Source organism: Cyprinodon tularosa, unplaced genomic scaffold, assembly GCF_016077235.1.
Source record: "Cyprinodon tularosa strain WSP-4 unplaced genomic scaffold, ASM1607723v1 ctg530, whole genome shotgun sequence".
NCBI lineage: Eukaryota > Metazoa > Chordata > Actinopteri > Cyprinodontiformes > Cyprinodontidae > Cyprinodon > Cyprinodon tularosa.
The window spans coordinates 23637-167815 of NW_024039264.1; the positions used below are offsets into that span (position 1 = coordinate 23637).

The 144179-nt window shown below is 39.6% G+C and overlaps 1 protein-coding gene across 1 annotated transcript; it reads right to left on the reverse strand.

Annotated features, from left to right (window-relative positions):
• Positions 1-14735: 14735 nt before the first annotated feature.
• Positions 14736-72014, reverse strand: ptchd4 (patched domain containing 4). The gene is made up of 3 exons (XM_038304313.1): positions 71058-72014; positions 56935-57430; positions 14736-17338 (listed from the first exon to the last, which is right to left on the reverse strand). The coding sequence occupies exons 1-3, from the start codon at positions 71655-71657 to the stop codon at positions 15669-15671; spliced, it is 2766 nt and encodes a 921-aa protein (XP_038160241.1). The 5' UTR covers positions 71658-72014; the 3' UTR covers positions 14736-15668.
• Positions 72015-144179: the final 72165 nt, after the last annotated feature.

Consider the following 144179-nt stretch of genomic DNA (forward strand, 5'->3'; position numbering starts at 1 on the left):
CTGAATGTTTCAATAAGGCTAAAGGTTCCTGCCATATTGGGTCACTTCCTAATCAGTCACGTTAGTCATGTCACTTTTGGAGACATATTCTACATTACTGCCAAAGACTTGCAGGGATCTATTAAAAGTTAGCTCTACAGTACAACCTATGGACTAAAGTAAAGTAATTGGTAGAGTTTCCTTTAATCCGTTTTTAAACCCAGTTTCCATTTGAAAGCTTGAAAGCTTTTGACAGGGAATATTACCAAACAAGCCAAATGTGGAAATATTGGAGTATATATATAACCACCTTAACGTGGCGGAAGGGATTTTATGTAAACTGAAACTGTTTTCTACGATTCTCAATAGATCAATGAATTTCTTTATTGTCAACTACAATTTACATTGTAATCGAGATTTCAGTTTCAGTACAGTTCTTCTCTGCACTTCCGCACATCCAGGGGAGATATTGATAAGGGGGAGGCTGAAGTTTTTTGATTGCAGGCTGCACAGGAATTTTCCGTCAACCTTGAGTCTTTTCTTGCTAGCTCTACGTGGCAGATCCAATATTCCAAATTTGTTGGACTTTTCCCCCTTGAAGTGAGCGTGCACATCAAAGATATTATCCCAAATTCTGCCACATCTACTTAATTTGATGCCTTTAAACTTGTAACATTTTCTTGCATTTTATGTTGTAAAAAATTCATTATGTAAACTCATGCAAATTAGGAAGTCGCTACCTCAAAACCATAGGGTACTTAAAAGAACAGCTGGTAACTGCTTGGTACAAGATAGTCCCGTACACCATCTGGGTCTGGTTGATTTAAAGGAAAAGTCCAATCATATTAAGAATTTAGACTTCTTAAAGTTCTTTAAATATGTTTATAAGTTATAACATATTGTTCAATAAATGAAAAGTAGTTTTAAATAAAAGTAATTTTCATTGGAATGTTCTTTACTGGAGGTGGCAGTAGTGTTTGTGAAAGAACACTACTGCCACCTACCGGTTTGTGATGTCATGTTGTGGTATCGGCTGTTGATCAAGTCCCAGAAAAACCTTCTGGGACTTGATCCCAGAAGGTTTTGAACCTTCTGGGACTTGAACCTTGAAAACCTTCTTCCAAATGTTGGCTACATATTACGTGTTTTTTTTCTCTGGCCAGAATTTCGATGGCAAACCGTCCCTCTTCAAGTTGACAATCCAACAACGAACCTGTCCGTGGAGGATCAGGAATCAGAAAGGTGAAATAACAATTTTCTTTCCACTTTCACCTCATGTATTACAACATTCCAACTGCCATGAACGTGGGCATTGTCAGTTTAACTATAGTTCTACTGCAGATGTGTCTAGTAGCACCCATCGATTTTGCTTGTAAAACAGGGAGAATGGCGCTAGGCTTACTGCACCGTGACGTCACTGCTACAAGATGTCAGGATTGAGGTACTATATTTGGGCAAAAATGGCCGCTCCCAGTGATCACGACAAAAAATATTATTACTTCATTTTTTTTACTGATTAAGGCTAAATTCATTAAATCACACGAAAATATTAGTTCTAGTTATAGATAATAATCCATTGATTATTCTTTGCTGACTGGAACTTCCCATTAATGTTTCAACAGGTTAGGGATGCAATACCATGTCAGTGCATGTAAAAAAAAAAAGGCCTGAATAACATACAGTACTATCATGACAGAAAAAAGAGTTTTTAGCATTCAAAGAAAATAGCCTCCTGTCTAAGAGGTAGTTCTTGATATCTAACATCTTTAAAACAGTATCAAAAAACATTGGCTGGGTCTTTAAAACCTGGTTTAAACTTAAGCAAGTGTCCTGTCTTCTTAAATTATATAGATAAAGAAATATAAGATGAAGGAATAAATAAGGACACCCTTATATTAGTTCACATTAGTTGAAGAATAAAATCACTCATAGGAAAATCAGATCTCACATCCATGATATAAGCCTTGTGTTTGATTCTTTTTGTCCCCCTCCCAATCATTATGTCTTGTGTTCTCCAGGCTGTTGGTCTAAAAGTTAACACCATGGAAAGATCAGAGAGGTGTGTGAGGTCTTCAAAAATAAGATTGCAACATCCTGTGAGTCCAAATGTAGATTTAAAGAGTGCTCAAAAGGACTTAAAGTTGACTGTACAAGTGTGAGTGAAAGATATACAGAAAGCTATGTTAAAAAAAAAGCCTGTTTCCAGAGATTAAATACAAAATTATGAAGAATGTGTAAAAATACTGTTCACAACAAAGAGATGGAGAAATGGACTTACATACACATAGATGCAGGAATGAATGGGCACAGAGCGAATGAAAAACAGATACACAAAAGGAAAGATTGATAGAAAGATAAAGGAATGAACATAGAAGCAGTCAGACAAAAAGAAAGAGAAATGTACAAAAGGACAGAGACAGACTGATGCAGGAATGAATGGACAGAGAAACAGGCAAACACTGCCACAGACCCAAAGACAGAAACTGCACTACAAGCGATTAAATACATTTTTGATGAATGCAGGCAGCTACAGCCTATTTTTGTGGCTCAACGTCTTGACATACAAGATAGATGAGTTACAATAAAACAGCAATTTGTCCTCCCAGGCTGTAGTAGAAACGAATTTGCCGTGTAGATCATTCCAAGAGCAAATTGTGATTGCATAATGTTATTGCCTGTACTGTACACATATTCTGCAGCTTCGCTGTCCCCTGGTTGCACAAATAGAACATGTTTGTTTATTATATATAGAGATATTTAAATATATCTATATATATATATATATATATATATATATATATATACACTATATTGCCAAAAGTATTTGCTCACCTGCCTTGACTCACATATGAGCTTAAGTGACATCCCGTTCCTAATCCATAGGGTTCAATATGACGTCGGTCCACCCTTTGCAGCTAGAACAGCTTCAACTCTTCTGGGAAGGCTGTCCACAAGGTTTAGGAGTGTGTTTATGGGAATTTTTGACCATTCTTCCAGAAGCGCATTTGTGAGGTTGCACACTGATGTTGGACGAGAAGGCCTGGCTCTCAGTCTCCGCTCTAATTCATCCCAAAGGTGTTCTATCGGGTTGAGGTCAGGACTCTGTGCAGGCCAGTCAAGTTCATCCACACCAGACTCTGTCATCCATGTCTTTATGGACCTTGCTTTGTGCACTGGTGCACAGTCATGTTGGAAGAGGAAGGGGCCAGCTCCAAACTGTTCCCACAAAGTTGGGAGCATGGAATTGTCCAAAATGTCTTGGGATGCTGAAGCATTCAGAGTTCCTTTCACTGGAACTAAGGGGCCAAGCCCAGCTCCTGAAAAACAACCCCACACCATAATCCCCCCTCCACCAAACTTTACACTTGGCACAATGCAGTCAGACAAGTACCGTTCTCCTGGCAACCGCCAAACCCAGACCCGTCCATCAGATTGCCAGATGGAGAAGCGCGATTCGTCACTCCAGAGAACGCGTCTCCACTGCTCTAGAGTCCAGTGGCGGCGTGCTTTACACCACCGCATCCGACGCTTTGCATTGCACTTGGTGATGTATGGCTTGGATGCAGCTGCTCGACCATGGAAACCCATTCCATGAAGCTCTCTGCGCACTGTTCTTGAGCTAATCTGAAGGCCACATGAAGTTTGGAGGTCTGTAGTGATTGACTCTGCAGAAAGTTGGCGACCTCTTCGCACTATGCGCGTCAGCATCCGCTGACCCCGCTCCGTCAGTTTACGTGGCCTACCACTTCGTGGCTGAGTTGCTGTCGTTCCCAAACACTTCCATTTTCTTATAATACAGCTGACAGTTGACTGTGGAATATTTAGGAGCGAGGAAATTTCACGACTGGATTTGTTGCACAGGTGGCATCCTATCACAGTTCCACGCTGGAATTCACTGAGCTCCTGAGAGCGACCCATTCTTTCACAAATGTTTGTAAAAACAGTCTGCATGCCTAGGTGCTTGAATTTATACACCTGTGGCCATGGAAGTGATTGGAACACCTGATTCCAATAATTTGGATGGGTGAGCAAATACTTTTGGCAATATAGTGTATATATATATATATATATATAGATAGATAGATAGATACAGATATTTCTATACCCACACACTTAAATGAAAGTTCTAAATCACTCTCACCACATTATATTTTGAAGTAGCACACAAGAGTCTCACCTCCAATATAATAGTGTTATATAACAAAAAGAGGCATCAGAGCCATAGAAGCTCACAACTTCAGAGGGAATATGATACACTACATTAGATGCTGTTTTAGGAAGTCTGATGGTTAAATGATCATTTTCAGACATGGATAAATCAAAAATATAACTGAACTGTACTCCCAGGATCACATACTTTATTACGTATTTGCATAAGTTTATAGAGTATAACAAAGCTCAAGCCTCAGGAGCATCTCTGTTGTTATTTCTAATAACCAACTAATATCTATTACTTTAATATTGAAAGAGGAGATTAAAGACCCTGAGACCAGCTTAGCAGACATTGACCAGAATTTCTTAATTTTATCTGCTTTATTTGACCTTAACCAGGATTCTCGGCAGGAGTTCTTTGTAATATGTGCATTATAAGCAACTCTTACCATGTACTTGTAATAGTAATCCTCATCTGCTTATCCGGAACAAGGTCGCAAAGGCAGCAGTCTCAGCAAAGACTCTCAGTCTTCCCAGACACCTACGCCAGCTCTGTTGAGGGAAATCCCAGGCATTCCAGGGCCAGCCAAGAGACATAGTCCCTCCGTCCCCTTCTTAACATGGTGGAGGGTTTTAAGTGCTTGGATGATCCCAGAAGCTAGGTTATCAGGAGCTAAAAAGGACCTGGAAGGCTCTCTCAGGCTAAACAGGCTGTGGGCAAAGAGCAATTTCAAAATCCCTTATGATGATCATAAAATCAAGGCATTAGATGTCGCCATGTGCAGCGGAGCAGGGACCTGTTCCTGGAGCTGGACGGGGGTTAGCCGACGAGAAACTGGTGGCATGGTTCCTCCTCCTAGGTCCCAGCCAAGCCTTGATAGAGTGATGCAAGGCAATTTCCCCAGTGGGCCCATCAACTCCAGGGGTAACCATAAGGGATTGTTGCAAAGAGGATTGGGCAGCAGTGGCGGATGTGACCTAATCCACAGAGGCTAAGCATTTCTTTCCAGTGTTTTATTAACTCTTTTAACACCTACAGTAGTAGCCACTCAAAATTTCCCCACTTTTCTTGATGGGCCCTGGCTGGTCCCCTACAATTCCTTTTTAAAAATCAATCTTTGTACTAAAATATTCTTTCTGTCATGATTTGTGGACATTAAGATGTAAAAAGAAGTGTCATCTCCTGGTCAGACCCTATAATTCAGTGAAAGGGTAGAGTCAGAGTAAAAAAAATATGCAACAGGGAGTCCCTCTATTGGCTGGAAGTGGGAGAGGATTTATTTATTTGTTTGTACAATGTCCTGTCTGGCAATGTGGCAGTACGAATAATTGTCTTGATGCCAAAAGGGGCCCAACAGATTTTACTTTCACAAGTGGAGCAGTACGGCTATCGTCATAGTGTTCTACTTGATGTATACATGTCAATAGCTTTATTATAATTATGCAGTGAGTATTACAGATTATATGGACATTGCAATGTCAGTAGAACAGGAAACAAAAAACAGAAAAAAGGACAAAAGATGACAGAAAGAGGAGATAAAAGGGAGACAACGCTAAAACGTCTTCTTTGGAGAGGATTTTGCTGGGAGTTAGAGGGAAATCAGTGGCCATTTGGCTGGTGTTTGACTGGGAAGGGCCATTTTGAATGGCTGCTACTGTAATCTACTTCATAACAAAGTAGGTTTCCAGAAATCAGTTAGCATGGGTATGGACACAGTTAGGTACAACAGCAACCTTATATTGAAAAACAATACCAAACCAAGCCAGTGATCTTTCTTTATTTCATAGTTCCCTGATGCTTCTAACTAGCACAGACTCTGATGCTGCAGGCACTTCAGTCATTGCAGTCCTATAGTGTCCACAAAACAATGACATGGTAAGAAACCCTGCTGGACTAAATCTACCCTTATAAATGTGTACTAGAGAAATCCTAAATGCAAATAATTTTGAAAAAGGGCAAAACTATCTTTTTGCTACTTAACAAACATTGGATGGATTGTCAGTGTAAATTCCCTGGATCATCTGAACCATTGGTAAAACCAGATGGATATTAGATTTGGGAGAAATCCACTAAATAAAGAGTATACTTAAATTGATAGTGAGCTACATATGTCTATATTTTTAGTTATTTAATAACTAAAATATAAAATATTAAATGAGTGAAAGAGAGAAGTTTCTATTTTAAATGTCTATATTATTTTTAGTGTAAATATGTGTTCTAAAAGTTTCAAGAAGAATTGTTAATGTCAGAGAAAAAAGTTTTATGGATGTTTCAAAAAAATCTTCAGCCTAGCACGACTTTAGTCAGACTAAAAATTCTCTTCCTTTAGATTTTGATGTTGTTCATATTATCGCTGCAGTACACACACACAGAAAGTATGTTTAAGCATTTTAAAATAGTCCAGGGTAGGGATGGTAAAGATTAGTCAACAATATGAGGTCATACTCACATTTTGTTAAAAAAAATGAAAAATAAATTTTTTTTTTAATCAACTCATTAATAATGGCCCCAATATATTTTAATTATTCTTGCTGATGACTAAATGAGGATTGATTAGCAGTTATATTCAGATCGGGCTCATTATTTATATGCTAATATGCAAATTTGACAAACTTCACTATAAAGTGTGATGACTTGAATATAATAATAGCTTACTATGAAGTATTGACATGTTTGTTGAAGAACAAAGAGTTTTGATAATTAAGCGTAAGAAGCATTGAGCGACATGTTTACAATCTTTGCTAAGATTTTCCTCATATATTGTAAAATATGGAAAAAGTTTATACAATTTTGTGTTTTTTGTAATAATGATTTTGTGACATAAATCAATGGTTCAGATTTTTGAATAGGATGCTAAGGGGCCTGATTCACTTAAATGTGTTAAGTATTATTGATACATTATTTGGCTAATATAGAAAAGACATTAATGGGTCTAATAGTCAATAAAAAATACATCACAAAAAAGCAAAAAAACATTGATGCAGATGTGTAACAAACTGAATTTGTTAGCAATAGCACTATGGTATTCCCTTTATACTGGTAATACCCCCCCCCCCCCCCCCCCCCCCCCAAACACACACACACACACAAACACACACACACACACACCCCCTGTAAAAAAAATTCAGTCCTTAAATATCTTTCTGTATTATATTTTTTATAGAAAATCTTTTTAAAAAAGAGCAATTTACAGTTATCTTACAGTTCGAATGTCCTCTGGCTTTTTTTTTTTTTTTTGGAACATGACTCATTTTGTTCTTTTGCAGCAATAGGTGTCACAGAATATGCATTGCAACAACAAATAGAAGTCACTACAGCTCATGAAAAGGAGTTCCTAAAAAATACGGAGACTTCATACAAAAAAAAAAGAAAGAAAAAACAGAAAAGAAATACATGCATACATACAACACAATGCCATGCGAGCACAGTTCATTTTTGGGAAGTAAATTATTAAAGATTTGCATTTCAGTACCATTAATCAAACATTTCATGCCATCCCGCTATACATACATGACATGGGTTTTACAGTAAGTGACATTCACTGTATTTGCTGTGGCAAACGGCTACAGAAAGGCCTAATTCCTTTGCAGGACTATAACTGGTTGATGATAGTTACACCTTCAGCGAGAGGTTCACACCAACAGTTACTTTCTAACCCCACTAACACAGTGTTTATTCCTAGCAGACTATAATTCTTTTTTTTTTCAGTTTTTGTCAGGGATTTTTTAAAATCAAGTCAAAGTACACATAACAGTGGGCTCAGTGACATTCGGATAATTAGTAACTAATTACACAAATTTTGCTATTCTTTGTGAAACTACCTATTTATTTTTACCATGAAATTGGCTTCAGCATGAAGATAGTGACCACAGGTCAGACTGTGGTATTAGTTGAGGTCTTTGAGAAACAAGACCATTTTTTTTTTACATCATAGCCAACCATGTGCAACCCCAGCAGTTCTCAAATGAGATATTGACTGCTCTGTAATCAGCTATACCTGCACACATATGGGATCCTTTGATTACATACTACCAGCTAAGACTTTCCCGCCAGAGGTCATTGTGAGATGGGTATCTGTCTGGGCTGGTAACCTTGACTGTGTGTGTTCTTAAAGTTCAACAGAGATACTTATTGAGCTATGGTAGATAAATGTAAAGCTATTTACCCGCTTAGGTGATAGTGTCCATTTTAGACAGCTTTGAATATGAGGTTAACCTCATCAGAATTTATGGTGTACTATTTAATCAATGGTGACTCAGTTGCTGCTAGCGATTTCACTATTAAGAATACCATTGTTTTGAAGAAGTCACTTTTAGATAAATACTTAAACACTAACATGTTTTCAAGATACTACATGATCAAATACATTGAGGGCAAAAACCAGCTCCTCCCATTGGAATTTTCATAAAATTGGTTCTTTATGGAGCTAAACCAGTAACACTTTGCATTTTCGTAGGAGAAACAGAGACTTGCTATGTAAAATAAAGTTGTGATGCAGCTTGTTTTTCAAACAGAAATGGTTTCAGGGTCACGGCAGTCTCTTCAGTTACGATGTTAATATAAGCTGACACTATTTTGGCATTGGGGAAGGGTTAAACCAAAGGCTCCTTCAGGGGCCTCCTGTTTTTTCAGCACTCCTTTTCATTTACAAGATACCTGCAGTGAAATTTTGAAAGCCTGTGGATCACCTCAACCAAGGGGAATATTGAAATAGTATCTTTGTTGGCTGTATAGCTCAGTTCAACTGCCAGCTAAAGTAGTGTTAAAAGTTCTCAAGACTACCGTTTTGTGTAATTAAGCACAAAAGGAACCTGGAGTTTGTTTGCTCCTGTCTCCCTAAGAGTTAGAAGCAAGTGTCCTTGTTGAAGAGCATGGGCTTATGAATGCAATAATAAGAAATGCTGTAACTCAGCCACATCTTGCTGGGAAATTACTGGAACGCTTGTCGGTTCATACAGCTATTGATGATAGAAATAATACCCTTACTTGTGGTTAGGCAACAGTGCTTTGACAGAAGCCTACTTAAGTTCAATGCAGGTAGATGACAAAAAATTTGGGAAAAACTGAAGGCCCCTTAGAGAGCCTTCAGTTTAGAGCCACTGCCAACACCAAAACAGTGCCAGGTTGTACTGACATAACTAAAAGAACTCTGCAGTGACAATAAAAGAAATCTCTCATTGGAAAAAAATACATCAAAACATTGTAAGTTTGTTTCCTTTCTCTGTAGCAATCTTTGCTTTTTTCATGTCAATGTTTACAATATATGACTTTTCAGTGTTTAGTTTTCAATGCCAATTCTTATTTTCATAGCAGGGCAAGCTGTCATTGGTTTTAAAAACAGCTTGGACACATTTCCAATTGTAAACCAAGGGGGAAATCAATCAATCAATCAAAATTAAAATTAAACAAAGATTATCAAATGGTACAAGAGCTATCATCTTTGTAACTCCTCTACTGATACTCACATTTGTAAATGAGCTAATTCGGTAAGAATACACCAAACATGTGTAGTATCATTGAACTCTTATACACTGCTCAAAAAATAAAGTCAACACTCAATCTTCATTTCACTTTAATCTGAATGAATTAAATATTTTCATTGAATACTTTGTTCTGTGCTGAAAATAAAATCACCCAAAATTCACGAATGGAAATCAAATGTTTTAACTAGTGGAAGCCTGGATTTGGAGTCATACAAAAAATTTGAAAAACAAAATTTTAATTGTGATGTAATGTCCTTAAAACAATTCAAAATTAGGCTCACTATTGTAGGTGGCCTGGGCATGCTCCTCAGGAGGTGGCCGATGGTCTCCTGAGGGAGCTCCTCCCAGACCTGAACTAAAGCATCCGCTAACTCCTGGACACTGTAGTGGATGGATCAAGACATGATGTTTCAGATGTGCTCATTTGAATTAATGTCTGAGAAACGGGTGGGACAGTCCATAGCTTCAATGCCTTCATCAAGTAGGAACTACTGACACACTCCAGCCACATGAGGTCTAGAATGGTCCTGCATTAAGAGGAACCCAGGGTTAAACTCACCAGAATGTAATCTTGCAAGGGTATGGGGATCTCACTTGATATCTAATGGCAGTCATGCTACCTCTGGCGAGCACATGGGAGCACTGTGTGGCACTCCAAAGAAATGCCATCCCAAAACACATTTAATTGCTCACTGCCAAACTGGTCATACTCAAGGATGTTGTAGACAGTGGATCACTCTCCATGGTGTCTCCAGATTCTGTCAAGTTTGTCAAATAGTGTATCAAATAGCTTAGTTTGAACTTGCTTTCATCTGCAAAGAGCACAGGGCACCAGTGGCAAATTTTCCAATTCTGGTGTTCTCTGGCAATTGCCAAGCATCCTGGATGGTGTTAAGCTGTGAGCACAAACCCATCTGTGGACGTCGGGCCCTAATACCATCCCCATGGAATCGGTTTCTAACTGTTATGCAGACACATGTACATTTGTGGCCTGTTGGAAGTCATTTGCAGGGCTCTAGCAGTGCTCCGCCTGTTTCTCCTTGCATAAAGAGACAGCAAACCTTCTTGCCACAGCTCGCATTGATGTGCTATCCTGGATGAGCTGCACTAATTGAACCTCTTTGATTTCACATTAGGAAAAAAAAAAACTCTGCATCTAATCCCTCGGGGAGTAGGGAACTGCCATCAAGTGGCACCCAGGGTCTTGCTCAAAAACCAGATGCAGTTTGTGGGAGTGGGGCTCGAACTCAGAACCTCAGGATTCCAAGCTCTATGCCCTGACCGCTAGGCCAACACTCCCCTCTCCTGTCCCACTACCTGAGCTGAACTTGTATGGGTTGTAGAGTCCGTCTTATGCTACCACGAGTTTGACAACAAAACCAATATTCTAAAGTGACCAAAATATAAGCCAGTAATCATAGGTACTGAGAAGTGGTCTGTGATCCCCACCTCCAGAACCTCTCCTTCATTGAGTGTGTTTTGCTTATTGCCAATAATTTCCACCTGTTGTCTATTCAATTTACACAACATGTGAAATTGATTGTCAATCAGTGCTGCTTCCTAAGTGGACAGCTTGGGGTCCCAGAAGTTTGATTTGATTGAGTTTATATTGCATTGTTTACAAGTTCCCTCTATTTTTTTGAGCAGTGTATTTTGCTTTGTGAAAATCTGAACAGTTAACGTTATGTTAGCTCAAGCTGCTGCGGTACTTTTCTAGTGAGTTCTGGGTATGCATTTTGTTAGGGGGAAAAAAAGTAAATTTGGTTGACTAAAACATTTTTAACAATGAAAAGCACACAGAAACACCACCAATTGCTCACTTCCTGGACAATAAGCTTAACAGCTACAGAAATTTAGCAGACGCTTTTTCTTACTCTTTTGATTATGCTTTAAACGCAACCTAGTAATTGTTAAAGGATTAATATAAGTGTAATATTTACTACTGTGTGTTACTCTAACAGCAGCGGTGGGAATAAGTTTAGAATTTGTTTCAATAAAAGCAGGTCATATTAAACATTGCTTTATAATAATATAATTGAAAATATTAGCTAAACTATTAACTTTTGACATGATAGATTTGCTATTATAATGTCAGCTTTAAGCCATTTTTTTCAATTTACTAAGCGTCCATAAACGAAAACCTGATAAAAAATGTCTAAAACCAGCCCAACATCTGAAAATAAAATTCTGAACAAAAGAATATATTGTGTATTAATAAAAATCGACAACTTTCAAAAAACTACTCGTCTCACTAAGACATTCAGAGGGAACAACTCACTAAAAAAAATAAGATTTTGTCATTTAAAAATAATTTTTTTACGCTTTAATTATGGGATGTAGATTCTGAGATTTCACATAAACACTGTTTTTTCGTTCAGACTACATCGTGATAAATATTTATTGGTCTCCTTTCCTGTTGTGAAACCTGAATCATCTTCATTTTCAATATACACTGAGTTCAACCATGAAGGAGCTCTGATTTATGGTTGCTCTATATGAATATTAAAACTAGTGGTGGGCCATTATCGGCGTTAGCGCAGCGCGTTAACTCCACTCTTATCGGACAATCAAAAAAATATTGCCGTTAATCTATTCTCACAGTTGTGTTGGGAGCTGGGTCTATACTAATGATGACTTTCAACATGATAGTTAAGCGCGGATATATATCTAGGGGCGAAAACAGATCAGTGTAGCCATACTGTGAAATTACCACATCGAACGTAACGTGCTGACATGGATCCAGCTATACAAACGCCTGTGTTACCTCCCTTCTCGCACACTCATGAGAAAACAGATTGAATTATGAAGGAATCTTATGCATGTATGCCCTAAAATTGAGAGTTTTGGTGAACAGATGAATTTGAATAAATTCACTTGTATGGAGACACGTTTTAGTCGATGTGCTACAGTCAGTGTCTGATGAATATATATACTCTGCTCATTGGATGGTTAGTCTCCGTTTTGCTATTAACAACATTCTTTATGATTTCTGATAAAAACATTAAGAATATCTTTAAAAGTTCTCTTTTGCATTCATATTTCAAACCATTTTCTCATCAATCTGTGAGAGTTCAGGGCGATGTGCGCTCCCCAGACAGGGGAGGTATTTCTGGGCATATATCTATCCACCAGAACTAAATTTTAGGGCATGCATCCATCAGAATTTTGAAAAAAATTAAGAATATGTTTAAGAGTTCCCTTTTTGTTTATATGTCAATCCATTTTCTCATCAATGTGCAAGACTCTGAGGAGATGCACACTCCTGCGACAGGGGAAGTATTTCTGGGCATTTATCTATCCACCAAAATTCAATTTTAGGGCATCCATGTCTAAGAAATATGAAGAAAATTTCAAAATGGTCATGATACATTTTTAAAAACCTTGGGATCTTCACATCTTCCAAAGTCGGATTTTTGGAGACACTATATTTTTAAAGAGGGACATCTATAATTGGAAGTGGGACACCCTGGAAGTGGTACAAAAAAGTATTTATAACTTTGCCAAAATCTTAAGTAAGAAGACAATATTACATGTGATTTTACAAACAAAAAAAGTAAACTTGTTATTTAAAATTCTGGAGGTAGCACACACGTATTATGAATGCCTTTGGCGGAATTCCAATGAGTGATTTTAATCAGGATTAATTCCAAGATTAGAGTAAGATTAATCTAGATTTAGAAAAATTAATCTCTGCCCACCGTTAATTATAAAACCCAGAGTTACTTTGTTTTAATAGAAAACTAGAGAACAAAAACATCTGTACACTATTTGGCACTATTAATAGGAACTGAACCTGACAATGACCTTGTAAGGGCACCAAAAGACAATCATGTACTAAGTGAGAATTTCTTTAATGATTGATCAGTTATAGACTTCAGCATAATAAGTTGACATTTTGGTTTAACTTCTACAATTCAGAACAGTATAGATATGCTGCTAGAATGAGGCTTACTGCCTGTGAAATGTTGCAGCACAACGTTCATTCCCCACGAGATCTTACTCTCTGAAGCTCAATGTAGCATTATCGGTCCCTGCTTAAGCATTTTCACGAACTGGAACTAATAGAAATGCTGTCTTCTGTTTTTGCTATACCTTGACAATTAATTCTACCATCACAATTCATTGTGCAAGACAGTTCTTGGTAATGGGCACAGTGTAAGCCATCTGCTAGGTTCAGCTGTTGAGCTATTTTGGATGCTACAGAAAGCATGAAGTAGGCTTTCAGGCCTACTGTATTTTTTTTCTCTCATCATTTGGTTTCATCTCCTTTAGCTGATACTGCGGTGGCAAAAGTAAGGTGCATGTAGACTCATCATTGCCTGTTTACTTCTGCTCACTTAATCCCTCTTTCTGCCCGTTAAAGGGATCCACGACTAGGAGAACATGTTGGCATAAATATGTTGTAACTTTCCAATTAACTTAAAAATATCCACTTGCAATATGTATAATTTCATATTTACTTCCAAAATTATATATCCTCAGTTATATTTTTTACCCATGGAGGTCGCTATTTTTTCACCTTTGCAATGCATGCAATTGATGACACAGTCAGGCCTAAATGGACTGGAACCTACAGAGTAAATACAGGATAGCTAACTTTACCACAGTTGTTGTTTATTGTAAAGCATTTCACTTGTGTAAACTTAGACAATACAACACTGCCTCAAGGTATTCATGAACCATTATACATGAGATATCTGTTGAAACAGACCATTGATAAAAGACTGTAATCTACTGTTTACTATATAAGCTATAGCTAACACCATTAGCGGGAGCTAGCGTGAATCATAATCAAATTGAAAGATAATGAACGGCAATTTAGAATGACAGTGAAGCATCTTTTAGTCCTTGAATCACATCATATATCCGAGAAAATGTTTTGATAACTGGTGCTTCTTTTAGCATAGCTCTCTATCTGGATTAGCAATAGTGTTGCATCAATGCCATTTTTTTTGGCCCTGATACCAATACCTGGTTGTGCAGATTGGCCCATACCGATACCATGTTTGAAGTTGATGTGTGTGTTTATAAAAAGAAATGCATACTCCTTGGATGTAAAATAATTGCCATCATGGCTTTATCAAGCTGCTGCCTACATTTGTTAAGCAGGAAAAAGACTAATACAAAGTGAATCCAGAAGAACTTTTTATTGCCTACCTGGAATTTATGACAATAGTTTAATAAACTTTTGGCTCTCAAAATGGTATCAGTGCCAATACCGATACCACAATTTTAGTGCTGGATTGGAGCCCTGCCCTATACTGCTATCAGTATTGGTGCAACACTAGTTAGCATCTCTGAGCAGGAACCTCACAAATACCATCTTCTTTGGCCAATTCTCCCATCTTCCTCTGTTTCGTCCTCACCATCTTCATTACCTCTTGTGATTTTTATATCGACATAAATTTTCATGCGCTCGATTTCAACCTGAAGAAGTTCTTCATTCATAGTTTTGTGCTGGACAGAGTTGGCGTTGCCAGACTTAGCATTCATCATTAATGCAAAATGCATTGCAGGGTAAACAACATGGCGACATCTGTGTGACAATATTCTATTTACATTCATTGAAATTAATAGCTTTCAGTAATTTTTCTGTTTTGGATTTACATTGAAAATAAATGTTTCTCAAATAAAGTCTGTTGTCACAGCTAATCGTGAAACCCTTTAAGATAACTCGATAACACCTTGTTATCTACTTTTAATAAAGGAGATGAACATACAACCCTTGGCATCAAAATAGACAGGTAAATGTATGTGTTTAGTTTTTATTTTATTTTAAGATTTTGCAGGCAAGTTTTGGCAACTAAATTCCTTTATACTTCTAACATTTGGGAAAAGCTTACAGTAAGTAACCAGTTTGTGCTAATGACTGTCTGGACTTAGGGACTGAATGACCAGTGGAGCTGCACCCTCCCCTGGTCAGCTTAGCTGCTACTATCTGGTGGCCACCACTTCATGACGGACACTATATGCTCCCTGCATCTTAACAGATGCTTCTGCATCTGAGAGTCTACCAATAACCCACAGTTACTGATCATGATGTCAAAACCTACTCAAACATTTGTCACATGATCAGGATTTTCCCTGACTTCAATGCACTCTATCTCCTCTCTTTCCCTCTCCCTCTCTCGTTCCCTCTCCCGCTCTTTCCGCTTTGCCCTCTTTTTTTTCTTGTGCCTCTTTTTGGATGGTGGAAAGAAAGTCAGGAATACGGGCAAGATGACGAAACAGTGCAGCAGGGTGCATCCCGCCGTGAGTAGGGAGCACTTGAACAGCGTGTAGGTCAGATTGGAAGGCACAAACACCAGAGGCATGATCCCGATCAAAAAGCAGGATGTGTTCTGCAGGATCGCCGCCCCGTGCTCCTCCAGTGCCAGCTTGATGCACTGCGTCCTGGTGTGCTCAGTGGCCAACACAAAAGTGTACAGGTGTGGTGCACAGTGATCCATAGCGAAGTTGAGTGTATAAATAAGGCACAGGATTGAGATGCTGTCCATGCCAACATTCCAGAGGGTCATCAATCCCAAAACACCCAGCTCCACGGACGTAACCGTGAGAATGAGCCAGAAGTTTCCCAAAGGGTTAATGACTAGGAAGAATGTAAGAATAAGGATGGTAAGTACGCTGAAGCCTGAGGTCAAGATTGGTGAGATGACAGAGGAACTGTAGCGGTCCATGAAAACAAATGTGGGATTGAAGGCAATGAATTTGATGCTGTTGATTAGCATCAAGGGACGAAGTTTTTCCAAGAGCTCCACCACCTCTTCCCTCTTCTTCTCTGTGGTCCGTGCCACCAAGTACATCCGTGAGGCAATGATGTCGTACTCGTCAGTTTCGCGGTTTTTAGAGAAGATTATGTCCTCTGTAAAGTGCTGGTACTCTGGACTGCGCAAGAAAGAACCCTTCAGGATGTTGATAAAGTCACTCTTAGTTGATGCACTGACATTCACTACCCGGAGGTAATGGAAAAAGTTGTCCATCCAGGACATCTTGTTGAAGCCATGGCTTAGAGTCTTTAGGTGCTCCTGCACAGTGGAGTTCCAATACTCAATAGGCTCGTAGATATAAAACCCAATTACAGGGCTGTAATTACTAAAGTACTTCTGCTGGGTAGCAGCAAACGAAACGCTTGGTGAATTACTGGCCAGCAGGTTCACTATATTCGACCCATCACTGATCTGTAAACATCCCATGAAGGAAAAAGAAGCATAGATGAGATATAGAATGACCACAAAAGGTTTCACATATGTGTTGGTAATCCACTCAGTGTAATGTTCACGTAGGAAGTGCTGGATGAAGTGATTTTGGTATGGCACACTGTCATGGTGCGTGGACAGGTCATGGCCGTCACTCATCATGGTTTTAAACCAAGTCGGCTGGCGGTCCAAATATTCTACTGACGGGATCTTACAACAGAAAACACTGTGGTATCGGTTCTGCTCGAGCTGTCCAGCAAACACCAAGCAAGAGCCATAAAAAGAAAAAACATAAAAGTAGTTGACCAAGATGGCAACACACATGCTCTGGCAGAAGATTTTCACAGACTCAATGTTGGTGAAAGGGCTAGCTCCCATGCCAAAGGTGATGATGTAGAGTGAGCTCGTCATGGTGTAGCACACCATCACATCTGCAAAGGCGTCAGCCACACGCTCCTTGAATGGCAGGTTTTCCCTTGTTCTCCTCCACCCTGCCAGAAGTTCAAACACCCCTTTGGTTCCATGACCTATAGCAGAAAACAGAAACAAATGTTATGATGTGAAAAGAGATTAAGGATAATTACAAGTGTTTAGATGATTCCAAGCCACTAAGAAACACATAACAAACCAAACCAGACATATTTCTAGACTTCTGTATTGATCTTGGAATAGTAGAAACATATATATGGCGTCACAATTATTTCAAAATGCCTGTGAGAAAAATAAACATACTCCCGTGTATGCCAAACTACTTGTGCTCATTGTTTATCTACCATTGCGCCACAAAATCACAGTTGCACGAGAAACTGCCACTTTGAGAGGAGAAAATCTCTCTCTGTGCATGACAGTTCCTCCCAAATGTGCTCGGGATCGTGCAAGGGATCTAACTGTGCGCATGGTTTTCTATCCAGAGGCCATGCTTAAGGATGCCTGCGCTCTCGAAAGCGTCTGTCCTCGGACAGATTTTCTCTTCGCGCAAAGGAAATGTGTTTTGACAGGTTGGGTGGAGATAAACCACTTTTGTAAGCCTCCTGATTGGGCCTTGCAGACATGATCACACTAGAAGTGGTGTCAGGAAGCCTTTGACTGACAGCTTGTAGACGATGACTCGAGAAGACCCTGGGGTAAGTGGTAAGTGTCTGTCAAAGGCTTCTGACACTACTTCCTGTGTGATTGTATCTGCAAGGCCCAATCAGGAGGAGGCTTGCAGAAGAGGTTTGTCTCCACCCAACCTGTCAAAACATAAAACCGAGGACAGAGACGTAGTCAAAACCGAGGACATGGACGCTTTCGAGAGCACACGCATCCTCCAGGCTGGCTGCTGGATAGAAAATCGTACACACGGTGAGATCCACAGCACGATCCCGATCGTGCAGAGAGCGACTTTCTCTTCTTGAAGGGGCAGTTTTTCGCACATGTGTGATTTGGTTGTGCGGTGGCATTTTAACAACGTGCAGAAGTAGTTTAACATACAGGCAAGTATGTTTATTTTACTCAAGGGCATTTTGAAATAAATGTGACACTGTAGATATATTTTGACACTAAAATCAAAAGCAACATTTAGTACAGTACTGTGTACGCTAACCAGGACATATTTTTCTAAATCTCAGATTTTATACTTAATTTACAACTCCTGGGGACACAAAAAAACAGTTTTTTTTTTTATCTGTAGCTACACTGCGTTCAGCCTGAGCCTGAGGTTAAGAAGTACATGTACGTCATATGGGTAGGAGGCTCACATCTATACACTGAAACATGAAACCATTGTTATAGGATTTATCTACTTAGGAACTACGTTTCAAAAAATGATTTAATCCATTTGGATGTACAGGTGAAATGAAAAAAATACTTTTGCTTTTACACCTAACCTCATCTCCATGTGTATTGGGCCTAAAGCCCTGGTCACACTGGTTTGCATATGACTTTTTTGATTTTTGATCTGATTTTTTTCCATGACACACTGACGGCATATAGAGATGCTCCGAATATGCTGGGTGAGCAGATCTGTTCCAACATTGACTTGGACAGATTATGAAAAGATATTAAAAGTTAATTGAATAAAAACCACATAATAAAGAGGAAATATTGGATAAGTGAGTGGATGACTTGTACAGTTTTCTTTAATCTTGTGTTTAATTACCTCACTTACAATCTATACATACTTTTTTCTTTATCTTTAACTAAAATTAAATAACGATCTCATAAGATCTTTTGTAACCATCTTCGCTACATTCGTCAACATTGCCTTTTCTCTTTCTACATGAGGTGTGATTGTACTTATTATTATGCAACACAGCCCAAATCCGTCTTCGTGAGGCCCATTCACTGGAATCAAATCTGTGGGTTTTTCAACCATCAAAAATACAGACAGAAAAACATGGCATACAAAGGCACAGTGCAAAACCACCCACACTGGAACACCCGCTCACCCACACACTGTGCCACTGTTTGAAAAATGCAAAAGCCACATGGCTGGGAGTAAATGTGCTTCAGCAGGAAATTGTGAATGCACCAACAACTCCATGTTCCTGGACTGCATAAATATTTCAATACCGTGAATAACACATTTGGCTCATCCATATCATAAGACTAAAATGTGCCTGTATAAAGCTAGCAGACAGGGAGGTGGGATTACTACCCTTGACAGCGTTCTAAATTTCCCTTGTTTGACACAGAGGGAAAAAAAGTTAATTAACTATAAAGGATTAGGCCTATGTAATGAGTCAGCTAGATTACTCTTCCTGCTTTTAGTTTTATTAAGCTTTCCTGCAAGTCAATTAGTTAGTGTCACTTGTTTTAGAGGGAATAGAGAGAAGGAAAAAACCTCACCACTGTTTTTTACAGCCACTCACAAGGGGTCTCTGCAAACACCAGCAGTCTTTTTTCTCTACTATGATTACCTGACAGGATGTAAGGAAGCGTTTCATTTTTGTTGACAAGACTGAAAAGCTTTTGAATTAATTACGCTGCTTGATTGCAGGCAGGTGGAGGAGAATCTCAAACAGCAGACCATCTAGTAAAGAATCCCTGGTTAATGTCACCACTAATACAAATTGCTATTACTGTTGATTGTTTTGTTATAATTATGCAAATTAGGTAGTGTCTCTAATATATTTAGAGATTATATGTGTGTATTAAAGGTAGAGGGGAGGATTACACAGAAGTTTTGAAAAGAACCACCCTCTCCACTTACAAAAAACAAACAAAAAAAAACGCACATGCACAACCCTGTATATGCTCCTGAAATGGAACACCTATTAAACGTATGCAAGAGCATGCACGGGCCCATTTCTCCTTGTGCACACCTTTTTAAAAAGTTGCTGTTCAATTGTACAAGCTTACTTTCCAAAAGAAGATCTGCAGTCTTTCCACTGGGTCAGACTCACCACCGGTAAGAAAAAATGTATTCACGACAAGCAAACCTGTTAAAGGCGAGCTTCAATGACTGGCTGAAATAGTAGCTCACCACTCATTCACACCTGAAAATGCACCAAAAAACATAGCTTCTTTGGGACGAGCATGTATGATGGCCTTATGTAAACATATCACTAGAATGATTGACAATTAGGAGGACCACTTATTTTGATTTTATACATTCTAAAGCAAGACATCCCAAATAAAAAAAATAAAATAAAAGTAAGATTTTGACTAAATCTGAACGTCATTCAAGCAGGAAATGTGGGTGAATTTTTTGAAAGCCATAGGACTTATGACTAGGCTTGAAAACTAAAAAAAAATTAAATAAACTATTGATAATAAATGGGGTTCAGGTTACCATGAAGTTTTTGTAGTTACACTGCTATAAGGTTAGGCTGCTGGAGGACATCAGGACCAGTTTTCTTTATTATTCTGCTCACATCTGGGCGACACTAGGGTCAGATACAGTGGATTGCCACCAACCGAAGGATCGTCGGTTCAAGCCCCACCTCTGGCTTTCAGTGTCTTGTGCTGTTAGGCAAGACAGTTCACCCCACCTTGCCTACTGATGGTGGTGAGACAGGCTAGTGGAGCCTATATTAGGCAGCCTCGCTTCTGTTAGGGAACCCCATTGCAGCTGTTGCCACCATCAGTATGTGGGTGAATGAATGGGTGAAAGCCCTTTAAAGTGGTTTGGTCAAGCTATACAAATACAGGCCATTTACTATTTTACTTCTATTCTCACATTTTCCATTATTTGTTACATCCAACTCTAACTTTACGTTCTCTCTAAATTTTCTGATCAAAATAGCTTCATTTGGTCTGGTTCTTTTTAGATGTGACACCATTCTGGATTTATTATCATACATTAATAAATAGGAGTTTGCTTTTATTTGTTTAATTTCTCTTTCTGTAGTCAACATTGGCATGTTATTTTTTGTTTCTTCTCCTTTTCAAAATGTTTTACATAATATAATAAAGTGAAAAGAAAAAGAAAAAAGGGATTCCATTTAAAAAAGGGGAACATAAAAACATTTTGGGATCTTAAAGAGATCATATAAAAAATACAAAAATACAGGCAGAGGCAAAAACAGGGAGAGAGGAAATAAAATAAATACAGACTGAACCTATAAAAAGTAATATTAATTTTTCAACTCTTGCCATAAGACGCATCAGAGCGCGGCGGGGGGGTATGGGGGGCGTTGTTACAGAGAGACATGGGAGGGACATTTGGCAAAGGTCAAGGGGTCAGCACTTGAACCCATGACAACACTGGATGTCTCTTTTTATTATGCATGTGGCTGTGTTTGCTTGACGCTCATTCTTGCCTGGAAGAAGATCATTTTACTTAACAATTTATCAAATTGAGTTTAAATTATAATGGCTTACGCAAACCTGGACCTTAAATAATTTAGCTGATACTAAAGAAAATCAATTTAAAAACTTGTGTGTAGTGTATGATAAACAAAAGCAAAGGGTAAAAGTTGGCAGGAATCCTCTTAATACTGAACAAGTATATTTGTGTTATTTTCTGCACTTCACAATGTTATACTACAAAACTAGACCAGCATTTCTATCATTTTTGGTGAATAACTTTAATTTCTACAATCTCATGACCTAAAAGACATAAGAATCCACAGTGATCGAAAAGAAAGGAGTCTGATTGTAGTCAGTCAGAGAAACAAATGTATTAATCTAACTAAAAAGCACTCTTTTCTAAATGTTGCATGCAGACAACAGTATTTTTAAAAGGAATTACCAAATAACAAACCAATATGTGGATTTCTTTTAACCTATATGCTTATTTCTCATGATGATAGATATCTCACAAAAGTTTATTTTTTTATTTAGTTGTATCTTCAAGGTTACAAGCTCAAAAAATCCTGATCTTTTGTACTTAAGGGATGTAATGTGCTGGGGATGAATCTGAGTTACTATGGCAATGGGGATGCTAATATGCTGTGAATGAAAATGCTTTATTTGTTCACAGCTACTTATTTCATTCACCACAAATCTTGGATCTTACATCAAAATGGTTAAACTCATTTTCTGTCTGTATCGAGAAAAGCACCCTGAGCATTAGCATTGATTAGCTAACTTTCTTTAATCATAATGTAATTTTATGACATTAAAAGTATTGGATCTAGGGTTGCAAATAATATTTAGCTTATAATTATACTAAATAACTAGATACTAAACTAAATTAATATTTAAAGAGATGACCAGAGAGTAAAAAAAACATGTATAGACATTATTGTCAATCATTTATATTTTCAGCGCCAGAGCATAGATGCCTGGTTGAGGGAACAGGGTAAAGAAAAACTAGAGAGGTACACTATATTGCCAAAAGTATTTGCTCACCCATCCAAATTATTGGAATCAGGTGTTCCAATCACTTCCATGGCCACAGGTGTATAAATTCAAGCACCTAGGCATGCAGACTGTTTTTACAAACATTTGTGAAAGAATGGGTCGCTCTCAGGAGCTCAGTGAATTCCAGCGTGGAACTGTGATAGGATGCCACCTGTGCAACAAATCCAGTCGTGAAATTTCCTCGCTCCTAAATATTCCACAGTCAACTGTCAGCTGTATTATAAGAAAATGGAAGTGTTTGGGAACGACAGCAACTCAGCCACGAAGTGGTAGGCCACGTAAACTGACGGAGCGGGGTCAGCGGATGCTGACGCGCATAGTGCGAAGAGGTCGCCAACTTTCTGCAGAGTCAATCACTACAGACCTCCAAACTTCATGTGGCCTTCAGATTAGCTCAAGAACAGTGCGCAGAGAGCTTCATGGAATGGGTTTCCATGGTCGAGCAGCTGCATCCAAGCCATACATCACCAAGTGCAATGCAAAGCGTCGGATGCGGTGGTGTAAAGCACGCCGCCACTGGACTCTAGAGCAGTGGAGACGCGTTCTCTGGAGTGACGAATCGCGCTTCTCCATCTGGCAATCTGATGGACGGGTCTGGGTTTGGCGGTTGCCAGGAGAACGGTACTTGTCTGACTGCATTGTGCCAAGTGTAAAGTTTGGTGGAGGGGGGATTATGGTGTGAGGTTGTTTTTCAGGAGCAAGGCTTGGCCCCTTAGTTCCAGTGAAAGGAACTCTGAATGCTTCAGCATACCAAGACATTTTGGACAATTCCATGCTCCCAACTTTGTGGGAACAGTTTGGAGCTGGCCCCTTCCTCTTCCAACATGACTGTGCACCAGTGCACAAAGCAAGGTCCATAAAGACATGGATGACAGAGTCTGGTGTGGATGAACTTGACTGGCCTGCACAGAGTCCTGACCTCAACCCGATAGAACACCTTTGGGATGAATTAGAGCGGAGACTGAGAGCCAGGCCTTCTCGTCCAACATCAGTGTGCGACCTCACAAATGCGCTTCTGGAAGAATGGTCAAAAATTCCCATAAACACACTCCTAAACCTTGTGGACAGCCTTCCCAGAAGAGTTGAAGCTGTTCTAGCTGCAAAGGGTGGACCGACGTCATATTGAACCCTATGGATTAGGAACGGGATGTCACTTAAGCTCATATGTGAGTCAAGGCAGGTGAGCAAATACTTTTGGCAATATAGTGTATTTTGGATGGAAAGGAGAAAAAAACAGAATGCTGAACACACTTAGTGTTCTAAGACTGTATGCTAATGTTAAGGCACTAAAACTGACTTTAAAATATCAGGTAATCTAATAGTAAAGTAGTAAACCTTAGCTTATGCTTTCTGTTTCAACATTAGCTTCACAGACATCCCCATTGCAGTGTTCTTTAATGCTGAACTCCCCGATTGGTATACACTTTCCAGGTGTGACATTTTAAACGATGTTATGGTAATCAGCGTACAGCTCAGTGGGATATTGAATATTAAGGGGAAAAAACAAACCAGGTTGCTCCCCGCCATAACTCTGTTTATTTGTAAAGGTGCCGAAGGCTAATGAGGCTGTAAAATAACAGATTAAGGTGGAGCCAGACTGGAGCTCACAATTAAAGAAGAAAACTAGTAGGAACCCATTGCAACCAACCCTGCTGTAATTATCTTATTCTTAATTAAAAGAGCCATGTGTCTTAAAAAATGGTTACCACTTTATCCCAAAAAAGGGATAAAATAAAAGTAATTTTCCTTTTTCTTCTTGGTATTAATTGTAAAATCTTATGGGGTTTCCAAATCTGTCACATTTTGTCTCCCCAGCGGTCTGGACCACTTGTGCAGGTGTGAATAAAGACGGGCGTACTTTGTTACCCAGATCCACTCTTTGAGGTGAACTTGGCCCGCTTTCAACCGGGTGCTGTTTACTTTAGGTATGAGTAAAAATCCTCCTTGATCTGACCTAAATGCAGAAAGCATATTCTCTTTAGATTGTCTGCTCTGTGGTAGTAAACATAGTACAAAAACCATACCTGTGAGGCTGCCTGTTGCTTAGCAACACTGCTTGCCTGCATTCAATGGATCCCCTGCACCTTGTAGGACACATCCTCTGACAAAGTCACAAACTTAAAACTAAATCTTCTTCAAAATCTTCATTGAATTAGTTGCTGAGGTAATAACAGCACAAATATGCACAAATATGCTAAATAGAGGTACTGCATGCCGGACCCCCATAGCAGTTTCCCTCCATTATCTGGACTGTACTTTTTCCTCTTGTAGTCACTTTTGACCAATGGGAGCAATGATAGTGGCATGCCTTTATTGTCCACTTGAAAACAATTACTATTTTTAAGTATTTGAATACAAAATGGGTCAAATGAAAAAAAAAGCAGTTTGGACCAAACAAACCCTATTTAATGCAATATTCATGCTCAGTGACCACAGCCTATGAGAGAGCAAAGGTTGGCATGTGTCACATGACAAAAATCTGTTGTGTGATCAGGCAAATTTTTTCTCTTCATGTTTATGCATTTGTTTTTGTTTAAAGCAGGGGTAAGCAACGTTGGTCCTCGAGTGCCACTGTCCTGCATCTTTCATCCCTTCTATGACACATGAAATAAATAAAGGGTTAATGGCAAGGCCTCTGCTAAACTCACAGAGAAGAGGTAATTTGACCTTTTGTTTCAGGTTTGTTGGAGTGGGGATGCATGCAAAAGTTGCAGGACATTGGCATTGAAGGACCGCCGTTGATAGAACTTTAACTAAGTTTATGCTCTCAAGAGTGAGGCGTGCAAAATTAATCGGCCCCTTTACTTTCAGTGCAGCAAACGCTCTCCAAACGTTCAGTGAGGATCTGTGAATGATCCAATGCTGACCTAAATGACTGATGCTGATTTTAATAGAATCTGACAGTGTACAATCAAAGTCTATGTATAAATGCACCTGCCCTGTGATAGTCACTGTTTAAAGCCCAGAGAGCATTATGAAGAACAGGAACACATCATGCAGGTTAGCGTGACAGCTGTGGAGCAGTTCATGGCTGGATTTAGATACAAAAGGATTTCCCAAGCTTTAAGCATCAAAAGGAGCACTGAGCTACCAATAATATTGAATGGAAGGAGTATCAGACCACTGCAAATCTATAAAGGCCCAGCCGTCCCTCTAAACTTTCAGCTTAACCAAGGAAAAGACTGATCAGTGATGCAGCAAAGAGGCCCATCATCACTCTGGAAGAAGTGCAGACATGTACAGTGAAGGTGGGAGACACAGCAAACATGTGGAAGGATGTGCTCTGGTCAGATAAAACTAAAATTAAACTTTCAACAATGCAAAATGTTATGTTTGGCATAAAAGCAACACAGCTCATCACCCTGAAGACACCATACCCACTGTCAAACATGGTGGTGCAGCATCGTGGTTTGGGCCTGCTTTTCTTCAGCATTTTGGAAGAAAACCTGTTGGAGTCTGCAAAAGACCTGAGACTGGGAAGGAGATTTATCTTCCAACAAGACAATGATCCAAAACATTAAGCAGAATCTACAAGGGATTGGTTCACAAACAAACATATCCTGGTATTAGAATGGCCAAGTCAAAGTCCAGTCTAATTAAAAAACTGTGGAAAGAACTAAAAACTGCTGCTCTTCATCCAACCTCATTGAGCTGCAGCTGTTTTGCAAGAAGAATGGGCAGACATTTCAGTCTCTCGATGTACAAAACTGATAGACTTACCAAGGCACACCCCAAACGACTTTCAACTGTAATTGCAGCAAAAGGCAGTGTTAAAAAGTATTAACTTGAGGGGGCTGAATAATTTTGCACACCCGATGTCATTTTAAAATCCAATATTTTTTTTTCCACTTCATGATTTTGTCCCACTTGTTGTTGATGCTTCACAAAAAAATAAAATTTTATATCTTTATGTTTGAAGCCTTAAATGTGGCAAAAGTTCAACAAGTTCGAGGGGGCTAAATACTTTCACAAGGCACTGTATGTGCAGTTATTTGTTAGACCATGATTTAGCTTGATTCACACTATCATATGTTGTTCTAACACACTGGCAGTAGAGCGTGTGTTCATAAAAGATATATGACAGTCCGAATAATATCTGATAAAATAACATATATACAGCCCCTACTGGAGTTGGTAATAAATGTATAAAAGTTGCAAACATTCCTTCCTTTGTAACCTTCTTTTAACTAACCTCTTCACCCCTTATCTAATCATGTGAAACCTTGATTATGGACAAATGAAGGTTAAGGATTAGAGTTAGTGACCCTACTATACAAAGGGATGAGTGCAGTCAGAGAGAACAAATGAAAACCATAGCTGACAATTAAAGAATAAAGGGGCAGGAGGTCAATATGATCCCAACATTCTCATTGGTGCAGGTACAATGCTGGATGGATTGTAAAGAGGGCAGTTTGTCTCTGTCTATCCTGTAGTTATTTTCTCCCGCTTAGGGAAGCAGGGAATAAAAGAATTCAGCCTTCAGTTTCTCCTAATAACTACAAGACTTCTCTAATGAAGGTCCTTGCCCTCTATGCCCTCATCTCCCTCCCTTGCCTACAAAAAACTTTTAGTAGGTCATTAAGCAGAATTATTGCTCTGAAACTTTTCGCGGCTAGCAGATACCCTAAACACATCCATCAAATGCGAGAGAGCATGCTAAAGGGTCCCATCCACTGTGGATTCCCCTGATCCAGACCACCGTTAACCATGCTGGCCTGTCACACGGGGCGTGATGACAGAGGAGGCAATATTGCACGGAAGAGCTACCCAAACTCAATAAAAACAGATGAGGAAAGAGATATTGAGGGTGAACACTAGGGATCCCAAATGCACGCTTCACATAACAATCACTATGTTCGCTATTTTGTTCTATTAGAAGCCAAGCATTCTTTTTTTGCAACTGAAAAGAAACATTATTCTGACTAAAATCTTTATCACAGCAGTTTTACCTACATTTCCCTCCCCGACTAATAGCAGCTGTTAACACACTGTTAACACACTCATTACTTTGAGCTGGGGGTGATCTTAACAGAGCAATGAGGGATAACTTAGAACTAGCGTATAGACAGGTTGTTTTTAATTTAAGGGAAAGCAGTAACAAGATTTACAAGCTCCTCTGGGCAAAGGATCAAGGTGTTATTGCAGGTTCCCCCAAGTTCAAGTAGCCACTGTATTGATACTCTGAATGAATGGTGTGCTGACACAGAAGGCGGTGATTTTCATAAGTAGGTAGTTCACTGCTCTGCATTTCAGGTGCACTGTTTTTACACCCTGGACCGCATCTTCAAATACACTAACATGAAAAAAACTCAGCTAATAGACAGAATGGTTATTCTTTAGTGCAGGTTTGTGCATTTTAAATGGTCATTTGTAAAATTGTAATAAATAAATACAAAAGATCAAATTTGCTCCTGTTGTTTCAAAGATATTACATTTTTTTTTTTTAGGTCATCCAGAGGTCAACTATACCCCCATGAAGCTCTCAATTAAATCAAAAATTTCTAGCCTACTTTTTCGGTGCTACTTCAATTGTACAGGTAAAACTAGAATTTCTGCTGATTTGGTTTTATAATAATTTTTTATTTCGGCCAATGAGGTCACCGTCCTCTCGCCCGTAGACTGCCAGAGATAGGCACCGGCCCCACTGCAACCCTGACAAGGATTAAGCGGGGAGGAAATAGATGAATGGATGGAGGTAACCGTCCTACAATTTCAAAAGGTAGAATGAGAGGTAGATCTTATAGTTATCAGGCTCCTCTTCCTAGGAACCAACTACCAGTTTAAGTCTATGAGGCAGACACCTTGTCTACTCTTAAGGGTACACTAAAAGCTTTCCTTTTTGATAAAGCTTATAGTTAGAGGGCCTCAGGTTATCCTGAGCTGTCTCTATATTATGCTGCTATAGGCTTAGAATACTGGAGGACATAGGGTCCCCTATATCATCATTCTGCTTCATTCAATCTCTATTCCTTTACTGCAGAATCTGTTAGTTCAATCTCTAACATTCTGCTCTCTTTGTTTTTTCTCATAGTAGCTTCGCCTCGTCAGTTCCTGTTTGGTTGTGACACCATCCTGGAGAGAAATATCAGCTGTGCTGCATCCATTAGCACCTTTGTTTATAGATGTTTTTCCAGGATATGCACTGAAAAATCCTGGCCCGGAGCTTGTCTGCTTGGCTGTGTTTCCTCGTAGGGGGCCGCCTTTTACAGTTGCCTTTTGAATCTCTGCTTCTGTCTTGAACCCCACTCGGCGTCAGCAGATGGCCACTCACACTGTGTTCAGTTCTGCTGGAGGTTTCTTCCTGTTAAAAGGGAGTTTTTCCTCACCACTTTCGCTTCAAACATGCTTAGTGTGAGGGATTGCATTCGAGTAAGTAAGTCTGGAGGGGTCAATTCCAGCTACTGGAGTGGCTGGAAGTGACCCCTCCTTCTCCTGGGCATGCATATTGTTTGATTCCACCCTTTCATTGAATTGCAGGGTCTGACCAGGAGATGATGCTTCTCTTTAGATCTTAATGTCCATAAATCATAACAGGAAGAATGTTTTAGTACAAAGATTAATTTTTAAAAAGGAATTGTAGGGGAACAGCCAAGGACCCATCAAAGAAAGTGGGGAAAATTGAATGGTAACTACTGTAAGTTGTTCCTTATAAAAAAAACTTTTTATCACCTTCAAGAGACCCTAGATTTTTGGAAAAGCCTGAAAAAAGCTCTTAAAAAAAGATCCACTTTAGTTCATACAGACGCAGCTTTCCCTTGTTGGCACCTCCTGGGCGCCTCTGCTCTTGGGCCCCCGGCGCTTGCGTCAGTGATCTGGAGGGGGTGTGTCTTCAGCTCTTCACGACCACTATTGAACATTTTTTCTTTGGATAAACTTTACATGCAAAAGTAGACTCTCACAAACAACTACAGGTGCTTATTTCTAGGTAGTTAGATGTTCACTTCCATATAGAAAGCCCATATGCTTATCTTTAGCTACCACAGTATACATGTCAGATTAAATAGTACTGCTTATACTTCAGCGATGGTACCAATGTGTTACTTTATTGTAACACGTTGGTACCGTTAATCATTACCCCTTACTCTCTGCTTTGCATAGTGTGCTAGTCATCGCCATCATGGATAATAGAGCGTTGTGACAAACACCAGATACAGCACTGGGTGTGATATGAACAAGGCAAGGATCTGTTGTTACTGTCGGCATCTGGAGATCTATCTAACCCATGCCCTTGGGGAACAGTGGGCTACCATTCTGCAGCGCCCGGGGAGCAGTGTGGGGTTAAGGGTCTTGCTCAGGGACCCAGAGTGGCAGTTTGTAGGAGCCTTTAGATCACATGTGTTGTGAACTGGCGCTATAGAAATAAATTGAATTGAATTGAGTCTGGTTCTGTTGGAGGTTTCTTCCTGATAAAAGGGAGTTTATCCTTACCACTGTCGCTACAAGCATGCTTAGTGTGACAATGAGTCAATGCAAACAACTGGTTTTCCTTAGATTGAAAACTTTGAATCAATCTGACTGGATGATCTGGTGAACTGGAAAGTGCCTTGAGATGACATGTGTTGTGAACTGGTGCTATAGAAATAAACTGAATTGAATTGGGTCTGGTTCTGTTGGAGGTTTCTTCCTGTTAAAAGGGAGTTTATCCTCTCCACTGTCGCTACAAGCATGCTTAGTGTGACAATGAGTCGATGCAATCAACTGGTTTTCCTTAGATAGAAAACTTTGAATCAATCTGACTGGATGATCTGGTGAACTGGAAAGTGCCTTGAGATGACATGTGTTGTGAATTGGAGCTATAGAAATAAAGTCTCAGCATTAATAACAGGGTTTCCGCGGGTCATTAAAAATCATTAAAAGTCATTAGATTATAATTTTTTGTTTATTAAGGCCTTAATTGGCATTAGAATTCATTAATTCATTGTTTATTGTGGCATTTAAAATGTTTTTTTTTATGTTTATCAAAACAATTTCATCAGACATTATATCACGATATATTTGCGTGGAACTGCTTCCAGTTGATTGCAAAGCTGTATGATCAGAAAAGAAGCTTGAGTCGGAGAAAAAAGCTAGAGAATGGGGCGAAAAAAGCTAATTTCAACAAAAGTGGTCGGAAAACAAGGAATTTGGGACATGGCTGCAGCCTGTCGACGGGTACCTGTTGGTGGCATTAAAATTTTTTCTAAGAGCATTAAATTTGAGTTATTCATTCTTGTATAAACCCTGAATAGAACAAACTGCTCCAGTCCTTCTTGGAATTAGATATTCATTTTCCTTTTTTTACACAGGAACTTTTCTTCATTATTTCCACAATTTGTTGGGAGATGCTAACTAGCTTAGCCACCATGTACTACTTCCTGTTTTATTGAACTTTCTATTGATCTCATACTGGAGAAATGTACCTCTGCATTCAGCCCATCTCCTTGGGGAGCAGTGGGCTGCCATAGTGTGGCGCTCAGGGACCCAGAGGGCAGGCTGTGGGGATCGAACCAGGTACTTGCAACCTTCTCAGATCACTGCTCTTGGGCCCCCTGGTGCTTGCGTCAGTGATCTGGAGGGGGTGTGTCTTCAGCTCTTCACGACCACTATTGAACATTTTTTCTTTGAATAAACTTTACATGCAAAAGTAGACTCTCACAAACAACTACAGGTGCTTATTTCTAGGTAGTTAGATGTGCACTTCCATATAGAAAGCCCATATGCTTATATTTAGCTACCACAGTATACATGTCAGATTAAATAGTACTGCTTATACTTCAGCGATGGTACCAATGTGTTACTTTATTGTAACACGTTGGTACCGTTAATCATTACCCCTTACTCTCTGCTTTGCATAGTGTGCTAGTCATCGCCATCATGGATAATAGAGCGTTGTGACAAACACCAGATACAGCACTGGGTGTGATATGAACAAGGCGAGGATCTGTTGTTACTGTCGGCATCTGGAGATCTATCTCCAGCATGGTTCCTTCAGTCTGGTGGCAGCTGCAGGTGTTTTTCATCACGCTCATCACAGAGAAGCGCAAGAAGCCTTCCGGCCAGCACCTAATGGCCAAAGGTTTAAACACTTGCTCCTCTGCCTCTTATTGTCTCATAGTGTTCCTTTGACCCTGTTCTCTTGTCTCCAGGTTATCAGTTTTCTTGAAGTATTGTTTCTATCCAGTTCAGTTCCTGTCTCAGCGTTAACCTTCAATATCCTCCTGGTAAACTCTGCTTTCAAGTTTAAAGGGATAGTTCGGGATTTTTGACATGAATCTGTATGGAATCCCCATCACCAGTGTCATGCAATCACACTGACTTACCCCTGGCAGCATCCTGTGAGCAGAGTTCTCGTCCAGCTTTGGTCAAGCCGAAAGTAGTCCGGCAGGTTTGCTAGACCCAGCGAAATAAAACGTTTCTCTTCCCAAAACATTATGTGTTCAAAAGAGTGATATTTTTGCATCCCAAAAACATTGTAGTGGAAAAAGTCACACGTCGTTATCACTTGGTCCTATTTTCTCTCTGTTCGTATCAGTGCGCGCGACACCATGACCTGACAGCTAGGGCCTACTAACCTGACAACAGCCAGATGCATGTCTCGCTCCGCCTAGCTCATAGCTGGGCGGAGCGAGGCATGCATCTGGCTGTTGTCAGGTTAAGGGCCTACCTGTTTGATTCGCGATTGTTTACTACTGGGGAAGATGTCTGACTACGAGAGCGAGGAGGAAAACATCGACTTCCACTTAGAGCCAAAGGGATATCTTTATGAACCCGAGTACACTGACGATGAACTTCGACAAATGGAGTTAGATCGGGCAGAAAGAGAGAGGGTGGACAGAGAAGTGATGGAAGCTGAAGCCGGAGCCGCAGGAGCCTCAGCTGGAGCTGCGATATCCAGGGTGGCCGACAAATCATGGTGCACTTGTTTCAAGTGCGAATTAATGCAGACAGAGGTGGATGCTACTGTTGCCACGAGTGGGATTTAGTAATGCCCGAGATACAGAACCTTTCCATTGATGAGGATGTCGGAGTTGCAGCAGCTGCTGTCTGCATCACAAACAACAGCGACTTCCCTGCCCTCCTCAAAGTTGAGCTCGCTGTCAGAATGACGGCGCGCACTGCTACGAACAGAGAGAAAATAGGACCAAGTGATAACGACGTGTGACTTTTTCCACTACAATGTTTTTGGGATGCAAAAATATCACTCTTTTGAACACATAATGTTTTGGGAAGAGAAACGTTTTATTTCGCTGGGTCTAGCAAACCTGCCGGACTACTTTCGGCTTGACCAAAACTGGACGAGAACTCTGCTCACAGGATGCTGCCAGGGGTAAGTCAGTGTGATTGCATGACACTGGTGATGGGGATGCCATTCAGATTCATGTCAAAAATCCCGAACTATCCCTTTAAGCTAAACATGTTGGGATCTAGGCTTCTGTGGTTGTTCCCTGCTTCTGTCCACCGTTCTCTCAGAATTGTGGATCAAACCAACTGCTCGGTTGACTCCAGAACCCTGGCCCCAATCAGAACTCACCAAGCAGATTGCATCTTCAAGAACAACAACAATGATCAATAATTAAAGGGGAATTTCATTTTTTTTTTACATTTGGCCCTTGATTTTACATTGTTACATCATGTTCTACTCACCCATATGAGTTTTGTGTCATTTGGAGCCGTTCAGGAGATTTTCCGTTAGGTTATATCCAAGTAAAGACTTCCTATGGGCGAACGACTTGAAGGCACAAACTAAACTGTTCATAATTTGTTCTTTATGTTAAGCCAGCATTCATAACACGGATGATGTCATACACACTCCGCTTTGTTTTAAAAAAAATAGAAATATAAAAATCATAACTGCGGATGTCTGTGGGACAATGATTCTCCTGCATGTTATGAATGCTGGCGTACCATAAAGAACAAATTATGAACAGTTTAGTTTGTGCCTTCAACTCGTTCACCCATAGGAAGACGTTACCTGAATATATATAATAACGGAAAATCTTCAGAACAGCTCCAAATGACAAAAAACTCAAATGGGTGAGTAGAACAGGATGTAATAACGTAAAGTCAAGGGCCAAAAAATGGCGTACCCCTTTAATAAACATTAGCTTCAACCACAGCCCAAATCGCCGACCAGCATTCTCCTCCAGACTCCAAGCTGTTGTCCCAGGCCAAGCAGTCATTTCCTGGATGTCTAGTAAATAAGCGTTTAATTTTTCTTTTGACACCAGTGTGTTCTATATGTGAACCAAATCATTGCATAACACCATGAATGTTATTCTTTTAGAAAGGGCAATATTGGAATTTAACCTACAATTTTCCAAATAATTGCTGCTCTCTGGCTTAGAAAATTTATATTTTTTTCTATTTTTTTATTTGCACATATAATATTCTAATGTACTTTTCAGATTACAATATTTTAAACTTAGTTAAAATTATTTTATTGATGGGTTAATATCATCTTCATTGTTACTAGTTGAAAAGAGCCAAATCTTTTTTTTCTAAATAACTCTTGATTGGTTTCAAAAATTACTTCTCCTCTTTTCATACATATTATAAACAAACATAACTGCAATGACATCACAAAATAAAATCTGTAAGTAACTTTTAATTTAAAAGTTTTTTTTATCACCCCAGGTCTTTGCTCTAGTGAGAGGTGCTATTCCCCCTGTTTGTATGTTCCTATTTACCAATGTAAGTATTGTTCTCTTTCTTGAGCAGTTTTTGTATTTTGTCTTATTATGTACAAGTTGCACCCATGTTTGCTCATATTTAAGTCATAAAACAACCTTAAGGTTTCATCTTCCTTTGTTTTGCCATTTCTGTCCAATAGATTCTAGTGCATTTGTTTCAATCAAACTGTTGCGTAGCAAAGTCCACATCAATGGATGTGTCTCCGGGTTTTCTGGCAGACTACACGAAATGAGTAAATGAAAGTGGAGTAAGATGAAAAGCCACTTAGTTAAACTAATTACAAACCCTCCTCTAGGGGAAAAGAAGTCTGTCCAACAGTAGGGAAGGTATTTCAATAAAAAGTGGTTCTAGAGGGAAAAAAATACAAGATTATTATTTTAGTATTAAGGCCCACAGTAGGCGTAAGACTTATGAATCATTCATAATGATGAATCCTAAAGTAATGAGGGTTTGTCATGCTTAAAACAGGAAGTAACTCATAGATAAGGCGGTCCACAGTTATATATGTAGTATTTCTGAAGTCTCCTGTTAAGTATGGACTATTTGTTAGGCCATTTGACACATGATGAGTGAGCTTATTTTGTTTCTTTGGATACTCATCATGACCCAAATGGGCTAACACATAGCCCTTACCGTACATAAAAACCCAAGAGAACAATGGATTGGTCTTTGATTTTCATCGGATTTGGAATGTGCTTAGGAGAATGGACCTCAATGCGGTTAAGAAACAACTAAAGATTGTTATGGTGTGAGCTGATATGACTAGATTTCTGGATAAGCGCCAGAAAAGCTGAGCAACAGTCCAGTTGCCTCTCATTTATGGCTGTTTGTGGTTGCCATGCCTGTAATGACTTAGAATTTCATCAGGCATCTCCTCAGTATGTTTTAATATCTTCATCAGGTTTTGCTCTCGAATACATTTCTCAGACCAGAGAAAAGCTGGAGGATAATATGACGAATCTGCTCTGTGTGCACCAACAGACACTTCTGTAGCCTTTCAGGTACCCCTTTACCACTGGCCAAAAAAAAATGTTTAAACCCACAAACATTTGGCTTTTAATGAGAGTGGGAACGGTTCACTGACCCACGACAACCCAGGTCAAACGACTAGGCAAGTGACCCAGATTAAAATCCTTCTAATGGCTCAGCTCTGATCAGCATACATTTGGAACATCAGACCCGGGTCGACCAGATCATTTACGCTATACCACTGAGAGAAACGAAAGTACGTCACAAATTTGTGCCAGCTTTTTTTGCCAGTGGGAAGGGAGCCAAATGCCAATTGTTGGAGGCTTGAGCTGTGTTTGAAAAACCCGTTTTAACCCGCTAATTTCAGTGGGAAGGTCCACTCAGTAACATTGGTGTTTTTCCACCCCTGTATAAACAGTTGAGATTTTTTTCAGATAATTGTTTAAGCCTGATAATATTGTGTTGATTTCAGAAATAACAGACTATCATTTTAAATTGCCATCAGAAGTAATTTAACTTAACATTTTCAAACTTCATAATAGTTATATAGTTGAATGGTTGAAAGCAATTTTTTTTGTGGCATACTTTTAAGTTACATAACAAAAACATTTTTAAAAGCTTTTTTTAACTCATTTAGGCAGTGAAAACTATTTATTGTACAGAATCATTACACAGAGCGAAAACATCGGAAAATGTCTCTCAGTCTGGTTCAATGAGGGCAAAATCTGAGAGAACACCAATGACAGATATCCAGTAGAGAGCCATTGATATACAGATACAGGCAGTCATGCATTTCTTAAAATCTTGATGATTCAGGTTTAAATATATTTAAACCTGAGAAGGAAATGTCCGTCCATCCATCCTGCTGATGCAGCATCTTTAAAGTTTATTAAGCTGCTTTATGTAAGGCTTGCTGTGCTGCAGGTAGACAGGAAAATACAGATAAACCCCCTCCGTCCTGGGTCAGGCAGCAGCTCCATCCTATAAACAGTACAGCAGCTCTTACCAGAGAAAAGAACCTCCAGCTGCAGGAACAACTTAAATTTGAATCAGCCTCACCTGCAGAAAGTAAGCTCAACATAACTATGCGGTTTCTGTCAATTTCAATTTATTGCTAGAGGTTGCAAATATCTGTTCATTTAAATATACTCTTTGGTTATCCCTGTATTTTTTTTTCATTTATTTCCATCCATTTTCTGTCTTTCCCTCCTTGCACAGGACGTTAATGATTACTCTCTAGAAATCCACCTAGTCAGCAGTTATCTCCAACAAAGCATAGACTGAAACATATTTAAATATTTAAATATTAACTATTTAATGAATCTCTATAATACATGAGTTTTTCTCTAAAATGAGTGACAACAATATTAAACCACTTCTCAATAGTGCAGGTTTATAGGACCATTAAAAATATATAAATTTATGAGTGGTCAATTTTTTCTTTTTTACAGTAGGAGAAAGCTGAAAATAAATCTATAATTCTTGGTTAGTTTGAATCTTGATTTATTCCTATTTTGGATTGTTCCTCATTTCTTATTTGTAAATCATTGTGTGTTTTATCACCTTTTTCTCCTCGCTGAATCTCGGTTAGTTGCCTTCCCTCACAGCTTCAACCTTTTTTTTTATAACTACCTTCTCATGCCGCACAGTGGCAGCCCACTGCTTTCCAGGGGGATGGGTTAAATGCAGAAAGTTAATCTCTCCATTTTGAAATAAAGTTCTAAAAAACCAAAAACATGATGGTGATATTTGCATTTGTACATGCAAACTGTCTGTTCTGAAATAGTTTCATCTCTGTAGCATAGATGCACCTCGTTGCTCCTATGTTGCATTGTTTATCTCACATCATTTCTCTGTGCATACCAGACGTGGATCTACAGGAGGGAAGGGGGAAAATTGCCCCCCTGCTGTAGAGTTTTGCCCCTCATTTTTATGTTTGAGAACTGGTAGTCATCTGTTTGTCCAAACGCCCATCACAACCATCATTTTAAACATCAATTCATTAAAAATACATAATGCTTTAAATTATCAATATTGAATTTAATTAAATTTAGTTTTTCTATATAGCGCCAATTCAAAACACATCTCATCTCAAGGCACTTTATAGTTCACCAGATCATACGGTCAGAGTGATTCAAAGTTGTCTATTTAAGCTAGACCAGATGATTGCATCAACTCGTTGACTCGAAGGCAATCCCTCACACTAAGCCTGCTTGTAGCGACAGTGGAGAGGAAAAACTCCCTTTTAACAGGAAGGAACCTCCAGCAGAACCAGACTCAGTGTGACTGGGGTTCAAGGAGACAGAAGCAGAGATACAGAAAGAGGCAGTGATAAAAAAAAGGCAACTATAAAAGGCGGCCCCATCCAGGAAACACACAGCCAGGCAGACAAGCTCTGAGCCACTTATCATATCATAAACAATGCAAAATATGAAGAATGAAGAAAATAGTGCTGCCTGTGTGACCAACAGTATACGAATACATACACTATATTGCCAAAAGTATTTGCTCACCCATCCAAATTATTGGAATCAGGTGTTCCAATCACTTCCATGGCCACAGGTGTATAAATTCAAGCACCTAGGCATGCAGACTGTTTTTACAAACATTTGTGAAAGAATGGGTCGCTCTCAGGAGCTCAGTGAATTCCAGCGTGGAACTGTGATAGGATGCCACCTGTGCAACAAATCCAGTCGTGAAATTTCCTCGCTCCTAAATATTCCACAGTCAACTGTCAGCTGTATTATAAGAAAATGGAAGTGTTTGGGAACGACAGCAACTCAGCCACGAAGTGGTAGGCCACGTAAACTGACGGAGCGGGGTCAGCGGATGCTGACGCGCATAGTGCGAAGAGGTCGCCAACTTTCTGCAGAGTCAATCACTACAGACCTCCAAACTTCATGTGGCCTTCAGATTAGCTCAAGAACAGTGCGCAGAGAGCTTCATGGAATGGGTTTCCATGGTCGAGCAGCTGCATCCAAGCCATACATCACCAAGTGCAATGCAAAGCGTCGGATGCGGTGGTGTAAAGCACGCCGCCACTGGACTCTAGAGCAGTGGAGACGCGTTCTCTGGAGTGACGAATCGCGCTTCTCCATCTGGCAATCTGATGGACGGGTCTGGGTTTGGCGGTTGCCAGGAGAACGGTACTTGTCTGACTGCATTGTGCCAAGTGTAAAGTTTGGTGGAGGGGGGATTATGGTGTGGGGTTGTTTTTCAGGAGCTGGGCTTGGCCCCTTAGTTCCAGTGAAAGGAACTCTGAATGCTTCAGCATACCAAGACATTTTGGACAATTCCATGCTCCCAACTTTGTGGGAACAGTTTGGAGCTGGCCCCTTCCTCTTCCAACATGACTGTGCACCAGTGCACAAAGCAAGGTCCATAAAGACATGGATGACAGAGTCTGGTGTGGATGAACTTGACTGGCCTGCACAGAGTCCTGACCTCAACCCGATAGAACACCTTTGGGATGAATTAGAGCGGAGACTGAGAGCCAGGCCTTCTCGTCCAACATCAGTGTGCGACCTCACAAATGCGCTTCTGGAAGAATGGTCAAAAATTCCCATAAACACACTCCTAAACCTTGTGGACAGCCTTCCCAGAAGAGTTGAAGCTGTTCTAGCTGCAAAGGGTGGACCGACGTCATATTGAACCCTATGGATTAGGAACGGGATGTCACTTAAGCTCATATGTGAGTCAAGGCAGGTGAGCAAATACTTTTGGCAATATAGTGTATATCTGCTTTCATATATCCCTTTCGCCAGTGCGAAAAAAACAAAAAAACAACTCAAACCCAGGAACAATTGGCTTTTAGTGGCAGTGGGAATGGCACACTGAACTGTGTCAATCCAGGTCAGATGACTCGGCAAGCACCCCCCATTAAAATCGCCTTTAAACAGCTTAAAGCCGATGGGCATCAGGTATGAACAGCAGATCCGGATTGTCCCGCTAATTTATGTGATATCATTTAGGGCAACAAATTTACTTTACAAGGTAGCACCAGTCCCGTGTGATCCAACAAGACAAAACTACTCTGCTTACATTGAATAAACGTGACACAGCACTGGTGAGAGGGATTCGGAGGGACAAAAAGAGCGAAACAAGGAAGCACACAATTACGCTCTGGTGTCCTTCCATGTTGCTCCATTGTTTCTTTCCTGATTTCGGTTGCACTGGTGACATCATCAACGCTAATCCAGTGCGATGGCATCACCAGACACACTGCAGTTGGGGACAGGGGCCCCACAGCTTGCCAAGGTCTGTCAGGCCCAGCTTTTTTTGCCAATGAGAAGGAAGCCAAATGCTGATTGTTAGCAGGTCAAGCATAATAAGTGGGAAACGTTTTCCTTAATAATTATACATTTCTGACCAAAATGAAAATGAAAAATAAAAATGGAGGCATCTCTAGTTCTTTAGCAAAAAGTTGAGAAGTCGGAGAAGGTAGATATTATTGTAGGATTAGCTGAAGGAGGACAGACAGAGAGATATGATATGTTGAGTTATGTAAAATGATAGAGACCAAAAGTGCCAGAAGTCCAGTAGCTAAATTAATTACAGAAGATGATGAGCCTTATTTATGGTACTTAAAGTGCTTGTTATGAATTTATCTTCTGTACTTAACATTTTTGTGAACATTTTTACCCAATCATGATGATAAACAGACACTTATAAATATACAGGTAACGAATCTATGGCACTGTACATTCTATGTAATTCTAGCCTAATTAAAACGGGTCAGTCATTTTTCACATCGTGTTTTTTTTTTCCCCTGTGAACTGCATTTGCTATACATTTGCTCTTAGTATTGAAGTGTTAACTGCATTAAAAAATGTGATTCCTACACAGTTTGAATGCTATATGAACAGTAACATAAATGGTTTTCTTGTTTTTGGAGAAGAACAGACAAACTACCTTTCTTCCAGTGTTCATTTTAGTGTATACCTAAAATAAACCAGGGGTGATTGCTGAGTGATTTAGAAGCTGCATCCCTGCAACACAGTGGTAACATTCCACCAGAATTTGAGTAGGAGTCTGGCAGGGCTTGAAACACATTTTCTGGAACTGCCTTGAGGTATGAAATGGCAAATTTAGAGATATTTGCATTTTCAGGCCCGCCTCCATCCAAAGGAATTTTCTTTTAGAGAAAATTCATGGTGAAACATGGAAACTTAAATGTTTTATGGAAAAGGATCTTTCTTTCCATCCTTCAGCATGTTTGGCTGTTAAGAACCTTATTCTGAAACAGTTCTCTCAGTTGTTCTGTACGTTTTCCTATGTTTATGAAAAAACAGGTTGTTACCGTATAATTTGTTAATGTATTTTCGTTTTAACTAGGGGTTTACCGATTTATCGGCTGGTTGATCAGTCTGCCTGGATTTCCTTAATTTTAGGAGGTTGTGATTGACTGATACTTAGAAGATATACAATCATTTACACCAGTCTGATCTACCCCTGTAAAAGTCTGAAAACCACCCACTGTGCTTTGAAGCAGGTATTGCAGGAGTTTTTTTTTTTTTTTGTTTCACAGGCAATGATTCATGTTTTTACAGTAAGATAAGGTTGAAATATAGTGTGTTTTGTGGTAGTATAATAACTGACAGTGTCAGTTATAGAAGCATATCAGATATCGGAATCGGCATGTCAGGCTTTCTAAAGATCAAGAATCGGCGTTCGGCCAGAAAGTCGGTGCAGCCCTAGTTTTGACAACTAACAGCTGCAGATCCACAGATCCACCTTTGTTAAATTGGCTGTTGATCACCACTACATACAAAAATTTAAAGAAAAAATAAGCCAACAAACTAGTTTTCATGTTTATTAGTCTTCAACATTTTTAAGTCAAGGACCCCAGATTCAAGGTGAGACAGAGTCAGTGACACACAATGACATAATGAAATGATGTCACTTTGGTGAAATTTCTGGCATTTAGGCCTCTCATCAGTAAGGAGGAACAAAGTCAGAGACCTTTCATAGACAAATTTATGCTTTGTGTGAGGGATTCCAGTTGAGTCAATGAATCTATGTAATCAGCTGCTTTTCCTTCCTTTCTTCCTTCCTCCTGTAAAGTAATAGTGGTGCTATATTATAAACTGAATGAGTTAAATTGAATTGAAAAACATAGACTACTTATGCATTAGCTTAAAAAAGAACAGTTGTTGCCATTGTTTAGATTAGCTTCTGAAAGAGTCAAATCACCTCAACTTTAAGCAAAAATGATGGCACTCTGCATCACCACTCGCTGATTGGAGAAAGTGGGGATGCTGTTCACTGGGCAGGTGCAACACTATTGGAGAAGTTAAATGTAAAAACCTCTACATGGACTTGACCATTGTTTTTCCTTAAAATTAATAAAATATTCTGTTAGGGAATGTTTCGAAACACCAATATTGAGCTAACATTGTCATTTTGGTGTTGTTGGCTGGCTTGATTGCTCAATTCCTTTACCTGTCTAGCTCTTCCCTGTTCCTTATCAGATCCAACTGTTCCAGTTTCCTATTTAAGTTACCTGTTTCCCAGCCATCAGGGCCAGATTATTCTTGAGCCTTTGGAGTAGAGTTTTTCTAGAATTACTTTACCGTTCTGATTGTCTGATCCTGATCTGTTTCTGCCTTTGGACCTTTGAGCCTGCCTGCCCCTGTTTTTATTTTTTTGCCTGCCTGTCTTCGGTCTCCTGTCAGACTCTTTTTTGGCTTTAACCTGGACCTGCCTCTTGTCTTCGCTCTTTGGATTATTCTGTCTGCATTCGTCAGCTCGCATCTGATCTTCTGTCAGCTCTGAGGCCTTCCATGTCTGGAACTCTCTGGCAGCGTCCGCTGCTTCTGTTCAGTCGACCGGCTGAATGTCTATTGCCCATTCTTTGGGCAAAGGACAGAACTGTCAAACCAGAACTGTCAAACCAGAGGTTCCTACTTCAGACACGCTGCCGCTGCAGATCCACAGATCCACCTTTGTTAAAATAAATGCTTTTTAATTATTCCACTGTCTGTCTCACCTGAATTCTGTGTTCTAACTGCTGAGTCATTACAAATGTGTCCTGTTATATTCACATTATTGGGGATCTGTTTCCAACAAAATGGAAGCAATTTTATTTATGTTTGGATTTTAACATTGTTTTTTTTTATTTTCCGGCTAATGTCAAAACATAGTTTTTTTGTAACACAATGTTTCTTGGCTATTTTTATCGCAAACATAGATTATACAGTAATATGTGAGAAATTATTAAATTAGAGGACTGTAAATAAACCATTTAGTGGCATTTACAGTGAGGAAAATAGGTTTTTGAAAACTCTTATTTTGTAAGTTCTTCCATGTAGAAATCATGGACTGGTCTGAAATTATCCTTGTGCATGTGCATGTCAAAAAAAAATCACATTAATCATTAATTAAATATTTAGTTCAGTAGCCTTTGTTTGCAATTACAGAGGTCTTACAGGAACGATTATGCCAAACTCCTCTACAAAGATCTTGAGATCAGTCAGGTTTCTAGCCTGTTGCTGAGAAACACAAAGTTTGACTCCCTCCAAAGATTTTCTATTGGGTCTAGTTCTGGAGACTGGCTAGACCACGCCAGAACCTTGATATACTTCTTTGAAAGCCACTCCTAAGTTATCTTAGATGCTTGCTTCGGGTCATTGTCATGTTGGAACCTCGACCCACCTTCAATGCTTTAACTGTGGCAAGGAGGTTGTTTCCCAAAATCTCACACTACATGGCCCTGGTCATCGTCTTCTTAATACAGTGAAGTCGCCCTGTCCCATGTGCAGAAACACACCTCGAAAGCATGATGCTACCACCCCCATGCTTCACAGTAGGGATGGTTTTCTTGAGATGGTACTCATCATTCTGTCAGAGATCAGAACTTTGGACCCAAAATTTCAGGGATACTGATGTAATTTACAATAGCGTTTATTGACAATACATCGAATCTGTGACTCAGCAGCTAGGACAAAAAAAGGCATGAATCTTTGTAGAGGGGAAAAATCAGGTTAGTGACCAAATAAATCTGATGGAGGATGACTACAAGCATGGGAGTCACTAAGCTGGTTTTAAAGTTCAGTCTTAGCCCAGAGGAAGGTGGAAACTAGCTGAATGATATCCCACAGCGCCCAGCAGACGCCGCCAAGAAAATTCCAGGAGCCGAAGCCCAGAAGGCTGCTGAAATGGTTGTCGAGCAGAAACAACCAAATGAAGGAAAGCAGGAGTTTCCAGAAGGTGAAGCCAAAGCCAGTGTCGATAAGGTAAACAGGAGTCCAGGCCAGAAGATCAGAGATCAAAGGGAAATCTAAGTCAGGGTCAGGAGACAGTTCCAGGGTCGAAAGCAGGCAGAATCCAGTAGGAGTCCGAAGACAAGTCAAACAAACAGATCAAAACAGGGGAAGGCAGGCTCAGAGGTCCAAAAGCATAAACTAGTCAGGATCAGGAAATCAGAACATCCCACAGGTGGATGAGATGAAGTTAGTAGTTGGATTCTTACTTATTGTTTGGGGAGGACAGATGTCTTTATGCAGCTAATGACCTCAAACAGGTGCATCTAATATAGGATAATAATGGAGTGAAGGTGGACATTTTGAAGACAGACTAGAAGGTCTTTGAGGGTCAGAATTGCAGGTAATAGACAGGTGTTTCAATACCTATTTGTAGCTGTATCATATCAATAGATACTTTAAAAAATCATACATTGTGATTTCTGGATATTATTTTTAAATCATGTCTCTTACAGTGGACAGGCACCTAAGGGACAATTTCAGACCCTTCCATGATTTCTAAGTGGGAGAACTTGCAATATAGCAAGGTGTTCAAATACTTATTTTCTCACTGTATGCTACTCACCAAATCAAGTCAGTCAGTCATTAATCAATTGCAAACACTACGTTTAGAAATATCTAATACAGTTTTGATAAATTATCTTTTTTAATCATATTTATATACAAAAACATCTTGTAGAAACACACAGACATGTCTTTTTTTTCCTTGTGTGCATTAAAAATTGAAAGCCTAACATCTTCTTGATGCTATATTTAGGGCTGTTAAGAGGAGTCCTTTTGAGAGCCTACTTCCTGTTTAATCCTCCATTAAAAATAAATGACCTTTCCCCAACACACCCCACTGGCACATCTGCTCGTTGACTCATCAGTGAAAGAGGCTCTCATCCAGGTCAATAATCAAACCCTCCTACAAATAGCTATTCACTTCCAAAAAGAGAATAAGATTATTCTGCCTCTTCTTATTAACAATTATTATCTGCATCAATCAGCCTAACAGTACAGATTTCTGTTCAAACTAGTGAGAAAATGCTCTTTTGATATAAAACCAAAGTTATTAGTTATTTTCTATAGTGATTTTGTGTTAAATACAGTATCCTCTCAGGTTATCACGTGCCAAAATATTTGGCACCACTGACCAATGGGCCAGGGATGTCCAAAAAGTAGCCTGTTGTAGTTTGCTTTGTTCAGATGGGAAAAAGGTTGAGCTATTCAGCAACAAACCATTCAGGTGGGTTTTATGTTAAATGCCCACTTCAACATCAGTATTACTGGGAGGCTGTTTCTTCTCCAAACATTCTGCCAGTCTTCTTATGTTTGGTTGTCAATAAAGTAATGCCACATGCTGCTTTTTCAGCAATTTCTTTTCCAAGAACTTTCATTTACCTTTTCATTAAGGAGTCTAAAGGGTGTCATTACACCCACAGAGGCTGAGTTGTTAACTCCTCCCACTGCATCATTACTGAACAATGTCTAGGTCAGTGGCTATGTGGTGCAAAAGCTCTAATCATTACAATTAAAACAGGCTTTCAAGCTATAAAGCATGACCAATTATTTGGAGAGTGATAAAAGTTTATGACCTATAGAATATAGTGGTACTAGAAACTCCACAGTTTATCATTTTCTTCAGAGGCAACAGAAGTGGAAAGCTCTACATTTCAAAAAGATCACCATCTAACCAAATCTTACAGTTAAAGGTCAAGGTCTTGTTTTAAGATTGATATACTAAGCAGGAAGAGATTCTGTTAGATTATTAATCTTGTTTTGAGAAGATTTCATTTAAAATAAGTGCAATACCAGTAGACAATTGCACTTGGTAAGACTTCTAAAATCCTTAAATATTTTTTTAAAACAAGATTTAAAAAGACTATTTGGCTAGATATAAGACCGCAGGACTGTATAGATTAGTTTAGTTACAACCTTAAGTTCCCCTCAATAGTCATGAAGGATTTGTTGTTGTCTGTGTTTGTCCCTCAGAATGCAAACTGTTCAATGGAGCAGCAGCCTGCCATACAGGTGGATTTAAGATGTCATTGATCTGACATCTATAACAAAGTACAAGCGATCTTTGAAAATGTTGTGGAAATATGGGTAATAATGGCTCCAGAAAACTATCCTTAATCCAGGAAAAGTTTCCTGCCATTGAAATGTACAACAAGGGACCACACTAAATCTTTGTTTTCCAATTGAAACGGAAGTATCTTTCACTGCATGGGCCCCTTGTCTAGTTCTCATTACTAGCCTTCAGATACAGTAAATAAAAATAAAAAAACTTTTAATAATGACATAGAAAACCCACCCTTAAGAAACCAACACACTGAACTCTTTTTTGTTTAGATCACGTTTTCTTCATTGAGAAATCTGGTTATATTGCTTAGTCATGATAAATGTGATGCTCTCAAACAATTAAAACATGTTAGCATTCACAGCAATAGCTCAGTAAAGATCCATGAGCATGTGCCGCATCCAATCAGACTGGATCCTGACAGTTTTATATGTGTGTCTTCATAAATCCATCAGCTACCTTCCTGTTTTCCTATAACGAGACACATTCACTGCATCTAGGATGCTAGTTACGTTAATGTGAGTGCATCTATTGGATATGGTAACACTACAAAGCTGAAAGAAATTCCCCTTAAGTGGACATCATTAATTAATGGATGGACCAAATCTTTATATAATAAACTCTAGATTTAAATTTTTGAGTAGATTCTTTGTTTCCTACCCATTTTTTTCAAAGCAGGGACAGAAAAATAATACAAGATCTCATATATGATGTCTTTACCACTGTAGAGGGCATATTGGCATGCGTTTTGGGTCCAAAGTGAGCATTCTAAAATCCGTTTTTCAACATTTGGGCTGCTGTGCATGCCACTGGTCAGTGGTATAGATTTTACCCTTAAAGTTAGAAAATAAAACATCATTATCTTATTTCAGTGCATTTTTTGTAATTATCTTAATTATACACATTTAATTGGCAGAGTATGTCACTAAGCTGCTCAAATGAAGCGCAAATACAGTAATTAGTAGTTTTAGTTTTAGTCAGTTTTTGTAGTGTTGTAAACTAAAATTAACGTTTTTGATCTGACCAATAAGAATAGAATAAATAAAATGCTGACACAATCTAAAAGGGCTTTTCTGTAGAAGGGAGGTGATATAAGAGAATATTGTGCTGTTAGAGCCCTATTACACTGGAAGAGATGTTCCAATTAAAATCTGTGACTTATTGTTTACATTCACCTGTGACTTTTTCATAGTGTCGGTGCAATTACATTCTGTAGCAAGGAACCACTTTATACATTCTCTATACCATAATGTGCTGGTTTCTTGGACTCCAATTAGAGAGTCAGAGACATGAGAACTGAAAACTGGTTATATGAGACATTAGGAAGCATTATAGGTGAATAACATTTTAAGGGATCATGAAACAGAGAATAAGAAAGGACAAACCGACTTGACATGATGTGAACATGTGCTATCAAGATCAAAGTAAAGCATGTGTTCAGTATAGAATCCAAATAGCTTTCTCTTCAAGAATTAGGTAAATAACACTTTTAGGAAATCAACCTCAAAGAGTGTGAAGACTTCAGGATTTCTCTAAGCACGCATTAATAATGGAAAGAAGCTGTCTTAAAACCATCACCAGCCACACTCTTGTGGCCACAACGTCTACAGATCGATCAACAGTCATCCAACACAACTTATAGCAATGGAGAGAATCCCCACCGGGCTTTTAAATGACAGAGAAGAAGGCTTTTAATGTTGACTGCCACCATTTGTCCTGGCTGCACAGTGTGAAGAAATATGTCAGTCAAAACATTACAGTTGAAAGAAGGAAAAGATGACAAGACTCCTATATATCACTTTCTCCAACTTTATGGGCTAAAACCTTAAGAGAAAAAAAATTTGGCCTTTTTTGGATTACTGTGCCTTTCAAGAGTTTATGAAACTACAAATTATCATGTTATTTCTTTTTAAAATTCAGATAAATTGTTTCAGATAGAGTGTTTTTAATTTTCTTTTTTTTTTTTTTTTATAAAAGTAAGACAAAGAAATAAATACATGGCAGTAAATATATTTTAACATTTAAGATTTATTTGGCCATATCTTAAATTTAATACCAATATCGTTAAATTAACTATATCAATATTGGTACTTTAAATCAATACGAATATTGCCTGATGAACTGAACTGATTTTATTGTAACCTTGACTTAATAAAAGTGAAAAGTCCAGTCAGCATGGAACGATCAATGGATCATTATTCATAACTAAAACTAATACGTCCGCAGTGATTTATTGAATTCAGTGTTAATCAGTAAAACAATAAAAATAATAATTTTATTAATCGTGATCACTGCTGTCAGGGAAGAGCTGATGTTAATATTTTTAAAGCATGAGTGCCGCTTGATATTAGAGCTAATAAACAGCAAATCTGAAATTATGATATTACTGCATATTTCCTGTGTCTATCCAGGGCTCATCTAAGGGATTATGTTTTATCCCTTTAGAGATCTATTGTTGTCTTTTTGCTAAGTAGTAGTTTTGGAAGTAGGTAGATCTAGTCACCCTCTGTCTTTGGTTTTCTGTAGTGTCTTTACGCTGATACAACAGGGTTTATCTTTCCAAAGAAATTTAGAGATAGAATAATCTAGAGATTTAAACCAGTCGGATGATGGTTTATTGGGGATAACTGAAAATAAGTAGTTAATTCTGGGTAGGACCATCATTTTAATTGAGGCTACCCTACCCATAAGGGAGATCGGAAGCGATTTCAATCTTTCTAGGTCCTCTTCTATCTTTTTTAAAAGCGGGATGTGATTAAATTTTGGTAAATCAGCTAATTTAGATGGCACAGTAATTCCCAAATATTTGATATTTCTTGATTGCAGTTGTAAACCTAGGGGATTCTGTAGAGAGCAATTAACTGGCAGTACTATAGATGTAGACCAATTTATAGAGTAATCTGAGAATTTTGAGAAAGATTCTAGTAATCTAATCACTTGAGAGAGACAGGTGATTGAGTGCTGGAGATAAAGTAATACATCATCTGTGTAAAGACTAATTCTATGCTCTATTTTCTTGCATTTTGTACCTTTAACCACATTAGTTTGTCAAATTGTTGTAGCTAGAGGCTCATTAAACAAGGCAAAAAGTTCGGGGGAGAGCGGGCATCCCTGCCTGGTGCCCCTCTGGAGACAAAAGCTGGAAGATGTTTGATTTTTTGTCCTGACATATGCTGTTGGAAAGCTGTATAAGATTTTTAACTAATTTATAAAGAAATTGCCAAAACCAAATTTTTACAGAGTAGTGACTCAAAATTTTCAGTTTACTCTATCAAATGCTTTTTCTGCATCTAAAGGCAATATGGCTGGTTTAATATTTTTACTGTAGGAATGATTTATTAAATTAATAATTTCGTATTTAAAGTACTTTCAGAAGTTTGAATTCTGAATATGATCGGACTTCTCCTTTAAAGGATGGGTCAACAATTCTGTTAAAGACATCAGTGTGATCAAACAAAATGGTATTTAACCAGTTGGTAAGCTTTGGGATTTAAATAAGTTCGTGACTTTACAGACAATGAAAACATTTAGAAACAAGTATGCATTAAGTTTGTTAAAAATGCACCAGTAGGGTTTTTATAAAATCAAGTATTTATTGTTTGCTGAATTAGTTTTCCACACATGTCTGCTCTGTGTTTTCTGTACGATGGTCCCTGACGTGTTTTTTTACACTTCTAACAGCCGTTACATTTCCAGAGAGAGAAGGAAGTGACAAGCTCAGCTCAGCATTAATTGGCCAACTGGCAGGCAGGCAGCACAGTAGATAGGCACAACGGAGAAACAAAAAGAGCTTTTTTCTTTCTTTCTTAAAGGTCTAGAAAACTGTGTCCACTTGTCCTGGACAGAGCCACTCTGCTTCCACCTCATGATGCAAAGGCCACACATGCCATTAGTTGGACTGTTGAGAGGGAATAATGAATTAGTTTAACTCTGATGTAAAGTAGGCTTTGATGAACACATGACACAGCTGAAGGTTTAATGAGCTGCACACAGCTTCCTGAGGGAGAGATGCTTCACTTCTACTACTTGGGTTATCAGCCTGTCTCCGTCAGATAGCTGCAGAAAAGGATTTTCTTTCTTCTTTCCTTCAATTTAATATTCAGATTTTTTTGCAGTCAACTCTCACGATTATTACCTCCAACATGTAAATATGTCATATGTCTGACTAAAACATTTTCACTGACATGTTCAAGGCACCAGAAATAACCAGTTTGCATGCAAAGTCAATTGTTGACGTGCTTCGAGGCACAGCAAAAGGTCCTGCAACACATTTTGAGCAGTGTGCCTGAGCATGTGCGACGCGCTGCGATAGCAGCACCTGCAGGAATTGGAAAAATTTACTAAGGCCTAAATTAACCTAAAATGTCGAAACTTGGCGGCAAAATATGTTCAATTGTATTATTCTGGTGCCTGAAGTTTGGATTACGTACATGAAAAACGCCTTCCAGCCACTGTGAACAGCAGTAGAAACCCGCAAATAAGCCACGGGGCCAGAGGCTGCTGGTGCACAGGAATTCCAGTTCCTGTGAGTAACAGCATGGGCCAATATTTACAGCAAAGAATCAGAACCCGAGAAAAATGTCTTAAAGACTTCAACGTCTGGAACACTCTGGACAGCGATCACCGTGTTGTGTTGGCAGCCGTCCGACTGGTACCCAGCTCATTCTCTGGACTGAACTTTAAGACCAGGATAGTGGTTCACACGTTATTAATCATCCTCCATCAGATTAACGTGGTCACTAACCTGTAGTTTCCTCCTGCAAAGGTTCCTGCCTTGGACGCCCAACTGCCCATTGCCAATCCATTGTTAAAAAAACAAAACATTTTTGAAGAAATCTGTCTGTCTGCCTAGAATACTTGGTCCTCTGTTCTGAACCTTGACAGTGTATTATACTAAACTGCACTTATATTAGTTGCAGTTCCAATTTTATATAGGCCCCCGTTTGGAAAGGAATAAAAAGGAAAATAACATTGAATGTCAAATGGTTCTTGGTAGTTGTGACAAGCTGAATAGCTAAAATATGCATTTTGTGATCAAAACATAGGATGTAGTCAAAGTAATAAAAAAAAAAACCTTCCGATGTTAGAGGTAAATGTTCTTATAGTAAGCTGAGGCTGAAACAGCTGCTAAAGTCTAAAACGTCCCAATTAACACCTGATCATTTCCTGGACCCAAAGGATGTCATGTAGACCAGGTCTTCTGAAGACCTTAAAGGATGCAGCCCTTGAACTGAGACACATCCATAGCCGAGAGGCGTACTTTGCAACGTCTGCTATAAATTTCCAATTTTAGAAATAAGGACATAAGCTGCCCTGCTTATTCCCAATATATTAACAGCTTTGTTCTAATATGAAAGCAATGCAGGAAATGATGATTATCTGCAGGAGGCTTTAATCATTCTCCACCACCTTCAGCCATGGAGAGCTAATTAAGAATGTTCCATAGCTACAAATATCTGGGTTTGGTTTCAGACTGTCATTTGAAACAGCACTTGTGGACTGACTGAATTTATGTCAATGCCTAGCAGAGACTATATTTTTTTAAAGAGATTGCTGTCTCTTAAGTCAGTAACTGGAGTCAATAACTCAATGCTTTTAATGTTTTATTCCACTTTAATTGAGAGTATCTGAACTATTTGTATTATTTGTTGGTTTGGCAATGCCACAGGGGCTCAGAAGAAGGTTTCAAGAAGCAGAGTGATATCAGCCAACACAGCAGAAGTATGGGAGGCCAAAACCACAGTAGCAGACACTAAACACACCTTAAGCTCTTTATTGGAGATGTTCCCTTTGGGGTGAAGGTACTGTCAGCCTCTATTCTCAAAAAACTAAACAGAGTTTTTCTTCATAGTTCAAGCGATTAAAATGTTAAGTGGTTCAAAAAAACCTGGATATTCTTGAATTAATACATTTTTTAGGATGAAGAGGGAATTACGGAGCCCCAGAACTGACATGGGAGAAAAACAGATACAGTGTGCGCACAAAATACTAATTTGTTCCCACAAGAAGATAATCTGTTACCACGAAATATTAATTTGTACCCACAACTTCTTTGAGAAAGTGTGCTATGAGTAGGAAGATTATGTTTTAGCATTTTGAGAACTTTTTATATATATTTTGTGGCAACAAATTAGTATTTCTTAGAAAGAAATTAGCATTTTGTGGGAACACATTAGTATCTTGTGGGAACAAATTTGTACTTTCAGGGAACAAATTAGTATTTTGTGGTAACAAATTAGTATTTTGTGGTAACAAATTGGTATTTTGTGCGCATGTGCATCTCTTTTTTTCCCAATGTCAGTTCTGGGGCTCTGTTGTTAATAAATAAGAAAATATAAATAATTCTCATTCATGCTGTAACTCTATGAAATTTTGTTCATTTATATCTGCGCCTGCACCCATGAAATAATATGGTTTTATTTCTATCCATAGATGTACTTTTATATGGGTACCCGGTGGGTACCTGACCCGGTGCAGGACTCTGCACCTTATCACTACTAGAAAACCCCTATGCTCTTTACATTGTTGTGCATTTATGTATTGAAGTTAATGTATTTTCTGGGAGGCCTTGCAATAATTTTGTTAATCAATTTATCTACGTGGACAAATGAAGTCTCCATCATCAACTTTTAAAAATGGAATAATAATTTCCCAGTCCTTTAAGATTCCACTCATCCACCTGATTTCATTTTTTGTGTTTGATATGTTTATCTTTTATATTTTAAGTTAAGAATATGAAAGCAAAGCATTATTATACTCATAAAGATGGTATCCGATATTACATTAGTTAGCTGCTTCCCATAAAGGTGGGAGATCAATCAGTCTTCCAGCCAATCAAATATCATACAATATCAGATTGACGCCTTTATTTTACACTAAGTCATCTCTATCAACCAATTGGAGAAGAGTGAGAAGATGATTTTAATTTTATCTGGATTATGATTTTCGAATCGATTAAGGATAAATCCACATAAAAGTCGGCCTCAGCAGATGACACAGAGTGTAGATCTGCTGGAGGTTTCTTCCTGTTAAAAGGGAGTTTTTCCTCTCCACTGTCGCTACAAGCATGCTTAGTGTGAGGGATTGCCTTCGAGGCAATGAGTCGATGCAATCAACTGGTTTTCCTTAGATAAAAAACTTTGAATCAATTTGACTGGATGATCTGGTTGAACTGTGAAATACCTTGAGATGACATTTGTTGTGAATTGTGCTATATAAATAAACTGAATTTAATTGAAGTGAATAAAATAAGTAATAAACATTAGGAATTAAATTCTGCAATATAAGAAATTTTGTGAAATGATAACATAAACACATCAAAAAAATATACTCTACCATTACTACTAGAGACTAAAAGCAGAGTTGTATGACTCAATGTTTAAAATGCCAATAAATCCAATTGGGCCTAAATTTAGCCTGACTTTCCATTGTTGTTCAACCTGACTGATAAAAAAGTTACAAATTTAATGAAAAAAAAACAAACAAAAAATATAGAGTCTGAAATTTGTGTTTTTTTGGTACCTGCCCATACTGCCAAAGATACAAAAAGCTGGTTCAATGACCTTACCCAAGTGGTACTGTGCTTGACTGGATAGCTAGACTTGAACCTCATGGGGGTTCAATGAAGTACTGTTAAAAGGATAATGAAAGACACCAAAAATGCAGATGGCCTTAAGTCTGCAATCAAACCAACCTGGTCCTTCTATCGCTCTCCAGCAGAACCAAAGGCTTATAATCCCCATGCTGTCCTATAATTAAGCAGTAATCCATGAAAAAGGAGCCATTATATTTACATTAGAGTATGCTAATTGGGTCTATGGTGTTTACTAGCGAGACAGATGAATCATGGGACTGCAAAAAGAGACTCATAAATGATGCACAGCCCTGCAAAGACACTCTTTTGGATTTAGTCACCAGATACCTGTAGCTACAGGCTAATTCCCAACATCTGCTGCTTCACAATAGTTCAGTGTGAGGAATCTGCAGTGAATCCACATAGCATAAGGATTTTAAGGTAAAATAAGACGACAGAGAAAGGGATTTTGCATGATAAAAAAAAAAAAAACTACAGAGATTCTTATCTTAAGTTGCTGTCATATTGACAAATATCTACAGTTATCATCTTTGTACAAAGCAACAAATGTTTGTCCTCTGTATTTGACCTCTGGGAAGCAGTGGCTGCCAAGGGTAAATTCTGGGGCTAAAGGTTTTACTTAGAGATCCAAAATGACAGTCTGGGATTCTAAGTAATAAAGCTGCAGCCTCAGGAGTAAAGTGCTCCAACTTCTACCGCACTTTTTATCTATTAGGAATTTACACCGTATTAGTCTCCTCTAAGACAAGCCGCTCTGATTCAAGCAGCACACTATTTTGATGGTGACCTTCCACTCTCTTATAACCTTTTGAATAATAACACCACTGTCACACACAAAAAACTTTCCATAGTCATAATTATGATCCAAATCTGAAAACAAGCCTAAATGTTAAACCTCTGATACAAGCACACTAATTAAAACACTTAACTATTATCCACGTCTGTTAAAACTTTCTGTAACTTTCTGTAAACACAGGTTGATACATAGGAAAGTTACTGTATTATGCTAATGTTTTTTAATCTTTTTTTCTATTAAAGAAATATCATTAGATAAAGCATGATCTAGCATTCAACACAATATATTGAGAATTAAAATTATGAATTATTTATACAATAGTAACCACTCAAAATTTCCCCACTTTCCTTGGTGGGTCTTTGGCTGGTCCCATTCAATTTCTTTTTAAACATCAATATTTGTACTAAAATATTCTTTCTGTCATGATTTGTGGACATTAAGATCTAATGAGTCATGGTCCTGGTCAGAGCCTGTAATTCAGTGAAAGGGTGGAGTCAGAGTAAAGGAAATATGCTAGAAGGGTTCACTCCATTGGCTGGATGTTGGAGGGGATTTCACTGGGAGTTGGAGGGAAGTGGGCCGCCATTGGGCTGCTGTTTGACTAGGAAGGGCCATTTTGAAAGGCTGCTACTGTACTCATGTTTTATCTGGTCAATGTCTGTATCCGTCAATCCTTTAAGCTGCAGAACCCCTCAGTGAAAACAAACAAGTTTAGCTTCAGTTCAAGCTAACTCTTTAGCTGTTCTGGGCTAATGCTGCCTGCTAAACCCAACTGGAAAAAGTAGGTTATTGGGTTTAAGCTGTAAATACTTTTTTTAATAGAGGGACAGGTTGGTTTGGATAGATTTTTACTTAAACGGTTAAGTCATAGGAACTGGGTTATGTTCTTGTTCCTTCATACAAACGCATATTTAAGCAAAAAGAGAATACATTCAAATAAGGGGATATCTTCTCTTCACAGCTTTGTAATTATCTCCTCTCTTTCTCCCTTAGCCTTCTTCTCCTTTCCCCAGTGTGCATCTTACCCTTCATCCTCCCATCTTTCCATCCCTCTACCAAAGCGCTGTTCCCTCCCTGACCCTGGCCTTAGCGTCACACACATTTCTCTTTTGGATCTCCTCTCCTTGACATTCCCTTTTAGCGCCTCTCATCACCTTATCACACCTCTATCTCACCCTCCTTCCTCCTCCTCCTGTGCCTGTAGGTCACAGTGAGCTGATCCAGCCTCCTGTTCCTGAATCTTACTTAAACTTGAGCTATGTCAGCCTGCCTGCAGCAGAGCTATACCAAAGCCCCTGGGATCCTGTGACCTTAGAAACACATGGGAGGAAAATGCAAGTTAGACAAGTAAGCATGGTGAAGAAGAAGAGTGCTGTTGACAAAGCATAATAAGATGATTTGAGAGAGAAAGAAAGACAGACAGCAGGTGAAATTAGCCTTATGACTGATTACTGGAATCCATAAAGACTTGCAGAGGATTGAGTGATATTAGGGCTGCAACTAATGATTATTTTGCTTATCGATTATTTTGTCGATTTTTGTTTCAATCTGACAGCAGAAGGTTGCTTAAACCAGATAAAAGTAAGACTTTTCCACTATGGATAGAGCATACTTACATTTGATTTTTTTTTTTTTCTTAAATTTAACTGCAATTTTTTTTTCTTACAATATTGGTATAATTCCTGCTTCAAGTAGGTTGCTCTGTCAGCTAAAGGCATGTTGCAGAGTCTCTATACTACTGTTAATTGATTACTAAATGAGTTGATAATTGTTTCAATAATCAATTAATAATGATTAATTACATTGTTTCATGCCCAGGTAATATAATAAAAGCTACATTATTTATATTACACAAAGCTTGAAGTGAAGTTTGTCCCAGAAAAAACGCTGCTTGTTATAACAGTTTCAGCTTTTATTATTAACCGTAGTTTCAGCTAAGGACTTCCAGCTTAACACCATGATTCTATGCCTAAGACTTTTATTTTCAAGTGAAAGAGGGAATTTGTTCTTGATACCAAGGCAATGGGAAACAACTCTGGAGACTACTCTTTTTCCACTTTCTCTTGGAGCACCTAAAATAGGTAGGAATCTCCATACAGTAGTAGCCATATACAATTTCCCCTTTTTCCTTGATCGGCCCTTGGCTGGTCCTTGGTTGGTGCCCGACAATTCCCTTTTAAACATCAATCTTTGTACTAAAATATTCTTTTTGCAATGATTGGTGGACATTCAGGATCTAGAGAGAAGCGTCATCTCCTGGTCAGACCCTGTAATTCAGTGAAAAGGTGGAAACAGAGTAAAAAATAATTAAGCAAGAGGGGGTCACTGCAGTCGTAGGAAGTTGGAGGGGATATTGCTAGGAGTTGCAGGGAAGTGGGCTGCCATTAACCTGGGAAGGGCCATTTTGAATAGCTGCTACTGTAGGCGTATTGTTGGTGGGGTTTAGCTTTTCTTCAAACACAGTGATCCCCTCTTTGAAACAGGAAAAACTCTCACTTCTACACTTTCTGAACTTGACCTGAAGGTGGACGCAGGCTTCCTGTCTGACAGGAAGAAACAGGAATCTACCTCTCATTTTCTCCCTGTACAGCAACAGCTGCAAGTCAACTCACCCACCCGTAAAGTTCGCTATCATCTGTAAAGTTTGCAGATGATAGCACCCTATTTAGGCTGTTCTCAAGCGGTGATGAGTCCTGATAACTTGGTGTAATCAAAAAAATCTTAAGCTCACTGCTCTAAAAAAACAACAACACAACAACGTAGATTGTTGTGGACTAGGGCTGGGCAATAAATCAATACCAACACCACGACTAACACATGATAAATGTCAATAGTAAATACATCTAAGAACATAAATGGCATCACTTCTATCATAATCTGTTAACATCATGATTCTGCCAGTCAGCCGTGCCATTAAGCTACAATTAATATCAGTATGACCACAACAATCCCATCCTTCCAAAGTCAAAAGCTTCACTCACCCATAGCGAAGAACGGAATCCCCAGCAGCGTGGAATTGAATTTCCCATCCGATATGAAGAAGATCCCTGCAGCTGTCACGTTGGCGATGCAAATGGTCAGCACACCCAAAAGGCCAAGAAAAGGCTTTCCTCTTAGGCAGTCCCTCATAGAGCTGGAGATGGTGGCAGCTAGGAGAACCAGAACCAGGCTGACAAGCACCTCCCCCTTCGACAGCACACCAGTCTGGTGAAAGTCCTGCCACAGGCTGAAGGAGGTGAGTGACTGGATGAGTAGCTGGTCGGTTGGGTGCGGCGGCTCAGCTGTGGACAGTCTAGTAACAAGAGCGCAGAACTCATTTTCCCAGCGCTCCGCAATGACATCCTGGACCACGGGACCATGGTTACGGAGGTAGTATGTGATCTGGATGGCCCGGGCAAACTTGACCTGCTGGTCCCTGCTGTTGGTTGAGAAGGACACCCCTCCAAGTTGGTGTCCAATAAAGGACAAACGTCCATTCTGTAGAGAGTTACGAAAATCAGACATTAGGCAGGGCAAGTTTATCTATATAGCACTTTTCATTAATACAGAAATTCAAACTGCTGTACATAAGAAATAAAAAGAAACACAAACAATAAAAGAGAGAGAAAAAAATGACTATACAAAATGAGATGATTACAATAGAAGAGAGATAAAATGATTGTTTAAAACAAATAAAGAAAAAGTGACGTTCCATGTCCCTCCAGCCAGCAGCTGCGGCACCCCACTTTGACCGCCACCCATTTATCTCCCTGCACCTAACCTCTACGGATCGCTCTGTGGGGGGTGGGTCTACAGGAGGGTGGGCCCACATCATCCGTTCTGCCTGAGTCCGGCTGGTTGTGTGATCCTAATTCTAGCATTTAGGGCGCTGAAGCGCTCTATCAGAACCTATTTGACAAAATTATTTTCATCTCCTCTGTAGCAAATTTACTCTTTTCAAAAAGCCTGCAGGCAATCGCATACAAGCCCAAAACCCCAGGCTTGGCTCTAGGGTGGCTCCTTTGCTCAAAGCTCAAACGTCACGGTCCTTGATTTAATGCTATCCATAGTGGTCTTGGTCTCGAGATCAGGTGAGGAGCTCAGTTAGCCGGGATGATCTTGGAGTAGATTTGTTGCTCCTCCTATCAAAAGGAGCCAGCTGAGCTGGCTTGGGCATCTTTTATATCATCTTTTTTTTATATATATGCATACATATATACATATACATACGTATATAAACATATATATATATGTATATACATATATATATATGTATATACATATATATATATATATAAATATATATGTATATATATACATACCTATACATACACTCACCGGCCACTTTATTAGGTACCTCATGCTAGTAATGGGTTGGACCCCCTTTTGCCTTCAGAACTGCCTCAATTCTTCGTGGCATAGATTCAACAAGGTGCTGGAAGCATTCCTCAGGGAGTTTGGTCCATATTGACATGATGGCATCACACAGTTGCCGCAGATTTGTCGGCTGCACATCCATGATGCGAATCTCCCGTTCCACCACATCCCAAAGATGCTCTATTGGATTGAGATCTGGTGACTGTGGAGGCCATTTGAGTACAGTGAACTTATTGTCATGTTCAAGAAACCAGTCTGAGATGATTCCAGCTTTATGACATGGCGCATTATCCTGCTGAAAGTAGCCATCAGAAGTTGGGTACATTGTGGTCATAAAGGGATGGACATGGTCAGCAACAATACTCAGGTAGGCTGTGGCGTAGCAACGATGCTCAATTGGTACCAAGGGGCCCAAAGAGTGCCAAGAAAATATTCCCCACACCATGACACCACCACCACCAGCCTAAACTGTTGATACAAGGCAGGATGGATCCATGCTTTCATCGAGACTCATCAGACCAGGCAACGTTTTTCCAATCTTCTATTGTCCAATTTCCATGAGCTTGTGCAAATTGTAGCCTCAGTTTCCTGTTCTTAGCTGAAAGGAGTGGCACCCGGTGTGGTCTTCTGCTGCTGTAGCCCATCTGCCTCAAAGTTTGACGTACTGTGCGTTCAGAGATGCTCTTCTGCCCACCTTGGTTGTAACGGGTGGTTATTTGAGTCACTGTTGCCCTTCTATCAGCTCGAACCAGTCTGGCCATTCTCCTCTGGCCTCTGGCATCAACAAGGCATTTCCGCCCACAGAACTGCCACTCACTGGATGTTTTTTCTTTTTCGGACCATTCTCTGTAAACCCTAGAGATGGTTGTGCGTGAAAATCCCAGTAGATCAGCAGTTTCTGAAATACTCAGACCAGCCCTTCTGGCACCAACAATCATGCCACGTTCAAAGTCACTCAAATCACCTTTCTTCCCCATACTGATGCTCTGTTTGAACTGCAGGAGATTGTCTTGACCATGTCTACATGCCTAAATGCACTGAGTTGCCGCCATGTGATTGGCTGCTTAGAAATTAAGTGTTAACAAGCAGTTGTACCTAATAAAGTGGCCGGTGAGTATATATATATATATATATATATATATATATATATATATATATATATATATATATATATATATATATATATATATATATATATATATATATATATATATATATATATATGTGTGTGTGTGTATACCAACCCAGTTTACCAATTGCTCTAATAAAAAGGGATCCACATTGTCAAACATTTCACTAAGGTCCAATCTTGCCAGCACAGAGGTTATCTCACAGTCAGCATTTATGCAGACAGCAATGCCATAGATAAAGAATTTATTCATGTCAGGTTGTCTTTGGGATTGGATTTACTGGGTCTGATCTATACTTTGCGTTAATTCAGGCAGTTTAAAATGCGTGGATGAATTCGTTGTCTTGTTAATCTGACTTTAAACAGCATATACGGCCAGATCTGGAATTTTCTTTGCTCTGGCACTGGTGTAAAACAGTCCTCACCAATTTCTGTCATTTAGAAGCACAATGCAAAAGCTGTTCTGTTTGCTACAAATCAATCACACAGTACATGCTAAGGCAAACTGGGAATTGTTCCTTTGCTCAAAGCTCAAATTTGCCTATTAACCATTCCCAACAACATTCCCAACAATATCAGCAGTATAAAAAAAACACCCTGCTCTGAAAATGTTTGCATATTTTATCAAACCACCATGTCTAACCTCTGATATGTTGAAAGACTAGACAGAGAACACGATTTTCAAGAGATGAAATCAGATGTGTTTTTTCATCACTGTTCTTGTCTGTTAAAAAGGAAATAATGGAGGAAAACATGAGACATCTTTGTTGACTCAGAGGAGACAGTTGTGACTAGTTTAAAAATACTACTATTGCTATGTTAATCTTAATAGATATATTCTGATCATCAATGTTAGTAAATCTAGCAAACTGTTAAAGCAGGCAATTTAGACTCATCATCAGGGTGCATTACTAATACAAACAACAACATATGTCCCATTAAAGTTATCTTTAGTGAAAGGTTCAACGCATAAATAACATGAAGAATTTTAAATTATACTTTTTTTCGGCCAGTGTCAGTCCAACTAATCTAATGAAAATTCAGGTCATGTCAATTAAATTAAGACATATATGGCCTGTTTAAATCCCATTAAATTACAGTATAAGTTAAGCCTATGTTTTTTTAAATAATTATGCTGTTGACAGTCTAAACATACAACTGAGATGTTTTCTAATCAGGAGCTTAATGTTATATCTTCCACCTCTGCAAAGCACTAAGCATTTATTTATAAGTTAATTGAAGACATCTTTATCATTTATCTTCAACACAATGTTGTTAAAGACAATCTTCACACACTGGTACAATCTTCCCAAATCCCACCCCCTTTCTGGGGTATTTTATACCTTATTCTAACATTAACATGGAGTTCATCTGTGTGCACACACTAGAGCACAAGCACGGGCCATGTGTGAAACTATTTAGTTTTGCATTTGTGTTGTCTTGATGACACCCTGTCTATGTGTATGGCTTGTGTCCCATGTGAACATGGAAGTCTGTCTATAAAGTGCATGAGTATGTCATGTGTGTGTGGATTGGGTGGATTGATGTTATCAAAAGTTAGTCAGTTATCAAAATAAAAGATTATTTTCTTTCTTCATACACACACAAGCCTGCACACCCACTCAACCATCTCAGAGCTGGTGGTGCAGGCTGCTAACACAGACCACAGATCAGTGATTGACCAAGGTTTTAATCAATGTGTTACAATGGGGAAAGTTTTACTTACTTTATCACATCAGTTAGTATTGACGAATGTAAATGCAATCCGGACACGTCAGGAGAAAAGTGTGATTCTAATGTTGATGAGGTGTTCTGTTGCACTGTAAGAGGGTAGGGGTTGCGATGATAGCGTGAAGGAACCAATTCTATTGCTAAACTGGACAAAGGACATTCTTTTGAGGTTCAGAATGTACACATTTTGGACAAAGTAGATGGGTGGTTTGAGAGGGGCGTGAAGGAAGCCATCTATGTTAAGAAAGAAAAACCAACCTTAAACAGAGGGGGTGGACTCAGATTTCAGCTTTCATAAACCTCAAGTTCAGCAATTGAGTTGATTTTTTCCTGCTGTCACAGCAACCCCAACCCCCTTACTGGGGAATAGAACACCTCACCTGTTCAGCCAGGCCAACAATTCCCTTTAATTACCCCATTTTCGGAGACATAGACAGGTATTGGGTATTACAGGCTATTAAACAAACCAAGCGACCCCATTCCAAAGGAACGGACCCTTTCGTCCGGTTCAATGTACATGCTTTCTAAGCCTTACATACTTACGTACATTTAAAAGCAGCAAATGTCAATTACCTATCCAACCTTTACCCACCTTCATAGGATTCTGATCCACAGCCTTGTTTGCTATGCCCTGATGTATTTTTAATTTTACCTGCCAGCTTCTAAAGATCAAAGAAGTGAGAATAGAGCATGCAGCAAAACAACAGTACATTTTTGAAGCATTTTCTCCTAGGAGTAGAGCTCAGCAGAAATAGCATTTTTTTAATGCAAAGTGTCTCCATTACAAGTGCAGAAATAAATCCCAGTTGTGACATCAAAGAGCAGGATAAAGCATAAGAAGTCAGGCAAACGAATTAGCCCAGACAGCTTGTCAGCCAGGCAAGCAGAGAGAATGAGGATTCAGGAACAGTGAAAAGTGTGGAGTGACTTATTCGCCGTGAGGAGGCCAGGAGAGGAAAGAGTTTCAATCAGCTAGGGCGTATAAGAATAAACCTGAGTAAATACAAAACACTGTTTTTCAATGATATCATCATTACTTATGGGAATGAGGCTTCCAGACTGTGTTAGGCTTACAGTATGTGGAAACATGGCTACCTGCTTCAAATGTATCCACAACTGCTCTGTAGTTGTTGCCATACCTGGCTATCACTCTTTCACAGCACTGTGCATTAAAGCCATCCCATTGTTCTTTATAGAATTACATTAAACCAGCCCACATTAGACAATCTTAAAAGACGATCCTCCTTTTTAAGAATATGTCAAACAAATCTTATTTATTTCTGATAAATTTTAATCATTCTTTTCTATGGTGATACAGCTTTACAGTATAGCCTACAGTTTCAACCTGCAGAGACTCACAAAAAGGGAGTTATTAAAAATTGATATATTTTTGAATATGTCTGACCCTGGTAGAAGATCTAAAACTGAGCATTGCTGCTGCTGCTGATGATGATAGAACGAGCAAATTCATGAGAATGGACATGTCTGGACACTAGTGGTGGAGTGAAAGAACTAAAGTATAAATAGCAAATGTTTAAGATATCATTAAAAGTATGTATGACTGTTTATATTCATATACTTAAAGGGACAAGTCCTTGCCTAAGGTGTTCGGATTCAGGGGCTGCGTCCTCAGAAGGCCAGATTCATATCACAGATTAGGCCTGTTCGGATTGGAGGACTCCTCGTTGTGCGGCTGAGGAATACAGCCTTCTTTTTGCTAATTTTAAAAGCACATGCAGGCCCGTTGCAACAAGGCCAGCAAGTATTTGCCTAAGGTCCGAGCAGCACGGGGGTCCCCAGACAATGGCTGACCACCCTCAAAACAACTCACTTGCTCTTGTGCGTTCTCCGCACGTGAAATAATCTATGTAGCTCATAAAATAAGATCCAAAATAAACTGTAAATCAATTAGACCAATAAATTTTTTTCTATTTGGAAGCAGTGTATGATTCGTTTTATAAACAAAAATGAAAATAGCAGAATTGCTTACCATGCCACATTAGATATAGTAATAATAAAAATGAAAAAGGAATACATCTCAGCCTGCTGGACTCTGATTTTACAATCAAGGTAAATACATTTGGGAGTTGGGTTTGGATGAATATGTTTAATAGAACTTTGTTGTCCTTTAAAAAAGTTCAGCAATGTCCTTATTCAGCACATCAAAGAGCTAGAGGTGCATAAATAGAGAATCCCTAATATGTAGCGTCCCAAATTATTCAGCATTCTAGGCTTCCAGAACAATGAAGCTCACAGATTTGTAACAGCCCTGCTAACAGTTATCAGAATACACCTTGAGAGGTGTAACCCTCCCACTGAATTTTGCTTGGGGTCCCCAAAATTCTTGAAACAGCCCTGAGTCAGGTGCACCCTACGCAGCCTTGGGTATCCCGCGAATCATTGTGAGTCCAAGCAAGCTGGCTGCTCCGTGCTCAGAGAAAAAGGGAAATGTGACGAACAGTGGTGAATATTGTAAGTGCAGTTTAATATAATACAAGTATGTGAAAAAATTACGACTGAAATTAATGAAAATAGTTGTTTGAAATGATTTTTGAGTCAGATATATGGCAGGTAATGTTTGGTTTATTAAAAGGTTTTATCTGTCCCTGTGTAAATGGGTTTGGCTGACATTTAAGCACAGATTTCAATGATTATCCGATGATGGTGATGATGGTGCTGCTGCTGAAGCACTTCTAAATTGTTATTATTACCCAGAAGACTATTGAGAAGTTCGACATCCATTCTTAGCCTGCTTTGTGTTTCAACTGTCCCGGCTGCTATGCTACAGACCGTATGGGCAGTGAAAGCCGGGTAGAAGGTGTAACCTGTTGGAATCCATGGCCAAAACTTCCGGCCCAGTTATTTTCAAGGACCTAGAATGAACCAGTCCAGGACCTAGAATGAACCAGTCCTTTTGTATCTCTGCTTCTTTCTATAGGAGCATTCAGATTGCACCACTGAAGGCTCTCCTTGAAACCCAGTCAGCCTCGGCAGATGGCCGCTCACACTAAGTCAGGTTTTGCTGGATGCTTTTTTTCCTGTTCAAAGGGAGTTTTTCCTCTCCACTGTCACTACAAGCATGGTTAGTGTGTTTGCCTTTGAGTCAATGAGTCGATGCAATCAACTGGTTTTCCTTAGATAGAAAACTCAATTTCACTGTATGATTTAGTGAATTGTAAAGTGCCTTGAGATGACGTGTTGTGAATTGGCGCTATATAAGTAAAATAAACTGAATGTTCATGTTCAAATGAGCAGGTGTGTGCAAATGCAAAATAGCCGAGGCAAGTAATACACCGCTCAACAAGCCATCCCAACTAAAGTCAACTTTTGTGTGCAAGATAGGTTATTAAAGTGAAACTACATTGCTAAAACTTATCCTTTTCTAGTAGTACTCATAGATCATATTCCTTACCCTTCTAAATATTATGGAAGCGGAAAGAGTGTACATATTATCCCAAAGCATTATCCATATTGCTTTGTTTTGATTTATAAAGGTTATGTTTAATCACATCTGAACATAGTACCATGAGCTATCTGGATAAAAATCTAAGTTAAATGTTAAAAAAGCTAACTATCACTACACATCATGAACAGCTCTGTTATCTTGATCTAATTAGTCTAATTACAATAATCCAATTACTCCTGTCATGCATGTGGTTCAACTAGATAAAAAAGAGGGCATGTAAAAGTATCTCTATCACCTCAGTCTGAAGAGATGTTGGTATCCTTTATCCACCACTTCATCAAAATAAAATTATTTCCAGCTTTTTTTTCTAACCCAAAATTAGAAAATGTATCAAATGTCAAGTTATAATATTATCTAGTTTTACTATGACGTAGTGTTAGTATCTGCACTTAGGAAAAAGATGGACATATTAGGAGTGTGTAGTACCTTTATCAACATGGAAGGCCGATCTACAGTACTAGCCAATCAAAATTTCCCCACTTTCCTTAATAGGCCCTTGGCTGGTCCCCTACAATTCCTTTTTAAACATCAGTATTTGTAAAAAAAAAAAAATAATTCTTTCTGTCATGATTTGTGGACATTAAGGTCAAAAGAGAAGCGCCATCTCCTGGTGAGACCCTGTAATGTAGTGAAAGGTTGGAGTCAGAGTAAGAAAAAATTTGCATCAAGGGATCGCTCCAGTGCCTGGAAGTTGGAGGGGATTTTGCTGGGATTTGGAGGGAAGTGTGCTGCCATTCAGCTGCTGTTTAACTCGGAAGGGCCATTTTGAATGGCTGCTACTGTAAGAGCAACCAGTCCAGTTTATGTCAATTCATCATCAGCTTTAAAGGTATTGTGAATTTTCCAAAGCCAGATCCTTTTTTTAAAGAGATCAAAAAACACCTGATTGAATTCTGGCAAAGAATCACACATAATCCAACCTACTCTTCTTCTCAGATTAGGTAGTGTTAATGTAATTAGGTTGGTATACTGACAGGAGACCTGGTGCATTAAGGGTCGATTCTCTAATAGTGTTTCTCGCAGGCTTTAGTTTTGGTGTGAGTTTAAGATCACTATTCTCTTTTTACACCCACTTGGTTCCCACCATCTAATCCAACCAATCATCCTCAGATGTGAGAAGTACCCTACTGCACAGTGCCACCATTTTTACCATTACACACTGTTTATCCTTTCCTTATCATGCATAGTTTTTTCCAAAACAGGCTTGTCAAACACAAAGAAAAGATCATACAAGATGTTTTCGAGGAAACCTTAACCTTCGGTTTGTGGATTTAATATCTAAATCTATTTTAAAACCTTCAATTTATGCCCCGCCCCCTGAGGGCTAATGTCAGTCCTAACATTTGCTTAAAGCAGGTGGATTTATTTTAATATGACATTAAATTCAGTCATAAAATTCCCTAAGGACTGATTTTGATTTTGGGACCAACTTTCGCAGTAGACTTTTGCATTGATAATAGACATAATGGCGGTCTATATGGATGGGTTCTGAATTTGGTACTTTTACTGGTCCCAATCAAATCCTGGTACTACCAAGTACAAATTCATGTAAAATTAAACGGCAGCATCTTTCAGTACCTAAAAAACATCATTGAGAAAAAGGTAAGAGGTTGATTGATTTTCCATGTCACACTTAAATGCAGCATTAAAGGCACAAGAATGTAGTGCTATGTTTAACACAGCAAGCATGGCTGATAGGAAGTAATCGAGAGGAGAGCTCCACTTTTCAAATCAAATCAATGGAACCATCTGGTTGAAAGAGAGGTTTTTCACAAGGCTCAAGAATGCACAATTTTAAAAAGCCTCAGATCCAGGGCAACAGCACCTTTAGCATCCCCTAGCGGCTCATCTTCTGCAGCAAGAGGCAGCATCATCTACCTCTGCTGCAGGTAAGCCTGGCATTTTGGATGACGTGTTACCAGAAAAAGGTACTGATTAGTTACCACACAGAGACCCAGGACTGGGCATAGGTTCTGTATCAGCCCAAGTAGTGTGAATGCTATCCATCCTTAGCTCCCTGCCCCAGTAGTATGATATTTAGAGGTATGCATATCTGTTATAAAGATGCAGTAAAGTGAACAAGGAAATTCCAGAGGTTCTGAGTTCAAACCCCACTCCCACTGCCACTCTGGCTTCCTGAACAAAGACCCTTAATCCCACATAGCTCCCCAGGCTCCACACAATGGCACAATCCTCCCCAAACGATGGGTTAAATGCAGATATTTAATTTAGTTGCTCTGCAGTGATGACAGTGTAATGACAATAAAAGCAGAAAAAAAGAAAAATGAGCCAAAGTTTAAAAAAAAAAAACAAGACTACTGTACACGCACAGACAGATGCATGGACTGAAGAAGCTCAGAGCAGCTGGTATGTTTGGGGCCTCGTTATCCAGAAAGTTTCACTGATTGCCTCGATCAGGGGTACATTAGGGGACAAACCTCATAGCAAAGGAAACAGGAGAGGGGAGGCAAGGTACCTGGTGCATGCAGTAACAGGTGGAAGCAGGATGACTAAACCAAAGCTGTAGATAGTGGTGAAACCTGAATGCAGACTAAGAGCTGGCTAATCATATGTAACAACTAATCACTTATCCCTTCAGTAAGACATTAGGAGAAGGTTTTCTTATGAGCATCATTGGGGGGCTCATGATGGACTTTCACCTAAGCCTTATCTTAAATTAACATTTGTTCCAGAGGTGGCTGAATACATTAAAAGGTCTCTCAAAACTCGACCGGTCCTACGGTCCACTTCTGAATTAGACAGAAAAAAGTGTTGCTCAATAAAGTTTTACATAAGGTACTAGTAAAACTAATGACAGGAGAGAACCATGAGAGTTTGAATAAGGCAGAAAGATTTAGGATGAAGAACTATGTTATATTTTAAAAAACATAATTTTACAACAGACAAAATGCTCCAATTTTCTGTTTTGACTGGCCAAATAAAAAAGGTTCTTATTTAGTGAAATAAAGGGTTAGTAAAATAGAGATGAAACAGAACAAGGTCTTGAAAGATGCAAAACATTTAGAGAAGGAATTTTGATCGCTGTTTTGAAGTTAAACAAATTAATGTGGTTTTAGATCTCAGCAAGGATTTAAGAAAATCAACTTTGAGAAATTCATTAAACTTTTATGAAATGCAAACTTATTACACTGAAGCCTAGAGTCTAGTAAGTTTATTTCAGCTTTAAGATTTTATTTATGATTACATGATAAGAATATAGCCATGCAAAGCTTAAACATCTGTTCTGTTTATCAAGATATAGCTTAAATGAAGTACTCCAGAATTTTCTCTGCATTGTCATATGAAGTCTGCTGCTACAGGCTTCAGCCGACTGAGTGATCAAGCCCTACATCCCTGTAGAATAACGCTGCCTTTCATAATGTGCCTACTTTTGGTTCTGTTGAAGTTTTCTTCCTGTGGAAAGGGAGTTTTTCATCTCCATTATCACTGCATGCATAATTGGTGCAAGGGATTGCTGCAAAGTCAGTGACACACAATCCAAGCAGATACTGTCACCACCTGCTAAGAGTCAAATCCTTAAAAGTCAATGACTGGATGCACACAGCTGGTTTTCCTTGAATAGTAAACTTTTATCCAATGTGATTGGATGATCTAAATGAATTGTCGCTGTAAAGCCCGGCATACACTGTACGATTTTTGCCCTTTTCAGGACGATTTTCCAGTCGTGCATGATTTTTTTCAATCGGGCTGAGTTTCAGCCTCATCTACGTCCTGCATCGTGTAGTGTACAGGGGGTAACGGGGGGGACTGGCCTCTCACAACCACCTCCTGATCAAGAATCGTGTGGCTTTGAGAAAATCAAACTTGTTTGAATTTCGGTCATCCATCGTGAGATGTTCATGGACAAATCCTGCTGTTGAAGTAGAGCTACGAGCCAATTTACCAGAACCTGGAGCACTGTACATGAGCAAACAAGAGAGTTCTTCTTTTTCCAGATTGACGAGTCCAGCCAGCGCCACTTCTCGGCGTTGAGTCCCTAGGGTGGTTTTTAGATGTACGGTGTGAGCAGGTAGGTCGCATCAGAGCGTCGGGCCGCACAGTGTGAGAATATACATCATGAGCTGTAAACTTTCAAACCTTACTGTTTCATGGTATAGTTTGAAATGTAGCTGCGTGCAACTATTGAAAATATCGCCCTATGTATGCCCGGCTTAACTTTCCCTAAGATCACGTCTTGTGAATTGGCAAAATATAAAGAAAATGAAATGAATTGAATTATCAGCATGTAACATTACTCAGGTCAAAAGTTATGTATTTTTGCTTTCATAGACTGGTGAAACCTGGAATATATTATTCTTATTTTCAGTTTGAACAATTCTAATTATTCTCATTATTAATTGAATATGGTTTTTTTTCTTGAATTTTGATCTTTCCAAATGATTAAGTCTTCCTTTTAAGTATTTAAGACTTCCGACTAATCATTTTGAGCCACTGTCACATCTAAATGTACCTACTGTAAAACAATAAAGTTGTTTCTTCTTTTTCTATGCAGACCAGAGATTCTTTCAAACCAAACATCAAGATCCACAAAAACCTCCACAAAACCTTTATTCTGTGCAAAATGTAAAAGTAACTTTCTTCTGGCAAGACAAAGTCAGAGGGATTTTTTATCTGTTAAAAATTCTAAGTTAGGGGTCTTACCACGTGCAGGTTTTTTTTTTTTTTTTTTTTTTTTATATAGATAATACTTTTCTTACATTTACAGATATGGCCAACAAACATTCTATTCCTAAATCCAGTTTTTTTCCCGATTTGGTCAGATCCGCCACTTTATTCAAACATATAACCTATTGTTCTCTCAATTACCTGACAATTAAAACGTGGATGTTACTCTAAAGACCCCCATAACTTCAAAGGGCCAAATCTCACATTTTATAACTCAATTATGTAATTTACTAGAGTATCAACAGTCAACATCAAGACAAAATGGGAAGAAGATTTAGAGACAGTCATTTCAGAAGAGATGTGGGTTAGAGCTCTTAACCTTGTGAAACAAACTACTTCTTGTGTACGTCTCAATCTGATTCAATTTAAAACTCTCCACTGTACTCACTATATTACAGTCAGACCTGCTAAAATATACCCTGAAATAGATGGGATGTGTGATCGCTGTAGAGCCACCAACGCAGACTTAGCTCATATGTTCTTGTCGTGCTCTAAGCTGGGAGAGTTTTGAAAATCAATATTTAGGGTTTTGAATGTTGCGTTTGGTCTACATCTAAAACCTAGTCCTCTACTGACTATTTTTGATGCTGTGATATTTAGCAAGAAAAATGTTATTGCTTTTGCAGATGCTATGACCCACAAAAATTTATTGACAGATGACCGTTGATACATGATTGGCCGTATTAAGGTGTACAAACTGATGTATAACTAACCGGCCTGCATAAAATGACGGGGATAAAAAAAAGATTTTAAGAAAGGATATATATATATTTTTTTTAATAGAGTTTTTCTAAATTTGGGACAATATTGTCCTATTAAGAGTACATTTATATACATGTTCAAGCCAGAATGATTTGACATTTAAATATGATTTCCCTCGACTTTAATTTTTATTTATCTAATCTCTTTTTCTTTGCCTGCACAGGGAAAGATGGGGTTGGATGGGGTTAATAAAAATATAAAACTGTTGAAATGCTGTGTAGTTCTTTTTATATTGCACACTGTCATCAAAGGAATTGTAACAAAACACTACAATCTGAATGGCATTGTCTGTTTTAACCACAATAAAAATATGAGTAAAGAAAAAATACAAAGTTATTCTACAAAGATTGTTTTTGTATAATAAAAAAAAAACACACTAAGCATTCTCCATGGGCATCATATATATGCTCTTTCACAGCAGGTTGTATCAACTGCATGGTGTGTTTAAAATTTTCAGGATAAAAAAAAAGCCAAATGCAAACATCTGATCATCCACGCTGTATCATGTTGGCCTCCTCAGCCTGAAATGTGCACCTGCGTGTTTTTGCATGCTCTGTTTAGAATGATGCATCTGCATGTGTGCAGGCAACATCCCAGCAGCTGCTGTGACAGCGTATGTGCAGCAGAGGGAAAAAAGCAGGAGGGAGACACTGCATCAAAAAAAGAGGGGGGGGGGGGGGGGGGGGGACCGAGGATATCCCTGTGCGTGTGTGTTTCTGTGTGTGAGTGGAGGAGCACAGGAGAGCAGGGTGCTCCGTGGCTACATGCAGCCAATCAATCCACCTGCACAGCGCTAAAATAACCGGCTGGTCTGAGCTACACGGAGGCTTCCCTCGCCGGATGATAAATGCAGCAATCTGCAAGCCCCACACGCAACACATGCCCGTTCATTCAGAAATTATCGCGCGCTCTCAGAGGCCAGCCTGCAACACGGCGGCGTGCACGAGCCCGGCTGGCATGCAGCAAAAGCTCACCTTTAAAGTGGTGTTCGGGTAGCTGAGGGGCACCTTGTGGAAGGTGCTGTTGGAGAGCACAGCCTGCTGGATGTCTTGGAAGATGGTGATGATATCATCCAGCAGGCAGCGCTTGTCCCTGTGGCTCAGGACGCACAGGTGACCGAAGGTGTAGTTGAACCCCTTGTAGGTGACGCGCAGCTCCAGCACCTGCTTGTGGACCTGCAGGACCTGGTCGGCCAGCTCCAGGATGTTACCCCCGGACTTGGCCAGCAGGATCAGTCTACCATATCTGCCCGGCGTGTGCAGATCCGAGTACAGCTTGTGCTTAGACTGGTCGACGGGGAACAGACTGTTGGCGAGGCTGCGCTCGATCTTGGCCAGGCTGTGAGTCGGGGCGACCAGCACCTCCAGGTCCCGCTCAGGCTTGAAACGGCTCAGCACGGTGGATCCGAAGATGATGGTGAGCACCGCGGGGACGGTGAGGAAGAAGACGGGGTGCCTGCTAACGAATAAGCCGAGCCAGTAGAAGGAAGCCTTGAGCCCTCTGTGTATCACTTGCCGCAGCATCCTCCACAAAATCCGGCTCGCAGATGCCCCGTCTCCTCCGATGAAGCACATGTGACATCAGACTCCTGTTTCCCGGCTCAGAACAATCCGTAAGAGAATTACACCAGGCTGCACAACACGCGCACGCACACATATACGCTCTCTCGTACTCACGCGCACACAACACCTGGAAAAAACAGCACTGCAGCAATGCGCGGCCAGACGGGCGGACGCGCACGGACAAGCGGACGGCTGTCAGAGGAGCATCGCCGCATCAGGCGATCGAGTCGAGCTGAGTTCAGGCCATTCCGCCTCCGATCCTGCTCCGCTGCTCTCCGGCTGCAGTGGCGGCGACGAGCCGCTGCTGTGCGGTGTGCATGTGTGTCTCCTGTCTGCCTGCACAGCCCCTCACAGCGGCGGCGGCGCCTGATTTATGTACATAACTGGAACCATGTGGCTGGTGGTGGGGAGGAGTTAGGGAAGGGGTGATAGAGGGGAGGGGGGGTAACAGTGATGTAGCCTGGTTATTTTAGGAACATGGGAGGAAACATGAGAGTCATGAGAGTTGTAAAATGCTCCTGCAGGTGGCTGAATGACCACCAGCAGGAATGAGTCAGTGTTGGCTTCATGAATGGGGAAAACCCAGCGAGTGGAGCTCATACAGGCCAGAGAGGCTGGAGTCAGAGGAGGGCAGACCTAAAGCCTTCTGTGGATGGAGGAAGTTTTCTTCCATTTCTTTTGCAAACAAACAGCACATTTTGCTGATGGAAATTTTAAAAAAGTGCAATCCAGAAATAAAAAATAAAAAAATATCATAAAAAGGTATGACGGAGTATTAGGGCCAGGCTAGAGATTTTTTTTATTCTATTATGAGAATAAAGTCGTTACATTACCTGAATAAAGTTTTAATATTACAAGAATTAAGTCATCATTCCACAACCTGTTTCAGAAAGAAACCTTTGAGCTCCTATCAACAGATGATGGCCGCCCTGCTCCACCAAACAGCAACCTGAGTCCACTTTGTCATTCTGCCTACTTTGATGCTGGTGCTAAAAGATTTCATTATTTGTCAAACCAGAGCCAAAGTATAACTTCACATAAGTCGCAACACTCCTCATTTTAGGGGAAAAAGGTGCTTGTTGTAAGAGTTCTCATAAAATACAACTTGTTTCTTGTAATTGTAGTTTATTCTCTTAGAATTACAAATTTATTCTCGTAATTTTATGACTATTCTTGTTGTGACTTTATTCTCGTAATATTACGAATTTATTCTCGTAATATTACAAGATGTAATTGTAATTTTACTTTCATCTTTACTTCCACTTTTCCTTCACGTTTATTTTCAATTTCCATTTAGAAAAAATGTCCTTTGCTTGCAACAATAATCTAACGAAATTCCCTCCATAGAATTTCACCATGAAAAAAAAAACGTTTATGTTAAATCCTTTACAAAATAAATTAAAGGTCACATCACATTTAAAGGTGTACTGCAGGATTTTTTTTTTCTGGGTGGATCTTCAAAGTTAGTGGTCCTCCTAACTGTCAGTCATTCTGGTGATATGTTTACGTAAGGCCGTCCTACATGCTCATCCCCATTTTCGCTTACCAGTGATGAGTCTGACATGGTGGAAAAATGGAAAATCTTCTTTTGTAAAGTAAGCTTGTCTGAGGGATGCAAAAAGCAATGAGGAGAAAATAGGCTTGTGCATGGTCTCGCACACACTGAATAGGTGTTCCCTCTCAGATGTGGGTACAGGGTTGTGCTTTTTTAAGTAGAGAAGGCAGTTCTTTTTCAAAATTTGTGAAGATCCTCCACTAGACCTTGAACTTAAGTGGATTGACTTCACTCTTGGAAAACTACAAAATTCATCTTAGGGTTGCCAGTCAACAATGGCTTTCTCTGCGAGCTAGTTTAAGCATTCATTTCAAGCTGGGCTGCTCCTTCAGGTGTGAGTTTTCACACACTCTGCAGAATATGTAATAACAATGAGTGGTCTATTTAAATTCCAGAATATTCTGCTTCACCCTGCATTTCATGCATAGCTTCCTGCCTGCAACCTGTTTGTGCATAGCCCCCCCATCGCCCTTCATGGGCTCTCCACAAATAATTGTGTGTTCACAAGATACGACGATGCCCATTGTGATAAAGTGATACGATCAGACGCATGCTAATTAAATAATATACATGTATTTGAATATTTCAGTGCTCGGCTAACGTTTTTCTCAGACATAGAAAGTCGCAGGCCTATTGACTCCTAACATTTAACATTCAGCGTCTGCTCTGCCGATAATGCAAGGGTAGAAGACGAAATGTGCTGTTTACCTGTTTAAAGAAAGAAACAACGAAAGAAAAATGTCTGAGGACTTCAGTGTTTAGGAAGAGCATGAGTTCTTTGCCGAGCTGAATGCACACTTTCATCTGGTTTGGTCTGCCGCGGTTTCCGTACCGTCGTGAACTCGCAGGCGCGCGCTTTCAGGAAATCCTATACACTACTGTGTATGCTCTAAAAACATTCTAAATGACTTCGTTTCAAGTAAATTCTTGATGCTACCCACTCAGGACACTTGGAATACATTGGACGAGCAGTATGGAGGAATATTGACACGTTTTTTGTGGACTTTTATGGACCTTTCTGCCTCGGGCGCCATAGACCTCCATTATTTGAATGTCAGCAGACAGCAAGAAGCCTCACAGATCTCCAGATGCATTTGAGATATCAAAAAAGTACTCCAGAGTGTTGTTCAGCATGGGGGTGAGTAGAAAATGAAGGCTAATCATGTTTTGGGTGTACTATTCCTTTAAGAACTGTCCCTGCTGATGATGGAATGCCGAACACCTGCGAGCGCCATCACCAGCCATCACCTGTGGAGAAAGGAGAGGAAAAATGCAGGGCCCAGCCCAGACATGTCCGCAGCACCCTGATACTCAAAGTTGAAATATCAAGGTATAAAACTCTATTGAGTGGTCCAGACTATTTAAACCAGACAAAACCCCGATTTGCCAGCAAAAAACATGGAATCTTTTATGATCTTTCCTCTTAAAAGAATGAAGTATTGACAGGAACATGAATCAAAACAAGGAATTGGAACAAAGCGATCAATTTCATGCACAATCATAATTATTACACACAATGGCCTGAAAAATTACTCTGCTACAGAAAATGATTATTCTATTATAGAAAATTATTCTATTTTATACTTGAGGTTTTACATATAGGTCTTGATACTCAGTTATGATTATTTGCTGAGGTCCTTTTCTGGAAGGTTGTTCAAACTACAAGTTAATTGTGGCCACCATCTTCTACTATTCTTCCCTTCAGATGTAACCAGATGTATTTGTTTGGTTTCTGGATAGACGAGTCAGAGCAGCTCCATCTCACTGCGGAGCTGAGTCCGAATTGGTTTTTAGTTGTGCATTGTGAGCAGGTAGATTGCATGAGGGCGTCGGGCCGAACATAAATCGTGAGCTCTGTACTCACTGTACGACTAAACCCTGTGGTTACTCATGCAGTGTGAGCAGCAGCTGCATGCAACGATTGAAAAAATCGCACAGTGTATGCCCGGATTAACAGGGAGAGTATATATGGAAGACTAAACAAAGACTGAGGTAATCAGCTGATATGGAGCAGGATGGATGGAGGTTTCTAGAAGGGCGCTAGGGGAAAGGAGACAGGCACAAGGGGGCAACAGAGGGTAACCTAACACTGCTTGAATATAACACAAAATGAAAAATAAATCAAAGATCAACAAAACAGAATTAGTTAGAAAAAAACTAATAACTCAACATCCAAAAGGGGAAAACCATAACAGTAGACCTTCAGATCTCTTTTTTGGAAGGACTAAATCAAATGCTCTTCGTGGACCACATTGACTTTCTGTTTTTCTGTTTGGATTAACGTTGTTCTTCTTTAAAAGAAGCTCATGGAAACAAAATACACTCATAGTACCATGTCCAGGTGCTATGAACTATAGATGTAGTCGAATTGCCAAAATGAGGGGCATCACTTATGACAGTGAATCATTGTCGGTACCAACATGAACAGGAAATCAACCCCATGTATTTTATATCCTACCCAATTCTTACTTGGTGTTTAAATATTGGACATCTACACACACTGCTCAGACCAGCTAGTTGTCTGTGGTGGAAGGAGTTAGTGTCAACTTGGGCGGTGAGGTTGCTTCAGGACCCAAAAGCAGAGATGAGTGAGGCAGAGATGAGGTCTTGTAGATTTAATGCAAACTGAGACAAACATCCAAATCACAAAAATACTGAGACCCATGAAACAGGAAACAATAGGGAAAACTCACATGGAAAGCCAGAGACGGGTAAGCAACCAACAATCAACAAGTATATATAGGAGACAGAACAAAAACTGGGGTAATTTATTACTGTTTTTCAAGGCTGCACTTAAAAAAATTAAATTGTCTAGAGCTGTTTTAAATTAAATTTCTTTTTGTATACACTCGTGTATACAAAATGACAAAATAAATCTGTCTAAGTTATCAGATGGTATGGAGCAGGTGTGGATGGAAGTGACTAGAAGAGAGCTAGGGGGAAGGAGATAGGCACAAGAGGGCATCAGAGAGTAACTAAAGACTGGCTTAAATATAACACAAAATAGAATATAAACCAAAGATCAACAAACCAGAATTACTTAGAGAGTGGAAAATGAAAACTAAAAACTCAAAGTCCCAAAAGGGGATAACCATGACAGTTAGGGGTTTAAGCCCCCTGCTCCATCAGTCTGATTGTCCATAGGCAAGACCGTTTAGACAGTACATGATCTCTGATGCCATTGAATCTGTGACAACAACCAGGCAATTCTTTCTGTAGTCAGTCCGAGTGAATAATGTAGGTTTAGCCCAAATACATCAAATACATATTGGAATCTTTCCAATGAATGATTTCAATATGTATTTAAAATGACTTCTGCTTTATCTTGGAAGTCCAGAGTGTGTTGGCACTCATTTTAACATTCCATGTTTTTAAATCTATTCTATGTCTTTAAAGGTGTTTTTTTTTCCCTTTGTCTTGAAAGTATTAACAGGATTTTCCCTCTTTATGTTGGTGTGTGTGTGACAGTGTATTTGCATGAAGAGGTTTATTTTGTCCTGGGTCTGTGTCACTTTATGAAAGTGATTTTCCACTTGAGTGCTTGTTTCCCAAATGCTGGTGTTGTCCTGTAATCCTGCAGGGTCCTCTAAGGGTGTCACATCCTTGCTGCTAATCAGAGCCATGCATCTGCACAACACACCCACACACACATTGTGTCACTCTATTCGTGTGGGGATATTCCATTGACTTCAATTCATTCCTCACTTATTTCTATGGCCTAACCCTGACCCTTGCCCTAACCATAGCAACAAATACCTAACCCTGCACCTAATCTAATCTAAATGCACACCCAAGACCTAAACCTAAGCCCAACCTAAGGAAGATAACCTTTTGTCATGGGGACCAGTCCTTGGTCCCCATAAGTACCTGTAAGTCCCCAAAATGTAGCATATTGCAAGGTAATACTCCCCACAAGATAATAACAACATGGCCCACATAAACAGTGCTCCCCACACTCCCATCCCCCAACACTCACAGCTCACAAGACAATCTCCGCTGTGTAATATTTAACTGCAGTTCAATACTATAGAACACACTCAGAAGAACAAAAATATGGATGATTTTCTAGACATCAGCCTACAAAACAGTGAGACTAATTCTTTTTTGCTTAAAAACATCTCCTTTGCTCGGAGCTCATTAAATAGCAATAATAAAAGTCGCTCACCTCAGCATGCCAAACACTTGAATTGGCTGGATTAGGTAGCTTTTCTGAGAGTATTTTCTCTGCAATTAAGCTAATGGTTAGTTCACCACATGGGGCACTTAGAGACTGTGGCGACATTAGTCACAAGACAAGACCATCATTAAATGTAGGGAATCAATAAAAATGATGGAGCAAAACAAAGTCATGGCACTACCTTGATTTCATGTGGCATAGCTTCAGAATGAAGTTCTAGGTTTTACTGTTTTCGCTTAGCAGAAGTTTCCAGGTGAGAATACCCACATAGGCTGAGGTTGGTGGGTTGTGACATGCCATTGAGGTTGATAATGGTTGTTTCTTTCCAGTGGCAGACACTGATTGTGGCAGAGGAGTGCTTAGGAAAGTGAGTGATAATGGCAGATATGCCATTATCACTCACTTGGGAGAGTTCATAAGGGGGATTCAGCATGCAGAGAGAACCATGGAAGAGGTGAACATTGGGTTCTTGAGGACAGCCCTCCAATGAACTTCAGAAACAAGGCAGACCTCTGGAGTCCTGGACTGAGCAGGGACTAAATTATGGTTTCCCGGAAGAAGGATGACAATAAGGTAAGCCAGGAACATAGGAAGAATTTACCCATCCAAACGATTAAGATCACATGTTCTAGTCACTTCCATGGCCATGGATGGAGAAAACCTATTACCTATAGGCTGTCTCTACAAACATCTCCGAAACAATAGGTTGCTTTCAGGAGATTAGTTAAAACCAGTGTGATACTGTGATAGAATACCATCTGTGCACCAAGTCCAGTCAAAGTCCAGTGAAAAAGTATTACAGGTTAAAACACGCAGGGCTGCATCTAATATTCAGGGTGTATATAATACTGATGTTGTAAAGTTATGCTCATCAGTCTATATGGTCTGAAGTTGCACGAATGCCAAAATAGCATAGATAGTGTCCCTTTCTATGTTGTACATGATAAAAGAGAAGGAAATTATCCTTTTATAGTCCCACATTGGGAAAAAATGGCCTCTGTGTTTAACCTTTCCCTTAGGGAATAGTGTGCTGCCACAATAGACAGCGCCTGGGGAGGAATGTGGAAGGAGAAACATAACCCAAAATCTACTTTTTTTTTAGCCCTTAAATAAATTTTTTTGTGTGTGTGCTTGGAATCTTTAAGAGTGTGGAAGAGTTACATTTAGTTCCTCTGGGTGCTGCATAGTTTTCCCTATTTGTTATCATGTTTTTTTCTGATAATAACGACAATACTTGCTGCAGGACTACTAAACACTGCCATGGACTTCCTGCTAACGGGATTACCAAATCTGACATTTTAAAATCTTTCACAGCAATTTTACAGTCCAAGGTCAATGCTACTGAAGCTACAAGTAAATTCATTAAAGGTGACCTCAAAACTGGCATAGAGGATGAACAGACAGACGGACGGATAGATGGATGGGGGAAAAAAACAGTCTGGAACAATGAAAAAATCTCACACACTACATTTTCCTTCTCCACATATTTTCAGTCAAATCACATACTATAGGTCCACATGTGTCCAACAATCATGCCCTGGAACTTCTAGATGGAAAAAAAAATTATCGCACAACTCTCCTAATATTATCTCCTGGTATTTTAACTTTAAAATCATTTAATAAAATATTGTGATCCTGTAATGTTCCAGCTCACTTAAAATAGCTTGCACTCTGCACAAACAGAATCACAGAGATGTCATCTACCCTGATTCCCAAAATACTTCCAAATAACGAGGCTTTATGATTCTATTCTTGTCTATGCTCCATCAGGAACACAGGCAGAAGTGACAGCTAATGAATGCCTTTCACCGTATTCGCAGTAGCACTTCTAAAACTACTGATTCTGCTCAATGAAAGACTGCCTGCTGTGCATATCAGGTGTTGTTATTTGGTTTGTCAGATGAAAGACACCGTTATTGGTCTTTACAATGCACGCTACCAAACCATACACCCAATTATGTCACAAACAGAAACCCAGATGTTTTGTTAATTTTCTGCTCTCATTAATTATTCATCTTGAGTAAGTTTCATCTGGTTAGAGCTAAAAATAGAATCCTCAGGGGTGATACTCTCTCCAGAAATCTTAATAAGACGGAACAATTTCATCTGCCTTATAATTTGATGTAGAAGAAAAGATATAAGTCTACAGCCTGCACTGCAAAAAATCTGAATCTAGATAAGTCATTTTTTATCAAAATAAGTGCATTTGTTCTTGGATTGAGGAGGTAAAAGAGACATTTTGCCAGTGGAACAAGACAATTTACACTTAAAATAAGAAAACACAATTGCATTGTCTTATTTCAAGTGCATTTTATCTAATTATCTTATTTTAAGAGTAAAATTACTCATTCCATTGGCAAACTGTCTCATTTACCTGCTCAAATTAAGGGTGAATACACTCAATTTAAGAAATTTTTTACTTATTTCAAGATCGTTTTTGCAGTGTGTGCTTAATGAGGGTCAGTCGTGGATGGCTGTGATTGATCCTACTTGTACTCCCCTGCTCCCTCCAGACTGGACTCTAATGGACCCTCTACTGGTTGTAAGCCCACTTAACCCAAATTGGGCTTGAATAAGTGGAAATCATGCTGTGCTCTGTTGAACTAATCAAAGATATTCTTAAAAGCATCATGTAACAGTAAAATTATTTTCATTAGGTCGAACTCACCCAGCCTGTGCTGATCGGGCCCCAAATGGATTTTGCTCAAAATGTTTGGTTATATAATTAGCTTCTTGTATGGGACTCACTTAATCTAGGGCAGGGGTCGGCAACCCAAACTGTTCAAAGAGCCATAATGGACCAAAAAGACAAATCTGTCTGGAGCTGCAAAATATCACATCAAATATCACATCATGTGACTACTCTGTACAATATTTGGTGCTTTAAGTTTAAATTCCGCAAAAAAATTTATGTATTAGGTGTTGTTGATAAAATTATAGAAACACAATAAAGAAATTATATTTTTAATAGTTTTTTATTTTTTATTTTGAGGGTTTGGGGACAAAAAATAAAAAAAATTCACATACCTGCATAAGAGCGCTACCTGTTCGATTTGTGAACGGTTTTCCATGCCTGCAACAAAACTACTGTAGCAGCAGTAGTGGAGTTTGGAGATGCAATCCACTTCTTAAATATATCTTTGCGCTTCTGTAATTTATCCAGAAGTACTGCATTCACACTTATTCCCTCACTCCCAACTTGGTGATCAGCTGAATATTTTGCATGCCTTCCCTGGACAGCCCCTTTTATTATTTGACAACTTCTTATTACAAAGCAATTATGCAGGCAATCCTTCCGCATTGGTAAAGAAAGCAAAATTATTCCGTCCATTCTTCTTTCAATTCTGTTTTCATCAGCTATAACTTAGCCATTCAAAATGTTCCCACTTTTCTCGATGGGCCCTTGGCTGGTCCCCTACATTTCCTTTTCAAATATCAATATTTGTACTAAAATGTCATGATTTGTGGACATTAAGATCTAAAGAGAAGGACCTTCTCCTGGTCCGCCCTTTGTAATTTAGTGAAAGGGGGTCACTCCACTGGCTGGAAATTGGAGGGGATTTCACTGGGCGTTGGAGGGAAGGGGGTGGCCATTCTGCTAGCGTTTGACTGGGAAGGGCCATTTTGGATGGCTGCTACTGTATCTTCCTTTTTTTCCTCTGGGGCCATGGCCGCTGGTTTGTTCACAACAGCCACCTGCCTGGCATCGTGCTGTGCTGAAATGTGTGTTGCAGGGTATGAAGCAAATCTTCATTGACAGAAATGTTTGCATTTATTGTTTAAATGTATTTATTATACACATTTTCACAGCATTGGAAAACACAATCAATGTTGGTTTGGCCTCCTGCACACCATGTTAAAACAAACAAACCAAAAATAATCCTTCTTTTTGCATTTTCACTCATTTTTGTAAGAGCTCCATGGAGCCGCAAGGTGGGCTGCATGCTCTTTAATATAAACCAAATAAAGGAAATGATTTAGTTCTTAGCTTGGTGTCAGATCAAATATTTATACAATCACTTGTAACTGGACAACACATGTTGGTGACACACTGGTCTTTTTACAGAAAATTGCCACTTACCTGTTTACACAGTTTGTTTGCAGTCATTATCTCATGATGATTAAACCACGATTGGATTTAATGATTTGGGGCTTTATATTACCATTTTAATTTAAATACCAAAAATTCCAAATTCTTTATTAGATATCTAAGCTTAGGAAACTATAGCAATGTCAAAAACCATAAGGAACAATATGGGGAATTTGAGAAATTTGGGGACCAATTGGAAGGCAGGCTAGCCTGGGTGCCATTCCGAACTTAGTCCCGCCCACAAAGTTTGAGGTCGGGAAGTTCGGTCTGGCTCTGCTCCATAGTAGCGCGAGTATGATCGCCCACCCTCTGGCGATCCAATCAAATTGTCAGGGTGGGCTTTATACGATGATGGACAGATGATCAACAGTAACGTAATCAACCACGTGACCAAAGCGCGCTTGGGTGACAACAATAATGGCTGCCGCTGGAGAGTTTGGGTGAGTAGATTCTGCTATTAGGTCTGTTCTAGAAGATATCGACAGCAAATTAATTTTAAAAGAGGAACAGAGAAACGCGATCAGATCTCATCTTCTTATTATAGGCGTGCAAATGCACGCTTTGATTTTTGTGGACAACAACTATGCCTCGCTTAACATACGTCACGCAGTCCGTTGCTCTTATCGGTTGTAGATCTATCCAATTGAGTGCAGAGGCATTTTTTTTCCTTGTTCGTTCGAAACACGCCCCATAATCACAGCTCTATGGAGCAGTATCAGACTCATATTCTGACTAGAATTGAGTCGGACTACGTCAGGCTAAAGGCAGGCATGAGGTCAACTGAAATTAGAAGGCAAAACACAAAACAGACTCATGCATTATCTGTTTTCATTTTTATCCTTCCCTCTAGTTAGTTCTTTCACATGGTATTTCCCTTTTTACTTCTGTCCCTTTTCTCAGTGTTTATATTTCTTCACCTTTTCATTCTTGTCTTTGTTCTTCTTCTGTTCCTTTTACCTTTCTGTCCCCCTTTCTTGTTGTCTTCCTCTCCATGTTTCTGTTGTCTGTTTTTTAATCATACTCTTTGTATTATTTTAACAAAACTTGCACTAAGAAGGTTGAGTCCACTGACCCAAACCCCGCAGAAAAGAATCACACTTAGAACCAATGAGTTTTCACATTTCATGTTCAAAATCAACAATAGTCTGTAAGTGGAGAATTGCAGAAAGTCACTTTGATTTTCTGGTTGGTCTGAGGGGAGAAAGCAGACAGATCAGGAAGGAGTTGGTTGATGACACTTGATGACTGATTGATTTCATTACTTGAGAGATGAAGGGGGGTACCATGGATCTCTAGGAGTTTGATTCAGAGGCTTTGCACACTGAATCCCAGTCGTCCAGGGAATATGAGTGAAATTCGAGAGAACCTCGAGAGTGAAGTCAGAGATCTGCTGCACACTAGTAAAACCTTTCCTATGAAGACCTGAAATGAACTGATGTTATCTGGATGTCATAAGGGGGGAATCATCTGGCAAAGAAAGATGATCCTTAACCCCCTTATATACACATATACCACTTCATCTTGACCGAGAAATGTTCTCTGGTGTGCAGAAAGACAGGTCGGCCGAACCACCAGCAAATATGCTCTCTGTGACAGGAAGCTTACTCACACCAGAAAAACAGCAAAACTTTAGAGACCCTAACATTAAACCCTCTTTCAAAGACAGCCCTCTTGGCAGCTGAGAAAAGTGGTGTCATGATTTTATCTAAAGCTCGGACCCACATGAAGAGAAACCAATTCAGAGAGACCAGGGGAAAGGTTTAACAGGTTTTATTGAAGAGATTAAGCACGGTGCAATGTTGCTCTGAACTCTGCTCAGCCGGAACTGGAAGTAAGGGGAAGACAAACGATAGTTCAGGCTCAGTGGGAAATTTCATTCGTGCATATGAAGAAGAGGATCTGGTTGTTGACTCACGTTTCCAGTGAAGTTGAAGAATCTTTGACTCCAATCTGTGTGTTGTTTTCCAGAGTTTGACTGATTCAGTGGAGGGCGGAACAGGGTTTGAACCAGAACTCGGACGGTGTAGATGAACGGAGATACTGACTGCCACTCAGATTTCCTGCTGTACTTGAACGGGTCGTAGTGAAGATTATTCCCATGCTCAAAGAGTAAACTCAATGTCCTCTTAAGGAGACTGGATCCAAACCTCCAGTTTGAATCCCCAGCTCAGTTCGAGGCTCAGTTGATCCCTCCTGAGAATGGAGGTCCAAAAGGTCTAGTTTGCAGGATGACTTCCTGCCGAGAGGCAAAGACAAAAAACTAAGTTAAAACTCAGGTAGACAAGAACTCAGTCTTACTCAGCAAAAACTCAGCTTGGCTAGAGTACCCAAAACTAGCAAACACTCTGGCGTCGAGGTAGTGGCAATCAGCAGCTTAAGAGCACTCCGTTAACGAGGTAACCATCAGCAGGTGTGTGAGGAGGCTGTTAGGATCCTCAGGCTTGCCCTCCAGAGGGCGCCGAGGATCCTCTTCTGCTCTGTGTTTTTCCCTTAGGGTTGAGTTACTGTGGAGATCTGGAGACTACCCTCTGTCTCCAGCAGAGTGCGCCGTGGGTCTTCTGGAGCTGGAACCTTCCTGCACACCTGTTGCTAATCCTCTCATCAGAAGACCTCTTCTATATAAGCTGACTTCAGACCTTGATTCCACGCCGCAGTGTTGATCTTAGTTGGAATCCTGTTTCTTCGTGAAAGCTCTGGATGAGCTTAACCTCCTGTCTCCTCGTGAAGCTCTGGATGAGCTTAACCTCCTGTCTCCTCGTGAAACTCTGGTAGGGCTGTCTCTCTGGCAACCTGTCTCTGGCCTGCAGCTCTGGGAGAGTTGCACCACAGGAAAGCAGTCACAAGCCTGAAGCTCAAGGAGAGCTAACCTGCTAAACTGCCCTGGTGAGCCCACCCGAAGATTCCTACGTGGTTGAAACCTGACGACTTCTATGTGGAGTTTCCCTAGAGGTTCCCATGTGGATTTTCCCCTGATGTTCCCTGCTGATAGCTGGATGCTCAGCCTGAAGAATCCTCTGAGTTAATCCTCTGTTCCCTGCTAGAGCTGGAAGCTCAGCCTGAGAAATCCTTCGTGTTTCCCCTGATGTTCTCTGCTGTGAGCTGGAAGCTCAAACCCTGGACTGCCAGGCTAAGCCTGAAACTAAATGCTTAGCCTCACATGAACTCAGCTACCAGCCATCTCCCTTTCCCAGCACAGACCCCAGTGAACCAGCCCCCTGCCTGTATTGTTCCAGTATTATCCAGGTGCTTTTGTCTTTAAATAAACTCTTTGGACTTTTACCAGTGCCTCCGTGTGTGTTCTGCATCTTGGGCTTTACTCTAAGAAACCCCATCATGACAGAGGCGGACCAGAACCAGGTGCCTCCTGCTAGTTGGAAGGGAGACAAACACAAAAACAAACAAACAGACTGGAGTCCTGACAAGGGGGTGTGAGAAGTCGAAAAGTCAAACAACAAGGTCAGAGTCCAAAATAAAGAACAATGGATCAAGACTGTTCCTCAGGTCCATAATCCTCCCAATCAACATACACTGAAAATCAAATCCTTGCAACAAACACAATGAAAGCCGGGTGCCCGGCAATGTCTCGGACAGTGGAGTTGGACTGGAAGGAGGGCAAAGAGGCCTAAACAGAACAGGCATGATCAGAGAGATGTGAAAAACAGGATTATTCTTTGAAATGAAAAGCAGAGCAACTGAGAATTGCCTGGATTTCAAATGGACCGATGGATCTGGAAGAGAGTTCAACATTAGAAGCCTTTCGGTTGATGTCACCAGTTGATAGCCATGCCTTTGTCCAGGTGAGTACAGGGGAGCAGGAATCCTTCTCCCATCGGCCAGACATTGATTTGTTACCACTGACCGGTTCAAGGCAAAAATCGTCCAATTACAGACCCATCTGCAGCACCTAAAGTGGTGTTTGACAGATGTTACTGCAATATCCGGCTCAGCAGATGGAAATAGGCAAGGTTGATAACATAGAGAGGACTTAGATGAGTCCTCTATAGAACTCATCTCAGTACCTAATGGCAGTCATGCTACCTTTGCAAGAACATGGAGGTGCTGTGTGGCCACCCAAAGAAATGCTAACCCACACCATTACTGACCCACTGCCAACCTGGTCATGCTGAAGGATGTTGCTCTCTACGTGTATCCAGGCTTTGTCACATCTGTTATATGCTCAGTGTGACATGTTGCATTGATCTGTGAAGAGCACTGGGCACCAGTGGCTACCTAAGCATGTGCAATATCAATGTTGTAAATGTAGCATGTTTCTGATTGTAAAAAAAATTAAACCTTTGCTGAAAGTACAATAGGATAATAAGTCTGTAGTTGTAAATTGTGAGAATATGTGACAATAACTAAGAATACTTTTGTAATTCTGCAGTTTGTGGCAGAGGATTACCTTTTAGGTTTTATCCTTCTCAAAGTAAGCAACTTTGATTCACCTAAAACACAAAAAACAAAAACAAAAGGATGACAAAAAAAAAAAAACAACAACATTGACTGCTGCTGTGTGATAGATTGGGTGACATTCTGAGTTGTTTTTGTTTGAGTTTCTGTACCACTGAGATACGATATCCTTTAACCTTCAGACGGAACAGAAAAGACACAAAGAAGTGTTCTTCCAAAAATGAAGTAGCAGGTATCATGTACTACAGTATGTGCAGTCAGGGTTTTTAGCCTGCTACATCTCTGCCATGTCAGTGTAGGTTGCAAGCACTTGTGCTGACAGTCCTTGAATGAAAGACACACAGGACATGATTCACTTTCACTTTCTGTTAGAGTGTCAACACATTTCATGACATACTGTAATCCCACAAACCCTGAAAGGCGAATTTACTGATCATTTGTCCTATTTGGTCTCATCCCCACTGGTTTATTTCCAGGTTTCAAATCCCAGGAGCCTTAATGTCCCTGGCAATTGGACAACTGGCTTGGAACAGTTTCAGGATGAGTGGCTTCCTCAATGCCTAGTAAGTGGTACATGGGGAATAATACCCTCATACCTCATTAACCCTCAGTTCCCTAGTCAGGGCAGGGAGTTAAAATGCACCCATAACTCAGAAGCGTTACCCTCCAGGCAACTGCATTGCCACAAGTTTAGCGCTGCTGCCTTTGCATCATTAGCTGTGATTATATATTCCATACGTCATCCATAGCAACAGGAATTACATCTTCCATAATGGCCATGTTTTTGCATTTTAAAAATTTGATGGATCTTTCCTCCAATTTTTCTCTTCTGTCTCACCAATGTGTGTAACCTTAGTAAACACATTTTTTTTTTAAATCAATATTATATTTATGAAATCAATGTTATTTGTAGTAAGCACAAGCTAAACCAAATTGACCTTCAAAATTGTAATCAGGCCCTTAGAGTCATATCTGCGTTCAGTTGTTTATGATGACTGAACTGTCTTATAGAAAACAGAGAAGTTAAGATATCATCTTCCTTCAAAAAATGTTTTAGTGTATTAAAGTTTGAGTACATTGACATTACATTCAAATTAAAGTATATTAAAGTTATAATAAAGGTTATTCAAACATGGACATTCAGTATTAAGGTCCTGCAATAGCATTTAGAGGAGTCAGTGCCACAAAACCAGACTTTTTAAAGTTAAAATGTGTGTTGATCTTTAATTTGAATCTGCCAAAAAAAAAAATCCAAAATGGGAACAACAGAGAAGTTTACAAGAGCACACTCTCCACAAGGTACTGACTTCATTGACATAAATCCTGGAGAGTTTTTAACAACAGCTCATCTTGCTATCACCACTACCATCTCTATTCCACCAAAAGCGGTGATTCCACCCATCATGGCGAATTACGTTACATCCACATGAATGCCCATACATACAAAAGCTCATGTGATGTAACCTCGCGAAAAAAAAGAGTACAAAATCGGGAATCCTTTAATTAACTATGCCATTCTAGGACCATCTTGTGGTTTTTTTTATCAGGTGGTCTTGCCATGTGCTTTTAGTTTTTGTATGGTACCAGAAACCCAAGTATTGCTAGAATGTAAGGTCAGACACTAAGGGCTGGATGTCTTTGTTCTACTAGGACACTGGGTTTGGTTGTTTGTCAACATGATGAGGGTGACAAGGATTGTTTCTAATCCTCATCAAGATTAATTAAAAAGCTTCCTGGTCATTCCACACTTGATTGGCAGGCCTAAGTTGATGTGTTATGTTGTGAATTATTTCAGTCTTGCATGGTCTCTTTTCTGTTTTTCTTTAAGGCAATCCTCAGATATTAGTCCTGTCATTCCATGTAAAATTAAACCAGCCAAATAATCAAAGACACCCTGCCTACAAGAAATACAGTATACCTAAAACACTACTCAAAAACTACCAGAAACCCCTTTAAACTAACACTTCCCCAACCCCTATTCTCTCCAACCCCTTCTTCTCTGGGATATAGGAATGTTATTTTGTTTTTTTGGTGTTAAAATGAATATTTCCAGCATCACCACCTCAGAATATTTTTAGCAAGAGACCAGGAATTTTTTGTTGATTCTTAAAGTGGCAGCATTTACTTGGTACTGGTTGCTGCATGGATCTAGTTACTAACATATGTGTTGTATTTTGCACACACTGCATGGCTTTATCACTGGAGAATTGCAGGCAAGGCTAGAACTTTCTTTTGGCACTGTAGCTGATAGGTAAAATCAACATACCTCTACAGCCAGATGCACACACCTCCATACTGTATATAAGTAGTTGTTCCAAGAAGACCAATGGATGCTGGGAGTTTATAATGATTTATTTTGAATGCAAAACGTTTTTTTTTTAAGCTGTTAAAAATATGTTATAGTGTGTAATATAGATTAGGGCATTCACCAAAAAACTGAAAAGTCGACTTAGTTATGCTGAGTTGACTCACATCTGGACAAATTGAGAGTTGAACATGCCCCCGCCCTGCACGGGGGTGTGGACCTGCATGGCGGTGTGCATGCAAAACTGGTTTCACGTTGGCTTATTCTATAGTCTTAGTGGAGCAGACACTGCAGTTAGCCATAAAAGCTGAATTAGACCTCCCTCACATAAACAAGCCGATGCTTTTTTGGCGACACTTCAGTCTGGAAACTCACTGGGTTTACATTAACTAAGGAACTGACTCTCTGTTTGCCTACTTCAAGATCAACTCTTGCTACCAACTGCATTTCCATCTATCTGGATTACTACAAAGCTCTCCTCTATCTTCTTCCAATCAAGTCTATAAACTAAATGCAGCCTGGATCACCACCAGAAAATAATTTCTGTTCTCCTTTAACTCTACTGTTTGTTCTTAAATCATCAGATTGACTTCAAAATCGTATTTCTCACATTCAAGACTGTTCACCTTAGTACTTTTTTTCAGCACGTGTCTTGAACCTGAAAGGCTCCTATATATAACATATAAAAAATTCATTTCACATTAACCCAGCTCAACCCCACACCCTCAAACAAAACAGCTAGATTTGTTTGCCAATTTGGAAAGATTTGGCATCCAATCTGACTGAAATTTGGATCCTATGAAGTTGTAGTAATTACATCTTATTTCAAACACACAGCTCACTATTATCTGCATCTCTTTTAGCGTAGCTCCAACCAAGGCAGACCCCTGGTCTGTTTTGGTTGGATCTACAAAGCAATTTTACAGAAAGGCCATGACCTAGACAGGAAAAGGGACAAGATCACAAAGTAAAAAATGTAATCTCTGAGAAAATAAAAAGTGAAATAAAGCACAAGGTAAGGGTTTGCTCCCATATATAGGTTTGTGTGGAAGCATGTAGCATGTATATAAAAGTGAGGCAGACATGGACAAACACAATCAATAAAAGCATTTTAAACACTTCTACTCACTATGGTGCTTATCTGTGCTGGGGAGATTTCTGGGAAATACTATCCCATGAATACCCAATCTCATGTCGTGGTCCACAGAGAGAGCCTCTACGTAGCCATTGTGGTGGTGAAAAAAATAAATACATTGAAGGTTGTAGAGTCAAATGCAAGGGCCTTAAAGGACTCTTTTAACTGCTTTATTTAGATCGTTTGATGGGAGCGGAGGATATACTGAGGACTGATGTATCATTTCCTCCTTATTGTCAGTATCCTTCCGGCTGAGGTTAGAATCTCATCTTTTATCTTACAGAAGTTTGTAAAAACCCAGAAATACCATGTGACAGTCTGTTGTTTTGTTGGGACTCTTCACATTCTTCCTCACCACACAAACTAATGTGAATGGTTTCAGAGACATCCTGATGTTGTTTCACCCCTGTGCATCAATACAGTAGCAGCCATTCAAAATGGTCCTTCCCAGTCAAAGCCAGCCAAATGGCAGCCCACCTCCTTTGCTGCCAGCAAAATCCCCTCACTGGCCGTCTCCTGGGCGTGCACATTTTTTTACTCTGACTCCACCCTTTCACTGAATTACAGGGTCTGACCAGTAGATGGAGATTCTCTTTAGATCTTAGGTCCACATATCATGACAGAAACAATATTTTTGTACAAAGATTGATGGTTAAAAAGGAATTAAAGGGGACCAGCCAAGGGCCCATCAAGAAAGTGGGGAAATTTTAAATAGCTACTACTGTATATTGTTTAAACTCCAGTTTCTTTCCCCAGTCTTTACTTAAAAAGATGTATCCAGAATTCATGACATGGGAAGCGAAACTGCACATGGTGACAACTAGTGGATTTTCTACTGTTTCTGCTTTCTAAACACACATTCATACACCAAATTAGGTGTAAGTTGGGCAAAAATTGGGATTCATTGTTTTGCCTAATGACACTCTGACCTGAGGCAAGGAAAGCTGGAACAAACCACACAACAGAGGATGTCTTACAGTATATGTTTTGGTTTATGATGTATCCCAAGGTATTTTAGGATCTGAAATAAAATATGTGGCAGTTTCCAATTTTGTTCTGTCTTCCCGGAATGTGTACATGTGCCTGGCCTTGTGAGCTCTGAGCAGCCATGCGTGAATCCCTGTCAAGAGGAAGTTAAGTGGAAAGGTTGGGAGAGAAGAACAATAAATGTGACTGTTGGCTTTCAATGCCTGATCACCAGTGATCCCTTTCAAAGATCGACCAGAATTGGCCCTCAGTTGAAACCTACAGTTAAAACAGTTTCTTTTAAAAATGATAGGATCTCATTTAGTGACACTGGGCCAATCTTTTTTGGCCTCATTGATAATTCGAAGTTGTCAAAGTTATCCTGGCAGCACCTGAATGCAGCATTTCTGGAGATTTATGACCCTACAATCTGACAGGGATTTCTCAGCTCCAGATTCCTTTTATGTCTCTCATCAATCTTCTGCATGTTTTGTCCATCAGATCATCTGTTGTATTCTGTCTGTTGACTGACTGTAAAGCCTTTTAAGACATTAGGTGTGCTTTTTTTTGTCAGCCAGGTCAGCTGTTTCAACCTCCCTGTCTTTAAATGCTTAAATGGGGTCAAAATCTAATAGGTAACTGTCCACTCTAGAATATGACAAATGTTATTTGCATTTGATGGAACCTGAACATGCAAACATAGTCCAAGTATTTTGCAGGATTCCTTTCGTTCTTTGTTGAAACTGTACTTCTTTACTGCTTCTTCTTGGCATATTATTTATTGTTTTCAAATGTAACACTTCACGTTTGCTCACTTAGTTAGTTAAAAAAAATCTGTTCATATTTAAAATCAGACAGGAAGAATGATATTTTCTGAAGGGGGTAAAAAGCGAAGTTCAAAATGCAGTTCCCAAAAATAATGGATTTCTACAGAGACAAAAATATAAATGTTGGTGGTCATTGAAGTTGGAGCTATTGTTTCAATGTGGCTGCTAAGTTGACAGATGTGTGAGTAAATATATCTATTAATACTGGTCTTAGTTATAGCAATGGTAATATTAGCCTCTACATTCTAAGAACAAACACTATTATAACTACCAGATAGATAGAGAGATAAATAGATTTAGTTCAGTTTCAGTTCAGTTCACTTATATAGTGCCAATTCACAAGGCACTTTACAGTTCACCAGAACAGTCAAATTTATTAAAATTTTCTATCTAAGGAAAACCAGTTGAATGCATCGACTCATTGACTCAAAGGCAATCCCTAACACTAAGCATGCTTGTAGCGACAGTAGAGAGGAAAAACTCCCTTTTAACAGGAAGAAACCTCCAGCAGAACCAGGCTCAGTGTGAGCGGCCATCTGCTGAGGCCGACTGGGGTTCAAGGAGACAGAAGCAGAGATACAAAAAGCAGCTGTAAAAGGCAACTGTCAACCAGCTCCACAGGCGGCCCCATCCAGGAAACACACAGCCATGCAGTCAAGCTCTGAGCCAGCTCGCAAGTCAGAGGATGAAGACGACTCAAAGACAACTATCTAAACAATATCAGGATGGATGCTTGGTGTTTATAACCTTATTTTATTAAGATAGAAGGATTTTCTGTCTTTTTGTATAGGCATATAATGTGACTATGCCACTTTAAAAAATCATTTCTTTCTGTAATCACAGAATTTCTTTGTCTTTTAGGCTGACTCAGTATATTTCAATGTATGTATGGTACAGAGTTATTTCAGGTCAGCTGTGTTCAATTTATGTCTATAGACCACAAAAACTGCCCCTTCAGGAATAAAAAAAATATATGAATTAAAGTGATTGATTGACCTGATTTTGCTCGCATTTAGACAAAAATAAATACTGTTATTCATCCGAAATGAGCTGAAACCAGGAACATTTTTTGTAATATGAGATATAGAAAAAAAAGGATTGTATATCTATTTTCTATTACGTTTGTTTGTACGTAGTTTAAACTCTGAGTTCTGATGAATTTGGCACAATGTTGATTCAGCTCCATTCCAGTATAACATCGTATGGTCATTTTATCCTAACTTACACACACACCTATCACAGGCAAACAGAATTTAAAAGCTAATGAAAAGCTAAAATTAAAAGCCATTCCACTAATTGCTTAGACACATTATAACTGAAATTATGGCTGTCTAAATAGATGGCTTCATGAGTGGTCCCAGTAATTCTCCTCTGCTTTGCACCTGCCATGTTTTTCATCACTCTAGCTGATGGGGCAACAACGTTGTTAGTGATTTAGTTATTGAGTTAAATATTATTTCTGGAGAAATGAAAGATATTTCAGGGAATCTGGAGGTATTTCAGTCCGCTTCAATTAGTGGAAAGTAATGTAGATGAGCAATTTGAAAAACAAGTGAAAGCATCCCAAACCTTATAGTGTAATCTACTCTTTTTTTCTGTAGGTGTAGTATGTATATTTCAGTGCCACATTTAATTTTCTTAATGTAGAGATGACATCTTTTCTTTTTCTTTCTTGCTTGTTCTCTCAAACAAAGTTTAAAGGAAAAAAGTCTTTAAAAATACAGCAGGTTTTCTTTCCAACCAAGCAATAGCACACCAGACTCCAGTCATCTCTTTAAGTGAGTTCAATCTGAACATGATGACTTGATGAGATGACTGGAGTCTGGTGTTCTATTACTTGGTTGGAAAGAAAACCTTCAGCCACATGGCCCTTTCTGGAACCACTTTGACACCCTTGACTTATAGAAAGTGGACTGACACACACAGTGTTGGGCACGTTACTTTGAAAAAGTAATTAGTTATAGTTACTAGTTACTTCTCCCAAAAAGTACTGCGTTACTAACTGAGTTACTCCACAATAAGAGTAACTAGTTACTAGTAAAAGTAACTATTGTTCCTGTTGACAATGTGGAGGAGTATAAGTACCTGGGAGTGTACTTTAACAATAAGTTGGACTGGACTAGAAACACAAAAAGGGCCAAAGCCAGCTATTCTTCCTGAGGAGGCTGAAGTCCTTTAACACCTATGGGGCGATGCTGAGGATGTTTTATGACTCTGTTGTCGCTAGCACGCTCTTCTTTGCTGTCACATGCTGGGGTTGAGGGTCGCTGAAAACAACAGACTGAACAAAATGATCAAGAGGGCCGGTGATGTTGTGGGGAAGCAGCTGGACACCCTGACCACCGTGGCAGAGAGGAGGACGCTGTCCAGGTTTCAGCCCATCTTAGACAATGATTCACATCCTCTCCATGACACACTGGTGCAGCAGACGAGCTCCTTCAGCAGAAGACTCCTCCTACCCAGATGCACCACAGAGCGCCACAGGAAATCATTCCTACCTGTGGTCAACAATCTCTATAACGCCTCCCTCAAGTGATTCAGATATATATATATATATATATATATATATATATATATATATATATATATATATATATATATATATATATACACTCACTGGCCAGTTTATTAGGTACCCCATGCTAGTAACGGGTTGGACCCCTTTTGCCTTCAGAACTGCCTCAATTCTTCGTGGCATAGATTCAACAAGGTGCTGGAAGCATTCCTCAGGGAGTTTGGTCCATATTGACATGATGGCATCACACAGTTGCTGCAGATTTGTCGGCTGCACATCCATGATGCAAATCTCCCGTTCCACCACATCCCAAAGATGCTCTATTGGATTGAGATCTGGTGACTGTGGAGGCCATTTGAGTACAGTGAACTCATTGTCATGTTCAAGAAACCAGTCTGAGATGATTCCAGCTTTATGACATGGCGCATTATCCTGCTGAAAGTAGCCATCAGAAGTTGGATACATTGTCGTCATAAAGGGATGGACATGGTCAGCAACAATACTCAGGTAGGCTGTGGCGTTGCAACGATGCTCAATTGGTACCAAGGGGCCCAAAGAGTGCCAAGAAAATATTCCCCACACCATGACACCACCATCACCAGCCTGAACCATTGATACAACGCAGGATGGATCCATGCTTTCATGTTGTAGACGCCAAATTCTGACCCTACCATCCGAATGTCGCAGCAGAAATCGAGACTCATTAGACCAGGCAACGTTTTTCCAATCTTCTATTGTCCAATTTCGATGAGCTTGTGCAAATTGTAGCCTCAGTCTCCTGTTCTTAGCTGAAAGGTGTGGCACCCGGTGTGGTCTTCTGCTGCTGTAGCCCATCTGCCTCAAAGTTTGACGTACTGTGCATTCAGAGATGCTCTTCTGCCCACCTTGGTTGTAACAGGTGGTTATTTGAGTCACTGTTGCCCTTCTATCAGCTCGAACCAGTCTGGCCTTTCTCCTCTGACCTCTGGCATCAACAAGGCATTTCCGCCCACAGAACTGCCACTCACTGGATGTTTTTTCTTTTTCGGACCATTCTCTGTAAACCCTAGAGATGGTTGTGCGTGAAAATCCCAGTAGATCAGCAGTTTCTGAAATACTCAGACCAGCCCTTCTGGCACCAACAATCATGCCACGTTCAAAGTCACTCAAATCACCTTTCTTCCCCATACTGATGCTCGGTTTGAACTGCAGGAGATTGTCTTGACCATGTCTACATGCCTAAATGCACTGAGTTGCCGCCATGTGATTGGCTGCTTAGAAATTAAGTGTTAACGAGCAGTTGGACAGGTGTACCTAATAAAGTGGCTGGTGAGTGTATATATACAGAAGAGCTATATGTGTATATAATTTATCTCTTTTTATTCTTATTTTTTAGCTGCATTATATTGTGTAGTTGCATGTGTGTATATATATCTAATGCTATCTGACAAGGTTTCTGACGGGCTTGTAAACCCCGTCAGATAGCGTTCCTCCTGCTTAACATGGGGGGAACGGTATCTGATGGGCAACTTAACCAGATAGTGTTCCCCCGGTCTAACATGGGGGGAATGGTATCTGATGGGCTTCTAAACCCCGTCAAATAGCGTTCCTCCTGCTTTACATAGGGGGAACGGTATCTGATGGGCTTCTAAACCCCGTAAGATAGCATTCCCCCCGTCTAACATGGGGGGAACGGTATATGATGGGCTTCTAAACCCCATAAGATAGCGTTCCCCCAGTCTAACATGGGGTAACACTATCTGATGGGCCTATAAACCCCGTCAGATAGCGTTCCGCTCTTCTTAACATGGGGGGAAAGGTATCTGATGCAGTGTAAATATCATCAGGCTGCATTACCTCTACTTATGGGTGTGAAGTTTTTTAACAGGGCATTCAGATCTGGTGAGTGTATGAAATTAATAACTGGGGATGTCTAATTCTGAAATCCTGTGTGTTTGGGTTATAGATACTGCAACATCTATCTATCTATCTATCTATCTATCTATCTATCTATCTATCTATCTATCTATCTATCTATCTATCTATCTATCTATCTATCTATCTATCTATCTATCTATCTATCTATCTATCTATCTATCTATCTATCTATCTATCATCTATCTATCTATCTATCTATCTATCTATCTATCTATCTATCTATCTATCTATCTATCTATCCATCCATCCATCCATCCATCCATCCATCCATCCATCCATCCATCCATCCATCCACTGTAGCGCGAGCACAGGGCGGCTGTTGCGCGCCTTTAGCGAGCATGCGCGTTTCCTGTCACTTGCGCAGTGACTCTTGCCGTCTACGCTGTGCGGAGATGCAGGGGAAACCGTATCTGATGGGGAAACGCAGCTCGACGTAACACCTGTATTTCCATCCGGAAAACGCTGTTTTGCTGCTGGAGTCCTCCTCACTCTCCATCTCTCTGTGTGTGCTCTACGTTTTAAGTTTTCTTGTTACTGGAAAGTGTGATTAGCGGCTTTGGGGTCCCAGAGGAGACTCCATGTTTGCAAAAGGGCAAAATTCAAAAGGTCTGTTTGGGGGACACGGAAAATACATAGTACTCTCATCTATACTATGCAGTGCAGGTTAGCCATATTAAGCTGTGCAAGCAGCTTCCGTTCACTTTCTTTCTACATTGAAGTTGTGCCCTATGATCTGCTTTTGTTTTTCACCTGTGATGAGCAGGAATAACTGAAACAAGCTTAGCACATAGATCCAAGAGAATGCTTTAGTGCATTGATTCCTAACCTTGGGGTTGTGACCCCATTATTGGTTCTTGATCAATAAGTATGGGGTCTACTATAGAAAATTAACCTAACAATACACAATTATGATAAAAGTACTTAAAGATATAAAATAATAACTTTAAAAAAAACTCCAGGGGGGAATGGCGGCCTAGTGGTTAGGGCATAGAGCCTGGAATCCTGATGCTCTAAGTTCAAGCCTCACTAGCACAGACTGCCATTCTGGGTCTCTGAGCAAGACCCTTAACCTCTGATTGCTCCCCAGGCACCCAACGATGGCAGCCCACTGCTCCCCAAGGGGAGAAGTTAAATGCAGGGGTAAATTTAACCAATGTGAGATCAATACAATTCAGTTATTATTTAAAAAAAAAAAGAAAAACATTCCAACTGGCCTATAAGCCAGTCATCATCATGAGCCAGTAAACCCTGGTGATCCCTAAAAACATGTTTTCTAACAAAATATATTCCCATTTTCAACACATAGATGCATTGATAACACACACTTATGCAGTGGTAACCCAAGGTGAGGTTTTCAGTATTTCCTTGTTTATTTGTGCTCGTTTTTATCTGGCCATGCTTTTGAGTTTAGTTACTTATTGTAGTCTATTGTTCTTCTTTGTACATGGGCTGTTATTATATTTTTACATCTCTGTTAGATTTCCCTCATGTTAGATAATCAAGGTTAAGCTCTCTCCGTATTTATTATTCTCCCTTCTTCAGATATTACCTTCTGATTAGCTAACCTGGATATAATATGAATCATTCAGCACATGCATTGGTTCTCATTGTTTCCTGCTGGATCCTTCCATTGCTCTCTCTTTTCAAACCATGTCCATTATTATGCCTGTTTGGTCCCTTTTTTAAGGCCTGTTTTTCCTATTGTTTCTCCACATAATGTTTTACTTGTGTCCTGCTGTGCATTTTTAGTTTTTTTTTTTCAGGAAAGTCATACCAATCATCGTGTCTTAGCGGTGTTTCTGTGTTTTGTTCCTACTCCAGTTTCTTACCATTTGATTGTCACTTTATCAGTGACATAACCCCTCTGTTTGACACCAGCTGCTGCAACAATAACACTCCTAGATAAGTTGCACATGTGTATTAGCTGTCATATAAGCAGAGCTTTTTGTGTATTGCTTCATGGTTCATGTTAGAGCATTCCTTTTGAGCTCTTGATGTTCCTTGCTTTTGGCCCTGTTTCTGCCGGCTTCCTGTTCTGTGGGCTTGATTGCGAGCTGCACCGAGCACAGATGTTGAAATTGTCAGAAACCTTTTATTTATTAGAGTGAAGATGAAACTGAAGCAAAGTGAGGGAAGGCAGCTTTGATGAAAGAATTGGATGGGGAACTAATCATGTCTCATTTCACTAATGATGCTCTTCATCAGTCTAAAATGGGGCACACAGCATCTGGGAATGCATCGAAATGAAAGGGGAAAAAACTAGAAGATTTCTGAGGTAGAGCTCTGAAATGAGATCACTTGCTACTTCTTTTAAGTTAGCGTTCTTTTCAAAAATTCCAAAGAGTAGTTAAATAAAGTTATACTTGGATTTTCTTCAACGTATCAATAATTTTATTCAGTCAATGGATCAATATGTTTAAGATTTTTTTAATCTTGGTCGACTTGCAGGTTTTCCAGCCAGAGGGCTGTTCTACTATTACATTTTACAATCACTTCTTAACTGTTTCGGCACAGTTTCTCTGACTCAGGTAAGGACTTTTTTGGAGTGTTGGCCTAGTGGGTTAGAGCAGTGCATTGGTGCTCTGAGAAGGTGGCAAGTACAAGGTTTGATCCCCACAGCCTCCACTCTGGATTCCTGAGCAAAAACCCTTGACCCCGCACTGCTCCCCAGGCAACACAATGGCAGCCAAATACTCCCACCAGGGGATTGGTCAAGATGCAGAGAGTGAATTTCCTCATTGTGGGATAATAAAGGGATTTAGAATTACAATTTTTCAATCGGTGGATGAAGAGGCACACTTCAGGGCTCCTGAGCAATTGGCCTTTTTATAGAGGAGACAGGTTTGGCCATAGTGTCAGATGCAACCCCAAGAATGTACTTATTTCCATACACTGTTATCAAAATAATCTTAATTTGTCTCCAACATTAAATCCAATTTAACTATTCCTAGTTTAATCCACATAAAAATATTGCTGAATGTGAAATAATGAGTGGGGGAGAGATACTTTTTGAAATTGTCTAATTGCCTTAATTCACATAGCCATCTTGTTTCTCCTTTCATATTTTATCACCGTGATAAAACGAGACAGATGGACCCAATATTGAAGGTGAGACAGTCAGTAGGAGGTTCAAAAATTGTTATTATAAACAAAATGAAACAGAACAGAACAAAAGTGTGGAACTGAGGAGCTGCGGACAGCAGGCTGCAACCCATCACTGACTCCCTGGAGGGAGAAACACAAGAAAGTGACCACAATCATCTGACAGGAGATAATATGAGTGAGTCACTTACCTGTTTCAACTGCTCAGTACACCTCCTTTTATAAATGTGCTATCCAGCTGATAGGCTGCCTACGAGACGTCTGCACCGCCCATAGTGTCCCAGAGGCTGCAGCCCCAGGAGCATGCAGGAGTCCTCAACTTAATCAGGGGTTCCGATCAAAACAGGAAGAGAGGGATCCAGGCCTCCAGGAATCCTCAGAGTTTGAAGGCAGTTTCAGAGTTCCATGATTCCAGAAGCGTGCCCAGAAAGATACACACAGATGCAGACAAGCAGAAGCAGAGAATCCATTTGGTAGAAATAGGAATACTCTCTTTCCTTGATATTATGATAGGAGGCTTTGGGGAGAATTCACTAGAACTTATAGTTGAAGTAAATTGGGTTTTAAATTTTTCAATTTCCACCATCATTATCAGTGTTTTGGACTTCTGTTTTAACTTTTTGGTTTTTTGTTTCAGTTACACTTATTTATAGTATTTATACTATATGATTTATGATTTATAGTATTCTGTAGTTTCATTTAGCCTGTTTTCAGTTGTATTTTTTTTAACAGGTTGCTCTGTTTTCTACGGTGGCTGAGAAGTGCAAAACACATTTACAATTCAAAAACACATTAACAAATAAAAAACAAAATAACATTTGAAGAAACAAAATTATATTTTATGAAACAAATGTATTTTTGCAAAAAAAAGTTTAAATTTTTAAAACCAAATTTACATTTTAGGAAACAAATTCACATTTTAAATAAGTAAGATTTTAGGTGAGAGAAAGTTTCATCTTAGAGAAAAGAAAAAAATACATTATAGGGAAACAAATTTACATCTAAAAAAAAAAAAAAAAAACAAGTGCAAAGACAAAACTGCAAGCTGCAAAACACAGTTACATAGCCAAAAACAAATTAACAAAAGACGGCTACACGGATAGGGAATGTCCCAGTGGCCGGATGTGACGTCACGGTTACCCTGACTTGTACAAACAGATCAATCTGTAGTCCTCCTGCTTCACATGAAAAGTCAGCAGCGATTTTAGATGGAAAGAATTGCACTGAAGCTGTTTTTCTTAAGTTTACGCTAACCGAACAATGTTTTGCCCTTATTGTGGTCTCTGGAACTTTTATGGGACACGGACCAGGTGGCAGGACCAAGCTGCAGGGCCGAGCTCATTTCGTGGCAGTGGCTGCGTTGCAGCAGTTCCAGTGGTCCTGCCACCTGGTCCGTGACCCGTAAAAGTTCCAGAGACCGTCCGCACGAAGAACAAAATGGTGTAAATTGGCTGAAATTTGCTCCACAATAATAAAATTGCTGCTGACTTTTCACGTGAAGCAGGAGGACTACAGATTGAGCTGTTTGTACTACAAGTCAGGGTAATGGTGACGTCACATCCGGCCACTGGGACATTCCCTTTCCGTGTAGCCGTCTTTTGTTAATTTGTTTTTGGCTATGTAACTGTGTTTTGCCGCTTGCAGTTTTGTCTTTGCACTTGTACAAGTGTTTCCGAACGGTCAATTTCTTTTAGATGTAAATTTGTTTTTTCTCTAAAATGTATTTTTTCTTTTCTCTAAAATGAAACTTTCTCTCACCTAAAATCTAACTTATTTAAAATGTAAATTTGTTTTTAAAAATTTTTCAAAAATACATTTGTTTCATAAAATATAATTTTGTTTCTTCAAATGTTATTTTGTTTTTTATTTGTTAATGTGTTTTTCAACTGTAAATGTGTTTTGCACTTCTCAGCCACGGTAGTTTTCGATGTTTGCTCTATTCAAAGTGTCATTTAAAGTGTCCAGGCCCTGCTGAAGCCTGCCACAGAGCATATGGATGATCCAGAGGATTGGGAGAATATATTTATTTCTCACATAACTGGAGTATACCTATGATGGAAATTACAAACCTCTCTCATATTCATATATTTATTGCAAACCTTAGTTTTTGTAAGATTTTTTATTCAATTCTTCTAGAAATATTTTCTCTCATATCAACAGATTTTCCAATCAGAGCAGTTGATCTCTGTAGGTCCTCTTTGCTGCATCTCTGAAGAGTCATCTCCTGGCAAGAGTTTTTAGTTTACGGTAAAAAGCCATTTCTTCATAGGTTTTCAGTGCCCTCTATTTCCTCGTTCACATATGGTTTTATAACCCAATTGCTTCAAACCTCTCCTAAACAACATGCTTTCCCTTAACCTTCAGGATTTTGCTTTAATTTTCATTGGTGCATGACAGGAAATCTATTAAATTGCTTTAAAGAGACTTGAGATTGTAATGTGACAATTTTTGTAGAAGATAAAGAGGTGTGTACTTTTTATAAGAAATGTCTAAAAGATACTTGTATTGAACTGAATAAAAGTACAAGGTCGAAATATTTAGACTTTAGCTGAATCTGTTCCATAATAACTAAATACAGAGGGCTCTGTTTGATTAATGAGAGATGGAGTGTGTCAAACTAAGATAAGCAGAAATCACTGAGATTCAGTTTTGTTTAAATGACAATTCACCTTCCAGCCATGCTGTGATTGCAGGAAGGGAGCCAGTGCTCAAAATTAGTGATTGGGCGGAACAGGGATGTGACGATGTTGTTTTTTTGTGCTGCTAGCTAAGCTGTCAACATGTCAACAGCAATTTGACAGGGTGTGACAAGCATTCACTTCTCTGCTAATTGATCGTGACACTGTAGCTGGGAAAATATCCAAAATTTGCTGCTTTCACCATAGGTGGGTGTTCAGATGCTTCCAAGCAGCTGCACAGAAGACGACATATGGCGTCAACATATGAGTTTCACCACAGAGGTGCCTCAAACCCAGCTTGATGCAGAATTAATTTGCTTTACAAGTTTCAAAATGTCAAACTTTTTATATTAATCTTCCTTTCCAGTCTGCATTATATTGTATGAGTATATTGGAGTCAGACAGGTCTTGCTAAAAAGTCCCCTGAAGCATTTTTTTTCTTGCATCATGTTGGTTTATCTACTGGCACGTCTTACACAGATTTAAACTTAAACAAATTCATATTTGGGCCTTCTGTGACATAACAGGTCTTCCATTCAGGTCAGTAAAATATCTCACTTTGGCTGTTTCACAGTTAGTTATGCTACTGTGTTTCAGTTAGTGTATTTCATATTGTAAACATAATGTCTACATATTGTAACATAAGATTTGGTAATCTGTTAAAAAAGGTCTTATTATTGAACAACAGCAAGATCAGTGGTCTTTATTCAAGCACTGTTTATTATTCCTTGCAAGGAAGAATGAATGCAGAACAGATCTAAACTTATTTAACTACTAAACACACAAGAGAACACCTGGGATCGTTTCATATGGAGCTTAAGTTACAGACACTTTGAAACAAACAGAGCATTGTTAAATAACCTTGAATCTAAAGGAGACTGGCTTCCTCACCGAAACATCTCATCTTCTCAGGCGTCAGAAAAAAAAGCCTAGCGCCCAGGTTAGCAGGTGTGTAGCTTTAGCAAATACATTTGTGCATAAAAAAAATCACATGAAGGTTTTAAACTACAGCAAAATAGGAATAACTGAGAATATGTTTGCCACAATTTGATAAAGTAAACATTAGCTCTTATGCAAGAAAATTCAAATTAAGTATATGTTGCTGTCCTCCTGCCTCAAGTTTAGAAGTGTGGGGGTTGAGGGTCTTTGGCTAAAGACCCAGAGTGGCAGTGCGTGGGACTGGGGCTTGAACTTTGAAACTCAGGTTTCCAAGCGCCATTAGGCTGCCTGTAGGGGACCGCTCTCCAAAGCAGGCATTGGGGTGAAGGGTCTTGCCTAATGAGAGCACCTAAGTGTTGCCACACTGGCAGCTCATTCCCCCCCTGCTGGGATACAAACCTAGACTTTCTTTTTGCAAGATGGGTGACTTATCAATTGAGCTATCCAACCACATAGCACCAATTCCTCATTGGTGGGTTGGTTTAATGCACTAGCATAACTTTCTAAAGGACTGGTGTGGACATGTTCCCACCAATAATTTCTGTTTTTTTCGCCCCTTTCTGCTGATTTACTTTAGCCAAGAGTAACTGGGGTTGGATGCAGCTAACTGTGTTCAGAACATTGTTTTTTTTCCTTGCTCTGCCGCTGCTCTTGAGTCCCACCTATTGAAATATTGTCGGATTTGTTTCTTTGGGACATATTATTTGGGGTCGCTATTCACTGCGTACAGAGTAGCAAAGTGGAGGAGGAGAGAGACAATATGTGGCAAGCCATTTTAACATAAATCGCGGCAGCACTCAGTGAATTTTAACTGGCAGCTACTTCGATATGTTTAAGTAAAAGTTGGGAGTCGGTTAAAAAATTTTAGATTAAAATGAGCACATTTCTGTTGTTTTCTGACAATTAGGAACAGCTGCTGATTTAAAGGGGAAACAGATTTACTGGGATATGCAACATGCAATAAAATACATCCCCAAGTTTACAAGAAAAAATACACTATGCTATTATAAAATTCACCATATCTTTTTGTCTTTTGTAGTTTAGCGAGACTCAGAAATAGCCTCTGCCAGCAACCCAGAGACAGCCAGACTCACAGGACACATACTTAAAAACAAAATGTAATAAACCTACAAGAATTAAAGCACAAATAATACAAATCAGTGTATAAATGATTTTGGAAATATAAGGTTCAATATATAGACTTTGGCTGTCAATGACATATGGGACAAATTTCTAAATTTGATTTTGCTGCTTCTGAAGGAGGATGATCACTGATGCAGCTTAAAGGGAAGCCATGCATGGATGGTTGGAGTTGTGTCCATACTAGGGATGCAAGATAAATTGATGTTGGCATCATTATTGGCTGTTATTTGTCATTTTTTATACATTGATGTTTTTGAGCCCTTTATAAAATAATGCACTAAAGGCAGGCATCTGTCTATAACTATAAATACCATAAATACACTATATTGCCAAAAGTATTTGCTCACCTGCCTTGACTCACATATGAGCTTAAGTGACATCCCGTTCCTAATCCATAGGGTTCAATATGACGTCGGTCCACCCTTTGCAGCTAGAACAGCTTCAACTCTTCTGGGAAGGCTGTCCACAAGGTTTAGGAGTGTGTTTATGGGAATTTTTGACCATTCTTCCAGAAGCGCATTTGTGAGGTCGCACACTGATGTTGGACGAGAAGGCCTGGCTCTCAGTCTCCGCTCTAATTCATCCCAAAGGTGTTCTATCGGGTTGAGGTCAGGACTCTGTGCAGGCCAGTCAAGTTCATCCACACCAGACTCTGTCATCCATGTCTTTATGGACCTTGCTTTGTGCACTGGTGCACAGTCATGTTGGAAGAGGAAGGGGCCAGCTCCAAACTGTTCCCACAAAGTTGGGAGCATGGAATTGTCCAAAATGTCTTGGTATGCTGAAGCATTCAGAGTTCCTTTCACTGAAACTAAGGGGCCAAGCCCAGCTCCTGAAAAACAACCTCACACCATAATCCCCCCTCCACCAAACTTTACACTTGGCACAATGCAGTCAGACAAGTACAGTTCTCCTGGCAACCGCCAAACCCAGACCCGTCCATCAGATTGCCAGATGGAGAAGCGCGATTCGTCACTCCAGAGAACGCGTCTCCACTGCTCTAGAGTCCAGTGGCGGCGTGCTTTACACCACCGCATCCGACGCTTTGCATTGCACTTGGTGATGTATGGCTTGGATGCAGCTGCTCGACCATGGAAACCCATTCCATGAAGCTCTCTGCGCACTGTTCTTGAGCTAATCTGAAGGCCACATGAAGTTTGGAGGTCTGTAGTGATTGACTCTGCAGAAAGTTGGCGACCTCTTCGCACTATGCGCGTCAGCATCCGCTGACCCCGCTCCGTCAGTTTACGTGGCCTACCACTTCGTGGCTGAGTTGCTGTCGTTCCCAAACACTTCCATTTTCTTATAATACAGCTGACAGTTGACTGTGGAATATTTAGGAGCGAGGAAATTTCAAGACTGGATTTGTTGCACAGGTGGCATCCTATCACAGTTCCACGCTGGAATTCACTGAGCTCCTGAGAGCGACCCATTCTTTCACAAATGTTTGTAAAAACAGTCTGCATGCCTAGGTGCTTGAATTTATACACCTGTGGCCATGGAAGTGATTGGAACACCTGATTCCAATAATTTGGATGGGTGAGCAAATACTTTTGGCAATATAGTGTATATTGTGGTTCTTGTGTGTTCTCAACAATAGGAAAGTATTCAATAAATATATGTTTGAGATCATTTTTGGAAAATACAAACCCTATTGAAAGCATTCGGGTTGAGTAGCTGTAGGTCTGCAGCCACAATTGTAGTTATTGTCTGCTCACCATCATACAACACTGAAACACAATACAGTAGTTTTGCTTTAAGAATCGTTTGTCCACTTAGATACTTTAGAACTCCACTTTTGTAAGGAACTCAGAACAGGAAATTTACAATTGTAGATTTTGCTACCCTTGAAAGCTCTAGTTATTCTGTCCCCAGAAAAGTATTTTTTCAAAATTCCATATATATATTTTACAAACATAATTTTTACAAAGTACTCTTCAAGTAGACTTAGACACGATCTACTAAAAGTATACAAATACAGGTAAAGCTGCTTTAGAATCCAGTCGCAAGTAGAATTGCACCAGCAAAAAAGCAGGCACAATTTATTGATCACCTTAATGAATATATAAAGCATATTCTGATTGCTGTAACATAAAATATACTGGAAGGAGAATATGCAAATGCATTCAGACCCTTGTTGCATGTTTGCATACTGCATTTGTTTTTGTTGAGCAATTTTATTTATATGTACCCAAAATAATTTAACTATCTGTACTTTCTAAAGAAAAATCTGGTCAGTTTGATTGGCCTTGCTGAAGCTCATGCATTATTGGTGTGGAAAAGACAGAGAGGGGGTCCTTGCTAAAACAGGATGATTGAAATTATCTAGTAAGTAGATTTTCCATAACAGGTGTTTTAATCTATAGCCAGTTGAGCCACCTCAACTGGCTCCTCTTGATGTGGAGGAGCAGCGGCTTTACTCTGAGTCCTCCCGGATGACTGAGCTCCTTACCCTAGTCAAGTGGAATATTCAAACCATTTTAATTTTTCATATATTAACATTTACTTGACAAAAGGACAATGTCGTTAATTATGCACATATATATATATTTACTGAAATTAAAGATAAGTACATAATTCCTGCTCCTTTCAGAACTAGATTTTGTGTTATATGGGGTAAAGAGAAAATGATGTGTCTCTGCAAGTCATCTGGAAGTCTTCAGTAAAATCATGGATAAATAACTAATATAATAAAAATGTATTAAATAATCAATTTATGTAGATATTTTTAGTTGCAAATATCATTTTTTTAAATGACCTGAAAGAATTGTATCCACTATATATGCATCTATTTGTTAGCTAGGGCTGTAGGAAAGTATAGTTTGTCTTCATTTAGAAAATATGGACGTTGTGCCCTTTAATTTTCCTGTTGGAACAATGTAGCTTAACCCTGACCTTCTGGTGCTAATCCACCTTAGGACTCTCCTCAACATACATTGGTTATTGCCTGGCCTCCCTTATAAAAATGTTCTGGCTACGTCACTGGGAAAGGCAACCACTGTCTACATCATTCATTTAAGGTGATGTTGTTTGTTGATGTAGAACAGTGATCTAAAAATACATATGTGTTATGTATATGCTTGGACAAAAAGAAAAAAAAAACCTTTAATCTTCATGCTAAGATGCAGGGCTACTGGAGCAGCTGAAGATTTCTTTCCACCTCGTATGCTGGCCTATAACTGGCAGAAGAATGAAGTCCTTATTTGCTTTCACTTACTTCAGATGGGATTAAACCTGGCAACCTTCCACTTCTAAGTCACACCTTCTCTATACAGTTCAGCCATTGTAATTTCTTCAAAATTCTCTATGGACCTCATCACCGTGTGATGTGTTTTCTCTTGGAGCCAATCCATCCCTGGCAGGGCTGACAGATGTTTGCAAGGACACTGGCTGTTGGGAAATAAATCAGCTGAATTCCCCCTATGTTAATGGTGCTCTCCACCTAATCTCAGGCAGATCAAACGGCAATAGAAAAGCCATCATTATCCACTCAGCCAGCAGCTGAAAGTGCTGGCTTTTCGCTCAGGGATTCCCACCTGAGAGGTGTTGACTCATGAATAGAAGTAAATGGTGAATAGGTGTGCATTTAAAATGGTAAGGTTAAAACTAAAATCCTTCTGGTTATGTAACACCTGTATCAGATATTACCATGAATAGATGGTAGATGAAATCTACCTAAAGTAGACAGTGGAGTTGTTGAAGCAAGATAACATATATATATATATATATATATGTTAGGAATCCAGTTTGTGTGGGTTGTGTTTTTGTTTGTTTTCCCTCCACCACCAGGTGGCACCTGGTTCTCGTTGGCCTTCTCACACACCTACGGATGGTTGCCTCGTAACTGGAGGACTCTTAAGCTGCTGACTGCCACTACCTCAACGCCAGAGTGTTTGCCAGTTTTGGGTACTCTAGCCAAGCGGAGTTTTGCTGAGTCAAACTGAGTTCTTGTCAATCTGAGTCTTAACATTGTTGTGTTTATCTTTGCCTCTCAGGAGGAAGTCATCCAGCAAACTGGATGTTTTGGACCTTCTCCTCCTGGAAGGATCGTCTGAGTTTAAACTGAGCTGGGGACTCAAACTGGAGGTTTGGATCTACTTTTCCCCAAGGGATTGTTTGAGCTACACTCTAAGCAGGGGATTCATCTCCACAAGAAACAGTTCAAGTACCATTGGAAATCTAACTGGCAGTCAGCTCCTCCGTTCCTCAAGGAAACACCTAAACCTGGGTAAACCTTGTCCACCCTCCAACGAGCAACTCAATTACTGGAACAACCCACACCGACTGGATTCAGAGAAAGACACCTTTCACTGAAAAAAACGTGAGTCCCTTTGCCTTTATTCCCTTTTTGCAAATCGAAGCTCAAATTTCCCACTGAGCCTGAACTAATCACAGAAACTTCCCCTTCACTTTTCAGTCCCGGTTTGCCAGTGTTCAGAGCAACACTGGACCCTTTTCAACCAGCTCTCAATAAACCTGTTAAACCTTCCATTGGTCTCTCTGTTTGGTTTCCTGCATGTGGGTCAGATCTTAGAATTAAATCATGACTATATATCTATATATCTATATAGATATATAGATATAAGCAAATATATATTTAATACACCTATAAGAAATTAGAATGCCTTTTTGTTACACCCTAAGGATTATTTGACTAAAGAAACCAGACCACTCTTGGAAAAAAAAGTGATTTGATTATTACTAAACATCTACACTGTTGGGAGCTGGAGAAGTTCCACCCTTCTCCAGCAGAGTCCGCCGTGGATCCTTCTGAGTGAGCCTTCTGCACAGCTGCAGCCCATCAGATCATCAGAGGATCCACTACATAAGCTGTCTTCAGACCTTGCCTCAACGCCGCAGTGTTGATCCAGTTGGTCAGCGCCTAAGCCTAGACTCTCAGTGAATCTTTGTGACTTTGAATCCAGCCTTGATTCTAACCCTTGTCTCTGTCTTCTAGGAAACCAGTTTCTCCTTTGTGGAGCTCAGGAAGAGCTAACCTGCCGAGCCGACCCTCAGAGCCAAACCTGAAGAACCTCAGTGAACTTCCATGCAGCTCAGGACTAAGAGCTGGAAAACCCAAAGCCAAGGTCTGCTCAGTAATAGAAGTAAGACGCTGAAGCAGCTTGCAGACTCTGCTGATCAACTCCTCTCCAGATCCAACAGTGACTCTCCCAAAGTTACAGTGGGCGCTGGTTGGAAATGGACACTTCACTCACGCTCCGCGTGTTTCACATATTGTGTGAAAAATATGTGACTACTATAGCCACTAGGTGGCAGTCTGAGTCCATTTCGGCGTCCCATGAGTCAGATTAGATAGGTGAATGAGCAGACTGGGAGGGGTATGAGTTGTTGCGAGCTGAGAAGATTATTGTTCCCCAGGTTTAGCGTAGAGGGTAAGGTGAATGGGCTGCAATTCCAAAGGTTAAGGGTTCGGTCCCAGCTGTGGTCAAGTTATTAATGTTGCCTTAAATGTTTTTCTTTTTTTTTAATCACTTGATGGCCTATGATATCAGAAATTGTACAATAACTTCTTTAACTTATTTATATATATAAGGGATAGTAGCCTATTATGCTGTTTGACTTTATGGCATCTTTCTTTTATTTAGATCAGCTGATGTGCGCTCCACCTTTCAAAGGAATTTCATTAGACCATAGGGATTATCATTCTACAGCCTCAATATCTTACTCTGATAATAATAGGCGTATTGTTATACTATTTTTGTTATTTTTATTATCATCTAGCTGGTAAAATTTTCAGTTTGATCTGGAAAAGGACGCTATGATGCCTTACAACAAGCATGAAAGGCCCAACCCCCCAGGCTTTTTGGGCACATTATGCAAGAATGCTGCTTGCTGCCGCGATGAATAGCGGCGTTTCTAAACTGTTGTCAGGGATGGTTGTGACCCACCCAAAAGTCAGTGAGCTAATCCGAAATATTTCCATTTTAAATACAGTGAACCCTCGTTTATCGCGGAGGTTACGTTCCAAAAAGAACCCGCGATAGGTGAAATACGTGAAGTAGAAACCTTTTTTTTTTTTTAGAGTTATCATACGATGAAATACTCCTTACAACATTGAAATCAGGGAATAAAAACTTTATACAGGCCCAAGCATTTGTTTAACAAATAAAAGTACGGTATAAATGTTAACTACTGTACTGTACTGTAAAATAATATAGTTATAAATACTTTTAATCATCAATACGAAATGAAGGGTTAATATTGCGGGGATCAGCACCGCCCCACCGTGATGGATTGGATTTTTCTTCCAAAGCCTGCGGTGCAGCTGTGTGTTTTGGAGAGAAGAACATAGTTATGTGATCAATGCGCAAATCAGTGAGCTAATCCGGTTTATTCCCATTTTAAATCATGTACTATTTAACCACGTATGACCAGAACGTAATCTGGATATAATGGGTTCCTCTATGTCATCCTGTTCTAAACATCACCAATTAATTAAGCAAACCACTTAATGCAGGAATGTCGCTACTACTATAGCGGTGCTTGAACTCTATTGTCAGAGAACAAGAGGGTAAATGTCTACACATCGGTTTTTCCAAGACAACGATGAGGTCGTAGCCTTGAATGGAGCAGCGACTGGCATGTAATATTCCCAGGGCCAAGAGATACATGTCATTTGCTATCAGTAATATATTGATTTGAAATGCAAATCAAAAACATTTTCTATGAGACATTTTCCTGACTTTATGTTTCACTATTATATTATGGGCTACTATATAAATCTTTTTAAGCAAACCTGTAAAAATGTAATGATGTCAGAATATTGGACCCAGAATTTGAGGCGAGACAGGCAGTGGGAAAGTTCAAAACGTTTATTAAACACCAACAGGTGCGCGGGGCTGCTCGTCTGCTGCGGGGCAGATCTCTGCAGGGATAGGAGAATACTGGGCAAAAAACTCTGATTACTTCCAAAGAAAAATTATTATAAGAGCTGCAGAGTTCAGGATTATTCAACCACTCTGACGTTCCCCATAATTTGGCCTTTCCCGCTAACAGAGAGATTACATAGGCCACCTTAGCTCGATCAGAAGGAAACGCAGAGGGCTGTAATTCAAAATGAATTTCGCACTGAGTCAGGAAGGCTCTACAGACGCGGTTCAAGAAAAGCTGGACTATCAGTAGCAGACGACGGCGCGGCAGCTGTCAGGGGCGGGGCAGCTGGAGTAGCCTGATTAATAATCAAGGATCTCCTGTATGCCTGATTCTAGCCGGGAAATACTTTGATCCACATCATTTCGCCACTGCCAGGTTATTCTGTAATGATCTCAGAATATTGGACCCAGAATTCAAGCCGAGACAGGCAGTGGGAAAGTTCAAAGCGTTTATTAATCAAAACAGGTGCGCGGGGCTGCTCGTCTGCTGCGGGGCTGATCTCTGCATGGATAGGAGAATACAGGCCAGAGACTGGATGTGGAGCTGAATGCGACTTGGAGCAAAGTCACTGACTTGAATCAAAGTTCAGTTCATTCGCGGAGAAACTCAGCAGAATACAGAAGGGAGATTTGACCAGCAGTTGCGGCGGCCACGCCCCCAGAGTTTTTAGAGAGCGAGCAGCAGACGCCGCTGATCCACAGGACAGAAAACTGGTCATAATCAGGGAAGCAGACAGACTAAAGAAAGCTAGGAAATGTCTCACCAAAACACACGAATAACCTGGCGCTGATGGGAGGCAAACAATCAGCTTAGAACCGCAGAACCAGGGAGACAGGGAGCAAGAAGCAGAGGAAAAAACCAAACCATCAGCGCCAAGATCATGACATAAAAACCCCATTTCCATTTCTTTCGCTTTTAAAATTAAATAAAAAAATTAAATGGCAAAAATCCAAACGTGTCTGCTAGTTTAAAGTCCATCTTATTTATTTGAATATTTAACGAAAACATTGCAGATGCTTCACACGCACACAAAATGACAGAAAGATCCGAGCGTTTTAGTTTCTATATATATATAATATCTTTCAAAACCTATGAGTGTTTTTAAAATCTAGTGATTTTTTTAAAGAAAATAAAAGAATAAAAATAGTTAAGCATTTTAAAAGCATTTTACAAAAAAGGAACATAACAGCATTTTTTAAATAAATGATTTATTATGAGAACATATCATTTCACCATTTATTGGGGGTAATTAATTGAATGCTTATTTATTTATTGAACATGTATATATTTATTTATTTATTTAGATTGGAGTAGATGTGATTAGATGAGCTTTATTGATCTCACAGCGGAGAAATTCACTCGTCACATATTGGCATAGAAGTTACTGAAGGTGCAAACAGGGAGGAAAAAGGTGCATTAAGAATAAGCAATATATATACCGTATATCCAGGTATATACAGTATATCAAGATAAATAGGATTAAGGTGCATGTGTACATGTATGGCACACAATGAAAAACAAAACAATAGGAAATAGAAAAAAAAGAAATAACGATATGTGCAATACGGATGGCTTATATACAGGTGGAGAAATATTGCACATTCAACATATTGCACAGCATATTGTTCACAGTCAATAAATACAAAACTATAATGTAGCTGCACAGTGGTTTTTATTGTTGATATAGTGCATTATTATAGAGTCTGGTGGCAGCAGGAACGAATGACCTGCGGTAGCGCTCCTTCTTACAGACAGGGTGTCTACTGTAAGTCTCTGACTAAAGGAGCTGCTCAGCTCCTCTTTTTATACATGGGAGGCTGATGCGTGAATGTCCAACGAATAACTCCAATTGTTGTTTCAAAAATAGAAAACCTGGTTTCATTACTTAGTTTTGCCCTGGATGTTGTAGCGTTTGTGGACGCTATGTTGCTACTTGATAAAAAAAATAACGTCACTACTGGAAAGTTACTTGATAAATAATGCAGTGACGCTACGGCACTTATATTTTACAAAACTAAAGAAAATATATTTTCTTACATACCCTGTTGAATAACTTTGGCTTATCTTAATGAGGAATCAACTTTGGATATGATTTTAATTTCAACATCACCAGCCGCAGCACTGTCTCTGTCGCCTTTCTCTGGTTGCGCCTCAGTCCGTATCCCTGGCTCCAACTTAAATAATTTTATTTTTCATTAAAAAATAGAGATGCAAATAAATAGAAATAAACAGATCTCAGATAAGATCGGAGGTGTATCTATAACTACGCAACCATTTTCATAAAATAAGATTATGCAGTCACTATGTTAAGTTAATTCATTAACTTTATTTTAATCAAAAACAAAATAAAATAGCACAGTATCACACCAAGATCCCCAATAAACCTGCTTTTCAGTTGACTGCAGGCCCACAAACGTCACCCTCAGCACGGCAGAGGTCCCAAGCGCCACCTGGTGGTTGTCCGGGTACATTGCAGTTCTTTTTGAAATAAAAAAACTGGCCTCAGGAAATACATTGTGATTCACGTGGGAATCACACAGGAATCACGCAGGAAACCGTCCATTTCCAACCAGTACCCACTGTATCTACAGGAACCCTCAAGGTATAATCAGTAACAATCAAGAACGCAAGCTCCAAAGTGCAACGCTAACTGAACTGTCTCTCACGCAGACTCCGGTGAACCAGTTTCCAGGCCCGAACCAGAACCAGTTAAATCAGTGTGCTTGTGAACAAATAAACTTGTTAAACTTTTACCCCAGTGTCCGTCTAGTGGTGTTCTGCATAATTGGGTCAACTCTCCGTGCACCCATCATGACATACACTCAACTTTGTCTCGAACTTAAATTAAAGCTATTATATAGAAGTGTAGTTTAATTAAGGAAAAGGTGAAGTCACTGTTCTCTCTAATGGTGTTACATCTGTAAATGGCATCTACTAGGGAAAGTTTTGCCTCACCTTTTGCTTTAAGCTGTAGGATGGTTCAGAGGTTTCTTTCGTGTACAATCAGTTTGACGTTACCCAGCAGTATCTTTATTTCTTAACAATTGCTGCCTTTGCTTGAAAGTCAACTGACAGTCAATGGATTAGAGTGAGAGTGAAGAGGGAAAATGGTTGCAAAGGTCAACAGGCCAGGCTGAACCCTTAACGGTTGGTGATCAAAGTGACACATTTCAAACAACAAGAATGCTGTGAATAGCGGGATGCCAGAATTTATGAAAGCAAAACTTCACTGAAGTTCAACAATCTGATTTTTTTCTGTGCATTTTAACCATTTAACCATGAAGGTACTGGATGTGGTTGTAATGCGCGGTAAAGAAGTGCAGTAGAGATAAGTTATTACTATTTTTTTATCCTTCTCCTGGCATGAGACAGAAAATGACAGTAGTGGGTCCTAGACACATGGAAGTTTTGTTTAAAGCTCTTGTTGGACCTTGGAACCCCAACAACATTGTATTGATTGATTGACTTTATTGATCTCTCTGTGGAGAAATGTACTCGTTACATCAGCTCCAATATTCAAAGGAGAAGAAGAAGGTGCCAAAGGAAGAAAAAGGTGAATGTGATATATATACACCATATACAGTGCATCCGCATATGGCAGGTATTTTTTTATTTAGTTTTTTTAATAGTAGGATTATTATGCAGGGATATTGCACAGGGTGTTTACATGTGTATTTATATACCCCAGATGGATATTTATATTAATTTATATAGTTATTGCACTGGGTGTCATATATAGAGAAACAGGTTATTCCCCAGGGTGTCAAATATTAATTGCACATTATACATTGCATAAGTTATTGCCATTAAATGAAATAGGCAAACTTTTGTCAATGCAAATTGTTGCAACAGAGAGGCAAAATGTTATGTGACCAACTGCAGGCCAACTTTGAGCTGCTCACGGTTGGTGAAAGGTCTCTAAACATGGGTTTTACCCCTTGCCTTTGGTGGATTTGTTGGTATGTTTTGGATCCTTGTCAACTTTCAGCCTTCAGTTCTGCTTCAGTTCTCTTTTTCCTCTATAAGCTGTCTTATATTTTCATTAAACACCCTGTGATGTTTTGCAGAATTACTATATTCTGAAATGATCGGCAGATTAGGCAGCTCCGACTGCAGCAATGAATCACCAAATTGTGACCGTTCCCGTTCTGGGCTTCACAACTGGTATTAGGCTCTTTTTCTGAAATTTGGTTAAGCTTTCTGTCCTCTCTTCTAGTTTCAAAGAAAACAATTTTAAACTTATCTGTCTAAAGCTTACCATTGTGAGAGTCCTGGTCTGTCTCTAAATCCTTTTTGGATTTTTTTTTATTTATTTTCTTAAAGAATAATAAAAGAAAAGATTTTCCTAACGTTCACCTTAAATGGAAACTAGTTGCAATGTCTTTCTGATTGTACAAAAATGCTGTTTTATATAAACCAAAGGATGCAGGAATTCACCCTGCAACTTTAGAGTCACTTGGTAGACCCCCGGCTCCGTCTCAGTTGTTGTGTCCTTGGGAAAGAACCTTCACCAGATATCCTACTGATGGTGTTCAGAGGGCTGGACGGTGACTTTGTACAACTACCGTGCTTTTAAAGTTTAGCCTCAGGGTTGCTATCCCTAATGTAGCTCGCTATCATTGGTGTTTGAATGGGTGAATGGTTTGTATTCTCCTGACTTTAAAATGCAGTATATACATGTAGGCCATTTACCATTTTTTAACCTGCTTTACATTCCTCTATAACATGCTGAGAGTTTGGAAACCTCTCTTATTATCTTAGGTGTTCTAGTCTCAGCTTCAATTGCTCAAATGGTCATAGCTGCACATGGTGGCAGGTAATAATAATATTAATGATAATAATTGAACTTGATCTCACATTGGAGAAATTTACCACTGCATTTAACTCATCCTGTTGGGGAGCAGTGGGCTGTCATCGTCCGAACCCGACCCGACCCGTTGATATTTAATCCGCAACCCGACCCGTTAACACATCAAGTAATAGGCTATAGTACGCTGCGCTGCAGAACAGCGCCATTAACACAGCAGCAGACGTGTATGCACTGACTGTGGCCTTTTTGGAGGGAAGCCCACACTCTACCACAAGGGTGACCCCAGACAGTGCCTGATTAATATAACATTTCTGATGTACATAACAACAGACACGCATAAAAAAAAAAAAAAAAAAACTACCCGCCCGCACTAAAAAAATATCCGCCCGACCCGTTTATTTTTATTTATGTATTTTTCACCCGCAAAAGAGCATTTTTGCGGGTGACCCGTTGCAGGACTCTACTCAGGATTCCAAGCTCTATGCCCTAACACCTAGGCCACCACTCCCCCCCCTGTAATGACTACATTACACTCGTGCACTATGCAATTGGAGGAAACATGAGTGCTTCCCATACTTTATGGCTCAGATAGAATTCATAATTTAGACTTTTGTTTTAATGAAACAACATAGATTTTTTTTTAATCCAAAATAAAACAAAAGAAATGTAAGTGCAACTTTAGTGTCTTTTGACCGAAACCAAATAGGCTTCCTTTAAACAATCAGTTTCCTTATTAGCTTATGGACCCTGTTGATTAAAACAAATTAGCTTATCAGGAATCTCTAAAAGTAAATTGATTGCTTGCCTTTTCTATCACTGACATGTTTCTGATAAACAAGCTTATTGGATCTCTTCCCATGCCGATTTTAATCAGGAAAAAGTAAAGAGACAAGGCTTGAGCGGAATGTTTCAGTTTGCTTCAGGAATGTGGGTTTGACATTATCTCTGGTTATATTTCTGGATTACATGAGTAGATAAAGCTAAACTCATTATAAAAAGGGACTTTGTTCTTAAAAGCTTCATTTTTTTCTGCTAAACACCCTTGGAAAAGCAGTGTTGATGATCCCATTGCCAACGTTACACTATTATGAAACCTTGTCCCTTACTTCCACACAAATACTTAATGGTTGTTCTCTCTTGGTTTAATTGCTAACAGTTCAAATCCTGTTAACACCAGCTAAGACAATCTTAAGATGTTTGGATTTGATTAAATTTTTACTGCTTTCCTTATTTAATGTGTTTTGACAGGTCTTTATTTAATATTTTGGACTACTAATAAGATGAAAAAACAACAAACGTACCATATGAGACCAATTCGTTGTTGTTTTTTTAGCTTTTGTATAATGGTTATGTTGGATGTTTTAATGTTAGCACATTTCTTTACTTTTAGCCTTCTGGTTTATCAATCCCTTCATTTTTAGGTTAACATTTTTTTTACTGTTCAAGGTTATTTTATGTCCTATCTTTTTCAGTTCCATTTGGGTGGTATTTTCCACTCTCTGCACTCTGCTATACCTTCCTGCTCTGCTGCAATCCAGCTGATGTCATTCACCTATAGTCTGCTCAATAACTCATGTTCCCCACCTGTTATTTAAGCTTGGCTTTTCTCTGTACCACAGAGAAAAGGCCAAACATATTTTTTGTTTATACCATGTCACTTCTTCTCTGTTCATGCCTCACCAGCCTCTGTTCAAACCTATCCTTCTGAGGGTACATCTCTACTTTTGTTTTATGACTGAAAGAATTTTTTTTTCAAATAACGTATTCTGCCTTCATGTCTGCATTTTGGGTCAAGCATCATAACCCAACAACCAAGCAAAACATCAATTCCTAATCTATTTATAAACAATCAACATTAACACTTGTCTTACAAGTACACATCAAGAGTTGTGGAAAAATAAAATATTGTATTTTTTTTGTGCTACATCTCAAACACATCTAAATTAAACAAAGGCAAAAAAAGCTGTCTGATCAAAAAAACTGTTTGAGTCTTTATTGTTGGACCTATTGTTGGACCTGGAGTCTAAACATGAGGAAATAAAGTAATTATAGTGACACATAGAATCCACTCATGGCTATCAAGCATCACTTCTGAGGACCATTGCACTACTACTCTATGTTTTTTAAGTCCATTGGTTTTCCTTTGTCTTCATAAAGTAGGTCCACTGTTTTGGTTACGATCACTGCATTTACATAGCAGACTTTAAAAATATCTGTTGTTGAATGAATATATTTCCTTTATATTATCTCCTGATCAGCACAAGCAGCTTTCAGATTACTTGACTCACCATCCTCTGCTTATCCAGGACCCGGTTGCATAGGGTACCAGTCGTACCAGAGACACAGAATTTTTTTCTTCTCCCTTGGACTCCTCTTTAAGCTCTGTGGGGAAAAGGATGAGGTGTTTCACAGCCAGCAAAGAAGCATAGTCTCTCTAGAGCAAGGGTCTGCAACCAATGTCTCCAGAGCTGCAGGCAGCTCTTTAGTGTCCCCCCTTGGACACATCCTTTTTGTTTGTTTGTTTGTTTGTTTGTTTTAATATGGTGTGCAGGATGTCAAACAGCATTTATCATGTTCTCCAATTCTGTAGAAATGTGTATAATAAATTAATCTAAACAATAAATTTAAATATTTCTGTCAACGAAGATTTGCATCATAGCCTGCAACACATCAGCACAGCGAGGTGCCAGGCAGGTGGCTGTTGACACCTGAAAAAGGAAAAAAGGAAGATAGCTGATGAGAACAGGATTAAAAGAAGAATGTAGCAAATCATTTGCTTTAATAACCAATGCGAAAGGATTGCCTGCATGTTTGCTTTGCAATGAGAAGTTGTGAAGTAATAAAAAGAGTAATTTGGAGAGGCATTTCCAAGGAAGGCAGGCAAAATATGCAGCAAACCACCAACTTGGATGTAAGAGAAAAAGTGCAATTGCAGAACTTCTGGATAAATTACAGGACCGCAAAGCTAGATTTAAGAAGTGGTTTGCATCTCCAAACTCTACTACTGCTGTGGGTTTTGTTGCAAATACCATTCACAGATCGAACAGGTAGCGCTCTTATGCAGGAATGTCTTTCATTTTTTTTCAAAAATCCTCAAAATAAAAATAACACCAAAAATCTGTTTTCCTTATCATGTTTCTATAATTTTTTTAATGCAACAAAACTTAATACATACAAACCATGTGGTGGAGAGTGGTGAATCGGCGAATCATGAACTCCACACAGTGTAAACGCTCACTAGTCCTCTGCTGATGTGCTGCGATGGACTTTAAACTTAAAGCACCAGATATCATTTATTTAATCATGAATTATTATATATTTAAGCCCACGTTGTCCTTTGTTTATAGTAGGCTAATACACTTAGAGCCTGTGTTGCCAAATGAGGCTTACATAAGACTTTTAGATTTTGGTGGCCCCAGGCAGATTTCTTTTTTGTTTTTTTAGGTCCAGTATGGCTCTTTGAAGAATTTCAGTTGCTGACCCCTGCTGTAGTGCGTTCTGAGTCTTACCCTGAGCTTCTCCTGGTGGGACATGCCTCGAATAGACACCTCTGAAGACCTCTCTTGATATGGATTTGAAGTGGTGCAACGCCAAACCTCTCTCTCAGAGAGAGGGTGGCAATGCCCGGCAACCCGATGGAGAAAACTCATTTCAGCTGCTTTTATAACGGTTCTTGTTCTTCTGCTTGTCACCAAATCAGACCCCCCCGGTCCTTCATTTCACCCAGAAATACTTTCCACAAAATTTATGAACGGGACTCTGTCACTAATCCAACTAGTACATGCACTGGTCACAGGTCCAACTTAATGACAGCAATACTGTCCAGACTCCTGCTCCGCTTGTACTGCGGCCCGATGGACCCAAGTAAAGGGCTGCCAACTTAATGCTCCAGGAGTGCCCCCTACAGGGCACGAAAAGGGATACCTTGTTCTCCACACCAAGGCTAAGATTTTTTTTTTTTTAAAGTCCTGAATCTGGTTTTAAAAGTCAAGTCTCCACACAGCATAATATTGGCATTTACAGCATGCTGTGACGTTTTTAGAGAACCCACTGACGCTTTGTGTTATGTGAGTGTGCAGCCCAATGAATGACAGTATTGTTGCACTTAGCATCCCCACCCCATGCTCATCTACCGCATCAAGTTTTGCATCAGTCTAGACGAGCTCTGACAACCTTGACATTGGCAGGGAGTGTACTGTATATGCCTCTATCAGCACAAACACAAAGGCAAACCATGAAGACAGAATATTCATGAGGGATGACTCAACACTGGGGCTGAACCTCTAATCTCATTATGTCCACAAAATGGACAAGCTTGAAGAGCAGGGTTTTGGTGAATTATGCTTTTTTTTGGTGGTTTCTCCCATATAGATGATATAAAACTGATCTGGTTCTGGAGATTAAGATAAATGAATGAATTCTTTAATTTTTGGCTCTTTAATAAATTAAGGACGGGCAAAGCATTTTTGATTTTGTATGTAATTTGGTCCGCAATCATATTTTTTTTGTAATTTTCTCACATTATATCTAACAATTTATCACATTTAATTAGGATGCGACAAACTACTGCATATTAAAGATATGAAAATTTATTTTTACCAGAAATGTGATGTGACTGCAAATTATTTTACCCTAGCAGTCAAATAGGACTACATTTCACATCTGCACATACACACACACACACACACACACACACACACACACACACACACACACACACACACACGCACACACACACACACACACACACACACACACACACAAAAGGAGTGGAATGCATAATTGCAAAAATCTGGATGTACAAAAATGTATGTTTCATGAAACTTTTAGGCAATTTATTTTTGACATACTGTGAGAATTTGAGCTACATAAAAACACCCCAAAATTTACCCAATAAGATGAAACATAGCTCTATTTTGTTAAACAGAAGGAGCATTCTGAAATTCTGAGCATTTGAAAGACAAACCTCAATCACATTTATTTGCAAACAACACTGTTAGATGTCTACAAAAATGAATGTAAACTGTAAATAGTTTTCTGTTAAGGTGTGTATATTTGCATTGGTCTTTGTGCTGAGGAGCATAAAATCCAGGTTTAAAGGAACACTGTCATTTTAACAAAAAAAGGAGGCAAATTATCAGATTAATTTCAAACAAGACAGATAGAAAAATTAATCAGTGATACACAGTGCAGAAAATCCCACGTCATTGAAGATTTTCTGCTAGTACATGATGATTTTCTGCTAATAAATTATTATTTTCTGCTAAAAAAAATTCTGAGTTTCTGCTAATAAATTATGATTTTCTAATACATCATGAATTTCTGCTAAGAAATTGTGATTTTCTGCTAATACATAATGATTTTTTTAGTACATTATTTTAAGGACATTTTTATTTATTTTTAGTATTTTATTTTAGTACATAATAATTTTCTGCTAATACATAATGATTTTGTACTAATAAATGATGATTTTGTGCTAGCAAATGATGATCTTCTGATAGTAACTGATTATATACTGATAAGTTATGATTTACTGCAAAAACATGATGATTTTCGTCTAATATATGTTGATGTTCTGCTAATATATGAGGATTTACTGCTGCTAAATGATTATTTTCGGCTAATACAGTAGCAGCCATTCAAAATGGCCCTTCCTAGTCAAACGCCAGCCGAATGGCAGCCCACTTCCCTACAACTCCCAGCAAAATCCCCTCCAACGTCCAGCCATTCTTCTTCTCCTGGGCGTGCATATTTTTTTACTCTGCACCCTATCACTGAATTACAGGGTCTGACCAGGAGATGACGCTCCACATCTCATGACAGGAAGAATATCTTAGTGCAAAGATTGATGTTTAAAAAGGAATTGTAGAGGCTAGCCAAGGACCCATCATGGGAAGTGAGGAAATTTTGATGGCTACTACTGTAAATGATGATGGTGATTTTCTGCTAATATATGAAGATTTCCTGCTACTAATTGATGATTTTCTTCTAATACATGTAGGTTCCATTGTCTTGTGCAAAGAGGGACACAAAGAATTCTGCACATCTTATTAGCCATTGTCTCTATAGAGTTGCTTTTGTAATTTGATCATTTGTTGGTTGGCTGTAATAACTCTCCCTCGTTGACATGGTTATTTGACCTCAAACCTTCTGTCTCTTTTTCCTACTTTAGATATTAATTTATAGTTGGATGCTGGGCTTTCCAAGCAGTTTCACCATCGAGTTTGATTATCCACAAATGTGTTTGTGTAAAAAGATTAACAGATGTGTGTTGAAAGGTAAAGGTTGAAAGGTGGTTTTATGCATCAGGCTTTTGTTTTTCCCACAGTAGTTTCTCCCTTCTTACATTTTTTTTCTTTTTTTTTTTTCTTTTACTCTTTTATGTATGAGGCATATTGACTGAAATTTGCACAATTGTTGCAAACAAAGATCATATTTTGTAAATGTAAATAAAAAATTCAGTCCAGCAATGAAACTTTGAAAAAAGACTTTATCACAAAAAGAGTATGGAGTAACTATGCTGTTTTCTCAGATTTAACTTTCACATTTTTGAATTTTTTTCCTTCTAAACTTTATTTTTTCTCATTTTTTAATTAAGAATTTCTTTTTTCAAAAGTTCTGTTTGTCATACTTGGTTTAGAGAAATGCCTTTCCTATTTCAACCTGAAAATTTCACAAAATGAAAGAAGGTAATTAGAAGAGTTTTATTAAAACAATATTTTAAGACTTTGGCACTTAAGCCTCAGCGAGGTACATTAACAATGAATTCTACTTTAATTACGCATGAGCTGCTAAATGCAAACAGGGATGAAATGGCCCAATGCCTGAAGCTGGTAGTGGGGCAGAGATGGACTGAAGATGGATGCAAGCTGGAACAAGCCTCAAGTGTGTATGAACCTCTATGATGAGCAAGCATGAAGGGACAATGGAGAGAAAATAAAACTCCTCTTGGGAAGAAATCTCTGGCAGAACCAGACTCAACATGTTAGCCTACTGCGGGACCGGCTGGGCATGCCTTGGGAAAACAGTACGAGTCCATGAAATTACTTCAATAGGGGCAAAGCAGCAGCATGGAGAAGGAGCCAAATGAGCTTGGGAGGAAAGTGGAGAAGGGGATGGAGGAGGGTTTCAAAACATTAGGAATTTGAAATATCAAATTTTTTTAAACCAAAAATAGAATTACCACTTAATGAAATTAATTAAAGGAAAAAAGGAAAATATTAAAGGTATACTGGAGGATGTTTATTTTCCTGGTGGATCCTCAAAATAAGTGGTCTTCCTAATTGTCAATCATTCTGGTGATATGTTTACTTAAGGCCGTCCTACGTGCTCTTTTCCATTTTCACTTACTGGCGGTGAGTCTGACGTAGTGGAAAAATAAAAAATCTTAATTTGGAAATTAAGTATGTACGAGCGATGCAAACAGAAACTTTTAAACAGAGAGTGCACGAGGAGAAATGTGCTTGTGCACGCTCTCACATGTGTTTAATAGATGTTCCCTCTCGGGAGGGGGACAGGGTTGTGAATGTGCATTTTTTTTAAAAGCGTCTTTTCAAAAATTCATGAAAATCCTCTACTATGCCTTTAAATAATTTAATAGGAACTATACAAGGACAATTTGTGTCATAAATTATGAAAAAAAAACTAATAATAAAAAAAAAATAAGAAAACAGCAAAGTTACTCTTAAAACCTTTCTATTTAAGAAGAATTTTTTTTTTTTGAAGTTCCATGTTTGGATTACTATCTTCCAAATTTCAAAAAACATTTATTTTGCTTTCAACAAGTATGGAACATAATTTAGTCCATAAGACATCTGGTCTTTCTTTGATATGTCTCTATCAGTTTTACTCGATTAAAAACCTATATGTGTGCTTGGTGTTGCACTTTGTGTTTTAAATGCCCCCAAGTTCCATCAAAAGGGATTACTTTAGAGCATTGTAATTAAAGCTTGAATATGAGTAATCTCAGAAACTTTGTAATCTCAGAAACCTTGTTTTTTTTTAAACATTTTTAAACAAAGAGGTATGATTAAATATGTTTTAATTCTTCATAGCCCTTTTCCGACATACACAATAAATTACACATATGTTACGTATGTAATTTGTTATGATATTTCAATCTTAAAAATTTATTTTTTTGTATTTATCAGAAGAAATTATTCAATATTTTTTCAGTCAGTATATTAGGTATAATGAATATGACAACTTGAATGTGTAAATAATTAAATGCTGCTGTCATGATCTCCCCTGATAGCTGGCCTTAATTGTTCATGCCTTTCTCCTGCCTAACCCTGCCTGGTTTCCAATTATCTATAATCTTATCCACCTGTGTCTCCTTTATATTGTGCTCAGTTCCAAGCTATCAGGGCCAGATCATTGTTTGTTTGTTCCCTGTTAGATGTCTTTAGGTTCAGTTTTCCTAAGTTTTAGTTAGTCCAAGGTTCATGTCCCCGTTCCAGTGAGGAGGTTATTCTGGAGCCAATGTCTTCAGGCGAGTTTATTCCCTGGTTAGAGCATTTCAGTGTTTCATTTGTGATTCTGATCTCCTGATTCTTTTCCTTCTTATCCACTGGCGCTCTCTGTCCCCATCCGATCTGTTCACCTGAACCACCTTTGGACTACTGCTGGAGTCTGCCTGCCTGTTTCTGTGCGTTTCTGTCGGAGATGATTGCTCGACGTATGGATCTCTGAAGTGACTCACTTGGAGAATCATTTCCTGTCAGAAACACTTACCTGTGTTTTTCCCTCCAGAAAGTCAGTGATTGGGCGGTGCCCCACCTCCCCTCCTGCAGTCGCTGAAGATCCCCAGATCCACATCAGTTCTGCGCTACTGTTCTATTTCAATTCTGTGAAGTCTGTTTTGTGTTAAATGTTTTGAACATTCCTATGGACTGTCTCACCTTGAATACTGGGTCCATCTGTCACGTTTTATGACAGCTCCTGGTGAACAATTCTTGAGGTTTTACATCTATAATGTAATAGTTCAATGAATGCATTGCTGGGACAAACTATATACAGTAAAAATGTGTGACCAACTCGTTCAGGAATACTTTGCTGGTGCAGATGCACACAGAGCGGGTTAGGTTCCTTCCTTTTCACATCAGTGACTGGTTGCCCCACATGATTTCATTCCGTTTGATTGTCAGGCTATTAAGCCACTTAAACAGACTCTAATCATGTTAAGAACTAATGAGTGAAAAATACCAGCTGTAATTATTCATTATAAAAGTCAGGAACATTTTCATGTGACCATTGCTTATTCTAATAATTGCCTTTTTTGGCTCCTGGGTATTTGCATGACCCCTAATCGTCTCCTCTCCGTTGTTTAAGTCAGTAGCACCTTTTTGTTTGTGGAAAAGCCTCCGGCTCATTGGTAGGCATGAAGGGGGGCAGCTGGATATTATTGCTGCTAATGAGGATTCACAAATCTAATGCAAGTCCTCCAAGTGTCTGAAATTGTAATGGATCTGAGCCAAATCATATCAAGCAGTGCTGTGATACCAGAAAGGCCGGCACACTGAGGAGTTTCTCCCTGCAGAACTCTTGAGTTTGCTGAATGGCCAATGCACCATCCTTTCAGCTGTTACATATACAAGTGAATGAAACATACTGTACTGTAAGACCTTCACAGAGGCAGGTTTTCAACGAGCACACTGAAAAGCATAGAACATACTAATATAAACCATTTTCTGTTGCTACAGTAAGAATAAAAACAAAACTTGTACTGGTTTAAAAACAAGTCATAATTTCAATGGACATCTTATTTTTTTATTGTATTGATATGAAATTGTTAAATGATGGTTCTATCAGTGATGCAGCCTACCTGTGTTTCATTCTTGACCAATCAGGTGGTCAATATAGTAGTCAAACTGCTATATGTCCTGCAAAACGACATTTTTCTTAATATTACACAAAGTTTATCACCAAAAAATAATTATACAATATGGAAATAAATGCAGTTTGAAGTGAGTTACAATTTAAAGAAATGGAAATGAGGAATCTGCCTCTTTGGTTTCTGGTGTGTGTTGTGTTTATTGGTAGTGATGGTTACTGTTAATTAGACTTTATTTAACATGTAAGATAAACAGTCTTTTTTTCTCATATTCTTACCAGAGTCTAAATCCCATCTTTAGATTAACACTTTAAAACACAGTGGCCGTTTCTCAATATGTGTACTTGTGCGTTCTTATGTGAATCTGTGCTTGTCATCAACCTCAGCCCTAGTACTGGGGGGGGGGCTCCCGGGGAGCAGTATGGGGTTAAGATCAAACCGGGTACCTGCAACCTTCTCTGTTCTAACCACTGGGCCAACACTCCCCATGGAGTCCATTTAATGGTTTTGGGCGCAGCAACCAGCTGACCTCAGAGGCTAATGACAGCCAGGGCTAACGTTAGCCTGTCTGCAGCAGCCCTCTCTCAGCATAGCCATGTGTGAAGCACCGATGGCTCTAATAGAGGTTTTTGTTTTATTTGACAAAATGTTCATTTGATTTTTGTTTATCTGACTGTGTTAATTACTAACCCCCTCTAAATAAAAAAGTCAGAATTTCTTATTATCTAGAGCAGGGGTAAGCTACTCCAGTTCCTGGGGGCTGGTTTCCTGCAACTTTTACTTCCATCCTTGGTCCAACACACCTGAATCAAATGGCTGAGTTACCTCCTCAGTATGCAGTCAGTTCTTTCAGAGTCCTCCCAATTATCAAATTACTTGATTCAGGTGAGTTGAACCAAAGGCACATCTAAAGGTTGCAGGATATCGGCCCACCCCTGATTTAGGGACTATTAATAACAGGAGGTGAAATGCAGCTCCAGAGGAGCTGAGCGTTTGGTGATGTCACAAATACGCTTCTGTTCCAATTGACCCAGATTTATGCTGCTTGCTCCCCTTCTCCCAGAGTCCATACTTTCCTGTGATCTTGTCAAGGACATACTTGACAAGGACACGAGTCAGTACTCGCGTTCTTGTAAATTGAGACATGGCCGCTACTGTATGAGCTGCATGTCTGAATACTCTCTAACATAGAGCACTGCCATTCCATATGTACCTTATCTTTTTTGCATTGCCATCCTAAGCATTATATAAAGTAGACTTAATCTTTTATTTTGTAAATCCCACTCTACTAGTCAGCCATTGTAGTCTTTATTTAAGTTATCCTAGTTTATATTATAGGTGCGCTTTAACTATGAAAGAGATAATTAGAAAAAGAAAACTCAGGAAATCAAACTGGGAATTTTTAAGATTCTTTTTATATTTTGATGGAAATACGGACCTGTAAGTTCGTCCTTAAGATGGCTAAGTTTCTATAAAAGTGATAATGGACATGTTGTAAGACTTTTATTTTGTTTTTTGACTACAAAACGCTGTGATGTATAACTGGTTATACCACACTAGTTTAAACTATGCAAAGCTGAAATGTGTGAGTCTTTCTATCTTTCTAGTTCTTTAAACTCCATGCAAAAATAAATCCACTTCTAAAGTTGGCCTACTGGGCAAATATTATGTGATTCTCCTGCTGTAGTTCATTAAAGAAAATTGTGTTAATGCATTTAGGAAGAAGTTCTTCCATATTTATGTATATTTAGAAAAAATAGAGGTAAAGTAAATTAAATTGCATTATGAATTAACAAAGATATTCACATTACATGAGTAAAAGCTTGTCTGAGAGCTAATAGGGATGTACAAAATGCTCCCTTAATGAAAACAAGTGAGAAAGACCAATAACAATTATTTCTTTCTCACTTTGAAAGGTAAAATATTGACTTGTCAATTCCTCATTTAATAGAAGACTAGAAACACCTTTTTTTTTCTTTTTTGTTTGTGCACTATATTTTTCTGAGCATCTAAGAAACAAACCAATATAAAAGTTTTCTTCCCAAGCAAATATAACAAGACAACAACATAGGTTTTCTTGTGATAATGAGATATTTTCTCATTATCTTGAGAAAACCATAAGAAGTGTATCTATAACAGGAAGCTATTTCTGCCTTCCCACTAATTAAATTAATTGCCTAAACTGTGCTTACAATGGTTTCATTTCCTATTCCTAGTGTGTTTTATGTATGATACTTTTGCATTTTAAGGCAGAGGGTAACGTGGTTATGTGCAATGTGTGTGTGTTGGGTTTGTATTGTGCAGCACTATTATAAACAACAAGTGTCCTGTGAATTTTCTTTTCCTCTCTGTTTAATGCTGCATATTCGAGTTCAAGACCAACTTTACCATTAGTAGAGGGAAATATAGTGTACCAGGTTTTGTTTTTGAATTAAGAATATTGAGCTTGTAACTGTGGAGTGTTTCAAAGGAAACCATTGATAGTTAAATAAAAGAAATTTTAAAAGACATCCAACCTGATGGGTCAGCTATGAAGTGAATTTTGTTTCAATACTGTTGCTAGAAAAAAAGGGTACACTGAAAAAAATAAAATAAAATAATGCAACTGTTTTTGGCATTTACTTAATCATATTTAGTTACTTTAAAGGAATAGTACACCCAAAACATGATTAGCCTTCATTTTCTACTCACCCCCATGCTGAACAAAACTCTGGAGTACTTTTTTGATATCTCAAATGCATCTGGAGATCTGGGAGGCTTCTTGCTGTCTGCTGACATTCAAATAATGGAGGTCTATGGCGCCCGAGACAGAAAGGTCCACAAAAGTCCACAAAAACGTGTCAATATTCCTCCATACTGCTCGTCCAATGTAATCCAAGTGTCCTGAGTGGGTAGCATCCAGAATTTACCCGAAACAAAGTCATTTAGAACGTTTTAGAGCCTAAACAGTAGTGTATAGGATTTCCTAATAGCGCCCCCATGCGCGCTCACGACGCTACGGAAGCCGGCAGACCAAACCAGCGCATTCAGCTCGGCAAAGAACTCATGCTCTTCCTCAACACTGAAGTCCTCAGACATTTTTCTTTCGTTGTTTCTTTCTTTGCACAGGTAAACGGCACATTTCTTCTTCTACGCTTGCATTATCGGCAGAGCAGACGCTGAATGCGCACTTTCTTCCGGTTTGGTCTGCCAGCTTCCGTAAAATCGTGAGCGCGCATGGGGGCGCTATTAGGAAATACTATACACTACTGTTTAGGCTCTAAAACGTTCTAAATGACTTCGTTTCGAGTAAATTCTGGATGCTACCCACTCAGGACACTTGGATTACATTGGACGAGCAGTATGGAGGAATATTGACACGTTTTTGTGGACTTTTATGGACCTTTCTGTCTCGGGCGCCATGGACCTCCATTATTTGAATGTCAGCAGACAGCAAGAAGCCTCCCAGATCTCCAGATGCATTTGAGATATCAAAAAAGTACTCCAGAGTGTTGTTCAGCATGGGGGTGAGTAGAAAATGAAGGCTAATCATGTTTTGGGTGTACTATTCCTTTAACACAATTGTTTCATGTTAGCAGGGTAGGACATAAAACAACTTAGAAAGCCGCTGCAGATCTACAGCTGCGTTTTTCGGTTTTGTCTTATTTTAATAAACGTAGACACCTAGAATTCTGGGTCCTATATTCTGAGCACTTTACAAGTTGGCTGATATCAGCTTTATTTAAATCAGTAACAGATGATCCATACATGTGATTGCTGATTCATTAGTGTGTTTAACAACTATTCCTTAATATCGCTTTACTTGATATCCATTATTAATGTTTTGCATAATTTGGTAATGTTTCTTTTTTTTTAAGAGACTTGGTTAACGCTTAAGTTCACAGTTTTAACTGTTTCCACAAGTGTACAAAGCTTACAGTTGGGTGATTGGTGTTGTCAAGGTGGAGTACACCTGTCAAATACTGACCTTTCAGCTCATATTATCACTCTTTTACTGTGCTTTGAAATTGATGTTCATTCACTTGTTTTGTTTTATGACGTATTTAAAAAATGATTACTTTACTACATAAAATTCATATATGTTTAAAAGGTTCTTAGTCCCAGCTACAATAAAATAGGAATGGGTGTGAGCTACATTTTTGTTTGCCTTTGGATGGATGATGTGTGTGGGGTTAAGGTCAGGGTATAAAATGAGTATGTTTTGCACACAATTGAGAATGACCCCTTAAATTTGTTATTGTGAAGGCTGGTTTACACTCATATACCAGGCTGTCTGCGTGTGTCACAGTTAACGCAGCTATGCTCCCACCCCTTCTGCAGAAACGTATGCATCTCTCCAAAATTGTAGGCGACCGCAGACAGTACTGCAGACAGGAGGCCTCTGATTGGTCCAATCTACATCCGCTCTACTCTATGCATTTTTCCTGTTTGGTACCTTACTGGCTAGTTTTGCTTGTATGACCGCCATTGTGGAAAACGACTTGTGAAGATGGACCAGCTAGAAGAGTGAGGTGCGCGAGAACACTGTGACCCTTTTTCCACCTGGATCCCCACTCTTTTTCACCCTCATGTCCCCCCCTTGTCACACAAACTTGAACGTTGCATTTTTCCACTTCCTCACCACCTCAGCTTTATCTAGACACACAGCTAGTTTGTGATTGTCCCTCTTGCATTGTGGCATGGAATAAAATAACCAGTTATTAACTAATTCTGACCACGCTTCAGAATTGGGCATAAATCAGAAATATGAGTCAAGCTCACTGCTACACACTGCTGCTGGAGTATACTAAACCCTTGACATTTGTATCATGTAAATGAATGAAGAAAAGCAATATCTGCTTTAAGAATCATCCCCCCAAATATTGATTACTAATATCAGTGATCAGTTAGACTGAAGTTAAGCTATCAGTATCATGCATAAAAAACTCAACCAGTTTATCTCTACAAGTGGTAGCTACACTAAGGCGATAAACACGTTGACCCAGAGCTGTTCTAATACTTGCAAATGGATATTTTTTAACAGGTCTTGATAGATAGATGTAAGTCAAGTGATGATGGATAATTTTGGAAAATAAATCCCTTGCATAGCTTGAATTTGCTTAGTGAAGAAGTTTTGGTGCCTCTCAGTTTTGCAAATAAAAGGCATAAATTACTCACTCTGGCCTTTATGAATACATAATCCAAACAGGGATATGGTGCCTGGAATTCTTATGTTGTAAGAGGTAAGGAGGGGGTCTTAGGAAAACACCCACTACAAAACTCAATTCCTGCTCTAAGAGGGCAGCATCTGCTCTGTTCGAGCACTTGATGGCTTGCCAGACAGCCTGGCTAAGCACAGCATGAGTGATGGTGGAGCACTGTGTTCCATGAAGGGAAATCTCATCATATCAAGGTCAGAATGAAGAGACATAGCAGTTAAACATGAATGGACATTAATCATTTTATATGCAATGTCTACACAACCAAAAAAAAAAAAAAAAAAAAAAAAAAAAAAGATTGATACTCATACCTGGTATTAGCTTTTAATTGTTTGATTTTAGTTAGATGATGATGTTTTGGATTTATTGTTATTACTCTAACAGTAAGCCTATGATGTGGCTAACTGATATTAAACTTAGCAATGGCCAGACTGTATAAAGCCCTTTAGGAATGCTGTCTGATAGGAGTTAGCCTCTGATCTTTGCCAAAGCAAGTTTGATTCTTTGTCTTATTGTTAGAAATACATAAAGCTAGAGAAAGCTATGTAGTTTAGCTCATAATGTACTTGGTATATGGATGATGTATGGATACCTCATGGGTTTTCCCAAGGTTGCTGAGTCGTTCTCTCTGACCAATGAGCTGTGGTAAAGGATATAAAGCTTTGGAATTAGGTAGGCGTCTCTTTTTTTTCTCCTCCCTTCTGCTCTTCTCCTTTTCATTCATCTTGAGAGGAAAAAGCTTGAAGGTTACATCTTTTCTTTCCAATCAATCTCTGAAAATGACTAAAAATAGGAGCTTTCTAAGTAATAGTCTGTTTTTTAATGACTTTGCATCATTTATTCCGGTAACCAAATTAGGGTTAAAGTAAATGAGTTCATTTGAAATTCATTGAGTTTTATCACTGCATACCTCAGCTGTATTAGTGGTTGACCTTTGACAACAACAAGGAGGACATCTCCCACTCACTGGAGTTTTCCTCTTCCTTTTGGACCAATATCTATGCATGTATCGTTGTAGCAGAAAATCCCAACAGATGAGCTGTTTTACAATATTCAGACTACTCTGTCTGGTACTTAGAACCAAGCAACATTCCGAGTAACTTAAAGCATCTTTCTTTACCCTTTTGGCCTTGGGTTGGAACTTAGGCAGGCTTACTTCATTAAATTTAGTTCAGTAGTTCTCTTTCCTGGTCCTCAGGGAGCACTGCCCTGCATGTTTTAGATGTCCAGAATTTTGCTTCATCGTGTTATAAATAGACTCAAACTGTACATCTGATGGATAATTGAGTCAGACCCAGCAATGATACTTGATGAATTTCCAAACATTGAATCACTCTTTTTCCCTGTTAGGTCAATACATGAAGTGGCAATGGATGGCTTTTATTTTGAAATCTGCAGTGGGGTGTGTTTTGAAAAGCCCCCTAAGGTCTAATTTCTAAAAAGTGGTTGAGTTTGTGCCATAATGTTGAGCCATATGCTGCAATAAATATATGAGTATAATCTAGAGGCTTTTATTTTGTAGGGTATCTGAAGTCTTCGGGGTCAATCAGGGTTGAGTGTCAAGGGACGGGTCATGGCTAGCAGTCATATAGTATCCATTTCCCAATGTTAAATCAGTGTTGTCTCCCTTCATTAGATTAAAATGTGCTGTATAAAGTGGCAGAGGTTCCTTTGAAGCTCCGTTACCTTGACAACTCTTAATGAGCCTGTCAGTGACAGAGATAAAAGCGCAGCACTTTCATTCCTTAGCTCTCAGGCTTTTTTGAATGGGGAAAAACGGCTCCGAACAAACCGCGCGTCTCTCTTCCTACTAGACCCATGAAAATTTTAGCTGAATTGCTGGGTAGTCATGGGTCTATCTCAGTGGGAGCTACTCAAGTCCCCTTGCAGACAATCATGTGGTGTTTGATCATCCTCATTGACTTTCTTTTTTTTTTTTTTTTTTTTTTTTTTTTTTTTTTTTTTTACAGTGTCCTGTCTGGCAAGGTGGCAATAAGAATAATTGTCTTGATGCCAAAAGGAGCCCAACAGATTTTACTTTCACAAGTGTAGCGGTATCGCAATTGCCATACCGCTCCACTTGTTTCATGTATATAAATTGCTTTATTATAATTATGCAGGGAGTTTTACAGTTCATATGGACACTGCAATGTAAGTAGAGCAGAAAAACAGAAGAAGAAGAAGGAAAAAGAAAAAGAAAAAAACAGGACAAAAGATGAAAGAAAGAGGAGATAGGAAGGAGACAATGACAAAACATTTTCAGTCTGCTTCAACACCTGTAATGAGATGGAGAAAAAAGAAAAAAAAAAAAAAAGAAAAAAGAACAGCACAACCAAAAAACATGGTACGAGATATACAATAAAGCAAACACCTTGAAACTATCACTAAAGTAATATTATTAAGTCTGACATGTACTCTGTGTTACCTGAAGATATGAATGTGGGGTTTCTGTTTGGAAGTGAATCTCTAAGTACCTGAAGCCTAGCACCTGTAGTTGTTTGTGAGGGTGAACTTGTGCATGTAAAGTTTTAACCATAGAAAAAAATGCTCGGGGGTGTCGGGGGTGTCGGGGCCTGGTGCAGCCCGCACCAGGCCCCGACACGCGGCCAGAGCAGCTCCGCCGCCCCGGCCCCCCACCACGCGCCGGTCATAGCCACCCCAGGCCCCCACCCGCCCCGCAGCCCCACCCGCCGCGATCAGTGGGAACAGAGCAGCCCCGCCATGCCTCCAGGAGGGAAAACCCACCCGAATACCCAGCCAGCGCAGCCAGCCCGCCCAGACCGGGCCCCCAACACTACCCCCGCCGGAGCCGCCCGGACCCCCACACACCAGCGGCGCGCCGCCAGCAGGACCCCCACCCAGCAGGCCCGCCTGCCCCCCGAGAAAACAGACATGCCAAACCCCCCAAAGAAAAAAAGAGAAAAAAAAAAAGGGGCCCCCACAATGCGACAGCGGACACCAGACACCGACCCGCCCGCAACCCTCAAAATAACAAATAAATAGGTAAATAAATAAATTAATTAATAATTACAATTAAAATAAATAGGCAAGAGGAGAAGTGCGAGCGGAAAAACCGGAGCCCAAAACAGGACCCAAGACCCGCACCCCACCATGCCGCGCAGCTCCCCCCCTCCCCGAACCGATACCACAGAACCGGCATAGGAAAGAAACACCGCCCAGGAACCGGCATCGTAGCGAAGGCACCGGCACCGACCCCGAAAATCCCCGAACAACACCCAGCCCCACCCCGAAGCGGATCCAGTCCCAGGCCCCAGGGATCCGAGGCCCCAAGGGCACCCCACCCCCAGACAGGGGCCCCAGCAAAGCCCCGGCCGGCCGGGGCCAGCGGAGAGGCCGCCAGGAATGAGCCAGCAGTCCCCCGGGCATCCACCCCCAGCTCCACCAGTGCACCGGTGAGCCCCGACGCCAGCCAGCGGAGGGAGAGCAGGACGGGGGGAATGGGCTCCGCACTTAGCGGAGACTTGAGATGTATTTGGGAGAGGGTGCGGTTGAGACCCCAACCTGGGAAAGAAAAAAAAAAAAAAAAAAAAAAAAAAAAAAAAAAAAAAAACACACCATCTCAATCATGCCTTCCCTCCCTAGTGCCCCCACTCGTACCACAGGAAAAAAAAAAAAAAAAAAAAAAAAATTGAATAAAATAATAATAATAATAAATAAAGAAAATAACAACGCAGACACACATTCACACATAACACTCACATCCAATAATACCAGGACCAAAAACCCGGTGACACCGGTGGTCGGTCCCGGGACTATCGGATGACCCCATAAGTGAACCTAAAATCCGGATGTGAGGGGAGGGGAGCGGCGACACCGCCACACCAACCCATCTCTTTCCTGCTTCAAGCCCGGCCCCCCACCCCGCACACGGACCGGACCACCCCCCGCAAGAGCCCCCCCCGGGACCGGGGCCCACCCATCCCGCGCCGGCCACCCAACCAGAACCGCCCCCCCCCCCCAAAAAGAACAAAAAAAAAAAAAAAAAAAAAAAAAAAAAAAAAAACCTTCAACCAGGCACTTCATGCCCCTCCATCCAACCTTCTTTGGAGAGAGCAGAGGTGACAGCCCCGCCACCAGCTGGCCACCTAGGCCCCGCAGCCAGCCCCAGCCAAAACCACGGACCAGGTGGCCCGCTCTTCCTCCAGGCCCCAGACTCCAGGCGGCAGCCGGAGAACAGGGGTGTGAGAAGACCCCGATCCTCACTGCGCCCGCTCGAATGTGGTGTTGTTGCGTGTTGCTCTCAGATGCAATTAAAACTGGGAGTACCAAGAGGGGGTGTCCGGCACACTCCACCCCCCCTCCAGGAGATAGACGGTGCCAGCACACCCTCCCCCTTCGACAACCCTCAACCCTCAATGTCTAGATGCGAGAGGGGATGGAGGAGGCCGACCGTGGTGAGGCCCATAAAATAAGCCCCCCCCCGGTGGCCCTGACCCCCACCCCCCGAAAATGCCCTACATAGATGTGTGTTGTGAAAATGATGTAGATGGAAGTGTCTAAAATGCAAAATAAAATTGGGGTGGGGGACGTCATCAGAAGGTGTGGCCCTCCAGTAACGACCCCCTCCCCAAAAACCTACATGTGTGGCCGAGTGATGGAGCAGGCAGAGGGAGGATTTCGGGGATGGGGAGCAAAGGACTGGGGTGCCTGCTGCACTCCCAGGGAGCCAGCTCCCCCGCTGACTCCAATAGGCACCCCCGTTCCCCGAGAGCCCCCCCAGAGAAGGGGGCCCCACCAGTTTCACCACCATAGCCCGGGGGCACGGGACCGGCAGCAGGACCCACCAGCCAGCCGGGCACGGAGCCGACTCCACCACCCCCCCCCCGTCCTGTCCATCCAAAAAAATAATAATATTAAAAAAAATAAATAAATAAATAAGTAGATAAATAAATAAAATAAAAAAAAATAAAAAAATAAATAAATTAAATAAAAAAAAATAATAATAAAAAATAAATAAATAAATAAATAAATAAAAAATAAATAAATAAATCCTCATTGACTTTCAATGAGCTCCAAACTGTAAGACCTTGTCCAACACGATGTTCTGTCGGATCGGACACAAAATTAGATTTGGTGTGTTAAGGGCTTTAGACCTGCAGGGCAATGGTGCCAGAGGACTGGTAACCACAGAGCTAGGTTAATGACTCCACTGAGTTATTGTCAAATGACAGAGAGGAAGTCAGTGGGGTCTACACAGTGGAGACAGAGCTGTTTTAAATCAAAATGAAATATAGACAAAATTTATGTTGACAGAGGAGAAGATAACGAATGCTCTAAGGAGATTTGTTGGTGGATTTTAAATAAGCTGCCTTAATTAACCCCTTGGAAGGACTGTGCAATTATTCATTATTCGTCCTCCTGTTGTTACTCCAGAGCTGGTCTCAGCCAGCAGTTACTGCCCGCAACCGGTGCTCTCTGTCTGGCCTCTTTCTCTCCCCTCCTGCGGCTCTGAGCTTCAGAGCATCACTTGGCATGACCTCTGTTGTCCGTGGAACCCTTCCCCAAAGCAGGATCAAAGTGTTGGGTCCGATCAAACAGAAGTACCGCAGGTTCCTGGGAGCATTTCTAGAATATGTTTTGGACCCAGCCCAGGGGCACTGATATCTTTATCTGGCTTTCCATGAAAAATAAAACACTGTGACTTATTCTTTAAAAATCTGGTCCGCCATGTCGAGTTGAACTCTAAACCAGCAAGCACCTGTTAGGTGATGCTGTAAAGCAGCAAAGCAAGCAGGCTTTCTGATGGAAATTAAACAACCAACCATGGCCAAATGACGTGGGACATTTACTGTAGACGTGTTTGGTGTGAATACTCTGTAACTCTCTTCAAACATCAACACTTCCTTTAGCAAATGTCCTGGAATCCAACCTGCAAAGCATTTTTTTTATTGAAGCACCTGCTTTGATTAATCCCATGCTACCTTCACACCTAACACGATTAAAACAACAGGAGCAGCTGGTTTACATGCAAAGTCTATGATAGACGCACAGCAACGCGCATCAAAAGTTCCTTCAGCGAGTCTAGAGTAACAGGAGTGTGGCATCTTGGCGCATCTGAGCAGCTGAAGCAGCGCCTCATGAGCTTCTGAGCATCTGAGGTGTGTGACGCGCTTCAGAAGCAGCAGGTGCTGGAATTGGAAAAATGCTTTTGCTGCTCGATGCTCCACATCAAGCAATCAGAAAAGCTGATCTGGAAGCTGGCAGGGAGACAGACACAGCACTGCTGATGCATCATGATCACTCCCCTGAAACTGTTTATTAATGCATATTTTAACTTAAAATGTCAAAACCTGCCATCAAAATCTATCTGATTTTATTATTCTGGTGCTTGCAGTTTGTACCGTACACCTGAAAAATGCTAACATCTTGTTCAAGCCGCCACAAACAGTAGGGTAAAAACTCCAATAGGTGACCCGGCCTTAGGCAGCTGCTGCTGGGGATTCCCAGCGACAGCTCACCGCTTGTATGTAGGGGTCTGAGTGGCTTTGACAGCAAAATAATATTTTATGTCAGGATTGTAACCTTGATGAACTGACTGCACAGACAACATTTTAAGGTGGACTTTCTCGCTTAAAAATATGTTAAAAATACTTCTTAACAGCTTATCAAAGCAAATATAGCAAAGTCGCTCTCTGCCATTGAACGAACGCAGGAGCAGCACAAGCATCAGATGCATCTGTACACCCTTTACTGGATGCGCTTCAGGAGCATCAAGGATTAACATGAGGTGCATCTGACCGTAATGTGGACAAGCATAAAATTTGAAGCACCAAAAGCTTTTTTGTTGCTGAAATTGCATTAGCATAATGTACAGCATTATAATACAAATCATTGTGAAGCATAATGCAACAAATGATGTTCTCATTCTTTGATACAATGGAAAGCAGAAGCACACACACTAATAGTTAGTGTCTCATGTGGTATCAGGAAAGAATACTTGTGGGAAAGTGTGTACTGAACAGCCTTAAATTGAACTTTTGAACAAATTTTAAGCTTGTCCAATTTGTATCTTAGCAGTTTCCATCATCTCTTACTGTGAGCCTTTCGTCTTTCACCTGCTAAAACTCTGCCCTTTCCATGGCTTTGATACACACAGATACTTATGTAAAAACTAGTGTTGCACCAATACCATTTTTTGGCTCTGATAACGATAGCTGGCTGTGCAGTATTGGCCGATACTGATCCCATCTGTTTGAAATTGATGTGTGTGTGTGTGTGTATATATGAAGAAGCATACTACTTGGATGTCAAATAATTGCCATCATGGCTTTGTCAAGCTGCTGCCTACCTTTGTGAAGCAGGAAAAAGACTAATACAAAGTGAATCCAGTAGAACTTTTTATTGCCTACCTGGAATGGGTGACAAAAGTTAAATAAACTGTTGGCTCTCAAAATGGTATCGGTGCCCTATTGGTTGGTACTCGATGATACTGATACCACCATTTTACTGCTGGATCGGGGCCCAACCTGATACTGGTATCGGTATTGGTGCAACACTAGTAAAAACACTCCTTTTTCCTCTGAGTTTGTTGAGATTTTGGGTGAAAATAAATAGCATAGAAAGAAAAAAGAAACAGTTAAATTTGGGCCGTATGATCTAATATAGTATAGTGATTCAACATACAACACTATCACGATCATAGGAACTTCAAATGGTTTATAAAATGTTTGTGCTGCGTCAAACATCACTGGGTGTATTATCATTATGATTCAAGAGCATATGACTAATGAAAACTAAAGTACTTTCTGACAGGTAGATGGAGCAGAATGATTCTTGCAACTTGAGGTTCATGAAGGAATAAAACACTGAAACACCAACTGAACAGTGCTTTGGATACATATTGAGGATCCTAGAGCTGTATGCTGCTGGAAAAAATAAACACTCACATGAACAGTAGCATCAATGATGGGTAAGAATGGAATTACTGCTTTCTGCTGTTTGAAATGACTCTAGTGTCACTCAAATCAATAACCATTTAGTGCTTTCACTTTACTTTTTGGCTTTATTGCTTACACATTGTCATGGCTACATATTGCTTGAATTTTTTTTACACACAAATCTTGATTAAATGTCACCATGTTTCATAAATTGAGACAGCTACGACTAAATAGGATGGCCCACATTAAGGACGAGGCCGCTCTTTGAAGGGCCCTTCATCATTTTCAAAGGGGTCCCTAACAGACCAGAGCAGAAAAAGGGGAAAGATACATCATTACCCATCAGTTTGAATCAGCATCTACCTCACACCTTCCATGACAGACCCTCTTATTATAGTAAACATGAGACACAGTGACAGGTGTTAGTCAGAAGAATAGACAGCTGAGATGTAGGTGAGAGGTTTTTTGAAGGACAGAGACTGTAAGGCAGTGCTGTTACTTGTGTAGCACCCATGGACCTGTCTAGACACTCCACCCCCACCGGATGTCTGCCGATACAAATTTAGGTTGTGTTCAGACATCTGGGTTAGCCATTTATAGACACTGTCCTTCTTTCTGAATCCTCAGCAGGGAAGCAGGATTCCTGATTGCAGCCAACATGCTGACCTTAACACACCAGTAAAAATGGGGAAAACTGGGCCAGTTGAGGTGACTCTGGCTCATTTCTGGCTCGAAATAGACCTGTCTGAGAATAGTTATTTTTATATGAGTCTATATATAAAGCCAGTTTTAGTATGTAGTGCACAAATAACCTTTAGATTGATAAAATTAACAACAAATGAAAATAGTAAGCTATGCAGTGGCACAGTTTATAGTACTGGTGTCTTGGAGAAAGAAGTTCTTGGGTTTGAATCCTGGCCCAGGGTCTTTCTGAATACAGTTTGCCTGTTGTCCATGTGCATTCATGAGTTCTCTCTGGGTACTCTGGCTTCACCCCACAGTCTAAAAACATTATTGTTAAGGTATTACTTGTTTGCATGGTTATATGTCTTTGTGTTCCCCTGCTGTCTTGTACACCCACCTTTTGCCCATAGACTACTGGAAATAGACACATCAGGCCCTGTGACCATGAGAGATAAATAGAGGAAGATGGATGGAGATTTAAAACAATATCAATGGATGAAACACCACAATGTATGGTGTTTCATACATTGCAGTTACTGATTTCCCCAAGACAGGGGAAATCAGTACCTGCAGTACACAGGTTTTCCTAGTAGGGCAGAGGTTGGCAATTCCAGTTCCTGGGGGGTATTTCTCGTGCAACTTTAAGGTCCTTTGTCCAACACCTGTATCAAATGGCTGAGTATGCAGTCAGTCAGTTCCTCCAAAGTTCTCTCAGTCATTTAATTACTTGATTCAGGTGTGTTGAACCAAAGGCCCCTGACACAACCCATAGTAGGGGGGGGCTTATTTTCAAACATCATCATTGTATTTTTCTAAATGTATGACATATAAATTAACATATTTTATTTATGCATAAAAATTAAGCATTATTTATCTCATCCAGATTTAGGTTGTATCTTGCAAACTCGGTGCTTCTCAGTGTCTCATTAGATATCAGAGAGTTTACAATTAGGCTACCTTCTCCCTGCAGAACTTGATGCTCAATTCCGTTTTTTTTTTTGTGAAATCTGATTTTAATGCGTTGCCGTTTACATTTCCAAATATATGTAACTGGTACGTGATCTCCTGTGTGAACTGTAGTCATACAACCCAAGTGTCCCGCATGCGCAGAAGATCATGAAATGACGTCACAGGCCAGCGTGCTCTGTGTTTACGGAAGTAACATGGATGGTAGTGCTGTAGTTTATCCAGCGAGCTTTCCTGACCATAAAAACACAATCTTTTCAAGATTGTTAAACATAAATACTGCTCTCCGCATCATCGTCTGCCATGGTTGTTGTTTATCTTGTCACTTCTTCATACCAAGACTCAGAATTGTGACCTTTGTCACGTAGTAATGGCATTCAGGTCGGATGAATGCGACCTGGCTGTTCAGACACAGGTCGCATTTGAAAAGATCAGATTTGTATCGGATTCAGGACCACATAGCCAAGTGGCCTGGGTTGCATTGGAAAAAATCGGATCTGTGTTGGTCAAACTGCCATGAAAAGATCGGATACAGGTCGCATATGGCCAAAAAAATCGGATTTGGGTCACTTCAGGCTGACGTGCGAACGTAGCCTTAGAGACACTGTTCCTACTCGGTGAGTCAGCAACACTTATATAATTATTTTTGCCCTGCTGAATTACAGTAATGCACTAGTGCCATAAGTTATGTCAGTAACAATAATTGAATTGTATTGATTAGGAAATTAATTATTTGATATCCATAAGTAAAAAAAGCAACATAACACCCTTTGATCTTTCTGCCAAACCACTTAACCAGGTGAGTCAAATCTTCACAATTTAATTCACTCCTCAGGTTGGACTTACCTGTTTAGGTGGCTTGGCAGAACAAATACATGACATAGAGATGACTTGATGGCTCCACATTTCTGGGTTTCGTTATATTGAGTTTTAACATGTAAATCAAAGCATGTTATATTGTTTTTTTTAGTTATGGGTAACTTAAATAATGACTTTCTTGATCAATAAAATGCCACTATTGTTAATGACATTACACGTGTTTTGATCAAACCAAAGAAATATTTGCATTCCTTTAGGCTCAGCAGCCCAGTTGACTATTTCCAATCACTTTCCCTTTAGAAGCAAATAAGGAATAAAGGATACTATAACATTTAATTAGCCAAGTCAAAATTTGAATTGAATTAGGATAATGTGACCTGACACGATCTACTTTCTTTATGTCCCCGAACACCAACACAATTAAACTCGAACTGAAAAGATTACTACATGGGCTAGAAGAAACAGTAGCTGCTTGGGTGAATAGGAGAGTTCATCCTTAGTTCATTTTAACACTTTGTGTGAATTAATATATTGTATAAAAAACAAACAACTCCTCTCACCATTAACCCAGCATTCTTAATACATTTCAGCTTCCAAAACTCTTGTTCACTATGGATGAGAGGTAGGATTTAAATATGTTTTCTCAACATTGATAAATTGGCTAGGATTGAATTATTGATGGTTCATCAACTGTTAATAGTACGAAATAGACATGTTGGCTTAATATCCACATTGAATTAAGAAAGCTAGCTTAGCTACAGACTAGCGTTTGTCTACAGTCCATCAACCTTTTACAGGTGAAGAGTTAGCAACATACATAAATATGGGATTTGCCCATGTTCTTTTACTCCACTTAACAACAGATCAGTCAAATTTAACAGGCCTGAAACCCAATGCTATTATATGTCCTCCTACCTGTAGCTGCATGAAGCTGACGCCCCACCACCTTTAAATAACAGTTGGCAAATAGAGTCTTTAGTGCAGGTCTGTGCGGTTAGAACAATTGGATGTGCTTCTTTTCTTTTGGTAGTAGTAAAGATTATTTTTTAGGTCATTCAGAGGTCACCTTCCATCTTTTCTTTTTCCTAGTACCCCCACAGCATTATGCTCCCAAGGGTAACAGTGTTATTGCAAAATATACTTTTTGTAATCATTACATAGCAGGAGAAATATAATAAAACTTTTGTCCCAGAGTCCATTTGCAGATTGTAATCCTACTTTTAGTTACTTTTCGGGTAAAAGAGTTTTGGTCTCATTAATGACCTTTTTAGGTTGGAAAATCTTCTTTTTCAACCTAAAAAGGTTGAAAGATTTTTCATTCACTGCATATCACAATCTCATATGACTGTATGGCTAACAGAAGCACAGTTTTCCAGACATCTTTGTCTCAGGATGATTCAACGATGGTGTAAAACTAAAATCTTGAGTATGTGTATATGCTCTGACTTGAATTCTAACTTTTGTGTACAGTCGTCTATTCAATGCCTTGTCACTTTAAGCATCCTAAAATAACCTCAACATGTAAAACTGTAGCTGTGCTAACTCCTACTGAAAAAGTTTGAAAATAAGTAGGAGGAGACATGGCAAGGGGTCTGCTTTGACGTACCTCTATTGTGATATGCAATTTAACACTTTATGAATCACATCCAAATTAAAACCAAAGATTTCATACTTCTTCCTCAACAATCCAGATCCAGAGGTTCCTGTTGATAAACATCTGCTTTTCCAACCAGTTGACACCTCTAGAAATTCCCGAATTTTGATGTGCCAACATGCATATTTCTTCCTAAGATGTTGCACATACTGTATGATTACTTATTCTTAGGAAAGAAAAATCTGTCATGTTTGAAGTTATAAAAGTCATGTGTCACATTTCAAGACCAAGCCTTCTAAAAAGATTGTATGCAAGTCAGTAGTGTCGCCTGGCCTTGGGCATTCCTGGCTCTGGCACCGAATTAGTCTAATCAGGTCACAGATCTTTTTTCCCCCAGGGAATTAAGAAATGAACTTGGCTGCCCAAAAAAAGTAAATGATTAGATGGTTTTTATTATCCCAGCTGCAGTAAATGCATTACAAACACAACACTATGCTTCTGTATTGCAAAGGAGCTTCTGCACATGTGCAGTTTTTAAAGCGAGTCAATGAGAAAAAATTTGTGCGCCCTATGGCGGAAATGCGTCACAAATCTGATGAAAAATGAAATGACACTTTCCTCATCATTAAAGATTAATTATTTATCTTGCACATCTAAAAAATATATATCAATATATTTTGAAATATCTTCATTTTATGATTTGATCTCATTTTTTTTTCTTTGTCTTAATCAGGGTCATTGGGCTGGTGTGGTTTTTGTTTCCTTGACTTTTTAACTTGGGTTTTTGGATTTTTACCTGTTGTTTGATTAAATCTACAAGAACTTGCCTCTGTGTCTACACTTCTGCATTTTGGTACCTAAAACCTCAACCAAACCCTGACAAAAGGAAAATAACTATTCTGTTTTCATTTGCAGTGGACAGAAAGAGCCACCATGGAACACGTAAACAAAGAAGTGATTGAAATTTATGGTTTTCAAACTGATGTAAATATCAGGCACCTAATAAATGATGACAACATAATATCAAGCGTGAAATGGAAGTAGAAATCACAGCTATTTCCCACATTTTTAAAGCTGTTTGGACATGGATTAAAGAATGGTCTGGCACTAAATCCCTGGAGAATTGTATTATATTATTGATTATTTATATATGAAAACCCAGATTAAAAATGCAAATAGATCTTTTGTTAATATTTATCTCTTGTAATTATTCTCTATCCATTTTTTTGGTTGGTTTATTGTATTGTCATAAAAATTATTATTTTTTTAAATTAAGTTCAAAATTCACATTGCATTATAAGCCAGTTTTTGAAATTATTAAAACATTGAAATTAGTGCAGTGGAATCTGAACCGGGTTTAGACTGCTTTAATCCAGTTGAACTTTCAGGATTAGCGAAACTGTTGCCTTAATCTAAGCCGTCAACAAGGAAGTATAGGGTTAGGACGGACATTTTGATAGAAGACGAATGTCCACCATAATCACTATATATGGCACTATATAGTGATAACCTCATTTTAGATGACTGTCCGAACGTCTAATGAAGGAAAAAGTAGTGGAATCGAAATTACCAACAATCCACCTTTTAACGTAATGATTATTCATGGTCCCTAGATGGGCAGACATATCCCATAATGCTGTGCACAGAGCATTATGGGATTTGTTGTCACAGTGGCCTACTGTCACCATGGGAACGGTTACATCTGTGGGAGGAAATACTAACCTGACAACAGCCAGATGCATGTCTCGCTCCGCCTAGCTCCACTCACATACATCTGGGAACCCGCTCATTGAAAGTGATCTCCCCAACCAAATTTATGGTCTGTTCAATCAGGACGCAGGGCGGGTGTGTCCTGGAGTGGAGAAGCGACCGTGAGATTCCAACAACAATGGCGGCTCGCATTGAGGAAGCAAGCGTTAGCATTGATGCTGCTATTTCTTCTGTGTTGTCCAATCTATCTGATATTGTTTCATCAAAAGAACATCAGAGAATGGCTTTGAAGGCTTTTGTTGGTGGAAACAATGTTTTCGCCCTTCTCCCGACCGGATTTGGCAAGAGCTTGATCTACCAAATGGCTCCT

Excerpts from the sequence above, each read along its gene's own strand:
- ptchd4 (XM_038304313.1), bottom strand. The coding sequence starts at position 71,657 with ATGTGCTTCATCGGAGGAGACGGGGCATCTGCGAGCCGGATTTTGTGG. Across the intron at positions 57,431-71,057 it reads ACCCGAACACCACTTTAAAG|AATGGACGTTTGTCCTTTAT; the intron begins GTGAGCTTTTGC and ends AACTCTCTACAG. Across the intron at positions 17,339-56,934 it reads GATTCCGTTCTTCGCTATGG|GTCATGGAACCAAAGGGGTG; the intron begins GTGAGTGAAGCT and ends TTTCTGCTATAG.